The sequence below is a fragment of the Eumetopias jubatus genome, unplaced genomic scaffold (assembly GCF_037043125.1).
Source record: "Eumetopias jubatus isolate StellerSeaLion01/CBP00866 unplaced genomic scaffold, mEumJub1_p1.0 scaffold_15, whole genome shotgun sequence".
Taxonomy (NCBI): domain Eukaryota; kingdom Metazoa; phylum Chordata; class Mammalia; order Carnivora; family Otariidae; genus Eumetopias; species Eumetopias jubatus.
In genome coordinates this window covers 92,344,440-92,484,143 of record NW_028274821.1, presented here as the reverse complement: position 1 = coordinate 92,484,143, position 139,704 = coordinate 92,344,440, and the positions used below count along the sequence as shown (strand labels likewise).

At 63.8% G+C, this 139,704-nt stretch overlaps 1 protein-coding gene across 5 annotated transcripts; it reads right to left on the bottom strand.

Moving 5' to 3' along the window:
- Positions 1 to 24,196: 24,196 nt before the first annotated feature.
- RXRA (retinoid X receptor alpha) lies at positions 24,197 to 122,647 on the bottom strand. 5 transcript variants are annotated; one of them, XM_088018987.1, is made up of 10 exons: positions 122,545 to 122,647; positions 51,749 to 52,014; positions 46,263 to 46,413; positions 45,960 to 46,139; positions 37,740 to 37,909; positions 34,912 to 35,041; positions 33,040 to 33,172; positions 31,199 to 31,290; positions 29,405 to 29,510; positions 24,197 to 27,812 (listed from the first exon to the last, which is right to left on the bottom strand). In XM_088018987.1, the coding sequence occupies exons 1-10, from the start codon at positions 122,570 to 122,572 to the stop codon at positions 27,665 to 27,667; spliced, it is 1,404 nt and encodes a 467-aa protein (XP_087875113.1). In that variant the 5' UTR covers positions 122,573 to 122,647; the 3' UTR covers positions 24,197 to 27,664. The 5 variants fall into 5 exon arrangements, with proteins under 5 accessions (XP_087875113.1, XP_027949217.1, XP_027949218.1 ...); XM_028093416.2 differs by lacking the exon at positions 122,545 to 122,647 and adding an exon at positions 103,644 to 103,797; XM_028093417.2 differs by lacking the exon at positions 122,545 to 122,647 and adding an exon at positions 76,892 to 76,974.
- Positions 122,648 to 139,704: the final 17,057 nt, after the last annotated feature.

Below are 139,704 nucleotides of genomic sequence, written 5' to 3'. Positions count from 1 at the left end.
CCACTGTCGCAGGGCCCAGCCCCTCAGCTGCTCTTCGGCTGTCCGGGGGTCCCACAGACCGTGGAAGGAGGAGGAAGCCCGCAGCTGGGGGGCTGAGTGGGTCTGCTCGGACTGTGGGCACAAGCTGAGGCTGGGCGGCAGGTTCCCTGCAGCCCTTCACCCTGGCCTGCCCTGGGGGAGAGCGTGGAAGCCCTGAGCATCCTAGCCCCCACCCTAAACCCAGCCCCACACCCTCCACCCCCTGGGCCCCTGGGAGGGGGGCGAGGCTCATCCCCTCACAGAGCTCCTTCTGCTGACCTTGTAGGAAAGCAACAAAAGCTCCCTTAGAACCCCATCCTGAGGGCCTGCCTTGAATGTCCCTCAAACAGGGAACGCAAAGCCCTTTCCCCTTCCCCTTGAAAGGAGGGTCAAAAGCCGCACTGAAGCATTTTTTAATACATTTCACAAGTGTTATAAAGCCTAAATGCAGATCATTTTATCCACCTGGTTTCTGTATCTCCTAAATAAAACTCCACAAAGACCGAAAATTCCTTCCCATTCCAAAGTGTGCTCAAGAGCGCGTTTACAAGGGCGGATGAGTCAAACCCTGCCAGAGGGGGAGGGAAGAAGGGGGAGGGGGAAAGAAGTGGGGAGGGACAGGGAGCCAGACCGAGCGTCAGAACGGCCCACACTCGCTCTGATGAAATCAGAGCTTCCCTGCCCCAGACTCTTGGCTCCGGGGACCAGCAGAGCCCTGCCAGGACCGGGGCACTTTCTGTCTTCAGGCCCAGGCCCGAGGAGTCCGCGGGGCCAGCCCTGCCCACCTCCTGGGCTCCCCACAGGCCGAGTCCCTCCCGTGGAGGAGGAGGGGTGGCATCCAGGCCACAGCTCCCGGCAGCCTTGCTGCTGGCCTGTCCTGGGGTTGAGATGGAGCGCTGGTGGGATGCAAGGAAAGGGCGTCCCCGTGCGGGCCTGCCCCACGCCCTCCTTCGGGGCTCTGATCCCGCAGCCTGGATCCTAGCTCCCCTCCGCCCCAGGGCTGAGGCTGCCCAGCAGGGCCCGAGGCCACAAAGCTCGGTCCCCAGAGACAGCACCGCGGGGCTCCAGATGGGACGAAGCAGCGGCCCCAGCTCTCCCCGCTGCCAAGGCTGAGGCTTCACTAGAGCCCACTCCACACACAGGGAACCCGAGGCTCAGGCAGTGAGAAAGCCACTTGCTTGCAGGCCACGCAGCTGAGATGTGGCCAAGCTGGCAGCCAGAGCCGCAGACCTCATCTACACCCACCTCACCACCACCGGCAGCTCTCGGGAGCGCCTTGCTCCTCACACAGGTGGGCAAGCCGAGGCCCGGAGCGGAAGCAACTACCTAGCGGGTCCCGGGTGTGTCCCCAGCCTGTGCTGAGGAAGCTCTAGGAGTCTAAGGGTTTCCGTAGACCCCCACCCTCCGAACGTGTGGGCTCTGGAAGGGCCGGTAGCTGACCGTGGCTGCATCCCCAAAGCCAGGCTCCCAGGAAATCTGCACACACGCAGGGGCAGGTGCAGTCAGGGTGCAGCTTGGGGGTTGGGGAGAGGGGACAATGAGGGCTCCCGGCTCAGGCCCAGCCCCTGGAGTGGGGGGGCACTGGGGAACAGCTCCCTGGCCAGGGCCCGCCTCCTGTCCCACAGGGCCAGCCTCCCCGGGAAGAGGCCCAGAAAAGGAGGAGGAAAAAATTCATTTCCTGAACATGCACGGAGACAGGGAGGACAACAGGCAGTGTCCACGTGGCAGCCCCCAGGCACCCGTGTCGCCGGCAGCCGCGCCCCCAGCAGGCACACGGTGGGGGCGGGGGGGTTCCTGCTGGGACCGGCAACACCCCTCCTCAAAGCTGGGCCCTCTGCTCCTTTCCTTCATGCCCTTCACAAACTCTGCAGCCCTTTGCCCCACAGGACCCATGCCTGCTTCTCCTTGCTCCCAGGACAATGGGGAAAGGGTCCCAGGGGGCCGGCCATGGGGGACGCAAGGGTCTCTCCCACCAGCAGGAGCAGGCTCCCCCCTGCTCCCCCAGGCCCAGGCCAGGCTTTTTCTTGGGGCCAAATCCATGCCTCCGTGGGCTAGGCCTACCCCAGGCACCAGGGACACAGCTGGGAACAAAACATACCTCTCTGCTCTGGGTCCAGTGAAGACAGAAGGAAGTACACACCAGATGCCTCCCAGCCTGAGGAAGGAAGACACAGGGAGGAAACGCGAGAGCGGGAGAGAGTGGGGGCATCCTGAACATTCCCTCAGAGAAGGCCCCGCCTGGAAGTGGACACCAGAGCGGAGCATGGCGGGGAGATGCCGGAGAACCAGGGAGGCGCAAAGGTCCTGAGGCAGGAGTGTGCTCTCTGACTGCAGCAGCGGTGCTCCCAGGTGCATGTGCCATCCTCTCTCTAAATGCACACTGAGCTCCAGCTGTGTACCTGGTTCTGCAGGGGTGGGCCTCTTCCTCAGCTGCTCAGGCTCTCAGTGGAGGACAGATGCACCAGCCAACAGCCACCCTGGGGGACGTCACGGCAGGGTGAGGGACAGTGGGTCACCAAGCTCAGGCCTCACATCTGTGAAGTGGCTCGGAGGTTGACCGTGGGTGCTCTCTCCAGGGCAGTATAAATCCTCCCCCTGGAGTTCTGCTGGGAGGACATAGGAAGATGTCCCCTGTCCCCGTGACTTCAGTGAAGGCATCTGAGCTGACCCTGTGCCACCCAGCACCCAGTTTTGGCCTCCCTGGCTCCCGAGGAGTCTGCGAATGCCCCGTGCCAGGGCAGCTGTGGAGAGGGTTTGGTGGGAGAGAGTGGGGGTCCTGGGGGTGGGAGTCAGAGGGCCCAGCCTCCTCCCAAGAGCCGGGGGCACATGCCGCTGGGGTGCTCGGGGCCACTCTCCCCAGGAAGAAAGCAGGTCCTTAGTGGGCCACATGCCACTGGGGTGCTCGGGGCCACTCTCCCCAGGAAGAAACCAGGTCCTTAGTGGGCCACATGCCACTGGGGTGCTGGGGTGCTCGGGGCCACTCTCCCCAGGAAGAAAGCAGGTCCTTAGTGGGCCCTACTGCTCCCTCCTCCCATCTCCCTCCCCACCGACTGGGTGCCAGCCACCTGGCCTCCTCGGAAGCACCTGGAAGATGCAAAAGTCCTGGCTCAGCCCCCAAGCACGAGAGCAGGGCGGTAGCTGCAGTCGCCCAGTTCCCAGGGGCTCCGTCCAGGCTCAGCCCGGGTCAGTCTCCACATGGAGCCAGCGGGGTGGACGCTCGCAATGGGCTGTGAGGGCTTCCAGGAGCAGGTGTGCCCAGCTGGGCTGGGAGAGGAGGACATGCCAGGGGATGGAAAGGGGGGTGGCCTCCCTTGTTCCCACTGGGGTGCCCGGCTCTCCTCCGAGACACTCATGCTTCCCATCCGGCCCAGCTGCGGGGCCTGCGACCAGTGGCAGGGACGACCGAGTGCCGGTCCGGGTGAGGGGGCCCAGAACCCATGCTGGACGCCCTTTCCCAGACGGCGGAGCCATCGTGTGTCGGGGGGGAACCCGGTCCCCTGCCCTACAGGAATGACAAACAACTGAACCCCGGGCGTGCGTGAGTGCCTGGTCACCACAGGGCAACCCCAGGCTGCTGGCACCAACCAGCGTTCCGGCACTTTCCTCATGGGTCGCATCTGGGCTCTGGGTCATGTCCCTGCACGCAGGAGGGGCAGCCGAGTCCAGACCATCCTTTGGGGCTGGGGAGAGTCCAGACCATCCTTTGGGGCTGAGTCCAGACCATCCTTTGGGGCTGGAAGGTCAAGGGCTGCAGGCAACCCCCAGGGCTGGACTCCACTCCTGCCCCGGCCCCGGCTCAGCCCCTGCAGGGGGAGGCCTTGGGGTGGCCAGCGTCGGGTGACCCCTCCTGCCCACTCCAGACCTGGAGTGGACATGTGAGCCAAGGCCAGCAGGCCCGTCAGTACCGAAGCCAGGGACACAGGCCGGAGGTGAGCAGGGAGCCCGGGCATGAGGGAGGCCAGCCAAGTGGACGAAGCAGAGCAGAGTGGCAGGGAGATGCAGCCGTGGCCCAGGGGCTCCCCCCACCCCCCAGAGGCCCGGAGGACTCTCTTCCTGCCCAGGAAGCTCCAGGATGGCCCATCCGAGCCTCAGACGCTCTGTGCCCTCCACACAGGCACGAGCACGAGACAAGGCTGGGCCCCCCAGGTTGCCTCGGACCCCACCAGCCCACCAGCTGTGGTGTCCTCCTGCCTCCTCCCGAGGGGCACAGAGGGGCATAGAGGGTCCCCAGCTAGCCTCAGCTTCACCCTGCACCCCCCCCCCACCGGAGGACTCAAACTTCCAACTCGGGATGGGCGCCCTGCCAACAGGGGCTCTCCAGGGGCTGAGGCTGCCAGCCCAGAGCTCACGGGCCACGTAGGCCCCACGTGGGTCAGGCCAAGACCACAGGGAGAGGCCATCCGCTCATCAGCGTAAACTCTGGGTGGGCCTGGATCATGGAAGGCAGCCCCGACTTATTTCCCCTCACACGTCTGAGCTGCCCTCCCAGCCCTGCCAGAGGGACCCCCCCCAAACCCACCTGAGCTACGGACACGGCCAGGGCTCAGACGACCCACACACACCTACACCGGTCAAGCCTGGGGACCAAGGCTAGAAGTGGACATTGTCATGGTCGCTCTGAGCGGGGACAGGGCATTGGGGGTGCAAAGCGGGGGGTGTGGAGGCTCGGGGCATCTGCCCCTTCCAAAATGGAAGTCAGGTGATGAACAGGCTTTGAGCACAAACCTTCTGCTCTCCTGTTGAAACTTCTTTTACTATTTTGTCATGAACAGAGGCGTCGAGTAACCAGGAGTGAAAGCTACGGAAATGTTTGGGAGAGACTCTCACCAGTGACCTGCACAAATATGGAACCTTCTGGAGCGCGGGGTGGGGCTGGGGCCCCATGCCCCCGGACAGCCGCCAGACGGCCCAGGACAGGACCCCAGCGAGGCCACCCCGTCTCAGCCGCTAGCGTCCCCCCTCATTTCAGCGACTCCACAAACCTGCTGCCAGGCCGGGCGTTCTGCTGGCGGGATTTTTATTGTTGAGTTGTTTTAAAGGTTTATTGTTTTTCCCTTGCTGCACAAAATTGATGCCCTCGCTCATCAGACTGCCGTCTGTCTTCAGGCAGAAGAATGCAACAGGGGAGCCCTAGGGCTGTCTGGTTTGTCTCGGGGAGGGGGGAGCGCCAGCCCGGCTGCCATAAAGAGGCAGAAAATGCACCAGCCGCGAGCTCCGTGTGCTCACAATCCGTCAGCCCCCGGAGTGCAGAGCTGGCCGGGGTTCCAGGCGTGGCTGCCGCCCCGGCCCTGCCCGATTGCAGAGGTGCCAGCCTCGTTCTCTCCCTCCCCCCCTCGCTGGGCGCCGACCTGCCTCCAGCCCAGCAGCTGGTGCTACCCTAGCACCCCCGCAACGGGCCTGTGTCCCGGCTTTCCCCGGCTACGGCCGCTGGCCGTGCCCAGTAGCTGGGAAGTGAGCGCCCCTTCTCTGCCTCCGTCCTCCTGCCAGGTTCCCTCCAGGTCGTCCTGCCGCGGCGAGGCCCGGCGCAGCCCTCCCGGCCCCTGGCTGAGGGCAAGCTGCCGCTGTAGCAATGCCCATGTGGGGGTTCCTGGCCAGGGGCTGCACTGGGCCTCTGCATGCCTTCTCACGGGCCGGAGGAGGGGGTTCCATTAGGATCCCCATTTTACAGACGAAGCAACCGAGGCCCAGGGGAGCTCAGTCACGTGCCTGAAGCCACACAGTCAGGGTCGGAAAGCGTGTCCCTCTTGAGGGACACCACCACATTGCAACTCCCGTCCCGAGCCCAAAGATGGCCCCCCAGGCCCTCCAGGATCCAGCCAGCCCTGGCACTGACCAAACCCACCCCGCCTGTCGGAATCGGGCGTCCTGTGGAGGAGAGGAGCCGGGCGTGTGAGAAAACAGGCCACAGGACGGTGCCACGAGAGCCATCAGGAGAATGGCCACAGCCGGCACCTGTCTGAGCTGGAACAGGCCAGCACAGCACAACAGAACGTGTGCGAGTCGCGGTGTGCGGGGTGACTCACACGGCACTGCCGATCCGCCCCAGCCGGCTGCGGGGTGGGAGGCCGCCAAGCAGCGGCGGGGGCGGGGGGGGGCGTCGAGGGAGCCAGCGGGGGGCTGGAAGCGGCTCTCCCTGCCCCGATGTGACGCTCCGACCACACGGTGACATCGGACTGCGGCCTCGTGAGAACCAAGTCCTGGACCATGGGGGCTGTGACAGCCGAGCACTGGTCACATGGCCTCCGGCCACCAGGTTGCAGGTGGGTCCTCACGCAGGCCCCTCTTTCCTCCTAAGAGAAAGAAGGTGGAAGGTCCTCCCCCAGGGCCCCACCCCTCGGCGAGCTGCAAGGCACCTGCCACGAGGCTTTTTCTCCCATTCGGCCCCCAGTGGGCAACCAGCGGGTCCCCACCCTCCCTGAGTGGGGTCAGGGAGGCAACGGGCATCTCCTCTGGCAGAGCATGATGAGGACCCATGGAGAAGGGGGGCTGGCTCCCTGGAGGAGGCCACACCCGCGCGGGTCGTGCTCCCACCTGACTCGGGGAGGGCTCATTTCTTTAGGCCACGGGTTCTTAATGGGGGGCGATTCTGTCCCCCAGGGGACACTTGGCAACGGCAGGAGACAGTTGTGGTTGTCGCTACCAGGGTGGGGAACACCTGCTGGTGTCTGGCGGTAGAGGCCAGATGCTCGGGACGTCCCCCGGCGCGCCAGACAGCGAGGGGCGAGGGTACCTCCCAGGCCAGCAAGACACTGCCTGCACGTGAGGAAGTGGCTGGGGGCCCCGGGCAGCCCAAAGGCAGGTGTTTGTTTGGGGGAGGCGGTCGCCCTGACTCCTGGAGCCCAGTGCTGGGGTTCTCTAGCCCAGGCGACCGGGGCCTGCCACCCACGCAGAGGGGCTTCTCACTTTGGACTCAGGAAGCCAAGGCTGGGGGCCACGGCTAACTCCGGCACTACCTGAATCTCATGAAGTAAGTTCTCAAAAATGGAGCGTTTGTTGTTTTTGGAAGTCCCGCCTTTGGTGACCCGAGTGACCCCCCTGGACCCACTGTGCGCATCCCGCACCCTGTTCTGTGCCCCAGGGGCCCGGCTGCCTTCCGGCATCCATCCGGCGCGGGGCCACCCAGCCCTTCCGTGCCCCCTGCCAGGCCCCACCCGGCCCTTGGCTCCGGCGCTGGTGACGGCGCCCTGCACTGCTGGCCCAGGCCTGCACTAGCCCTTGAGATGCCCCTACACCAACCAACATGGTGACCTCATTAAACTTGCTTCCAATCACCCCAGCGTTGTGGAGGGTCCCTTTCCTGCAGGGACTCTATCATCTCCACGTCCCCAAGGCCCCTACTCAGAAGGTGACAAGCCGGCCACCGCGAGGAGGATGGATTTGCCGGCTGCAACTTCTGTAGGCCTTGGTTTCCCCAGGCTGCAGAGTGAGAGCTCATTCTGGGGGATTTTTTTTTTTTTTGGTTTGTTTTTAAAGATTTTATTTATTTATTTGAGAGAGAGCGAGTACACAAGCAGGGGGAGCAGCAGAGGGAGAGGGAGAAGCAGGCTCCCCGCGGAGCAGGGAGCCCGACGTGGGGCTCGATCCCAGGACCCCGGGATCATGACCTGAGCCGAAGGCAGGCGCTTAACGACTGAGCCACCCAGGTGCCCCTGTTCTGGGGGATTCTGAAGGACTCTCCGCACAAGCCCTTGTGGCCTTGGGGAAAGAGCAAGAGGGAGGTGGCCACAGCCAGAAGTCCTCACAGCCCAGAGGACCAGGGCAGGTGGACGGGCAAGAGCACCCCGGCCGCCGCCAGCCGCCCCTTCCTGGGCCTCTCACGGCCTGGCCCTGAGCACGTTCACAGGCAGCAGGACTCCTCACCAGAACCCTCTGAGGTGGGCGCTGGGCCCATGGCACAGACGGGAAAACCGAGGCTCAGGGTCTGTCATCGCCCAAGGTCAGAGAGCTGAGGATGGCACGGCTGGGTTCTTCCGGTCCAGGCCCAGAGCCCTTGTCCACCTGTCCTGCTGCTTTGTGACAAACAGGGCCACTGCCCCGGGGAGCTGCCCGGGGACTCCGCAGGGGGACAAAACAGACCCAGCCTGAGGCCCACCGTTAGCTGTCGATGTGCTCAGTGACCACTGTGTGCAGGAGCCCCCTGGATGCTAACATTCACGGGCAAGAGCTCAAGAAGAAACAGGATATTTGCGTTCCCAGGACACGGGTGAAGGGCTGAGGGCTGCGTGGTGACAGAGGGCCTTCTGGGGCGAAGCTGGCACCCGGACTGTCTGAGGGGCCCGGAGATCCACGACCGTTAAGTCCAGTAACCCAGTGAGGCCAGTGCTGCTATGATCCCATCTCACAGAAGGGGAAACCGAGGCTTGGAGCAACGGGCAACTTGCTCAAGTCTGTGCAGGCTGTGGGTGGCATCTGCGTGCAAAGCCCAGCACCTTCTACAGGCCCACACGCCCGGCACCCACTCGCCCCTTGGTCAGCACAGTCGGGGCTCATGGGGAACCCTGCAGGAGCCGAGATCTCCAGAGGGACTTCTGTCCACAGAACCTAGAACACATGAAGGTCAGACTGGCAGACATGGTTCAGGAGGGCTTCCTGGAGGAAGAAGCAGGTCAGGGATCATCACAGAGCTTCCCCTATTGGAGCCCCAGGGCCACGTTGCCAAGACCCCTTGGGATGACCCACTTTGGGTCTTCCCAAGGCTGCATCCACGTCCAGCCAGGAGGCCCCCCACCGCCCCCCCAAGCTGGAGACCTTCAGCCTGTCCCCCTGCCCTACCACCCGTGCTACAGAGAGGACAGAGAAGGTGGGGCTCCCAAGCTCAGCCACAAACCCCTGCTCTTAGGTGACACCGAGCCAGGGATCATCACTGCTGACCCACTGCCCCCTAGCTTGAGCCCCTCCAGCATGGAAAGCTCTGGGGCTCCTGGGGACACCTGCATTTCCCTTGGCAGGAGGAGGCCCTCAAGGGGCTTGAGGAGGGATCTCTGACTCACAGGTTTACGGCCAAGGCCCCCAGTGGAGAATTGGCCGGGGGCCTCACACAGACCAGGTAGGTGTCTCTCCACCAGGGCCGCGGCGGGCAGGTTTCCGGGTGGCCGCTCTTAAATTCAGCAGCATTGGCCAACACCTGCGGAGCCACCGTCTTCATGCCCCCAACCCTCCGTCTTGGGACGGTCCACCTCCTGACACCCCCTGTCCCAACCTGTTGCCCCTTGAAGTGCCAACCAAAGAGTCAGGTCTGTCCCCTCCCAGCCAGACCCTTGATATTCATTGACCCACCTCGCCCCAAAGCGAGATGCAAACAGAAAGCAAACCAAAGGCTCAAAGGGCGGGCGCCGGCTGGGGGCTGACCCAGGTCCAGAACCCGCCCGTCTGACCCCTGCCTGGCGCTCCCACCCCACCCCGGGCCCGTGGAAAGTCCGACAAAGGGAATCAGCCCGAGGACAGCCGTAGCCCACGGCCAAGGCTCCCACAAGCGGGGGAGGGGGACCAAGAGCTCCCTGCTTAGCAGAGAGCCAGCGGCTACTTTCCATGGAAAAAATGTCTTCAGACCCCCCCAGAGGCCAGGAGGCCCCAGCCCATGACTCAAGACTCTGCTGCAGGCACCGCTGAATCGTGACCCAGACAGACGGCGCCCCCCGCGCCCCACGCCCCGTGTCCCGAGCCAGGCTCTGCCCCCCGCCCAGCCGGGCCCCCTCCAAGCCGAGCCCCACAGCCCCACGCGGGCCCGGAGCCCTCTGCCCGCACCCCACCGGCGGCCGTCTGCCGCGCACCCCGTGTCCTCCGAGGACTGGGCCTCCCACCTGTCGAGTGGAAAGAGAGGTGGGGGCAGTTTGCAGTTGGGCCTGAAGAGCCTGTGGGGCTTGGCTCAGGGGGCGCCCTGCTGGGTGGGCTCCCAGGGCAGGGCCTTGCTTCCAGGTCTGACGAGGTTCAGCTGGTCCCCTTGAACCTGAGTCGCTTCAGGCAGAGACCCGCCTGTCCTTGCTATGTCACTGGGCTTCTCCGCGGGGTTTTATTTCAAGAAACGTTCCCGACGAGACACGGAGACAACACTAAGCTGGCCCCCCAGCCCGCCCCGGGCAGACTCCCCCGGGTGTGAGGTCCTCAGGGATCACAGGCCTGTCGGGAGGGGTGCGCAGGTGGAGCTGTGGTCACCTTGGCCAGAGGCCTGGGCCTCCATCGGCGGGGGGGGAGGTGCTGGGCGGAGGCATCTACAGAGAAGCCCTAAAATCTCAAGGACGGGAAGTTGGCACCCTCTCCGTGCAGCTCCCGTCGTGTTCCTGGACCCCTGGCTCTGGGCCCTGGCCCTCGGGAGACCCGTCGAGCAGTGCTGGGACAGGCACGTCCTGACCCAGGGGCTGGAACTGCCCCAGGGCAGGAGGTACAGAGGTTGGCTGCCAGCCTGCCTCCAGCTCCAAGGCAGAGGTGCCAGGACCTGGGCACCGCGTGAGGGTCAGCGTCCCTCGGCCCCCACCCCAGGACATGCTCAGAAAGCACCGGAGTGGGGCATACACTGAACCGGGGAGCCCTGAGCCCCGCAGTCCCAGGGCACCGTGCCAGGCCCAGGAGCCCTCAACGCCAAAGGCGTGGCGGAGAGAGCAGAGCCGGCTCGGCCACGCTGGGTTCTGGGGCCGGTGGGCTCGCGGTGGGCCTGACGGAACCTGAACTTCGGCGGGGAGCCCGGTGGAGTGCTCCTCCTCTGTCCTCCCTCCCGCAGAGGCGCGGCCCGGCCCAGCGGGGCCCGGCCGCGAGTTTGAGACCAGACACCCCCGTAAGCCCAGGGCGAGGGCCCCTGTTCTGCTTCTCTCACTTCTGGAAAAGACCCCGCGTTTCATCAACTGTCCTGATTCGAAAGCCAGGAGCCGGCCTGGGACCCATTCTGTGTGGTGTGTGTCACAAAACATCTCGAGCTTCATAGTTTCCCCCTGACGTCAGTGGCATGGTTTGAATCCGAGGTGGCTGTGAGGCCCTCCGAGCATAATTGCAGTTGTCTTTGCAAAGTGAAATCAGATGGTTTTTCCAAACCTCCCCCAACCCCTGCCTCCTCCTCCTCTCTCTCTCTCTCTCTCTCTCTCTTTTTTTCATTATGTTCCTTGGACCACGTCCAGATGTTTCCTGCAACAACAACCCTCCAAAAATTCACAAAAAGAGAGCAAGAGCGCGCGGCTTCCTGCCGGCCGGGTGGAAGTGCAGACGTGGCGGGGCGGGGGCGGCCGGCCACGTCTGCAGGCCAGGGAGGCGGCGGGCCCCAGTCCGGTCCGAGTCCTCCGCCGGCTCCACGCCCCGGGGCTGGACCCTGGGAGGACACGGGCCTGGGGCCACAGGGCCTTAAGGACGGCCCCTCTCCCCGGATGCCAGAGTCCCGGCCACATGGGGGGGGAGGGGGGGCAGGGGAGGCCGTGGCCCCGGAGAGAGCAGGGCAGAGCTTCAGGACCAGGCTTGGGGCTCAGACTGGCCTGCTGGGCCTCCCAGCCCCGCGGCTGAGGCGTGCAGCCACGGGGAAGCCACGTCTCCACGCAGAGCCTCATTAAAGGCGGCCTCTGTCCAGTGCTGGCGCCAGGGAGCATCTCATCGAGACCGACTCACCTGGAGGCAGGTGTGGAGCTGAACAGGGAGGGCAGGTTCCAGAGGGCTCAGGGGAGAAGGGGCATCTGTGCCCCAGAGGGAGCCCAGGTTTTCCCCAGGCAGAGATGGGGGAGAGTGGTCGAGGCAGGGGACCACTTTGAGCAACGGCCCGAAGGCCGGACAGACCCACCGTTGGGGCCTGAGACCCCTCTGGGAGGGCCGGCACAGGAGGGCCTCCGGAGGGGCTACGTGACGGGGCCGGGCCACCCCAGCTTTACTGGCACCCCCAAAGCCTCAGCGAGGCCAACGTGGAAGCCTCACGGAGCCCGAGGAGAAAGATCCAGATGCCGCCTTCAGAAGCCCCCACCAGCCCCCAGCACCCTAGCTTCCGAGACGACACAAGTCGTCGTGTCCGAAGTTCTGCCACGCAGTGTCCCCTCCACCCTGTCTGCTTCCCCGTGGCCAGGAGGGCAGATCCGGGACAGGGCAGGAGGGCAAGCACAGGCGAGGCTCCCCACATCTGGAGCCCTGTGGTTCTCCCCGGGGATTCGGGGATCGGGGGGGGGGGGCGGGCCCTGCAGGGCGAGAGCTGGGAATGTGGGCAGCTGGAGAGAGGTGTCAAAGGCCCGGGAAGCCTCAGCAAAATGTGCAGGCGTCTGTACTTGGGGTGCTCCTGGGACAGGACTGCCCTCTGTGGGCTGTGACAGAAACAGGCCGGCACCTTCCCCACTCAGCTGCCTGCAGGGCCAACCAGCAGAGATGCAGCTCCGGGGCCCCCCAGACCAACCTTGGGTTCAGGGACTCACCAGGACTCCCAGAGCTCAGCCAAGCAGCAGCACGGTGGCCTTCTGCAATGTGGACGGTGGTCAGCCATCCCGGAACCCTGTATGACAACACGTGGGGCCAACCAGGGAAGCCATCTGAGCTCGCCAGGCGCTGGTCACACACACGCAGCTGACCTGAGTCTTCTGTCCCTCCAGAGGTCAAGCTGATACCGTGTGACCCAAGGGCCCCCGTAGATGCCATCATCAGCAGAGACTCTCTGGTGTGGGCCAAGGCCCCAGGGAAACCAAGGCAGGATGTCCGAAGGGCTCAGAGGTTGCCTCCCAGGAGCTGGGCCCGGGCCAGACCTTTCTTTGGAAAACGTGGGCTGTGGGCACATGGGGTCTGCCGAGTCAACCCTTTCCCGCACGGTGATGCACTCACCATGTGCTGGGGCGGGGCAGGGGGTACCAGTCCGAAAGAGCCCAGGCACGGGACAGTGGACAAGAGAAGCGTCCGGCAGATGTCCAGCCCGCCCGACATAAGGCCGACCCCACGGGGGCCAGGACACCTGCCACTACCTCCACCTTACAGGTGATGCGTGGAGGCCAGACGGGGTCACGGAGCCCGAATCCACGCCCAATCTCACACCGCACACCCACTTGGGCTCCCGAGTGAGGTGGGCCCTCACTGTGAGCAGCTCTGAAACCCGGCAGGACGTGGCTGTGTGGGTGCGGCCTCCCCCCAGTCACCCCCAGGCTACTTCCCTCGGCTTCACGTGGAGTTTGGACTGGACAGGAGCACCCTTCATGGTGGCCACACTGCTTGGCCCTGCTCCAACCTGCCAGGCCCCCCGAGAAGAGTGCGTGGGACCCCTTCCGCTGTGGAAGGTGCAGCAAGTGTCTGCAGGGGCCGGGGGGCACTTTATCCCCTGGATGAAGCCCCAGTGTGCACACAGCAGAGGAGGGAGGTTTGGGGGAGGGAGAGGCTGCTTGCCACCTACCCTGCCACCCAGAACCACAAACTTCAATTCCAGAACAATCCCCTCCCCTTACAGCAGGGAATGTGGACCCCTCCAGAGAGTGGAAGGGACGCGCCTCTGGTCACAAAGAGCTGTCACAGCCCTCAGCCTCCCCTACACCGGTCACTTATCCAGAGATGTCCCTGATGCAGGCTGAATCTTTTGATTCTTCGTAGAAATATTTTGGAAGATCCGTATCTGATAGTTTTAGATAGGTGGGCCACATCTGAGCAACCCTGCCAAGCAGCCCAGCCGGGGCCCCAGCAGCAGGAAGAGCGATTTCAGTCAGGCCTCAGGAAGACTAAACAGTCAGTAACTAGAGAATCCTGCCTGGTTACAGATGAGCTTCGAGGCTCCCCACCTGTAACACATAAACAGAGGTTCCGGAAGGTTCTCAAGCACAGGCACAGTGGCCTTGTAAACCGCAGTGGGACCAGGCCATACTGTCCAGTGGGCTAACCAACAGAGCTCGAGATTTATGGGCCACCTGCCAGTAGCTGAGCTCCTAGACCACGGTGTTTGTGACCAGAAGATGGGAAAACATCCACACTGGTTCAGGGGCAGAAATCAGAGGATTTAAACCCTGGGTTCCTCCGGGAGCACCTGGTGGGGAGGTCATCGGAGGTCCTTGATTTCTTCACACTCTCCTCGATCTTCATGAGCCCTACCCGGGGTACCGAGGATGAAATTGGAAGATTTTGTGCCCAAAGAACTCCTATTTATCCTTCAGTGCCCGCTCAGGGGAGAAGCCTTCCAGCCCCTCCGACGGTTGCTCTCCTCTGCGTTCCCACAGCACTTTGAACGTGCCCGCCTCCTGACACAGATCGGCCCACACGTGCTGTCTGCATGCAGCCCCATGAGAATGTTCTGGACTTTCACTGTCCAATAGGCCAGCTACTAGCCCCATGTGACTTCAGAGAGCTGGGAACGTGGCTCGCACAAACGGAGAGGTGCTGCAAGTGTAAATAGATACCAAATCTCAAGGACTTTGTGCCAAAAACCAAATGAAAAATAGCTCATTAGTAACTTTTATATTGCTTCCATATTGAAGTCATAATAATTCACCATACTGGGTTAAATAAAAATATATTATTCAAATTCACGTGGCTCTTGATGTGACTACTGGAACGTTTTTAATCCCGTCTGTGGCCCACATTGCGTTTCTGCCAGAGAGACTCTGCCAACTGCTGAGCCAGCTCAGGTTTCTAGGCAGTGTTTGCTGAATGAATGAATGAATGAATGGGCGAACGAATGAATGAGTGTGTGGGTGCTCAGGCCAAGCGCCCCGGAGCCTGACTTACCCAGCACAATGGTCCTGTCGTCAGGCAGACAACCTGTAACGTTACCGAAGCACAGCCCCCTCCTCTGGGATCTACAGCCAACCCGCACATCGTGCACTCGGCCCCACGGGGCGCCGGCCCTGCGCTGGGGTCTCAGGGCACCCCGAGGAGGAGCCGGGGGGCCGCAATGAGGGAAGAGCCTCACAGGCTGCTTAGCATACCCCGACCAAGCCTAGAGGCTCCGAGCGGGCAGAAGCAGAGGGGCACGGGGGGAGGCTCGGTGCCGGCCTTTTCCCTGGAGCCTGTGAGGCCGAGGAGAAGGGATGCAGGAGGGGCGGAGGCGAGGCGGGTGGCAGTGGCAGGGACAGAGCGGGCCGAACCTCCGGGGCAGGAGGGTCATGGAAGGCTGGTAAGCGGCAGAGCTGTCTGGAAGGCAACTAAGAGGAGGCCGGTGGGACTGTGAGGTGTCAGGCTGATGCCCAGCAGCGTGGCCCTCACGCCACCCGGCCCCGGGCCTGACCTGCCCGCGGGGCAGCTGCTCTCACCTCTGAGCTGCTCTCGAATGCCCGACCCACCACTGCCTCCGAGCCCTCACTCCTGAGCTTCCCCTGCTGGGATGTCTTCTCCTGGATCCCTGCGGGGTTGGCTCCTCATGAGGCCTGCCCTGTGGATGGCCTTCGCACCTGTGGCACAGCTTGACCCTTCAGAGTGCTTGGCTGGGACGCACGGCCCGGCCCCCAGGGCAGCCTCGAGATGCCCAGCGCAGGCTCCTGGCATGCCCCACTTTTCCCGGAAAGGTGCACTCCTGGGGGCTTTCTGCAGGCTCTGGGGACAGGCTGGGGTGTCCCATCGGGGTCCAAGGTGGTCAAAGTTCATAGTCCCTTCACACCTGACAAGGCCTGGCCACAGAGGCGGCTCCCCCTGGACCTCTCCTAGGGCTGGCCCAGGCCCCAGATCCCCTGCGACCTGCATCCCTCTCCCCCCGCAGCAGGTGCACCCGCCCCACGCACTCCCCTCCCTCCAGCTGTGAGACACGCTGGGAGGGGCACGCAGGGGCTCTGCGGGGACGAGGCAGGTCACAGCGTTTCCTGCGCCTTCCTGCCCGGCTCTGAAAGCTCCCTCCCTGTTTTCCGCCCTGTGCTTCCAGGGTGGGGTGTGGGAAGGACAGGCATTTGAGGAAAGGAGGACCCCCTCAGATGAGATGGAACCGGAGATACTGGTTTGGGGCCCCTCGACGCTTCCACGCTCCCAGGCCGGCAGCTCCCCCCGGCCCCCGGCGTGGGGACACGGTGAGGACCTCCGGCGGGCCCGTGCGGCTGGCAGCGCGGGGCGCGTGGGCGCGGGGAGAGGGCGGGCCGGAGACGGTTGCCAAGGAGACGGCAGGCTCAGCCAATGAGCAGGGGGCCCCCCCCGCTGGGCGACGGGGAGCGCTCAGCGGGGCGACGCTGCCCTCTGGTGGCGGCCGCAGGTGCTGACAGCCTGGGCTGTCGCGTCCCCAGCCTGGTGGGGACACCTGGGGAGGTCTCCGCCCTCATCCCGAGCGCATCACACCTGTCCGGGCGGGCAGGGGCTTCTCCAGTTGTGGCGAGTTTCCCCACCACCCTGTACTCCAGGGAGGTTACATTTTGCCGGAGTCGGTCTCACCTGCCGCTCCACACGGCAAGGAAAGCCGTTTGCAGGGAATAAAAAAGAGCTCAAGAAACGTCTCTTTCCTTGACTCTGCCTCAGTCCGGTGTTGTAATCCGCAGAGCTCCGTGTGCAGTGACGGGCTTTATTGAACTCGCTCGTTCCTGAGCCTCTTTTGGTTTTATAAACCCTAAAGTTGCAAAATTGAGGGACTCTCAGCTTGGAAGCATTAGATAGCGCCACCCACTGTCCGCCCGGAGACTCGCAACCCAGCTTTACAAGCGGCTGCCACTCTTCCCACAGAGGAGCCTCCACCTGCGGGTAGGGCAGGGCGTCCAGGGCACCGGGGAATTTCCAGAGCCCCGGCCGCCGCGGGGTGGCCAGCTCCAGGCCTCTAAGCGGGAGGCCCACTCACGCTCTCAACCCCCCGGCCCCCAGGAGCACAGGGCTGCGACAGCTCTGTCCCACTGTCCAGCGCACCGGCCCCCGACTCCCAAAGCCCCCCAGACCCAGCCAAGCTGGCCTCTTGTCTCCTGCACCGGACGAGACCTCAGAACCCTCCTCAACACGGCGCCCCAGGCAGCCCTGCTGTCGGATGGGACGGCGAGAGGCTGGCCCCTCCTCCACCCACATTGCGTTTCCCCTAGCTCCTTCCTTTTTTTTTTTTTTTTTTTGGAAGTTGCTTTTTTTTCCTAAGTAAGGTATCACTTGTCATATCCAACATTCATTGGCTCCAACTTGTCCCCGCCGCAGCCCCCTGAGACCCCATGGCCCTCCCACAACCCCGTTGTCCTGGTCCTCAGCACCCTGGGCACTCGCCACTTTCCCCGCCCGGGGACCCTGCAGCCCAGGCGAGCCCCACTGCCACTCCCGCGTCGGGCTGGGACACTGCCCCGCTGCCGGGAAAGGCCGGACACGGGTCTGGGTGTCCCCCACGGGCGCGCATCACAGCACGGTGGTTCTAGACGGACACACTCGTCGAGGATTCCTGGACGCCCCCCCGTCCTTGGTCAGGCGCAGCTGCCCTCACCATCCACTCCTTGGACGCCGGGCAGAGCTAATGCCTGTGAGCACCAAGCTCAGCCTGGCTCAGCACCATGAGGAGGTGCAAGGACTGGCCCGTTGCACGGATGCAGAAACTAGGGTTCACCTGGAGAGCTGAGTGACGTAGTTGACCCGTGTGACTCTGGATCCCCAGGGCGGGGTGGAGAGGCCCTGGGCCTCCCAGTCCCCCAGCCACTACTTGAGGCCCAGCCACGAAGCTCTGCAGAGCCCACGTCTTCTGCTCCATACAGATGCCCTGCTCTCCCCTCCCACACCCACAGCCGCCAACCCTGGACAAAGAAGAAACCTCGCCTCTCTGGTGGGACGCTCCCTTCGGACCCCTGGCTCTGGGGCCTCTCCCCCCCCAGGTCTGGTGTTTTACGGGAGAGCTAGAGTCAGGCACAGAGGGGTGGCATGCGGTGTGGCCTGGGCACCAAGCCAAGGTCCCTGCCCCCTGAGGTCCCTGGTGCATCCACGAGCCTGGGCCTGGGAGCCAGGCCACGGCCGTCAGGTGGGCCCCGAGTGAGAGGGGCGGCTTCCCCCTGCAGCCTGGCCAACGGTCCCCAAAGCACCCAGGCTGCTCCTGGGTTGGCTGACCTCGGGGCTTTTCCGATTGCAGTATCAGAGCTGCTCGGGGACCCAAACTTGCCACACGTGGTGCTGTGATTGGGCTCATACCTGTTCCCGCAGAGGTTCACTCCTGGGGAAACTGGGGCTCGGACTCAAGCTGTGGTGTCACTGTGGTGACCTAGTTAGTGACCCTAACCTTAGGGGGTAGGAGACAGCAAAAGGGGGCAGGGGGAGAAAGGGGGAGGAAGAGCCCGTCAGCCTAGCGGCTGACTCCACACCCTTCCATCACCGGCCCCCCATGTCCCCCCACCTCCCTCCCTCGCTCCCTCCCTCCCTCCTCCTACCCCCTCCCCTCCCCTCCCCCCTCCCCTCTCCTGCCTCTCTCCCCCTCCCTCCCCTTTCTCCTCTCCCCCACTTCCATCCCTCCCTTCTCTCCTCCCTCTACCTCTCCCTCTCCCTCCCCCCTCTCTCCCCCACCCCCCTCTCTCTTTCTTCTCTAAATATGAGATATTATTAATAAAGGCTTGATGTGGGATCTTTTCAGAAAAGCCAAGTCCTTATTTACAACAGCTGAAATATCTCACAAGCAAACATGTGGGTTTCCGCAAGTAAGTACTCAGGCAACAGTTTGTGACATTTTGTATGTATACACGCTGCTTTAATTTCTAAATAAACTTTTTTATTTTAGAAAGGCATCACACTTACTGAAGGGCACAGAGGTGGCCCCGCGCTCCCACCCCCACGCCCAGCATTCCCGCGCCGGCCTCTGGTGCCCGCGGGCACAACTGTCCCGGCGAAGGAGCTGAACCGGGGTGTCATGCCCATGCTTCACGTGGGCTGTCTTTGTTGTCCCCCTAATGCCCTTTCCCTGGCCCAGGGGCCCATCCAAGACCCCACAGGACCTTGAGCCACCACATCTCCTTCGGTCCCCCTGGACGGACTTCCCTTCTGTCTGATGACCCTGACGGTTTTGAAGGGGACTGGCTTCCGGGGAATGTCCCTCAGCAGGCATCTGCCTGTGCGCCCGGTGCTTGGGCGGGTGGTGGGGCTGGGAGGGAGACCACAAGGTGGGGGGGGGCATCCTCATCACGTGGCTGTCACCCGCCGTGGTGGCCCTGGTCACTGGCCGAGGTCACGCTGGCAGGGTCCTCCACCGCGGACTCACTCTTGTTCTCCCCTTCGACACTGCCCCCTTGATCAGGACGACCCCCTACACAGCCCGCACTCCAGAGTGGGCTCAGCCCCCACCTCTCGGGGGCGCGGCGTCTACGCGAATACCGGGCGCCTGGACCGACTCCGCATCCCTTGCTCGAGTGCGTATCTGCGTCAGGCGGGCAGTGGCCCTCCAGCGCGACCTCATCCTGGCCAGCCTGGGCCCCGGGGAGCTGTCCTGTGTCCCGGCGTGTGCCCCGGGCCTGCGCTCTCGCCACTCTTGCTGATTCGCTCCCTTGCCCTCTCGGGCACCACCAGAGGCTCCGGCTCCCGGACACGGCCGCGGGCCTGAGGAGCCCGGGTCAGAGACCGGGGTCTGGGCGCACGCGGGGGGCTTCTGGTCTCGCTCTGCTGGCAGAGCAGGGCGGCTCCGTGGGCGCGCTCCCCCGTGCCATGTGCACAGGTCCCTCGCGTGGCCACACGTGGCCACCTGTGGGAAGCGGGCGGGGGTGCGCACGGAGGTCTCCGGCTCTGCCCCCGCCAGCCCGGCACCCCCACTCCTCTGACAGGGCCAAGCCCGCGGCCCGGGGAGCAGCTTTGTGGGCCAGGGTACCGCCTCTCCCATGCATGCTCCCTCCGCCTTGCCGTCCACAAACCCCGCTCCTCTCCCTCCACCCCTTCAGGGTGGTCCAGCGGAGCTACACACGGGCGACTGGCGCCTCCCAGGGCATCCACCCTGGCCTTCTCCGGACCCGCCCGGAGCTACTCAGTTTGCTCACAACCAGGCTCCGCGTCGCCCCCGTCTAGGGCTCCTGTCACTCAGCGACACGCATTTATGACGCGCCCGTGTCTCTCTGCCGCTCCACCGTTCACCCCCTTGTGCGGCTGAGCTCCACGGCTGCTCACCCGTCACCTCCTGGGGGCCTCGCCGGGGCTCCGCCTTCAGTGGCGAGGAGCAAGCCTGCCACCCGTGCTCATGCGCAGGTTTGGGGCGGACGTGCTGCCAAGGCAGTCGTGTGAACACCTAGCAGAGTGACCGCTGGACGGCCTGTGCCCGTCAGAGCCGTGTGTCGTCCCTCCCCACCCTGCCCCCTGCAGGGGTCTAGAGCCTTCGGCCGGGCTGCGCAGCTGATGTGCTGGGGAGGTGGGCAGGCGTCGGGCCCGCCCTTCTCCTGGGGGCTGCCTGCAGGCTGAGGCCTGGGTTCCACTGCATCCTGACCTGAGCTGTCACCTGCCCTCCCGGCCTCAATTTCTGACCTGAGCAGTGGCAGCAAGATGACTCTCTGACCGTCCACAGGGCACACTCTTGACCGTATCCACTCGGCCACGGACGGGAGACTGAGGCCAGGGAAAAAGTGGTGTGCCCAACAGATCCCCAGCTGGGGTGGGACCCAGGGCCTCCCATCTCCCCGGATGGCCCAGGCCAGGCCTGGCGGCTACTGGCACCAAACAAACAGGAGAAAGTGGGCCCCGCTCCCGTGGCTGCCCCAGAGACCAGAGCGGACCTCTCCAAGCTGCACCCCAGCCCTGCTGCATCAGGACACCCCTGAGGGGCAGTGCGGCCAAGGAAGGCGCCGTCAGACTGGTCCATTCCAAACCCCGCCCCACAGTCCTCTCCGGGCAGGGGCTGGACTGGCCTGGAAGCTCCCAACCAACTTCTGCCCATATAAACACTGGAGCCAACCCCGTCTGTCCGTCCGCCCGTCCGTCCGTGGACGCAGGCTTTCCCAGCCCCAGTGTGTGCAGAGCGCCAGCTTCATGGGCTTTGGTCATAAATTCCACAGCCCTGCCAGGTCAGGTCAGGGCCAGCAGGTGTCAGGATAGGGCCTGAGGTTCAGGGTCAGGGACAGTCGTGCCCGGGCCGTCCTGCGGAGGCCGGGGCCGTCGGGTGCTATCCAGTGATGAATGAATGAAGTCCCCACCCTCCAGATTTCCCCCCAGGCAGCTCCAGCCTGCCCTTGGGTTTGCACCTTCAAGGGTACAATGATGCCCCACCTTCTGGGCCCACAGCCCTGGCCTTCTCGGGACGGGGACCCCAGGGCTGGTCTCTAAGGGCTCCAGCCCCCACCCCTGTCCGGGTCTTCAGCCTGTGGTAGAGCCCCTTCGGAGCAAAATAAAACAGGAAGTGGTGACTTGGGAGTTTTCTGGATCCAGGCCCAGGCGGAGCACACAGGGGCTTTGCCGCCCGCCCCGCCTCAAGGCACCTCCACCAGACGGGCAGATGCCAGCCCCACCCCAGACCTCCAAAGCTCCCGGGGTGGGGAAGGCTCCCGGCTGGCTGCTGGTGATTCTAATGCACAGAGAATTGGGACAGGGAGGGACCCAGGGAGCAGGGTGGGCTGTGCCCAGCGCCTCCAGCAGAGGGCAGTGCTGCTCCACGCCTCGGCCGCCCGGGGCCCTTAGGGACCCTCCACACAGGGGAGCCAGGCCGAGCTGGTTCCCACTGAGGACTCCCCAGGGGCTCTGCGTGTGGTGGGGAGGCTGACCTGGGCCCTTTGGGTTCTGCAGCTGGAAGCGCGCGCTGGAATGGCCAGTACCCTGACACTCGGAGAACACAAGGTCACCAGCAGCCCCCGAGTTTAGGGGCTGATGGGACCCTTGAGGCACCAGGGGCTGGGGACTGAGCTCTTTACATGGCCCCCCCTTCCCTGACACCCCCCCCACTCCAGCCCCTTTCTGCCTGCGGTCCCCACGGCTTCCCTGACCCCCTCCATAGGTTCCTGTCACTCGGGGAGACACGGCCCACACCGCAGCCACGGCCGGGGACCCTGGAGCCGCACGAGGCGTCATGCTGCCCTCACGCCCAGCAGTGGCGCCAGCTCTCCTGTGTGTCCAAGGCAGGGTGCCAGGGCCTCCCCCCAGTAGCCCCCCCGCCCCCCTCCCGAGCATGCCCTTGCTCCCAGCACACTGCCCACTTGCTTGCCGATGGCGGGACCCGCCTGTCACTGGGCTCCCGGCAGCCAGGACGGGACCTGCTACATAGTTGGCGCTCAGCATGGTCCCGTCCCAAATGCCCCTGCTCCCACCCTCGCCTCTTGGGTTACAAACCCCAGCCCTGCTGGGGGGGCCTGTCACCACCTAATCCTGCTGGTGGACAAAGCTCTCGGGCCCCGCATCTCTGGTCCAGGGGGAACCACCCTGGGCGGGTGTCGCCATAGCAACTGGAGGCAGCAGGGAGGCCCAAGGCCAGATTACCATGCAGTGTTGGGTGCGCCCATGTGTCATCTGAGGTCCCATTTTTGGGGGGTCACCAGGGGCTTCACTCGTGGCAGAAAGTTGGGGTCGGAGCCCCGCCCAGCTGGACGCCCTTGCCTCTTGCACACGGGCCCCTCTGCCCCCCTCGCCGAGTTTAGCACACCGCCCCAGCGGTGCTCCCTGGAGCCTGCATCCTGGAGCACGTTTGGAGGACCCTGGTTTTGGGCAGGCGGGGCCCCCACGGAGGTCATCTCAGTCCCTGGCCTGTTCCGCCAGGGCTGCCCCTGATTGACTGAGACCGACAGACAAGGTCAAGAGGCTCAGCACGGCCTGGGGCCCCCCACATGGCTCGTTAGGAAAACGGGAATCGGCCCCCCCAGCCCCAAGGGCAGGGCCGCATCCTGAACACCCGCAAGGAACACTCCTTTCCTGGTCTCCCCGCAGGACCCGAGCAGCCCCTCCCGGCTTGGCAGCTATCCCGAGTCTGCTCTCTGAAGGGGACGCGGACACCGTGCGCCCTCCCAGCCCACCGGGGACCGCCTGGCACGTCCTGAAGGCCCTGCCCGGAGCTGGGGCTGGCGCCTGCGCGGGAAATCAGGCCACCGGGGAACTGGCGGCCCCACACAGCGTGCTCAGCAGCGGCTTTGGTCATGTGGAAGGCAGGACAAGGAGCCCCTCCACGGGGACGCCACCCTCCCAATTCCCCAGGGCCTCCAGACCTGATCCTCTTTGCAGACCCAGGAAGCAGCCCCTGCGGCTGGTAAGGCGTGCTTCCGACCGGAAAGCAGAGCAGGCCAGTCCCGGCCAGGTCCAGCGGCCAGTGGGGGGCTTGCTGGGGTACTTGCTGGGGCTCCCCATGTCCACCCCCTTCCAGGGAGTCCAGACTGAGTTCCCACGGGCAAGGACAAGGCCTTGACTCGGTGGGGGCACATGGCCCCCCCCACAAGCACAAGCAGCGGCAGGCTGGTCCAGCCACGGCCGGGGCCCCCGGAGCCACACGAGGCGTCAGGCCCGCCAAGGGGGAGCACGTGCAGGGGGAGGGGTGCCGACTCCCCCGGGGGAGGCCCCCTCTGTCCTGCCTCTCACTTCCTGAGGCCTCATGAGGTCCTTGCGCGCCAGTGTGCAGAGTGGGACCTGTGCATACGTGCTGTATGCAGGCAGTGCGTACACGGTGTGAGGACCATGTGCGCACGCGTGTCGCGTGTACATGGACGTTGTGGGCAAGCGTTACCTGTGAGCAGGCCTGTCATGTGCTGTGCACAAGTGCGTGTGCGTGTGGCCTGTGCGTGCACATGTGTGGACACGTGTCGTGCGTGGACACGTGTCGTGCGTGGACACGTGTCGTGGGAGCACATTCTGGGGAGGAGAGCACGAGGGGAGCCACTGGCCTATGACTGTGGGGTTCACCCACTCTGCTGGGAGTGGCCCTGGTTCCACAGGGCAGGACCCCAGCTCCAGGGCGCCCAGCGCCTCCCTGGGAAGGTGTCCGCCGGACCGAAAGCACAAGAGAATACGACACTATCGCCAAACTGCAGCCGGGCCCGGCCCAGCCCCCAGAGGGTGTGGCGACAAAGAGCGTCCATCACACGGGACGGAGCAGATGGGGTGTCATTACCGCGTTAGGAACAGAGCAACCGGATGACATCATTCACTCTGCGGCCCCGTGTGTGAGCCACTTGCCCATTCGGGCTCGGGCAGCCTGGGGCAGGGCGGGTGGTCGGTGCCCTAGGACGCGGAGGGGCCCACAGGGGCCGTGCGGGCTGTGGAACAGAGCAGGCCAGGGAAGGAGCACGGCTGCGCAGGGGTGGGGGGGGGCGGTGACCCGACCCGGGGGCCTCACTGCCCTGGACCGGCCCCCGCCACAGGTCGGGCAGCAGCCCGGGCGCCCCCCCGCGCCGGCCCAGGAAGCCCGCCAGCCCCAGACAGGAAAACCCCCGGCAGAACAAACGAGAACAGCATGGTGATCTATTTTTAAACGCTCATATTTTGTTTCTCCTCTCACGTTTTTCTGTGTTTTCCTTTCCACGTTCTAACACCGCTGTTGGTCCGTGGCCGGCACCCGTGGCGGCGGTGTTCAGAGAACACGCAGGGAAGTAAGTTCACAGTCAAACAAGAGTCTCGGGAAGGCCGGCTGGCAACGGGGGCAGAACAGAGCAAGGCTTCAAGAATCACTCAGAAGGGGAAGAAAACCCCTGACCGTCTGGGCCCCACCCCTGCCCGAGGGGAAATGTCCACGCAGCGGTTCGTACAAAGCCCGTGCGCTGCGTCCGCCTCCGAACGCTCCACTGAAAAAGCTCACCTCCATCTCTAGAAGCAGAAACAAAACAAATCCCACCCCCCCCATCATCCAAGTATACATGAGGGATAAAATTACATTTGTACAAAAATAGATTTTTACCTTTCCCGATGCTTTAGACATTTTATCTCTACTCTCTGTATGTACTTGTCACCCTCTGAAGTGTCCGCGGCGTGTCCCGGCTAAGGCATTGCTGAGGATGGGGACCGATAAGGCTGCTTGCTCCAAAGCATCTTAAAATAGATGCGCTCCTTGCCTTGGGATATTCACTCGAACCCGGATTTCACCAAAGGAGGGGTCCTTATGTACTTGCTTACAAGAAGCAAATTTATAGGAAAACGGGGGGAAAGTCTTGATTAAAAATAAAGACAGAAAGTTGGTAACTGCCCCGCGGGTGCTGGGTCGACGGCGTTCAGCCTCCCGCAGTGTCTCTGTACAGCACAGCCATGTCACGCTGCGCACCTGCGTGGACGGGGAGCGGGCCACGCGCCCCAATTCCGTGATGGGGACAACATCAGCTGATTACCCACTGGCTGTGCGTCCGGCCGGGCCCTGCTGGCGGCCCCCGCAGGTGAGGGGCCTCCGGTGTGGTGTCTGTGCTTGTCACCCGCCCGAATCCTCTAGAAGTCGGGGGCGCGGGGCCGTCTCCGCCCGGAGACCGCGTGCTTCCAGGTGCCGAGGGGAGGGCAGGCCGGCTTCCAAGCAGAGGCCCCTTGCAGACGCAGGCGTGGTCACCTTCACTGCCCTGCGGCCGGAGCCCAGTCCCCGATGTCACCGCGGGGAAGTGAGTCCATGGAGCCGGCGCCGGAGGCACCCCGGGCCAGGCCGAGGCGGGGACGGGCAGAGGTGGCTAATGAGCTGATGTTAGTGCTATCTTTAGAAAATTAAAGATTGTCCCACCAAAATAATAATAATAATAAAAATAATTACAAAAAATCACCTTAATTGAACCAGATTGATAACACTACTAACGGTCTGGTTAAATAAAACTCCTACCTCTCTACTGAGCCATGTGCATCTCCCCACTTAACCCCCTCCTCCAACAGCACTGAAAGCATGACAAGGACAGCAGGTGGGCCGAGAGAAGGACGGCCCCCTGCCCGCGGTGCTGAGGCTGCAGGCTGGAGGGGCTGGGGGCTTCCGGCTTTCTATGCTGTAGCCTGGGGGCCTCAGGGCTTTCCAGCAAGCAGCCAGGGATGTTCACAGGAAGGAGCCGACCCTCCAGCAGACTCAGTCCTGGGCTTCCTCCACTCGAGGCCCCCACATTCCCAAGGACCCCAGGGAAGTGGGAGAGGGCAGGGCATGGATGATGGGGTGCATCCGGCTGAAGGCACCAGGGTGTTGGGTGTGGGGCAGTCTACTGTTCCCACAACCGGGGGGACCCCGAGAGGAAGTTCCCAAGGGTGCCTCCGTCACTGCCTGTCACAACCGAGCCTCCAAAGGCTGCTGAGAGTCTGGGAGCTGGGTGGGCCCTACACGCCCCGCCCCTACCGCCCACATGGCAGGGGACACCTCCCCACACTACAAGCGGGCGGGCAGCAGAGGAAGGGAGGCTTTTCTGCAGCCTTTTGGAGCCTCTGCCTGGTGCCTCACCTTCAGCTTGGCTGGAGAATCTGGAAGGCAAAGCAGGGACCCTTCCTTCCCCACGGGACCTGGAGACCCCTCCCTGCCTTGCTCCAGCTGGGGAACCAGACTCTGGGGAAGGTATCCGCCCCCCTGGGCTGCTCCTGGGGGCCACAGGAGGGAAGCCAGGCTACAGAGCAACCCCTCAGGAGCTGCCTGCATCACCCCCCACCCTGCTCAGGCCCCCACCAGCGACGAACACTGCGTTCATGGAGTAGGAGGCATAAGACTGGAAAGTACTCAGACCAAAGGGAGGGCATTACAGTGCAAAAGAAGCGGGTTCAACCTGAGAGAGCCCCTGCACACCCAGAGCCCAGAGCACCCTGGCCCAGGAGGCCACGCCCCTGCCCAGCTCGGTGGAAACGCTACAGAAGCAGGCGCAGCCTGGCCTGGGGAGCCGTCAGCCAGGGCATGTGTTTGACGGAGCCCCACATCTGGCTGTCCCTGCGGGGCAACCAGCTGCAGGCCCAAGGACGCTGGCACGCCACAGTTCCCGATTCCAAGAGGCTCCCACACAGGACAGGCCGCCAGCAGAGAGGGCCTCCCTGCCAACAGTTCTAGGAAGCAACCCCCACCTGCCCCTTCCCGCCGGGCTTATGTGCCCCCAAGTCCCTCCCCTCCGCACACCTGCCGTGGGTCCCCAGCTCCAAGGGTGCACAGCGGCTGAACACCCCCCGGGGAACACACCCTCCTTCCTCCCATCCCTGCGGGCCTCCCAGGCCCGACCCCTGCTCATGACAGATCAGCAAGGCCCAGGACTTCGGGGAAGGCCAGGAAGCGGGCTAGCCCTGTAGAGACCAGGGGGGTGGGGGGGGAAGGGGGGACTGCCCCTCCGCAGACAGCAGAGAGAACCGAGGGCAGGCCGTACACAGGGTCTGCCTACCCCCGCTTGTGTGAGGCGGTGCGGGGGGAGAAGCGGAAGCCAGGGTGACGCGAAGAGAAAAGCAAGCTGGGGAGGTGGGTGACGCCGGTCCCTGCAGCCTTGAGGGGGGCCTGGAACCCTGCACAGAGGGCGGCTCCTGTCCTGCTTCGCTCGGGGGCGACACTGCAAGTCATCTTTGGAAAAGGGGCTGCTCGCCCTTCACTGTGAGGGGAGGGAAGCCTGCTCGCCCCTGAGCCCCCCTCGTCTTCCCGGGGGGCGGGGCAGGTCTTTTGCGCTCTGCTCCCGAGCCTGGGTGGGGCGCCTGACAGGAGGCGACAGGGGTCACTCCAAACACAGGAGGGGAGCACGGGATGTTCCCAACACCAGTGCGGCTCAGGGACGGGGCCTGCGACCCGGAGAGCCGCCCCCGCTGCCCAGGGGAGCCGTGCGGGCCTGGCCGGGCTCACAGCAGTCCCGGCCCCAGGAAAGCCACAACCCGGCTTTGCGGGTGAGGAACACTGAAAACAGCGAGGGGGCCACGCTCGGAGGCTTAGCAGGCTGCGCCCCCACGTCCGCGGAGGCCAGGCAGAGAAGGGGCGGGGACGGGGCTCAGCTGAGAAGAGCGGCCAGGCCGGGCGGCCGGGCCGGCGGGCCTAAGTCATTTGGTGGGGGGCTTCTAGCATCTCCATGAGGAAGGTGTCGATGGGCGTGTCCCCGATGAGCTTGAAGAAGAAGAGATGTTCCAGGCACTTGAGGCCGATGGAGCGCAGAGCCGGCAGGCGGAGCAGCAGCTTGGCGAACCTGTGGGAGGACCGGGTGAGGGCGAGCCTGGCCGTCCTCCCCGCCCTCCACCCAGCGCCTGGCGGCCTCCTGGGGACAGAGCCGGTCCCAAAGCCGCCGCAGCAGGGCCTGGCCTGCACGGAGCCTGAGGGGGAGCCGGGCCCCTCAGGCAGCGGACAGAGCAGGCCAGGGCCTGGGAGCAGGAGTGTGCGGGGTGGACGCGAAGACCCCGAAGGAAGACCCACGGAGTGGAGACCTGGGGTGAAGGACCAGAGGCAAGACAGTGGCTGGGCTGGGGCAGGCTCAGTAGGGCTTCATGGGAAAGTTAAAATACGTGGGCCTTCTTCAAGGGCAACAGGGAGCCACGGCAGGACTTTACGCAGGGAGTTTAAGAGAGAGCTACGAAAACGGATCTGAGTATCAGCAGTGCCTCTGGCTGCAGTGGGAAGACCAAGGCGGAGCGGCTCCTGGGCCAGGGGAACAGGGCTGTGTTCAAGCAGGCCTCCGCTCACGAAGCATCGGCATCCCATGTGCCCCAGGCCAGCGCCCACCCCTTCCCCAGAAAGAGCCCTGCTGGAGCTGAGCCAGAGGCCCAGTCGCCAGGCCCTGCCCGACCCGGGCGAGGAGACCGAACGTGGGAGGGGGCAGCGGGAGGTGCTGGGGCTCTGGGAGGAGGGACGCCAGGCTCAGCTCAGGCTCGGCTGCCAAGGACAGCGCCCTGTCCCCTCCAGGGACGTCCAAACGGTCCCCCACAACGGCGTGAACCCTCGTTAATTATTCACAACGTCTGTATTTCAGGAGAGAAAGCCCTGTGGTTGGCGGCCACACAACCCACGTTTTAAAGGCAAAAACGCAGCGTAGAGGCTGGACCGGGGCCAGAGAAAGCCGTTTTCTGCTGAGCTGGCGAGATGGGCTGTGGCAGGGAGCCAGGAAAAACAAGCAGGCCGGCCCTCCGTCCTCCCCAGCAAGTCTCACTTTAAACCAAACCAGATGAGGGCTGCGAGGGGGCCGGGCACAGTCACCGGTGCGTGCGGCTGCGCGTGCGCCAGGTGGGGGGCGGGGGGGTGGGGGGGGCGGGGCAGAGGGAGGCCTGGTGCCCAGGGGTGGGGGGGCACCTCCGAGAGAGGCCTTATTGGAGAGAGGTGCACAAATCAGGACAAGACTCGCGAGAGCACCAAGCCATAAACAGTTCCCCTTCCCCCCAACTGTGCGCCTGGCACTGCGGACCCGGGAATGAGACCCCAGCCCCTCTGGTGCCCGCACAGCCCTGCACACGTGTACAAAGCACCCACTGTGTGCCGGCATCCGTCCCTGCTGGGGGTAAGCACGCCAAGGCCCTGCCTCTAGGAATTCCCTTGAGGGCCAGAAGTGCTCCGGCTCCATCCTCCTGCTCTGCAAGGACGGGCACTTGCTGCCCACGGGCCGGTGCTCTGGGCGGGCGGCAGGAGCATGCACTCGCTCGGGGGCGCGGGGACACAGGCTCCCTCCACGGAGGAGGGCGCCGCCTTCTAATTCACACAAGGTGCCAGAAGGGCTGGGGGCAGTCTCGCCTGGGGCAGGGGGTCATGAGACCCTGAGGCCCCCCGAAGGCGGGGGGAGGGTGGGGGGCTCACCTTCCTGGCTGCTCGGGGTACTTGTGTTTGCAGTAGGCCTCCAGGGACGCGTAGACCTTCTCCCGCAGCGCCTCCACCTCCGCTGGGTTCGAGAGCCCCTTGGAGTCTGCAGGGGGAGGGGCCGCAGGTCAGAGGTCTCGGCCCAGAAGGCTGCGAGGGGCATCGGGGCACTCAAGCCCGCTCCCCCACATCCCCGCTCGGCTGGGGCCAGCAGCGGCGGGGCAGGCTCTGCCCCCAAGGAGGCCGCCCCGGGCTTGAGTCCTGGCTTGCCACTCACTGGCCACATGCGGCCCATCCTGGACTTCCCTGCACTCAGCTTCCCCATCGGGGGTCAAGCGCAACCAGCTGCCCTCACCCTCTCCTGGTTACCACAGCAACCAGGCTAAAGCCGGACCCTGGATGCCCTCAGGACTTGGTTCCTTTGAGAGGGAGAAAAGCTCAGAACCGTCACCCACAAGAGCCAGCCTCACACAGGGCAGTGGGGCAAGAGGCCTGAGCCCGGGGACCCTGGGGGGGGCGGGAGCCCAGTCTGGAAAGGGCTCTGCCCGTGGACAGAGACGCCTGGGACCTCAGCCACCAAAACCCCCGGGGCCCAGAGGTGGGATCTAAGGAGGACAAGACGGACTTTCCAGGGCTCAACCGGGTGAGCCGACACAGGCCTTCCTGACCCAGTCAGAGCCCACCGTGCCGGGCCCTCCACTCAGCTTCCGTCTCCTGGGGTTTCCCACGACCCGACAAGCCAAGAGAGACAAAGCCATGTCTCTCCACAGCAGCCACCACGTGGTGCCATGCTAGGGCTCAGAGGCCCTGGGTCTGGCCCCAGCCAAGTGTGGCCCATCCTGATGGCAGAGGGGATGGGGCTGGAGGCCACAACTGCCCGCCTGCAGCCAGCTGAAGCCGCTGAGCCCCAAGTGGCTCCGCGGTGGGACAGACCTGCCGTCAGGTTGCCCCTGAGCCACAGACTGGGGGGCTCATGCCAGCACGGCCCCCTGGCAGCCTGACACCCCAGCAGGCGCACCGGGGTCCAGCGTGAAAGCCAAAGATAGCCTAGGGCCCTGGGCACCTTGGGAACATGCCAGGCTTCTCCGCAGCTCAGCACACCAAGGCCCTGCGGGGGAGGCCCTCAGCGCCAGCCATGTCCTTCCAGCAGCCTTACACCCTGGGGGACAGGGAACCCGTGCCAGCAGCCAAGCCGCGCACAACTGGATGGAATGGGGACTCCACCCGGCAAGGCTAAGATGTGTGGCCCCGCCTCCCATGCTGGCAGGACCACAGGCTCAGAGCAAAAACCTGGGGACAAAATGCCCCCCGAAATGGGCTCTCCCCACGAGAAGACACTCATCTCTCCCACAGCCAGACCCCTCCATGCTGGAGCTGACAGAAGGCAGGAGATCAGGGGCCCACCACCCCTGGCGCCATCCCGGCTTCCCCACTGGCCGGTCAGCGCCCCCAGCTCTCCCCAGAAGCCCGCAGCAGCCCCGAGGGACACTGCCCCTCCGCGCCCCCACCCACCGTCCGGGCTCCCGGACTTGGCCACGAGAAGTTCATGAAGAGGCTGCCTCTTCTGGAGCCCAGGATTCCGGGCAAAGTGGGGCCACACTTCAGATGCAGTGCCCAAACAACGAAGGGTGAGCACAGCTCCCTGAGCCGCGCCGCGTGGGGCGTTCACGGGAGCCACGAGAAGGTGGCGTGGCCAGTGCACCCTCGCGAGGAGACGGGCGATTGGCCCCACAGCACCAGCGAGAGCTGAGGGCCCAAGGCCGGACAGCAGGCCGCGCGCCAGGGAGGCCGTACCAGGGTTGAAGAGGACAATGGCACGCAGGCAGCCCAGCTCCGTCTTGTCCATCTGCATGTCCCGCATCTTGGACACGAGCTCCGTCAACACCCTGCAGAGGAAGCGGGCCAACACCGCCGTCCCAGTCAGACTGTGCCCCCGCCTGGACCACCCCTCCCCCAAGAGAGACCCCAAGGACTGGCTCGGGATGCTGGCCGTGGACCCGGAGAGCGGATGGAAGGGCGAGGCCCCACGGGGCTGCGGACGGCTCCCAGGCCCGGCCTGGCCCCTCCCACCCAGAGAGGCGCTTGCTTTCCTGCCCTCAGGACGGTCTGCATGCGGGATCTACCAGGAAGGGGCCCCGCGACCACTGCACAGAGGGGAGCCAGGGACCCAGACACGTAGGGTAGGTCCACTGCCGTGGCTCCCCACAGCCTGAGGCCGCTCCCTGGGGTCCACGGGAAAGCTGTTCTCCCCAGGACGTGGCCCTCCTTTATCCTCCCTAGCTGCTGATGGGCATTCTGCTTCTTGTCACCAGGCATTCATGGCCAAAGCAAGGCAGAGGGCAGAACTCTGAGCCACCCTCGGCTGGCCCAGCCCCTACAGGCAGTGGTGTCCTCCCTCCGCGGCCTGAGCTCCCCAACCTCCTCCGCCTACCCACTGGCCCCCAAAACTCGACGGCCATGCCCAGGGAGTGCCAAGTGCTTGGTGAAGCTAGACCACAGGGGAACAAAGGATGGTGGCCTGGGGAGGGACTGGACAGTCATCCCGAGGAGCCGGGGAGTCCCCAGGGCTCTGCAGGCTGCAGAGGAACAGATCCCCGGAGCCTGGAGGACAGAATGGGAGGGGACGGGCGCTCCAGAGGGTGCCCCGAGGCCGGGGTCCCACGTTCCATTCACTCGGAGGGCAAGGGGGAGCTGGTTCTCTCTGATGTTGCTCGCTGAGGTCTAACCCCACACCTCCGTCACCAGCACCTCTCTAGCAGCTGGATGCAGAACCGGCAGCTCAGAGTGTGGCAGGGGCTGCATTTCTAAACCAAAACAGACCCCAGGAGGCTGTACTCTCTAAAACGCCTTCTGTGGACAATAAAGTGCTGTACTCCCTAACCACCTTTGGTGGCACCCCATACATTAGCTTGTTCAAGGCCTTAAAAAGTCCCGCGGTGAAGACACATCTATCCACTGTTCAGACCAACACTTGTCAGGAGACGTGGCCACAACCCCTGTTTGCGCTCAGCACGTCCCAGGAAGCTCGTGGGCCTACTTCTTGAGTCTACCAACGGCCCTGCGGGGCAGCATGCTTCCTGAGTTTATGTTCCCAGGGGTGACGGGCCGGGGGCTCTGCTCGCCTCTGACTGTGGAGCTCCCCCACTCAGGGGCTCCCTGCGAGTCGGCCACCACCTCCCCTCCCCTTGGCTGAGGCAGACGCCACCCAGGGCCCCGGAGCTGGAGCAAGGCTGACTGCGTGTCTGGAGAGCGACTAGAATGAAGACGCGGAGCTGCCCCCCACCCCAGCGCTGCCCCTCCGCGGGGTTCCCGGGGAGCGCAGGGGTGCGGGGAGGCGCAGGCGCGGCAGCACGCACACAGCTGGGGGCTCGCGGGCTCCCATGCTGCGGTCACGGCTCGAACGACACGGGGGCCGCTGCATGACGGTAACTGTGCTATGATCGCCTCCTGTTGGAAAGTGTAGTTTCCTTCCCGTACACGGTGTCAAAGAAAAGAGCCCGAGAAACCAAGCCACACGTTCCGCTGTGCAGGTCGAGTGCCCCCAGCGCAGGGACTGGCAGAGACGTGAACCTCCGCCCTTGCACTCGTACTTCCGCACGGAACAGAACGCATGTGGAGCGGGCCGCGGACCCCACCTGTCGAAGATGGCGCCCACCCCTGCGCTGTGGGCACTGTTCCGGTGGACGTGCAGCCCGGTGGCCAGGAGAATCCCGTCCTTCACGGCGATGGACCGGTGGGAGAAGGAGGCGATGAGCAGCTCGTTCCAGCCTGAGGGGAGGAGGGTGCACGGTCACACGGCTCTGTCCCTTCCCCTGATGGGGCTGCCGCTCGGCCCCACAGGCCGCGGGCTGTCGCAGCACATCCCACAGCGGGCTCTGTGGGTCCCACCCCCATGTGTGCGCCACAGAAACGAGGGTCCCGGGCACCGATGTTCGGGCAATGCCTCTTTCTTCCGCAGAGCAAGCTTGGGCAATAAAGGTCCTGAGAAGTCCCGCACAGAGCATCTTCTTGAGCTCTGTGTCCACCCAGCTGCTCCCAAACCCATGTGCCCAGGGAGGTCTCTTCCCACAAGAGCAAGATGCTCGTGCCACGGAGGATGCAGGGGGATTCTCTCCGGGACGGCCAGAGAGCAGCTGCCCACCTGGTCCCAAGCAGCGAACTCTCCAGTTACCACGTGCTGCATGGGGCACCACGAGACAGTAAATCCTTCAGCTGAGATAAGGTGTGTCAGAGCCTCAGGCAAACGACACTCTCTCCACGTAAACTCCCGGCTCCGACAAACCAGAGTAGGCGTCAAGGGTTAAGAAAAAGCACGGAAGCAAAACTTGAGATAGAAACGATTTCTGAGCCGGGTTCTCAGTGCCTCCTGTGGACGGAAGCCCCAAGCCAATTCCACCGAGACTGCCCTGTCCACAGCCACGCTGCCCACACCCAGAAGGCTCTGGGCTCCGTGGCACACAATGCCACACAGGCTATCCCACTTCGTAGCGACTGCAATCCTACAGAACAAGGGACAGCCCTGTCTTCCAGAAGGGGAAAGTGAAGCCCAGGGCAGGGTGGGGCTTTCCCCATCACACAGTGAGCCCGGACCCCCAGCCCCCGTCGCCTTCCCCTGGTGGCTCTGGGTGTTGGGTGTTATGCCCCAGCTGGAGTGAAAGCTCTTCCAGAAGGTGCTCCCGGCCCCCTCCCAGGCCCACAAGGCCGAGGACAAGAGTTCTGCTGGGGGCAGAGCCGGCCCCAAGTGCATCTGTTCCCCCCACGGCCCCTCCCCAGGACAGGATCACTCTGCAGTCACTCTGCCTCTCCCTGTCACCCCCCCCCCCACCCTGGGGCCTGCCCAGCCTCCCCCTACCTCTGGGCTGGCTGCCACCTCTCCTGCTGCCCCAAGTGCACCCAGGGCCTGGCAGGCACGGGGCCAGGCTGCCCTCTGATGTTCCCGCAGTGCCCAGCACATGCAGCTGGGCCGGCGGGACAGGTGGTGCTCCTTACCGAACCCCCCCACCCCGGAAGGCCCAGCACCAGCACAGCTGGTGCACCCGTCCCTCCAGCAGGAACCTGCACCGAGGACCCTAGTCTCCGTGGAAACTCGGTCTCCACTTGGCATGCCGGGCGCACGTCGGGAATCGGGCCTGACCCGAACCCCAGAGCCTGTGCTCCCACCCCGCTTGCCAGCACTGCAACCCCACACAGAGGGGAAACGGAGGCCTCGGTGCAGGGAGAGGGCAGAGCCCAAACCCTCCAGGGCAGCCCGTGTTGGGCACACCACCCCCGCCCTCTCCAGAGGTTCCCAGACAGCCCTCAGCCCCTCTGAAGGCCACTTAGAGACCCAGAACCAATGACCTCCTTATGGGTGGGGGCAGCAAGGCCAGAGTGGGGCAGGGCCCAGGCGGGAGCCCCACACTGCAGAAGAAAGGGGTGTCCCAGGGTCCTACCCATCCATGGGTCCCCGGGGACCCTGCCCTCTCCCTCCCGTACCTTCCCCGGCCCGGGCCAGCCCAGCCACTTACCTGCCCTCAGCAGGATGACCTGGTCGTCCAGGGGCAGCTCAGAGAAATGCGGGATCCGCTTGGCCCACTCGACCAGCGTGAAGAGCTGTTTGTCCGCTGCCTGGCAGATGTTGGTGACAGGGTCGTTGGGCTGGGTGGGGGGAGAGGCATGCAGTGAGCGCCTGGCTGGGAACGCGGCCCAGACCAGACCCCCCGACCCCACGTGCTGCACCTGCCCTGGGCTGAAGAAGGGCCCCAGGGGCCGTGTCCTAACCCCCTAAGCCTGCAGGTGGTGAGCCTGTAGCTGGTACAGAATTACGCTTCCCTTTGCGGGCATGATCGAGGGAGGGGTTTTGAGGTGGGAGGGCCCCCGATGACGGGTGGGCCCAGTGTCAGCACAGGGTCCCCACGGAGAGAGGCAGGGGTCAGAGACGGGGACCCGTGAGGACAGAAGCCGCTGGCCTGACGCCGGAGGAGGGCCTGGGCCGAGGACGCGGCACCTCCAGCACCGGGAAGGGCAAGGGAGCGTCCTCCCCAGAAGCAACCAGCCCTGGGGACACCGCGACTCTCGTCCTTTGTCGAGGACAACGGACTGCGGACCTCCGGGACCATAAGAGGCTAAAATTGCTGCTGTTGGAAGCCCTCAGTGTGGGGGCCGAGGGACCCCAGGGCACAGTCGAGGAAACCTAGGTGCAGGCGTGAGTGCCACGACGGCGGGCCACTTCTTCCTACCGGGTGTGGAGACTGCACACACATGGGGGCATCGGAGGCCTTTCCAGAAAGTTCTAGCCAGAAAGGGACTCTCCCCTCATTGTCACAGAAGAGAAAACCAGGCAGGCCTCAGTGGAGCCCCCCCCCGGCTCCTGGCCAGTGGACCCTCTGGGCCCGAGCGAGGGGAGGACAACAGCCACACACAGTGTCTGGGGGAATCCTCTGAAGAGCTCCCACGCACAGGAACCATCTGCCCTAAAGAGAGGTGCCGTCTGAACTCCCGGGGCCCGAGGGAAGGGCCCGCCGAGGGTGCACATGGGACGCCCGGTGACAAACTGGCACAGAGCCCACCGGGTCAGAAGGGGCTGGTGTGTGCTGATGGGGACATGCAGCTGCAAGGACAGGCATCAGCCACGGCTTCTGGGGCACACAGATCCCCAGCCCAGGGTGCCAGCACCCAGAACACCCCCACACTGGCCCTCACCCCAAGTCCCTCCTCTGTCCCCTACAGCAGATTCTATGCAATGGGGCCACGTGCCCCAGCCCAGCACCCCCATGGGCACTCCCCCTCACCCTGTGATTCACGCGGGCACAGAGGCTGGCCTGCACGGGGTCCCCAGCTCACGCGGCGACACACCCAGCAGCTAGCACACCGGAGGCCGGGGCCGGTTCTAGCGGGCACCACCCCAGCCAGGCTCTGCTCTTCAGAGGCTCGGGGCAGCCCCGTGAAGGGAGAGCCCAGGCCCAGGCGGGTGGAGAGGGGCCCGGAGAAGCCACGCAGGGGGGAGGCGGGGGGATGTGGGGGACACCTGGGAGGAGCCTCAGAGCTCTGCCACAGGCTGAAGCCCAGGGACCCAGCCCCCCTGGCCACTGGCTGTTGGCCCCCAGGAGCGCACGAGGGGCCCAGAGCTGTCCCCGAGCCACTCCCAGGCAGGCTGGCGCCCTCATGGCGGGACCCCCCCCCGGCAGAGACCCGAAGCTCCCCCAGGGCTCGAGAGGTGGCAGCTACTCTCCTGATGCTGAGCGCACCGCGCTAACAAGCTGTCCCCGAAGGGGGACCCAGGCCGACCCAGAGGAAGCCACAGCAAGGTCAGTCGCAGGAAGGCAGGCACGTGCTGCCCCCGGGATGACAGGTACTCCCGCTCAGCCAGCCCCTCTGTGCGGCCCAAACCAGGGGGTGCGCCGGCTTTTCCTAATAATGTCCTTACGTGACAAAACAAAAAGCTGGCAACCCTTTGTTCCTCGCCCGATGTTCTCTGGAGTTTCTGTTCAGTTGCGCAAGCCTCGGAGCTGGCCGCCCCTCCCCTCACTGGGACGGGGAGGGGTCGGGCCCCGTGTGCACCTTCTCCCTGACGGAGCCCAGAGCGGAGGTCTGAGCGGGGCCCTGGTGTGCAGGAAGTGCAGGGAAGCAGGGACGGCCCACCACCGGCCACAGCGGCCTCTCAGAGCACATGGACCCTCCCGGCCTGGGATGAGGGTTGTGTGTGAGCACCCACGGGGCGAGCAGGCAGGGTCCCGGCCGGAGCTGGGCCGTGAACAGCCACTCAGACACCACCCCCAGCCACGTGGCGGGGAGGGAGAGTTACCACACCACACACCCCACTACGCACTGCTGTGTGCTAGGAAACAGGAAGGAAGCTCTGTGCCACATCGCAGGGCCATGAAGGCAGGCCAGGGGGAAAGGGGCCCCCGGGAAAAGTGACACCTCAGGCCAGACAGAAGCCTGGGGAGAAATCAGAGGGAGCCACACGTGCAAAGGCCCTGGAGTTGCAGGGGCATGAGTGGGGTGTGTCCAGCACGGCAGGGGCCACTCTGGGCCAGGCGGAGGACAGAGGGAGAGAGGCCGGTGTGACCTCAGGGCCGGCCATGGGGCTCTGATGCCAACCCTGACCCCACATGAAGGCACAGGTGAAACCTCCCCATGGCCTGCACACCTGGGGCAGGTGCAGGACGCCCGGAACTCAGCTGAGGAATGGCCCCAGGCCACCGGGAGCGGGAGAGCAGCTGCTGGCTCTCAGCATGGCCCGTGACAGCTGGGGCCTCCCATCCAGCAACACCCACCAGGGGCCAACAGTCCCCAAGCAATACTGGCCCTTGCCGCCCCATGGGGAGGCCGTGTGGGCAGGGGTGGCGCTCACCGAGTTGGGGTTCAGCCCCATGTTCGCGTCCACGTACGTCTCGGTCTTGGGCTCGACAGCCAGCTCTGCCTCCAGAATCTTCTCCACTGGCATGTCCTCGTTGGCACTGCTCGTGGACTCCACCTCGTTCTCGTTCCTGTCCTTGCCCCGCTGCCGCTCCTCCTGTACGGCTGCAGGGGCGGGGGGGGCGGTCAGCCCGCAGCTCCCTCGGCAGCCCCCCCGCCGTCAGGGGCTGAGCAGCGCCATCCTTGCCGAGCCAGTGTGCCCGCCAGGGCCGCCGAGGGAGGCACTGCTCAGAGCTGGCCGAACCCCCACCCCGTCTCTGCCCCAGGTCTGGCCTCCAGCAGCCACGCACGCCCAGAACACAGAGCACACCTGCCCCTCGTTAACTCACACCTAACTAATGCCCACACCAGCACCCGCCTGGGGCCAGGTGTACATCGGCCGGAGCACACAAGGTCCAGCTCTCACGCAGCTGACCAACGGCTCAGCAGAGGTCCCAATATGCAGTAAGACCTTCAATGGACTATGGAGTCAGACAGAGCCAGGAAGCCTTCCCAGAAGTGGCAAGAAAAGACAAGGATGATAGTTCAGGCAGAGAAGGCCGCATACGCAAAGAGCCAGAGCAGAGCCGCTCCTCCCGGCTGGAGAGCCACTGCAAGGGGTGCAAGTCGGGGCAAGGGCCGAGTTCCTGGACAGGGCCTGGCGTGCCACAGGAGAGAGACAGGATGGCACACACGTCTCCCGCTGCAGAAAGACGAGGGGGACCTGGGGAGACCAGAAGCTGGAGGCCAATCCCGAGTGTGAGCCAGGATGGCCTGGGCTGGCCCAGTGGGGGTGGGGGCAGCACTGGGGCTGGAGGGCTGAGCACGGGGCTGGTCAGAAGCCGATGGAAGGAGGCAGAGAAGGAGGCATTCACTGCCGCACGGGGACCCATGTGGACAGAAGGGAGGAGGCCAGGGCACCCCTGCAGCTGCGTGTTTGCAGAGCTCAGACTGCAGAGCCCATGCAGCTCAAGCTGCCTCTCCCAAGAGGGGCCAGGCTGTGCACCCCATCCAGAGCCCCACAGGCACTGACATGGCTCCTGAGCCTGCTGCAGCCTCCTGGGCTGACCCCCACCTCTACCCCCTCTGCTCTGCTAGGAGCACCAAGGGCCCTGGACCGGGGAAAATGAGTCAGCAGCGGGGAGAAGTCACAGCCTGCGGCGTGCTGCGGGGCCAGGAAGGGCTGTCTACACGGCACTGGTACAGCCTGAGCCTGCCAGGTATGTCGGGGGCACCCAGATGCCATCACAGCGGCACCAGGGTGGGCCTCCGCCAAGCCCACCCAAGCCCACCCTCTGTGGTCCCGCCCTCCTGAGCCAGACATCCCCCTCCACCAGAGCCCTGGGGTGACCATGGCCTCCCCAGGGCCAGCTCCTCAGCTCCTACCCCAGACAAGGCCCTCGGCTTCTTGGGGCCCCTGGAGATCCGACCACGGAGTGGGAGCTTGGTGAGGTGATTTCAGAGTGTAGCCCTGCGACCTCTGCCCACATGGCCAACCAAACCGAGAGGAAGGGCCTGCAAATGGCCCTGCGCTGCAGAGCCCAGGACCCAGGCACTGACGGGGCTGGGCCCACACCAGGTCCAGAAGGCTCCTCGTAAGAGGTGGAAGATTATCCGCACAGCAAGCCTGGGTCCCTCATAACACGCCGAGTGGCACAGGCCACTCACTCCCTTACCAGAAACCCCAGGGCTTTGAGAGCTGGGCAGGTTCTGGCAGCAACTGGTCCTCAGGAGACAGCCCCAGGCAGCCCCCTACCCCAAAGACCCAGCAGGCCATTCTGCTGAGCCAAGCACCCCACAGACCTCATGGGCCCCGCAGAACCTTCACCTGGACAGACGCCCAGACCACCCGGACACTCACCACCCCACTCCCTGGTTGCACCCCGAGCTGCGCCTTGGAGAGGGCCCGGTACACAGCCCGCTGCCGGGGGACCCGAGGGCAGAGCATGAAGATCACACACACTGACGTTTGTGGGAAGCGGAACCTGCCCAGGGCACGCTCCCGCACAGGAGTCAGCTCAGGTCAGCTGACTCCAACAGCTGCGGGGCCTCTGGCCCACGGCCCAGCTTCTGGCCAGCCTGGGGGTGCGGGCTCAGCCAAGGGGCCTGGAGGTCCTCCCAAGGCTGCCGGCCAGATGCTGGTACCTCTCTCCCTCCACCAGGCCTTCCTTAGGCCATCTCCCACTCCCTGCTTTTGACCTATCCCAGACAGACATCCCCAAAGCCAGATCAGAGCCCCAGTCTCTCCAGAGCCTCAGCCTGGCACCGCGCTCTCACCCCCTCACACTCTCCTGGGACTCCGTGCTCAGTGCCCGCTTTCTTGGTCCAATGTCCTGGGGCAGTGCCTTCTGGAGTGTGGACGGTGTGACCCCTCCCAGGGCTTCCTGAGCACTGTGTGGCCCCTGGGCCTCAGATGGGGCTCAGCCTCCTCTCTAGGGAGCGACACACAGTTCCCAGTTCTCGCAGATGCCCACCGTCAGGAGACCCCCACCTCGAACCCCCAGGCCCATCCCCTGCTCTGGCTTGGAGGGCCCGAACTCAGGCTGCCTGACCAGTCCCTCTCCCTTGTGGCTCCCTGCTGAGTCCGGCAAATGCTGGGGGATGGGCAGGAGGGCGGAGGGCAGGAGGGTCTCAGCTGCCACCTCCTCCTAAGCCCACAGCTCCTGGGGAACAGCCCTCTCCCGGGGTCCGCAAGCCCTCACCCCCCCGACTCGTCCAGCCGGGGCTGGGAGGGCTCCCCGATGGTGCTGGCCCCAGGGGTCCCCCAGGCCTGCCTGGTCCCCACAACACAGCCCACAGCTCTCTCACGGTTCACAGGAACACCTCTCGACCACCCGGGGGACCCCGAGGCAGGCCCCAGTCCCCCGTGCACTGACGAGTGGCCGTTTAGAGCCAGCCCCGTACCACAGGCTACACTCTCCGAGACCCAAAGCTGACTGACTCAAGCGGGGGACCGGCCGTCCACGTAGCAAGTCTCAAGGACGGGCCAGCCAACACCTTCACACCACACCGGCTGGGCCAAGGAGCCCGGCAGGAGGCCTTCAGAGTTCTTACAAGCCTGGTTCTTCCAGAAACTCTGACAGCAGGGGGGTTCTTCAGAGGACACTCGACCTGGTGGGTAGGTGGCAGGGCTGTGGCCGACCCGCCAATCTCCGGCCCCTCTCCAGCCAGGCTTCCAGACCCCAACATGGGCGGGGCCCAGGCAGGGGCAGGGCACCTCTTCTGTCACCCCCAAGGCCACAGTGCACGGATGACAGGCCAGGAGAGCCACCCCAGCAATGTGGCCAGCAGCCAGGGTGGCGGACCCATGTCCCTGAGACCCTGAGGACGGGGCGATCCCCAGGGTCTGTGCTCTGGGCAGAATCCTAAGCTGTCAGAGCCAGGACATGGCTGAGAGGCGCCTCGCCTTACCAGCTGGGGAAACAGGCCCAGAGCAGCAGAGGAGCACAGCTGAGCTCACAGGACAGTGGGCAGCTCAGACAGCCGTGTGGCCCTGCTTCCTCAGGCCTGGAGGGAGGAACCACAGTGCTGGCCCCGGGCCGGACCCGCAAGGCACTCACGCCTCTGTGCCTCCCACCCCCACGCTCCTCACGCGCAGCCAGGGAGCTTTCCTCCCACGGCACAGACGGGATGGGCGGGGTGGCCCTGAGCTTGGGGCAGCCCCCAGAGCAGCAGCGGGTGGGGGTCCCCAGCACCTGCCTCCTCCATGGGGGCGGCATGAATTAATTAGCCAATGCTTCGCGAAGCACTTTGAAGCCGTGGAGGGCCGGCAGCTCTGAGTGGCATCATTATAAATATTATGGTTTTATTTATAGCCGGCGGAGGGAGCAGGAGAGAGGCCGGGGATTCATGTTTTGCCAGCTCAATCACCTTTCAGACGTAGTCATGTTTGCCTTACGTTCTGCTGGCGCCGGGAAGCCTCAGGCACAGGGCCTCATCCCCCCAGGCCTGAGCGCTGTGGGACCCCGGGAAGACAGGCGAGGCACAGGCTGGGAGGGGGGTTCTACATCCAATGAGACCGGGGTCCCCGACATCAGGGGAGATGCTGACGTGGGGGCTGGGGAGCAGCAGCCCCTCGGCCAGAGCGGGCCACCCCCAACCTGCTGCCGTGCCCACTGCCACCCCTCCAGGCTGCTGGGCTGGGCAGGAAGCCAGGAGGTGGGAAGGGGGCGTCTCCGGGAGGCAGCACACCAGCCTGCTGCCTCCTCTGCTTTGGGCACTGCCAGCCAGCTGGGTCCTTCCTCTGTGCCTCGTGCAGCCCCCGGGGAAGGCAGGGCTGACGGTCACCAAAAGGCCCTGGCCCAGCTCCCCTTCTTCAGACCCAGAGAAGGAATGCCCTGCTGACCAGGCTCTCTAGCTCAGAGGACAGATCCCTCCTGCCCTCAGGGCACTCAATCCAAGACAAGGAGTCGGTACGCAAGAGTGACCACACACCCACTCACACACACACGCTCTCCACTCTCCAACCCCACACCACCAGGCACAGGGTGGCCACTGCCCTGTTCGTCCCAACGAGCCTGCGGGGAGCCGGCTGCCGCCCCCACTGTCACATGTGGAAGCAGAGGCTCGGAGAGGCAGTCACTTGCTCGGTGTTGACAGGGCAGCGCCGGAAGCCAGCTAGGCTCTTTCTCCACAGTAGGAATGTGTGGGGCGATCGTGCACGCACACTCACGCGCACACGCGGTCAGGCGACAAGGCTCAGAAAGCAAAGCGAGGCAGGAAGGAAGCGGGAAGAGGCTTTCCTGGAGGAGAAAGAAGGAAGCAGAGAGGCGGGTGGCCGGGTGACCCTCAGCCTGGGTCAGCATCACCCCAGGTGAGGGTCAGGTCCCGCCATCAGACAAGAGCACCAGCAGCCTCCCCGCAAGCCCTGCCACCCTGTGCTCCAGCAGACAGGCCCGGGCTCAGCCTGGCAGACGGCTGGCATTTCCCACCTGGGCCTCGGCCCCCACCTCCCTGGGGAATGCTGCAGAGCGAGTCCCGGGTGGTGCTTGTGTGCGCAGGCCCCTGCATTGCCCAACAGAGATGCTATCTGCCCACAGCATCCCTCATTAGCCAGCACCGAGGAGGGGTCCCCATCAGCTCTGAGCCAGAGCGAGCCCCCCCCCCACCCCGAGCTCTCCCTGCGGTCAGCCGGCCCAGGTGCCGACCCCGAACCGCTCCCTCCCGTGCTGCACCAGGTGACGCCATCTGGGTGCGAGCCTGCTTCCTTGCCTGTACCAGGGGTGTGACCACAAGCCTCCCTGAGGGGCCACGCAGCCTAGGCCAGCCTGCGGAAGCCAACACCTCACATCCTACGTGCTCTAGGCCAAGACCAGCTTGGCACGCCCAGCCCCCAGCCCCCGGGCTGCCACGCTGTCCTGTTGCTGCCAGGGGCCCCACCTCGGCTCCAAGACAACAGGCAGGAAAAGGAGCAATTTCAGGACCAGTTCCGGGGGCCACGGAGGCCAGTTCCCAGCACCCTGCCACAGGCCTCCAGGCCTGGAAGACCGTGGAGCTCCCTGCAGGGCCGGCACCAGAGTCCCACCAGGGCCACTGGTCGCTCCGCCCAAGACTGAGGCTGTGCACTGCGCCCCGCGTGCATCGGGAAACGCGCCGCAGAGCCGCACGCCGGCAAGCAGGGGTGAGAGGCCCGTCTGTATGCTGTTGTTTGAGGCCCGAGAGACCTGCACGTTCGTGACCTATAAATCCCGGACGAGGCAAAGTGGGGGGGGCGGGTGCCTGACGGGATCAGGTATTTATCTAACAGCCCATAAATCAGGTCTCGAGGGCTGTGTGCTGCCTCGGGAATGCGCCCAAAGCACCAGAGTTATACGTCTGACGAGAGAGCGAGGCCAGAGAAACACACGGGCTGGCGTGACTCGACCAAGCTGACGAGGGCAGCCCGGGCCTCCGGCCCCCAAGTGCCCACCTCTGCAGTCCATCTGTCTGGGAATGTAGGGCAGCAATCCCACAGCACGGGCGAGGGAGCCAGAGGGAGTGTGGCGACGGGGCGGGGTGCCCAGTGAGGCCCCACACACAGCAGGTGCTTCTAACAGCCACTCCCGACAAGACCCTGTCACTGTGGGCTGGGCACCGGGGCAGGGGCCGGACCTGGCCTCCCAGCCCTGGGCCTCTGCAGCTCCACTGGGACAGGACAAGACAGTCACCCACCCTCTCCCAGGCCTGGCAGCGGAGGGGATCAGGCAGCTAGAGTCTGATGACGCCCAGGCTCCAAGTGGCCAGGCCGAGGGGGCCTGAGAAAGAGATCAGCATTTACTGGACCGTCCAGGGACCCATGGGGAGGGTCACTCTCTGAGGCTGGGAACAGCATCCGGCCTCGCAGTGTGCTCTATCTGCTGATGTTCTCGGGCTTTGTGCATACCGTGCCTTCCGGCCGGGCTCACAGTCTCCCTGACACCCTTCCATTCTTAAGGCATCAGGCTGGACATGTGCCTGCAGCTGGGTTCCCCAATCGACAGACTGCACCTGGGGGCCCTGCCTGGTAATGTGACAATCACTTTCAGTGGACGCATGCCCACAGCTCACTGCCGCATGCCCAACACCCAGCATGGCGCCTGGCACCAGGAGCGCTGAGCTTGGCAAGCGAGTGGTCTCAGGCACTAACCCAAGCTCGCTCTGTGCTAGGGTGTCCTCGAGGGAGCCTGAGCCTCCCCCAGCACGCTGGCACCCGGCCTTCTGCCCAGGCCCCACGCCTGGGCACACAGCCTGGGCACACACCAGTCCGCTGCCCACCACACACTCGCCTGCCTGAGTTCCCATCCCAGCAACAACACTGCACAGACCACCCCCAGCAAGCCCTCCCTGATTACAGAGACATCCGGAGGAACCAGGGCCGGGTGCACACCTCCTCCGGCTGGGCACGTGCTTACTCTGCCCCGTGATGGCCTAAAGGAATGAGGACAGACACCGGGAGCCAGAGGCCTGAGTCCCACCTGGCATGTGATCTCAGTCAAGCCCTGGACGCTCCGGGCTTCAGTTTCTCCACCTGTACAAGGGCGAGCAGGTGGACCAAGCACTACAGGAAACAAGCCCCCTGACCGAGGAAGGCCTGGGGGCACACACTCCGCATGGCCCGGGCCAGCCCCTGCAGCTCAGCGCCGGAGCCCCTGAGGCTCCCCTTGCCAGGAGTGGTGCCAACTGCAGAACGTCCCATGTCCTGCTTGCCCTTGTAGCCTCAAGCAAGAAATCCTGCAGGACTGTGCGGCCCAGCTGAAGTCTCAGTTTCTCCACAAGAATAACCACGGCTAAAACAGGAAACGAGATGAGAACCGCAAGGACCGCAGGTGACAGTCCTCGGTGGTGAGGCACCAGCCCGGGGACCCCGTCAGGAGCAGCGGTGGACAGATGGGGACAGACACACAGCCCCTGATCCCAGAGAGCACCTCCCCAGCCCCATGGGGCCCAGGCACGAAACCCAGCGAGATGAACCCCCCACCGCCCCGCTGCATTCAAGCAAAGAGGCAGATTGTAACCCAGCGAATCCACCCGGGATGCAGGAGTCACCAAGCCTACAGATGGGGAAACTGAGGCCCACAGACAGTGAGGGGCTGGGCGGAGATCACACTGCAAAGTTGGGGCCAAGGGCTCAGACCCAGATCTGGCTGAATCACTTGACAAGTTCAACGACCTCCGGGGAGTGTCCCTCCACGGTGCCCCGAACAAACATTGTCGATAAAACAGGCACCCAAATCCAAGCCCAAGAGTCCGGTTGCTCTGAGGACCTGGGTGCTGCTAGGCACCTCCGCCAGGTGGGCAGGAGAAGGCAAGGCCCAGGGCAACCCTGCGGGCACCCACATGGCCTTGGGAGCTCCCTGCTCCACTCCACGCCCTCTCCAGCGCTGTCCTGCCCTGGCCTCCTCGACCAGCCCCTCTCCAGACAGCCAGAACACGGCTCGGGTGGCACAGGCACACCGCGCCCCTGGGCGCCTCCTGCCCCGTCCCCCACCTCCAGCCCCGGCCCTCACTGTGCTTCCGCCCTCGCCCGGGGGCCATGCTCTGGGCAGCCTCGACCTTGAAGAGGGGACTGTGAGCAACGCGTGTCTGCCACAGGGCTGGGAGGACGGACGCAGGCCCCCCTGTGATCCCGGGGCCCGGCAGCAGCGGGCTCTGCAGGGAGCGGGCGCTGGGGCAGGCGGGACACGGGGGGGCCGGCGCCCCCGCCCCCGCCGGCACCCACCTTCCCGCTTCATGCCCATGGCCAGGCACTTCTGGTAGCGGCAGTACTGGCAGCGGTTGCGCTGGCGCTTGTCGATCAGGCAGTCTTTGTTGTCTCGGCAGGTGTAGGTCAGGTCCTTGCGCACCGTGCGCTTGAAGAAGCCCTTGCAGCCCTCGCAGCTGTACACCCCGTAGTGCTTGCCTGCGGGGAGGGGGCCCCGTGAGCGCGCCACCCCGCCCCTCCAGGAGGTCCGCCCGGCCAGCCTCTGCCTCCCCGCACCCCTGCTCCCTGCCGGCGGGGGTCCCAGGCCCGCCGGTGGCCTACCTGAGGAGCGGTCCCCGCAGATGGCACAGATGTGCTTGGTGAAGGACGCCATGTTCCCTGACGGGTGAGCCGGGACTTTGAGGACACCATTGAGGCCCAGCGGGGGCTTGATGTCCTCGCTGCTGCTGACGGGGTTCATGGGTGAGCTGAGCTGAGGAGGGAACACCGGGGGTGTCCAGGGGGCACGTGCCAGTGTCCCCTCCCGACACCGGCCCCATGGTAAGGAAGGTGCCGACGTAGCCCCACTGTACAGAGCGGGAAACTGAGGCCCAGGGAGGGACCCTGCCCGCCACAGGCCACACAGCTGTTGGAGGCTGCTCTGCCTCCCATGGCCGACAGCAGGCCTCAGGGGAGTCAGGGGAGGACCCCCGAGGCCCTGCTCACACCCCCTGCCCCTCGCTGGGCTAAGTAAGAACCGTCTCCAATTACTGAGCATGCCCCAGACAGGACCGCGTGAACTCGCGACCCTCTCCGTGAGGCAGGCACTTTGGGGATCCCCAACCCACAGACGGACACTGAGGCCTGGTCACAGCGAGGGAGAGTCGGGGTCCACATCCGCAGCCCCCCCCCACCGCCCCCGCCGGCGCCCCAGGGGGAGGGGCGGGGTTCTCCGGTCACGTGGCCCCAGGCGCGCAGGGCAGAGCCGGCACCCCCTCCGCACGCCGCCCCGCCCCCGCCCCGCCTGCAGCCGCCCGGCCGCTGCCCAGGAGGAAGCGTGGGAAACTCACCAGTCACCCTGGCAACAGCTGCGCGCCGCGGTGACACAGCAGTTTTGGTTCTGCTGCGTACAGCCCAGCGCTCCTGTCAGCGCCAGGGCCCAGAGGTGCTTCCCGCGGCAACCCGCAGGCTGACCCGTCTGCAGGGCGCCGGGACCCCGGCCGCGCGGCCCCCCGCACCCCCACTTCTGCAAACCCGAGAGAGGCGGAAACTGGGTGGTGCGGACGCCCTGGGGAAGGCCGGCAGGCGCCACGCTGCCCCCTGGTAGCCCCGGGCCCCTCCTGCCAGCAGGAACCTCGCCTCCTTCCTTCCCCAAGCCCCCCCCCCCCACGCCGCCCGTTTTCTCACGGGGCAGGAAGAACTTGGTGCTCAAAGCACACGAAGCAGAAACCACCCAAAGCCTTCTTCCACGCTGGCCTCTGTGCGGCTGCGGCCCGTTCTCGGTCCCTCCTCCACCCAGGTGGGCCGTGTGGCTGTGAGGACACTTAACCCCCGTGAGACTCGGGTGGGGTGCGCCCGCTGCACTCCGTCCCAAGGCACCAGGAGCACCCCCTGGGGAACACAGGGAACGGAGAAGGGGCACGGTCGGCTAAGTGCTCCAGCGCCGGCGCTTGGCTCTGTGTGCACACCCCTCCGAGCGCAGGAAAGCCCCTCCGTTTCCCAGGTACAGACGTGGAGGCTCAGGAGGTCAGGGGACTGGCAGAGCAGCATGTTAAGCTCGGGTCTCTGAGTAGCGGGTGGTGAGCCCCGAAGGGCTCCATGCATGCTGCAGAAGGGGAAACTGAGGCCCCAAGAGGCCGGCTTGTCCAGAGCCACTCGGTGACCCCATCCATCAGACACGGTTCACTGGGTGCCCAGCCAGGTGCTCAGAGACACAGCGCTGCAGAGCTTGTGGGCCAGGTGGGGACGGGCGAGGGCGGGGTGGGGGGGGACAGCAGGGCAGTGGCAGGGCCTCAGGATCACTCCTCGTCCATTCACTGTGTAACAGAATAATTACTCAGTCACTCTGCGCCAGAGGTCCCCAGGGCCGTGTGCAGGACTGAGGGCTGCTGTCAGGACAACGGGAAGGACGCGCTGCCCCAGGGCTCGGCCTCCAGGAGGAGGCGCCCCCAGCTGGTCCGAGGCAGAGGGGCCACGGAGCCGCCCTGTGCAGATGGGGAAGCCGAAGGACTGCTGGAAAAGGGCACCAGAGGGGTGCAGCTGGGGGCGGAGGCAGGTCCCCACAGGCCCAGCTGCAGGGAGCCACCCAGGACACGGGAGCAGGAAGCCTGTCCCCATACTGTGGGAGTCTGGCCACAACTCCACGTGGCTGGATCCACTTGGAAGCACCAGGGAGAGGAACCTGGGTATTTCCTCTTTTGTGCTTGCCCACATCATGCTGGGCGGCTAGCGGGCCACCTGCCCTCCCGCCTCCCCTATGTGTGCAGGCCCTTGGGACTGCTGCCTGCTCTAGGTAAACTGAGGCAGGGCCACAGCAGTGAGGAGGGCTGGCCAGGGCCCCACAGGGGAAGGAGCCACAGGCAGGATGGACGGTCAGTGCTGCCCTCCCGGGCCCAGGTTTCCCGTGAGCAGAGAAGTCACGCTGGAGAGCCCCAGGACACCCTGCATGTGTGGGGAGATGAAGGCTGGGCTGGGGACCCCGCTCACTGCAGGCCTGGGGCCACCCACCAGGGCAAGGCTGCTGGGGTCAGGGGTCGCTCTTTCCCCTCCCCAGCTCTGAGCTGATGGGCCTTGGGCTGGGTCCACAGCTCCCAGAACAGAGCATGGAGCGACTCCTGGGGCCTTGTTCTGCCTTGCACACACCCCTCCCCAGCGGGCTCTGCAGCCCCCCACCCATGGGGGACTGCTCTCTTCCTGTACCCCACCCCATTCCACTCTGGGGAGACCCCCAGCACCGGCAGCCCCTCACTGGAACCTGACGGCCACACGATGGGGCACAGGGTGGGGGCCCGGTCCCGTTTCCCCTTTCAGACCCTTGGCATTCATCTCAGTTCCCGCTGGAGCCTACAGCACTTACTAAAATAGCCACCTGCCTCATCGATGCCCCGCCAGGGCCTCCTGCCGCCTCACGAGGCTCCTCTCTTCCGCACCCACCACGCCCTTCCTCCTGAGCCCACAGCAGACCCCCTCCATCACCCACGGCCAGAACTGGGGTTGAAGACTCTGGCTGGCCACGCGCAAGAGCAGGTCCTCGGCCTCGCCAGCCTCACACTGCCATGGAGGCAGGGGCAAACCCCGTGACACGCACTAGCTTCACCTGGATGCCCCGTCCCCGAGGCCTCACGGCCGCAGGACCCCCAACAAAGAGTAGGCAGTGCCAGCCACCCCGCTGGCCTGAGCGCATCCCGCACCAGGGAAGCTCTGCTGGCCTGGATGCTGTGCTGCCCACGGCAGGCCAGGTGTTGGTGAGCAGGCTCTGGGACGAGCTGGGGACGCCCCTGGGCCCAGTGCAGACGGAGCCCCCAGACCAGGAAAAGACATGGGGCCGTTTGCGCACTTGGCCCAGCCCAGACCCCCAGGCAACCACTTCTGGGCAGGGTCAAGTGGGGTGGATTTGGGTGTTGACGGCGCTCCCTGGCTGTGTGGGGGGTTCGAGCAGGCAGCGCTCGGCAGAGCGGCAGGCCTTCCCCAACAACAGCAGAAGTCGGAGAACCTCGCTTGTTCCGGCAACCATGACTTCGCGGTTGTGGTTTTGGGGCAGGGGGTGGGGCATGCCCCCCTTTGAACTCCACCCACACTCCCGTGAATATGGGGAACCCCAGGTTTCCAAGACAAGCTGCTGAAGCCCAGAAGCTGCACTCACTCCAGGAAGGAGCTATGGGGGTGCGGGGGTGGTGGCAGCATTCAGGGTAGACTGAGGCCTACCCGGGAAGGGCAGCCAGAGGAGAGGCCGAGCATGGGGCAGGGGGGCAGAAGCGGGGGGCTCAAACTGTGGCAAAACTCACTGTGGCCCAAATGACTGATGGACACATGGACAGACGGGCGGCCGACCACAGGACAGTAATGACTATCTGTGACACACCGGGTTTGCTGCCCCCCTCCCAGGCCCAACTTTTGCCCTGACCTCCTCATCAGCTTCAAGGGGCCTAGAGCCCCTTTTCACACACAACCTGGGTTCAACCAGCACCCACTAAGTGCCAGGAACCAGGCTGTGTGCAGAGAATGACAGAAAACAGGACAGACGTGGTCCCGAAAACCCCTCTCACTCCCCAGTACCGCCCCACCCCTGCCCCCAGACAGGTGAACGGTACCAAGGGGCCGGCGCCCCAGAGGTTTAAAGAGTGTCACTGCCATGCCCAGGCTCCTGCTGTGCACGAGCCCTCAGGGTGTCTGGGACAGGTGGCAGGCCCAAGACCAGCAGGGAGCCTCGTGGGCCTGAGGGTCAGCAGGTGCCTGCCTCTGTCACGGTCCCCAGGGGGCAGGTGCAGGCTCAGTCTTCATGTGCCCTCTCGCTCCCTGCACGGCACTGTGCTGCCAGCAAGAACGGGGGTGGGGTGGCTACGCTAAAAATAACCCGGCCAGGCCCAGGAAGGCAGCCGAGCCTCCCCCATGCCAGCACCTCAGGCCCCCTGCCTGCTTGCTCTGGGGCCCAGATGCCATGACGGGCACGGGAGCTCTGCACTGATGCCCGAGCCCCCAGCCACCAAGGGCTGACAAGCTCACTCTGGAAAAGCCAGCAAGATCCTCCACCAAGGCCAGCTCTAGAGGCCCAGCCAGGAGGGCAGGGGGCTGGCTCCAGCTCAGTGGTATCCCAGTCCTCCTGCACCAGGAGCAAGGGGGGCTGCCCCACAGGTGGCGTGGCAGCAGGGGGCTTGGGAGCCCATGGGATGTGGCTGACACAATTGGATGTGTGGCTCTGGGCAGGGACGCCTGCACTTCAAGTCCCAGCCTCCCCAGCAGGCTATCCTGAGGCTCCGTGGAGATGGTGCCCCAAAGCCCTCCACCCGGGGGCCCACCTCCACCAGGGGAAGAATGGCTGAACCCAGACTTGGACTCGCACCAGTAACGGACCTCTGCTAATTTCAGGAAGGACAACCCCAGAGAGAGGAAGGGCCTGCTAGGATTCAGGCAGGTCTCCCGGCCACCCAGCAAGAAATCCACTGGGAACCGCACGGAGCTGGGGGAGGGGAGGCCCAGCTGGGCCCCGGGGCCCCTTCACAACGTAGGGGTCTCTGGAAGAGCTCAGGACAACTCTGCCGGGGTGTGGACAAGAGGCGCCCAGGAGAAGGTGGACTGGGCCTCCAGGATCCCCACCGCCAAGAACTGGACCAAGCCAGGCCCTGCCAGGCACCAGCTGCTTCCCGATTCAGAGACAACCCCGAAAGCCAGACTCTTCCAAACACAGGACTGTGGAAAAGACCACCCAGCCTGAGGAGGGTGCATCTGCACAGAGTCTGGACACATTCCCCCTGGGATCTGAAACCACCTGGCATGGGCTGAGCAGAGGCCAGGAGGGAAGGGCCGAGAAGGGGCAGGGGCTCCAGGGAGGTGGGTTTAAACCTGAGACACATAGAGCACCCCCCCCTTACACAGCCAGGCCACAGGAGCGGAGAGCCACCAGATAGGAGGGGCCCCAATGGGGTAGATGACCAGCTGCAGGGAACCTGGCTGATAACCTCTGAGAGTCAAGGGCTGGGGAGTCAACCAGAGTTGGGCTCAAACTCAGGCTTAAGCCGCCTCTCTGAGGCTCTGGTTCCCAGAGATAAAGGTTGGAAATGACGGCACCTGCCCCCCAGGGTCCACAGGAGGGGCCCCGCCTCTGCACTTACCTGGGGGCTGCTGGTGCCAAAGCCCAGGGTCGGCGTGGTGGGCACGGACATGGAGTGGGGGCCCATGGGGGAGCTGATGACCGAGAAGGGTGGGCCCATGCCATTGATGGGGGAGCTCAGGGTGCTGATGGGCGAGTGCAGCTGTCCAGGGGAGCCGAGCGAGGAGCCGATGCCAGGCCCCAGAGAGGGGTGCAGTGAGGGGGCGGCCATGGAGCCACGCCCCGTGGGGGAGCTGAGGGGCGAGGAGTTCACCTGGCTGGAGAAGTCTGCAAGACAAGAACCCAGAGCAGGGCGGTCAGGAACCCACGCTGCCCGGCCTGCTGCCCCGGGCACAGAGACCACAGCCAGGCCAGGCCCCGGAGCCCCCACGGCGACCCTAACGGCTCATGCCACAAAGTCCCACCAACATGAGGCCAGAGCGCAGGGAGCACCCCCCACAAGACAGCACCCCCGACACCCAGCGGCCCAGCAGCGGGGCTCAGGCTGGGCCGGAGGAGGAAGATGCAGGACCGGCAGGCCGACAGCAGGCTCTCCAATGCCCGTCCGGGCAGGGAGGCCAGACAGCCGCCTGTCCACCTGGAACGCCTGCTTACCACGAGCTGCCAGTCCCTCTGCCTGTGTGCTCAAGGGGCGGGGGTAAAGGTGTGGGAGTTACAGGAGAAACCACGCGGCCGATGTTTTCCGAGTGCCCACCATGTCCTCGGGGTAGACTCGGGCACGGAGCTGAGAGCTGCGTGGCCGGTACTCTTACTGCCCCATTGTACAGACAGGGAACCGAGGCCCTGTGTTCCTACAGCTGCCCGGGGCACAGCACATCTGCCACCAGGAGGCTGACCCTCTCTCTGAGTTCTGTGGCCTCAACCCAACAGACCACCCTGCCCAAGCCTGCTCAGGTGCCCCAGCGGCCACAGCCCTCCAACCTGTGAGACCCCAGAGAGATGACCGCTTCCGAGTGGGCCTTGTGGACAGGGCCGGGGTGCATGCCAGCCCACAGAGGCTGTGGGGAGAGGCCGGGACCTCCCACACACAAGCTTTCATCTCGGCGATTTCAAAAGCCCCAATGAGAACTAATGAGGCCTCCCCACCCCACCCTGAGGGCTCAGCAGGAAGAAGCCTCCCCAGGAGGAAGGCTCTCAGGTGGTGAATCCGCTGCCCACGGGCGGGTGGAACACACCAGCGGGAACCAGAGGAGCCCAGAGGCCGCAGAGCGCCACCCCCCACCAGGCAGAATGCCCTGGGCAAGCCCGGGCCCCTCCTTGGGCCTCAGCCTTCCCATCTGCAAACTGTTCTCTCCCACAGGGGACTGGCCTCTGACCGCAGACACCCCAGATCAGGGGGCCCACCCCGGCTGCACCTAGGGACCACTTGCCTCCCTGAACCTTGGAGCGGCTGTGTTCAGAAGGCCCCCCTGAGTCTCGGGGGACAGACACCATCACGCAGGGGACACCACTACCAAGCAGCCCAGTCAGGACTCCGCACACATGACTCTGGCCAAAACCCTGTCCCAAGGATTTAGGAACATGTCCCTGGAGATGCTGGGGGTGGCCAGCCCGGAGGGTGGGGGTGGTCCTGGCGGGAATACAGGAGGCTCTGCCACCCTGCCAGATGCCCTACCCTGGGAGTTTTTACCCGCTTTGCCCTTGCAGCCCCCGGCCCACTGGGCACTTCCTCCTTCTCCCCGCTCCGTGGGACCAGGGCCACAGGAAGCCGGCCTGGAAGCCCACACACAGTCCAGCCAGGGGTGGCTGAGCCTGCCTGCACCCTGACTCCACTGGCAAGCAGCCTCATCCGATTCATCTAAACTCTAGCCATTACCAAAATTGGGGATCAACCATTTCACTGAACTTGGAAATGAACCCAAGAGGAATTCCAGCAACACCGGAGGGCAGCAGCGCCTGTTGGCAAGGGTAGGTACTGCAGATCCGCCCTGTTAGTCATGAAGTGCCCTGAACACCGTGTGCCCAGAGGTCCGTAGCCCCTTAACTTCCCCAGGAAGCCTCGGGGGAGCAGCGGGGCTGACAAGAGAGGACAGGCAGGGAGAGCTGTCCAAGCACAGCAGACCCAGGCCCGGCTGCAGGTCCTTGGTCCATGGAGTGCCTATGGACCTGTTCACTCATCGGAGACAGACAGGGAGACTGAGGCATAGAGCGCCGGTGTGAGACTCGCCCAAAGGCATGAGCGCAGAAATCTCAGCTGCCCTGCACCAGGCAAGCAGGGACCCATCGTGGCCTGCCTCTCCAGCCCGCAGCCAGCCCTGCACGAGGGCCTGGCACCGGTTCCACCCCTGCCCAAGCCTGGGCTTTCTGATCTGCAGGAGCCAGCCACAGCCTGGACCAGGGCTGCCCCCTCCACATGGTCAGAGAAGCGCCTCTCCGACTTTGGGGTGGAAGCAAAGGGGCAGCAAGATGGACTGTGCGAGAAAGCTTCAGCAGACACGTCTGCAGGAGAGCACAGAGATGGGGTGGGGGGTTGGCGACAGTCAGGGGCATCCGGGGCTCCCAGGCCCTGGAGGGTGTCTCTGCACCCCCGCACACCTTTCTTCCCAGAAATGGGAAGGAGACCAGAAAGCCAAGGCCAAGCCAAGAAGGCGCTCCTAGACTCCAGCCCCGCCCCGGTAGTCCTGGGGTGCAGGCGGCCCTGAATCAGAGCAGGGCACTGCAGGCTTCTCAGGGGCTGCTCGCCTCAAGGGGAAGGTGCAGTTGGCAGCCACAGCTGCTGGGAGGGGCCCCGGCTGCCGCCACAGCTCACAGCTGCAGGGGCCGGTGCCCACTCTGCTCCACGGGGGCCCTGAGCCTCCCCTTGTTTGTGTGTTTGCTGCTCCCCCCAGGAAGGGGAGGGAGAGGCAGGAGAAAGCTTGGCCGGAAGGAAGGAAGGAGGGAGGGAGGAGGCCTGTTTGACTGCCAGCTGCCAGGCTGCACCCCAAAGTTCCCAGCCCCCCAAGGCACTGCCTGCACCCAGCCCAACTGTGAGAACCAGGAGGAGGGGGCGACAACGGGGAAGGAGCACCCACCCTCAGCCTCTGCAGCAGCCCCACCCCCACCCGGCTGAGGGGCGCATGCTCAAGTATCCAGCGACTGCTCCAAACTGGTGTGAGCCCCCTGGGGCTGCTGAGTCCAGAGGGGGTGGCCACACACACACCCCCCCCACAGTGCGTGCCTCCTTGGGACCCCTGCTATCCCCAGGCCCCCACTCTGGGTGCTTCCTGTTTACACAGAACATCTACAGCAGACACTTTCCCGGAGCCTGGGTGACAATGGCCTGGGTGTGTTTTCTGGAGTCTTATGGAGAGAGACACTCTGGCCAGGAAGGGAACATTAGAAAGAAAAGGCAAAAAAAATGCCCAAACATCCTCCGCCTGCGGAGGCCCTGCCCGCCCCCGCTCCACGTGCGTGCAGGCTTGCTGTTGCCAAGCCATTTATCTGCCCCCACCCACTGATAAGCAGAGGCAGTGATCAGGCCTTATTCTTTTTTAAAAGTCATACTTTGGACCTGCTGGGGCCTTGTCACGGGCTGGTCACCACACACTTATCTGATCCTTGCTCAGTGGGGCTGGCGGGGCGGGGCTGCAGGATGGCAGGCTCCCCGCCCAAGGGGCGCAGAGGGGCTTGTGAGGGAGGGGGCAAAGCCCGAACGGGGAACCTCACACGCTCAGCACTCCAGCACCCCACGTCCCTTACGCAGCGCATGCACACATGAACGCACACACACATGCATGAACACGTGCATGCACGCACACGCACACACCCTTTTGGGACTACGAGCCATCAGTGAGACCTGGGAAGGAGGCCGTGGCCCAGGAGCTCATAGGGACCTCCAAGAAGAGACAGGCCCCTGTCCAGAGGGGAGGCCCAGCAGCTCCAGCACAGGCAAAGAGACCTAGAAGAACTGCCAGATTCAGTCCAGGAAGGCTACATGGAAGAAGTGGTGGACAGATCTCTCTTTTGGCACAAAAAGCACTTCAGGCCACAAAACTGCCTCTAAAATGCCAATACCTGGAGGCCAGCATCAGCCACGGAGCAGAGATGGGATGCCCTGGGATCTCAGCCCCAGTACCTCCCTGAGCCCCAGAGCCTGAGGGTGAAGAGCTACATTTGGTGAAGTTTAAAAGTAAAGAACGCACTCCTAATGCAGGGGCTGCTTCTTGGGGTGGTGAGCTCCCTGTCGCCACTGCATACAAGCAGAAACTACATCCACCACTCAGGAATGGCTGAGCAGGTGGCCCCTGAGGTCCCTGTGAGAGAAGGAAGGACTCTCTCCACCGCTCTCCAAAATTCCTGAGCTACATGGGCTCCCTCTGGAATGGGGTTTTGGAGGGACCCCACAGCAGGAAGCTGGGAAACCCCCACCAACTCCTTTCCGGTCCCCACATGGCAGACAGGGGCAGGTGGCAGGAAATGCCAGCCCAACTGCGGTGGGGTGGGGGTGCACCCCCAGACTCCACCCCCTCCTGGGCAGCTCAGGGCTCCTCCAAGGCCCTACTTTGCAGGACCAACTGGGGCAGGGTCCCAGCAGGCCACAGGCTGGGGTCACACGTCCAGTGGGAAAGACGAGGACACTGGGCGAGCCAAGCAGGAAGCTCAGAGGTGGGGAGGGAAGGGAGGTCCAGCTGAAGGAGCGTGGGGAGGGGTCCCATGGGCTGGCGTAGGCTAGACGCTTCAAGGGGGGGGCAGGAAGGACTGCGTGGGGGCAGGAGAGGAGGTGTCCAGGAGGAAGAGGGGCACGAAGGGTAAGGAAGAACCCCATACGAACAAAACTAGGTTCTGAGCACAAGCTCCCCCCGCCCCTGCAATTCTGTGCCCCTGCCTGGGACACCCCCCCCCCGGAACCGAAACCCCATGTCAAGGAGCTGGCAGGCCTCAGGAGCTTCCTGGGACACCCACCTTCAGCCCCCACCTTCCGGAAGGACTGCTTCCCCTGTCGCCGCCGCTGGGGGAGGGAGAAGTGGCCGCCTGGCAGGGACTGTGGTGGGGACCACAGCGCGTCTGGGTTTGGGGGAAGCTGAGGGTGGCTGGAACAGAAGGAGGGGGAGACAGGAAGCTTCCACTGGCCCCACAGGGTGAGAGGCCTTCAGGAGCTGGGGCTGGGCAGGCACAGGGGGAGGTGCCAGCCCTGTAAGAGCAGACTCCTGCCTGCCCCCAGGGCCAATGGGCCCAGAACCGCCTGGCCTGTCTCCCCTTCTGTAAACTGAATGCACCCAAGGCAAGAGGCTACCGTGTTGGCCCCTGGGCCCTGCACCTGCTCTCCACCCTGCAAAGGGTGGGCTGAGACCCAGGGGCCTGCCACCTCCAACCCCAGGGAGCACAGCCCCCCCACGGCCTCCCTGCCCAGTGTCAGCTGATGGCTCAGGTGGCTGGGGCTGAAATTTCAGCTCCTCTGGGGTCACCCTGCCCTCTCCCAAACCAATGGTCCCATCCCCAAATCTCAGCCCCGGCTGAGGAGGACACAGTTCAGCTGGGCCTTCCCAGGGGGTCAAGAGAAGCCCTGGCCTGCTCCTGCCCCGCCCCAAGCACCGGGGGCCTCGAAGCAGGGTGGGTGGGGAGCGCACCAGGCAGGCAGCCTTAGGAACCCACCCTCTGCCAGGCTCAACAAGCCCACGGGCCCCCAGGGGCCAGAACTCGGGACCTGCACAGCTCTACACAGAGCCCACGGTGGCCCAGATCCACCCAGACCCCAGAGGAGAGAGAGGGAGAGAGAGGGAGAGAGGGGCCCAGTGAGCCAAGACATGCATTCCTTCACCTGCCCCCACCTGTGCACAGGAAGTGGCTCCAAGGGCTTTTGGTCCTGGGCGCCCAGCAGGGACTTCACCCCCCACAGGTCCCATGGAGACCACCGGCTAGCCTCCCCAAAATACTGCTTCCTGGCCCTGCCCCACCTGGCCCTCTGCAACAGACAGGGATACCCAGGGGCCCGGGAGCAAAGGGGTGAGGAGGGGGCAGGTAGGGTGGGCACTAAAGGCCAAGGGACAGGCAAGACACTCTGCTAGGCAAGGGACAGACACCATGACCCTCCCACAAGGCCCTGTGGGGGCCCTGAATGACCAGAGACTGTGGATCTAGCAGGCAGGGGCTCCACCCAAAACTCAGGAAGGGTCTGGGGCTTCCCTGGAAGCCTCAGGCGTCCATGCCTTGGAGCGACCCCAGGTGGGCTGGGCCAGCTCAGGCCCCTGGACTCTGGTCTGTCCACTATCTCTGTGAGCTCAGGGCCCTTGGGAACCAGCTGCGCAGGAGACGTCAAGGACTCAGAAATGCCAAACCCACCTCTGTGGTCACTAACCCCCACCCAGATCAGGGAAACCAGGCGCTCGGCTCCTGTTCCCCACCCCAGAAGCAGCCACGCCGCCGGGTTCTTGCTCCTGGAACTCATGGCTCAGCCCTCTGCCTGACCTTGTCCCACCCCCCGGAGCCATCCTGGCCCCCCGATACGTGATCAGGGACTGGCTCAGAGTGCGAGCATGGGAAACAAGGGGAAGTGAAGAGCTACAGGTTGAAGGCCGGGGGGGCCTGGGCCCTGACACAGGAGGGTACGCAGCATGAAGCATGACGGGTCAGGCGCCTGGACCCGCCCCACCGCCCGGGGAAATGGATACAAAGGCAGGGACGGGACTGGCAACCCAGATCTATGGGGCCGGTCAGGCCCCTCCCCTAGAGGCCCCTATGGCCTCCCAGGGTGTGAGAGCAGGAACAGTAACACAAGTAACCTCTGGGTCCCAGCCAGGAGACAGCAACCTAAAGCTCTCAGTCCTGACCTCCTTCAAACTCCCCAGGGCAGAGGAAACACCCCTTGCAATGCCCCTCATGGACACGGGCCCCATCAAGGCCCAAAGGATCTAACAGGGGAAACCACTCTCCATAACAAAGCTCAGGGTAGGACAACATTTGTGCTGTTATCCAGCAAGCACTCAATGACAAATATATCTATACCATCAGTAGCACCATCATCATGACCACCATCATCGCTACCACCATCATCACCACCACCACCATCACCACAATCATCACTGCCATCATCACCGCCATCATCGCCATCATCACCACCATCACCATTATCACCACCATCATCGCCACCACCATCATCACTACCATCATCACCGCCATCATCATCACCACCATCATCGCCATCATCACCACCATCACCATTATCACCACCATCATCGCCACCACCATCATCACTACCATCATCATCGCCATCATCACCGCCATCATCGCCATCATCATCAGCATCACCACCATCACCATCATCATCACCACCACCACCACCACCATCATCACCACCACCACCACCGTCACCCTCACTACCTGAGCAAACCCCTGCCCTGCCCCACTGCACACACGAAAGTCTAAAGCCCAAAGAGACTGAAGCTAAATGGGTTTTGCCACAAGTAGTGAAAGGGACCGTGTTTCGGGGTGCTGGTCATACTCAGCAGGACGGGGCCGGTGAGGTGCCGGGGAAGAACAGCAGGGGTGCAGCCATCCTCACCCAGCCAACTCGTACAGAAGGGGTACTGCAGGTAGGCCCCGTGGCAGCAGGGACAGCCGGAGTCCAGCCACTGTGGGGGAAGTGGGGAGCACAGACAGAAGGGGGTAGCCAGGAGAGGGTCCCTATGAGCAACCAGCCAGCTCCCGGGCCTGGAACGTGCTCAGAAAAGATCTGGGGAGTGAGAGCACTGATGCCCGGGGGCATGAGGGCCAGGGTCTTTGCTGGAGGCTGCCCTCTGTTCCCCTGGTCCCCGTGGCCACAGCCCCCACACCAGGCCCAGCTACAGAGTCAACCAAATGCATTGCACCCTGCCCCTCAACTCCTGCGGCAGGCGCTGTCATCACGCAGCGGGCTGGCAGCACTCTGACGGAGGCCTGTGGTGGGCACTCTCTGGGGTACCTGGGGGCTGAGCTGCGCGCTCAACCTGGGGGAGCACTATTCAAACCATCACAGCGCAGAGGAGGAATGCGAGGCGCAGGGCAGCACGCGCCCCCTAAGTCTTCACAGCTCAGGGACACACACGAGGAGAGGGGCACAGTGGGGGCACGTGGCACACCTTGGCCTGGCACCCAGATGGTGGGGCCGGACTCCCCCCAGAGCCCTGCATCTCTGGCCTACCCCATCCTCACCAGGCCACCCTGGGCGCCTGGGTCTGCGGGGAGAAGATCCCACAGGCTGCTCACGGCTTCGGGGTAATGGCTAACGTGGCCTCTAGCACAGACACCTCCCTCCTGGCTCCAACCTGCACACCACACGGACGCCCCCAAACACTGGCTCAGGAAATGCCAACTCCCCACCTACCCTTCCCTTCCCTCTTCCCTGTGACTGCAGGGTCTCCCAGAGCTCCGGGCAGGGCCAGTTTTTCTAGAAGTTACGTGACCACAGGCAGGGTGGGCACCCAGGGAGAACCAGCAGGCAGGCCTGGCCCCAGAGGCCTAGGGCTGTAGAGAGGCAATGGTCAGGACTGGTGGTGTTGGGTCAGTGGCTGTAGGGTGGGAGTCCCATCCCGAGTGCTCCACTGGGTTCCTGTTCTGGGTGCTATTTCTCCATCCATCCAACAGGCAGAAACCTCAAAGGATGCCAGCCCCAGAGTGCAAGCCACGGAGCCAGCCCCTAGGGCCCCTACATCTTGAGACGAGTCCTTTTAGGAGAGCTCCAGGGCATCTGATTTTACCAAGAGGTACGCATAGCCTTCATCCTTCCACCCCAGAGACGGTTTGTGGGGGTGGGGGGGAGGGTAACAGGGCTTCAGGCGGCCTCGCTGATGGGGCTCATCACCCATCCCAGGACCCCGAGGTGAGGACAGGCCGGCCAACACTGAGGACAGCGTCAGGACAGCGCCGTGACTGGCAGGACCCGGCTCGGGCCCCAACCAACATCGCTGTGTTCCCTGCCCGGAAAGAGACCAAGGGGTCCCGGAGAGTCCCCAGAGCTGGTTTCCAGCCCTATGGCCGGAAAGCCCTCAGCAGGCTGGCTGGGGTACCCCTGTGTCCCTGGGCACAACAGGCAGACCGCCCCGTGCTGCTGTCCGACAGCCGGGCCACACCTCCTGCTCGGGGGTCGAACGTGGGCTGACGGCCGGAGAGGCCAAGAAATCCCCAGACCTGCTGGGAGCCCGGGGGAGGGGGGAGGCACCGGCACAGAAAGGGGGTGACCAAAGGAACACAGAGGAGCTGGCAGCCGGCCATGACTGACCTGCAGGAATACTGTCACCACCCAGGCCACTGCACAATGGAGCTCCCCGCACCCTCGGGCCTGCCACACGCACCACGGGAGCTCTGAAGCCTCCCTGAAGATAGACGCCCCATATCGCACACACGGAGCCTAGGCAGGGCCTGCAGAGCACACCCACCCCACACCAAGAGGCACCCCAGGAGCTCTCGGGGCACCCCTCTGCCCATCCTGAAGGCAGGGAGAGGGCTCGGGGGGTGAGGCTCTTCCCAAGCCTGAGCGAGAGCCGACCAGGACCCTCCACCCTCACGAAGACCCCCTGTGGCCAGTGGCGTGGCCGGGCACCAAGCTGCAGGTGCCACAGGACCCGGTGGCCGGCAGCGATGCCCACCGTGGGGACGGAGAGCCGGGAGCAGGAAGCGCGCTCACGTCTCCAAGGCCAGGCAGGGGCTCCCGCGTGCCGTGGCCTCCCCTCCAGGCTGTCCCCTCAACTGTCCCCAGCCCCTGCGGGGAGCTGCCCAGACAGCGGAGGAAGGTGGGTGGGAAGGGGGAATTCCTGATGAGAGCCCGCCCGCAGCATGGCACGAGGCGGGAGGGGCCCCCGAGCCCCCTGGCTGCCAGAGCCAGTTTCTCTTCAACAGGAAAAGAGATGATCCTTGTTTCATTTTGAGCTGTGTTGCCCCGGCTGGCTCGGAGGCCCTGCTCTGTCGTGGAACACCTGTGCTCTCTACCCACTCCAGCTGTTTTCTAATTTTCATTTGCATCCCTGCTGGCTTCTGAGACACACTTGCCCAGATGCCCAGGACCCAGCCTGCCCGCGCCCCTCTCAGCTGCAGTGGAGGGTAGGGGCCTCCGGGCAGGCGGCCAGCAAGTCAGAGCTTTCTGGGATGGTTCGGGATTGGGGATGCTCCGGGTGAAACTCCTCCGGGCCCGGGGTGCACGGGTCTCACCTGGGGGCGACCCCCAAGGACCTCTCTGCTGACGGAGCACCCACCTTTTCCGGACGGGGGCATGAATGCTCAAAGCCCGCAGGACATGGTTGCCCGGGGCCACACAGCAGGCAGGGCTGGGCCAAGCCAGGAGTCCCTGGAGAACAGGGCGTCTACTCGGTTCCCGAGGGGTCCGTGGAGGGCTTCCCAAGACCCCCACCGCCACGTGCTGTGAGCCCTGGCCACACAGCATCCTCCCCTTGGCAGAGGCTCACCCACGCCGTACTGACTCAGCCGGCAGCCCCAGGCTGGTGCCAGTCGTGTGCGGGGGCCCAGCTGGCTGAGTGGTGCAGCCGGGAGACGGGGCCTCACCCGTGAGACAGACCGAGAACAGGACGTCTGCCTGCCGGAGCGGGGCTTCCCCATGTCAGCTGCTGGGGGTGGGGGCCTCCACGGGCACTCACCTGGACGGCACAGCCTCCCAGACCCCCCTCTCCACCCACCGGGCCCTACCAAACCCAGAGCAGCCTCTACACAGTTCACCCTCGGCTCGGCACCCCCGCCCCATCCCGGCGAAAACCCTGCCAGCTCTTCATGGCTCTGGGTGAGAAACCGCCCTGCGGGGCCCCCTCTGGGCCTGCACGGGCTGACATGTGAACCCTTCACTGCCACATCCCTGGCTGCACAGGCTCGGTCTGTGATGCCGATGGGCTGGGCTGGATCCCAAGCTGAGATCCAACTGCCCACCCAGCCACCCACTAGGGACCTGCCTTGTGCCAGGCTCTACCCTCAACTTCCTCCCCCTGGGCCACCAGGCAGCACAGGGAGAGGGGAGACAGAGGCCCAGAGGGGGCCGTGCCAGCACAGGGCCAGGCCCGGCTGAGCCTAGGACTTCTGCCCTGTCCTCACTAACATCAAACCATGTTGCCAGGACGCCGACTGCTGACATCCCTGGGGGGTAGGGATGTGGCCATGGAGGGAGACAGGCGGCCTCCATCCCCTGTAGCCCCCTGCCCCAAGAACCCAGGACAGGACTGCAGGGAGCACCCACGCTTGCACCCAGCCCACAGGGTCTCCAGGCAGAACGGGGGATGGATGGATGGATGGACGGACAGACGGCCCAAGAGAGCCTCTCTCTGGGCTCTGGATGATCACGGCCTCCATCAGCACCACACTGCCCCCCCTCCCCCGCGAAGGCCCCAGCAGCCCCCTTGGTACAGAGGAGAGCCGCAAGTAGCCACGCTCAGATCTGGGTGCCTCCGCGTGCCCTGACGGTGGCCATCCCTGCTGCTGATCACTCGGCAGGACTGGCCATGGCCCACTGTCACTGTCAGCCCCTGCCATGGCTCCCCACTATACACCCCCCAAACTCCAACACCCCTGGCCCATTGTGGAGGCCCGAGCGAGGCTCCCTGGCGCCCCAGCACTCCTGCCTCCTCCACGCTGGCCGAGTGGGGCCGGGGCCTCTGCCCTTGCCGTCCCTGCCCCCAGGCCCCTTCCTGGCCCTCTCTAGCTCACCAAGGTCCACCTCCCTGAGTCTCACGAGCAACCCCCAGAGCAACCCCCAGAGTCGATGTGGGGGAGGGGATCTGGGGAAAGTATGTTTCCACTGTTCGGTACTGTCCTTGCCCTAGCTTCTGAGAACTACAAATAACATGCAGTTTTGAATGCCCGGGGTGGGGGGGTAGGGGTGTGGAGGGCAACAGGCCTGAGGGCCAGCCACCACAGGACCAGGCAGGCGAACAACGTGTGTGCCCAGTGGCAGGGCCATGCTGAGAGGCCCAGGCGACCGGACCCCTGCTCTGAGGAGCTGGAGCTCAGTGAGGCCCAGCCTTGGGGGAGGGGGCAGCCAGCGGGTAAGGCCACGTGCAGAGGCCTGGGGGAGGCCAGCCCAACAGACAGCAGTGTCTGGCTCTCACTCCATCCAGAGAGTGGGGACAGCCCCTCAACATCTGAGATAGAAAAGCAGAGGCCCAGAAACGTGCCTTCCGAGACTTTAGACCCACCCCAAGTCCCAAAACCCACACACCGTCCACGGAGCTGTAGCCCTGCCAGGTGGGGAAAAAGGGCCTGAATCCCCCCACCAAAGAACACACAGCTTGCCAGATGCCTGGGGAGCCCTCACCACCTCGCCCCAAGGGCACCCAGCTGTGTAACCGGGAACCACCTCTCTCCACCGGAGGCCTCCAGCACAACACCCTCTCCTACCCAGATGCCAGAAGACCACAGGTCCAGGTGCAGAAAGACCCCAGAAGCAAGTACTAAGCCTGCTGTGCTCAGAACAGAGGCCACAGACTCCGGGGCTACGAGCTTCACGCACCTGACTCACAGAAGCCAGCCCTGCTCACAGCCTACTGACTCAACACCACACACAAGGCTAGCATGCCACCTGGGATGACTTCCCAGGGGACGAAGAACCAGAAAGAGCTAAACGTGGTTGCGGGGGACAAGTAGGGGACAGTGGCAGAAGTCTAAAATTCAGACAAAACGCCCAGCAGCCAGGTCCACGTTGCAGGCAGACCCTGCATTCATCTGCAAGTGGCCAGAGCAACGTGCCCACGCCATCCGCAGGGAAGACAGTCAGCATGCCCTGCAGGACACTCAGAAACCCTGGCCCAGTCACCAAATGCCCATGATGACTGCCTGCCACACGCAACCACATTACTCCACTCACACATCTCACAGACCCCCGCCACTTCCAGCAGAGAGCCACCCAGCAAGATGGAACGGGTTCCCCATCCTCTGTTCAGGAGCCCAGAAAGGGGCCTCACAGCTCCGGACATTTTCTGTATAAAAGTCATTTTATATGATTTTAAACATCTGTCATGACAAGAGATAACCTGACCTGGTAAGCTTTCTATCTGCGTCCATTTTACAGATAAGAAGCCAGAGCCAAGAACTGAAGGGGCTTGTCTGGGGTCAAGCCTGGAGGCAGACAAGAGACACAGACGCCGTTCTTACCCTCAAGGAACAGCTGCCAGAGGGACGTGAACCCCAACCCCCACTGATACCTCAAAGCAGGAAAGACCGAGCCCCTGGTTCCAAGACACATGCCAGAAGGTTCTTTGCTGTAGGAGGACAAGGCCTACCTCGAGAGGGCCTTCACAGTCACTCAGCCAGGATGGCCCAGCACAGAGAGCAAAGCTGGGCACAGAGATGCCCAGAGTGGGCTCTGGGTCACCAGCATGCCAGGGCTGGCCCCAGGACAGGGGTGCAGGGCGAGCACGCGCCGGGCTCATACTTCAGTTCCTGACACCACAGAGCAGAGGAAAGGCTTGCCAAGGGAATGTTAGGGGCAAGCGGCCCCCAGTCAGGATAGCAAGGTGCCCAGCTGTGCGTTCCAGGACCAGAACCCTATGGTTCCCTGCACTGTCCACATAGCACACAACAGGCCAGGCCATGGCTCCTGACACAGAGTCGCAAGCAGGAGCCTGAGACATTAAGGGTCAAACATCCACCAATTGCCAGAGAAGTTTAAAAGGCCCGCTAGAGCGAGGTAGTCCAAGCTCCACCCCAGCTGGCCAGGTCTGTTTGAGTCCTCCCCTGAGCGTCTGTGGCCCTGGGGAAGCCACTGCACACCTGGGCCTCAGTTTCCCCCAAACCTGGGCACAGAAGACCGCGTGCCCCCAGGGACATCTATGAAGGCAAGTCAGCCACCTACACTGGCCCTGGCACGGGCAAGCGCTGACCACATGGGCAGCCTTGCTCTACGATCAAAGTGCCAGGGGCCGGGACAGACGGGGGTGCGCCCCCCATCAGCACGAGGGGTTACTCCCGCCTGTCTCTGCTCAGCAGAGCAGGCACCAGCTGCCCCCCACCCCCTGCCCACAGCCCCGCTCCAGTTAGACTAGTCCCACGGTCCCCATCTCAGGTTTGCCCGTGTGAAAGGGGAGTGAGCCAGACCCCGAGAGGCCCTCCCCAGAGCTGGCCGCCCACCCCATCCCACCCCAGAGTCTGGTGCCCACACACCCAGGCCAGGCTGCCCCCAGACCCGCCAATCCCAGCCCTCACCTGCCAGCCACCTGTGGTCCCCTGCCCGCCAGGCCAGGCCCCCTCCCGAAAGAGAGGCCAGGAGGTGCAGCCTCATGGCGAGTGTGGGTGACAGGTCCCACCATGGGGGCGGCCCCATCAGCCCCCGGCCCGCTGGCTCGGGGTCCCACAGCCTCCGACGATGCAGCGCGGCGGCACACGAGCAGCAGGGGACCGGGCGGGGAAGGAGGTGCAGGAGGACCGGTGTCTCAGTGGGGCGGCCGCCAGCGTCGGCAGCAAGTGGTGCTCACGCTGGCCCAGCGGGCGAGTTCCCCTTTCCCAGGGCCCGCCCGGCCCACCACCCTCACCCAGACACCTGTGACCACAGGCAGCTCCCATTGGCTGAAACCAGCACTTCTTGGAAGAGGACAGGGACCCCGGCCTTGTTTCCTCAATCTGACACACAACGGTCCAGGCCTGCAGCTGGTGCAGCAGATGGGCACACTGCCCGGCCGGGGCCTGGGACAGAGGAACAGGGCAAGCAGACCTGAGTTCAGGCCACGCCCCTGCCAGCCAGCAGCCGGGCTGCAGGCAGCTCAGGTGACCTGGCCAGCCCCTTTCCCCCGCTACACGCTGCTGTGCAGACGGGGCACACCCCTCACACGCTGCCAGCCAGCACGCCCTCCGGCTAGGGCGCCTTCGTCAAGACACGCGGCGCTCGCGATGCTGTGTCCTCTCTCGTCCCTAGCAGCAGGCACAGCACGGAGCCCTGGAAGGCAAGGGTCCCTCAGGAGGAGGGGGCAGAAAGGTGCAGGCTCAAAGACCGAGAGTCCCAGAGAGGACAGACAGAGGGAGGCCGGGGTGAAGCCTGACTGCGGGAGGAGCCCCACAGCCAGGGAAGCAGGGCCTCAGCGTCTCAGGGGAGAGGGTCTTCAGGAAGCAGGAGGGAAGGAAGCTTCACGGCCCCAGCCGCTCTTCAGCCACACAACGGGTCATTCTTCTAGGACACAGAATGCCTTTTGTGGCCCATCAGCCACCGGCCCCAGGCGGGCGGTGGGAATGCGGGCACGGGGGCCAGAGCGCGCAGCGTTCAGCCCCACCAGTCCCTGCAGGACAAGGAGCCTGAGGCCCGACCAGGTCCCTCCACGCTGGGCTGCACGGCCCAGAACGCCGGGGCCGAGGCTACGCGGGCGGCTCTGAGCAGCACACACCCCTCTATCACAGGCGCTGGGGATGGGCCGCCGAGACGTGGCCAGGGCTGGAGGGCCACGAGGAGTCTCCTGTGGCAGCCCCACGCACAGGCCCACACCATCCGGAAGCCCTCCACGGGCGGCACTTGGTGGCACTGTCAGTTATCCTAGAGACAGGACAGGTGGGCAGCCTCACTTGAGCACATGGAAACCCCGGGCACCCGCCGTTCCTCCCTCAAGACTCTTACAGATGCACCGAAGTCCTCCAGCCCAGGCCCGGCCAGCCCCCTGCCCCCGGGCCACTCGCGCGCACCCCACACCTGTCCACCCTACCGCCCACGCCGCCCTCCACCTGAACCCCAGCCGCTGCGGGACTGCGGCAGTCCCTTCCCTCTGCCCACGGAGGTCCACGCTCACGGGAAGCCCGCTGAATTACTGACTCCTGGCCTCCCCCCGCAACCGGCTCTCCTGGTGCTCATGTCCCCACAGCCTGTCACATCCCCTGACTCAATCCTGTCATCGGGGACCCACGCCACATCTCAACCCCCTCTGCACCCAGCCAGAAGGGGCAGGCACCCCACGAACATCTGCCCAATCTGGGGTTGCAGGATCATGAGGAAAGGCCCAGGAGTCACACTGCGGAGTGGAGGGGCCAGGGACTCCCAGGTCCGGGGTGAGAGACGGCACTTCCTGCATCTTTATTTGGTTTGGGCTTTATGCCGTAGGCACACGTTGTTTTCATGATAATGACACAGATCGCCCCCAACAGCCTGATTTGAGCAAATCCTCTCCTCCTCCGTGAAGGCCACAATCCCTCATTCACTCCTTCACGCCTCCCAGCGCCTGCCCGTCTGGTTCGGGGCCGGGACCAGACCCGGATAAGCTCACCTGATGGACACGTGGGGCGAGGTCCTGCCTCCAACAGGCACCGCAGCCCAGCCCTTGGGAGGCTTTCCGCCCAAAAGGCAACACACCAGCTCAGCTGTGGCCTGTGGTCAACAGTGCCCCCCAGCTCCTCTTCAGCTGCCTCCCAGGGCAGGGCAGGGAGGTGTGGTCCCTGTGAGACGCCTGGCCCCCATCCCCCTGGGCCAGTTCACTTTTGCAGTGTCTCCTCACCAGAAAGCCAGGGAGGAAAAGGTGCTCAGTGCCACCCCCAGGTCACCCTCAGCGCCACAGGAGACAAGTGGGGTCTAGGACTACAGGACCACCCCCCAGAGCCAACGCAGATTTATTCCTGCCTCTGCCTCTGCAGGACAAGGAGCAAGCCCAGCCAACCAGGCACCAGGCCTGTCCCACCGACTGGTGGCCTCGGGTGGTGCAGCCTGGGCACCAGTCCCCACCACAGCCCACCTGTGTGCTGACCTCCCCCCACCCCGCACATACGCACACGAGCCACATCCATGTCAGTCTCGGGGTCTGAGAGTCCTACCAGCCCAGGGCTGGCCCTGGGCACGGGGGTCTCACCAACAGGCCCTGCCCTGAGCGGACCCATCCAAAGAAACTCAAACACTTAGCAAGTGCCAAGAAAGTGCCAGGCGCTAAGCAGAACGGGAAGCAGCAGTGTGTGTGCCACCTCTGGGTGGGCAGAAACGCGGCGGGGGCGGGGGGCATCACCCAGGGGGTGCTGCACCTGCTCGGCGGGCTGGCTCACACGAATCCCTTTGCAATCGGCCCTGAACGCCATCGTCGGTAGCACGGAAACCGGGAACCCCCACCACTCGGAGCTCCCCCGCCACACCCACCCGGAGCCGCGGGGATGCCCCCTCCCGGCCTCGGCTTCCCCATCTAGAACCAGAGGGGGCTGGCGGGACCAGAAAGGCCCCTCCCCTCCCCCCCCGGCACCCCTGAATCCCGCAGACCTACTGCTCCCTCCAAGTCAGTCCCCTGCCTCTGGTCCGCCCGGCCAGTCCAGCCACGTCCAAGATGGCGGCCCGGAGGCCTGGGGGGCGCGGGAGGCCTTCCGCCCCCTCAGCCCGCTGCCGCCGGCCTCCCTCTCCCGCCCACGGGCCGACCCGCCGCGGCACCCAGCTCCGGTCCCCTGCACCCCCCAACTGCACCCCGGCCTCCCCTCCCAGCCGAGGCGCCGGAGCCCCGTGAGGAGCAAACACACACACCACCCCGACCTCAGCTTCCTTCCTCTCCGCATGCGGCGGCAGCAGGGGGCAACGAGCAGGGCCAGGGGTGGGCAGGAGGCGCCGGCATGGAGGCCAGCCGGCCTCTGCCAGCCTCCCGGGTCCGGGGACAGCCCCCCAACGGCCTCCCCTGAGCAGCCCCCGCTGAGGACCCCCGTGAGCCCGGGGGGCTAACTGGGGGGGGGGGGGGAGGCTGTCCTCCGAGCCCTGACCAAGGCTGTTGAAGACCGATAACCGTGAGCTTGGGAAACCTCAAATTTACCCAGGGGTCTCCGTCCACACTCCCACCAAGGCCAGCCCACCGCACTCTCTCAGAGGGGCCCTGTGGTCACAGGGCGCTCACCTGCCCCCACCCCAGCCTCAGCGTCCAGCCCTGCCCAGCCCCCCAGCCCCCTCCAGTCGGGATGCCCATCCGCCCCTCATAGCCCCAGCTGCCGCCCTCAGAGCAGGCAGTCATTCACTGTAGGTCTTCCTGCCAGGAGCTCCTCCTCCAGGAAGCCCCCCTGCCCCTGCCAGACAGAGCCCCAGCCCCAAAAGCCCCTCTCAGAGCACTCAACCCCAGCCCTGTAGTTGCTAGTCTGAGCCCACCAGCCTGGACTATAGGCTCTGATGGCCAACAGGGTCATCCCTGGACCCCAGCCCCCAGCCCAAGCTAGGCCCTCTTGTCACTGCTCCCAGCCATGTGACCTCTTCAAAGCCTCTGGGCCTCAGACCTGCGCCAGCTGCCCCCGTCTCCCCCAGGCTCCACCAGCCCAGCCCCCGTGTGTCCTTTTTCCATAGTGGTACCCAGATGGCCCCCCGAAGGTCTGGGGCTTTGCCCTGGAAAGCTATGCCCAGGTCACAGCTGGCAAGAGGCTCCGCCGTGCTCACACCCGGGCTCTGACCCTGCCCGCACCAGCCTGAACCACTCCCCACAGCGGGGAGCACCAGCCCCCCGCACCCCCTCCTGGGGCTCTGCTGTCTCTGCAGCCAAGCAGGCATTCAGGAGGAGGTGTGGCTACTGTCTACCTCGGGACATCTGCAGCCCTAAGCCCCCTGATCCTGAGACTGGTGGCCCCCAAGCCCTGCGGAGGCCCTTCCTCTGGCCTCTGGTGAGACTCGGTGGCCAGTTCTATGCCCGCCAGGCACAGGGACAGGAGTGGGCCAGCGCAGGGCTGGCAGCTGTGGGGGCAGGAGCATAGGAGGCTGCATCTTCAGGCCCACCACACTGCCAGACCTGCCCCCTGGCCCTGCAGGGGCCAGACTCTGTGTCCACCTGCCTTCCTGCCTTGCCTCCTCCCTTCCCCATGGGTTTGCTATCAACTTGTAAGGCGGGCACTGAGGCAGCATCTGCTCCTTGGGGAGCACTGACGTGGGGAGGCACCAGCTTCTCACAGCCACCCAGCCTCCCCAGCCCGGTCCACGGGGCTGGGCCCCAATGAGAGAGCCTCCCAGCCCAGGCTGGTAGGAGGCTGGGCCTCTGAGATCCGGCCCATGTCCCAGCTTCTCCGGGAGGCCACAAGCAGGCCCCCACCCACCCCGCTCCCCCTACTCCCTGCTATGAGGCCAGTGGCATGTCCTGGCACGCCACCCCACAGCCAGGCCCCGGCCACCCCCGCTCCTAGGAGCAGCATGACTCATGGGGCTGGAATGCTGCTTGGCCCCCACCGCAGGCGGCCGCCCTAAACACATACACCTGTCCAGACTTGATGCTGGCGGACGTCAGGAGGGCCTGGGAACTGGGTGTCCCCAAGACTGTGGGGCCAGCCAAGCACCATGCCATGGAGGGGCTCCCAGGAGGGACCCAGGAAGGTCATGCTCAGGCAGATGGCTCAGGAAATGCAACCCCTACAGGGCTGGAGCCCCGATCCCAAAGGCCCCAAGGGCCCAGAGGAGCACCTCAGTGAAAGGGCCTCAGAACTCGGATGGGTCCGCTGCCTCCTTGGCTCACACGCCCCAGAGGCCAGCAGGCTGACCAACCAGGGAGGGTCCTGGACCCACCAAATCCAGGTGCAGGGCCGCTGACTCTCCCCATGAGGCAGAGCTTCATCCTGGGGCTGGGCAGGTCAACAGGCCCCAGTCCCTGCACGGGCCTTTGGCTAGGGCCAGGCCAAGGTCTCAGCTGTCCATCAGGGGTGTCTTGTCACCTCCCGGGAACAAGGGGTGTGCTGAAAAGGGGGAAAGAGACAGGAGAGTAAGGTCCTGCCAACTGTCAGGGGAGCGTGGGAAATGCCTCCAAGGGGGCAGCCCCATCTTGGCTCAAAGGGCCAGAGCTGGCCTCTAACACAGAACAGCCTCTGGCAGTGACGTCCGCCTCCTCAGACATCCCCACTGGGGGCCCTCCTGACCACAGGTCCCAGAGGCCATCCCCACAGATGGCCAGAGACCAAGGGAGTCCCCATCCCAGGACGCCTCTGGGAGCACAGAGTGCTGGGCACCCACGTCTCCCATGCATGGGTCACGAAGGTGCCCCGAGATGGCCAGGGCTTCGCCCTCAGGGAGCCCACAGGAAGTGGGCAGAGATGTTGAAGGAAAGGGGCCTCCCTTAGTGCAAGTGAACGGGGGCAGAGCCTGAAGGAGAAATAAAGGAAAAGGTCCGGGAAAGAGTATGGCAAAGGACAAGCAGGTAGGACAGGGAACAGCTTGATGTCTGGTTCCGCTGCGCAGAGGCGTGCAGCGTAGGGCCAAGGAAGTAGGAGGGCCCCGGAGTCTGGCCCCAGGTCCCAGGAGCTGCATCAGCAGAAGAGCTAGGAGGTAGGAGATGGCAGCACAGCCCCCACCCCAACCCAGGGAGGGAAGGCGAGGGGCTCATGGCCCCGCCAAGGACAGAAGCAGGCCTCTCTTCCGGGCACAGGATGGAGTAGGGCAATCTGACCCGAGGAAACAAAACAAAGTCACAGCCAAGGGCAACCTGGCTCCCACCCTGAGCTCCACCTGAGGGGCTCACACCGACTGCATTGGCCAGGGGCCAGGAGGGCCGCCTGTGTGCAGGACCTCCAGCGACTCCAGATGGACACACGGTCAGGTTGGGGCACCTCTGGGATCCAGAGCCCTCGGTGTACAGAGAACCAACCTCCCTCAGCAGACCCCAACTCTGCGCGGAGCAGCTGGGCAGGGCAAGCACGTGGGGGTCAGAGGCCCCCACTCCCTGGCTGTGACAGAGTTGTCCGCTGAACTTGGTGAACCCCAGCCCAGAGCTGGAGGGGTGGCGGACAGAGCATCTGCCGCCCTCCCAGAAGACGGCTCCATGGGGACAGGGAAGGCGCCCTGAGCCTGGCTCCGAGCAAACCAACCAACAAGTATCCTCATTTCCCTCAGGACCACAGATCCCCCAAGGGCAGGCTCCCTTTTCCTTCTCCATCTTGAGGAGATAGAACAGTGCCACCCGCCTGGGGGGGCGGGGGGCAAGAGTTACAGCCGGGGGTGGGGGCGACCCTGGGACCAGCGTCCTGGTGCAGGGCCCTGTGCACAACCATCGCATGGCATCACCCGTGGTGGCCGGGCACCCCCAGGGGCTCAGCCCTCCTCACCCACGCTCCCCCCCTGCCCCCTGCCCCGGCCTTGCCTGCTTCCAGCCGAGCGTGCCCCTAATGCCCAAAGGCAGTAGCACAACACACCAGCCCGGCCACCCTGGCACTGCCCCAGCCCCTGGGGTCTGCGCTCAGCGCCCCGTTGCCTCCCCAGATGTGAGGCCGTGACTGACACAACACACCATACGGGAGCAGAAAGAAGAGAGGAAGCCGAGCCCCAAACAGAAACTCTAAATCCTCAGAACAGGACACTGCCCGCTCCCCCAAATCCAAGAGTGGGAGACTGGGCCATGTGAGACCCTGCTTCGTCTCATGGTGATGAACTTGGGGGCAGGCTCCCCACCACCCCATGCTCCCGCGGACACCTGTGCTGGAGAAGGTGGTGGCACCTGGAGCCCAGGTGACCAAGCCAGCACCCCGTGGGCCTCACCAGGCACGGGCCTGCTTCATCACCAAAACACTCACGCACCACGCGGGCAAGGCTTCGGGAAGGATGGGCCACTCGAGTGACCCTTGAGATGAGGCCCAAGAAGAGCCAGAGAGACAGAGTGACAGACGTCAAAACAGAGGTGATGGGGTTGATGGAGCCACGTGGGGTCCCCGGGCAAAGGTCCACAGAGCTGCACACGAGCGGAAGACACCATTTATGGCCAGCACGATCTGCCTTGAAGCATGGGGCAATTCCACGCAGGGGCCTCCCGCCAAGGGGGCTGCACAACGGGGACCCCGCTCGGCTGCCCCCCCCACCCCGGACGGACAGCTCCCAAGCAAGCGGGCTCCTTGGTCAGGTGGTCAGGAACTTGGGCCACCACCCCTGCACTAGGAGATGGCACAGGGTGACTGGGGGGTACCCAGCTCAGCCCATGGTACTGGCCGAGAGCAGGGACTGCCAACACTGCCTAGGGGCCCCAGGAACAGAGGGAGGGCTCCCCCGGCCCCAGAGCTTGGAAGCAACGAGCCTGGAGGAGTTCTGCCCCCCACGAGGTCCCAGATGCTAAGCAAGCCCGGCCAGGCTCCCTGCTCCCGCTGCTGGCCCCGCACTAGGCTCACCTCCCAGCCAGGGGTCTCAGCGCTTCCAGGCGTTGCTGCTGACCGGTCAGGAAGGGCAGCAGAGTGTGACTGGCAGGAAGGGAGGGTGTGGGGCCAGGACACACAGACCAGGCGTGGCCTGGAGGTGAGCTCAGCCCAGCCCACCTGCCCGGCCAGCCACAGGGAAGTGCATGCATCCTGCACCCACCCACTGCAGCCTTCCGCGGGCTCCCAAAATCCAGTGCCCTTGGCCCTCACTGGGGCTTCCTGCCTCCTCGAACCCCGGTCTCCGGTGCAGGAAGCTGGGCAGGTCCCTCCCCAAAGCCCCTGCATCTACAGATAGCAGAAGGCCCCTGCCAGGTGCCCCAACGGCCACTGTAAATGCCAGCCGGGGAGGGGCACTGCCAGTGTCCGCTGATAGCCCTGACGCGTGGGACCCAGCACAGGGCATTCAGAACACGCATCTTATTAAGGTCTTTCAAAAAACTCTACAAGCATCACCGTCTTCTTACACACAGGGAAAGTGAGGCTCCGTCACACACAGTTCAACCTGCCCAAGGCCACACAGCTGGTCAGCGACAGGCCAGGTGGCGAGACCAAGGCTGCCTGGGCACAAGGTGCGGGGGGGGCGGGGTGGGGACGAGGCAGCCGCGGAAGGAGAGGCAGCAGAGCGGGGCAGCAGGGGCACTGACATCAGGGGCCCTGGCGGGAACCTGCGCCCCACAGGGGGTGGAGACCACTCAGGCAGGGGGGTGCTGCCGGACAGACACCAGCGTACACACCACATGCACGCACGCCCTGCGGGGGCCCAGCAGCCGCTACCACCCCCCCCCAGCCCCGGGCAATGTCCTCAGGGTAGCAGGAGGGCACTGACCAGCACAGGACCCCTGGGTCCTCTCCCAGAGTGCTCTGGTCCTGTCCTCCACTGGCCACGAGAAGGCCTGGCCAGTCCCAAAAGGCCAAGCCTCTTCCTTCCTCCCCAAGAGGGCAGTCCCTTCCTACAGGAGATCCCGATTTTTTATTTTATTTATTTATTCATGAGACACACAGAGAGAGAGAGAGAGAGAGAGAGAGGCAGAGACAGAGGGAGAAGCAGGCTCCCCACGGAGCAGGGAGCCGGATGCGGGGCTTGATCCCAGGACCCTGGGATCATGACCTGAGTCGAAGGCAGACGCTTAACGACTGAGCCACCCAGGCGCCCCAGGAGATCCCAATTTTGGCAGAAACCAAAAATCTGTATTCCATTTTTGTTTAAAATGTAAATAGTGATATACCTACCCGCACTCAAGAAAAAAGCTGCCCCAGAGCAAGATGACAGGAGGACCAACCTGGGCTGAGCGTGACGTGGTGGCTGGCTTTCACTTTCTTTGGCTTTGATGACAGAGCTACAGGGTGGTTGGTTTGGGGTGGTTTTTTTTGGGGGGGGTTACAGAATCTCAGCATCTGCCTGTCAACCCCTTGTAAAAACTCACCCACCTAAAAAGCCCCCTCCACACCAACGCAGATTTGATTTTCTCCAAAACTCCACCCACCCCCAGAGCCCCTCGAACCTTGTCCCCAGGTAAGCTGGAAGGAGTCCGGGGGGTGGGGGGTGGGCAGGAGCTTCCTGCCCAGTACCCCCACCCATCCACCCATCTACTCGGCTGTAGGTTGAGGGTTGAGAGGCCTGACCTCGACGAGAGGCCACTTGGCGAACTGGAACACCGGCCCACCCGAATGGTCCCTGGGCTGACCCGGACATGAACCAGGGTTTACTCTGGGCTGGGGCCTGTGGGAGCCTCCATCAGCTGCCCAGAACCAAAATCCCCAGCACTCCCCAGAGCTCCAGAGAGGGCCAAGGCCCCCCAGGGGACACGCCCCCCAGTCTCCCTCCAAGAAGCTCCCCCATCTCCCAGACCCGGACTATGCCAGCCAAGTGAGCACCCAGGGGCCACCGCAATTCTGGAGGCGGGAAGGTTTTCTGCGGTGCCCAGGCCAAACACATCCACAGCAGCCACCTCCCCCCCTCCTCTTGCCCTGTTCTCCAGGCTGGCCCCCTCTCCACCCCCTTCCTTGGGAACCAGGTCATTTCCAGGAACACACCAGCTCTCGGGCCTCTAGGCTTGGACAGGCTGTTCCCTGGGCCGAAACTTCCCCTATGTGTCTCCTGGCTCACTCCAACCCAATTTAAACAACACCTCCTCCGGGATGCCCTCCTGATCCAGCCAGAGGAAGGTCCTCTTCTACCACATACCCCCGAGAGGGGCCCAAGCCGGCTTCCCTGAGGCTGCGAAAGTCTGGGGGCTCCCGAGGGTAGGATCCCCAACTGGTTCATCAGGCATCCCTGGGGCCTGGCCTGGAGCCTAGCCTAGGACCTGGCATACAGAGGTCCCGCGTAAAGACCTACTAAATACACGGATAGGGTGCAGGCAGGAAAGGTAGCAATGAGCCGGTGCAGACTGCAGGATTCGCCGTGGTCCTTAAGAACCAGCCGAGCGAGCACCAAGTTTTAAAGAGATCCCAAGGCACCGACAAGCTGTGCAAGCCCAGCGGTTAAACCACCTCCCTGAGCAAAGAGATGCCATCACATATGAAGAGAGTGGCCAGGCAGAGGCAGGGGAAGTGGACGAGGGTCGATGAAGCTGGCCTTTCCTCATCTGTCCCCACAGGTGGTGAGTAACAGGTGGCCCGCGGCCAGCAGGCCCGGGCTGCATGCCTGGCTGTACGACTCCAGCTCCGACTCCAGGCCGGGCAGAGCTGCAGGCATCTGACTCAGCCCTGCTGGGTCTGAGCAATCCTGTCCTCAGAACAGCTTCAGCTCCCTTCATGTGTCACAGCGCTCACGGGACACTGCTCCTCCACAGCCCCCGTGCTAGGAACAGGCAGATCAACAAGGCTGGGCCCTGCCCAGGGACGTGCCGTCCACAGTCAGACAGACTTTTCCAGGAGCCCACAGAGCTGTCAGTCACTGATGCACAGCAGGAGGAAAGGCAGGCTGTGAGCAGACATCAGGGAGGGCTTCCTGTAAGAGGCACCACTCATCTTCCTCCAGCTACAACACAGTAGCTTCCTGTTGCATCCCCCCCACCACCACAAAACGATCCCCGCACTCTGTGAGGACGGGACCAACACCCCCGCCACCACCGCAGGGAGGGCGGCAGACAGATGCGGGGGACCCCTGGCAGCAGGAGGCATTGAGACCACGGACCAAGTCCAGCCCCACCCCCTCGTGGCCCAAGGCCACAGGAAACAACATCACCTCTCTGGGCTCTGATGTTCTCATCTGGAAGATGGGCTGATGAAGCCTCCAGACACAGTTGCGTGAGGACGTATGTGGGGCGGGCTGAGCACGGTGCCCGGCGCGCCGTGGACCTGCAGCAGCCGGAGCACCCGGGCGCACAGCAGGTGCTCAGTAACCAAGAGCCCCCCTGAGGGGTCTTCCGGCTATGTCACTCCCGGCCCGAGTGTAACCCACAGCATCCTCCCCACCCTGACCACGGAGACTCCCCCCCATCAGAGTGCGGGTCTCCCGACGCCCCCTTCTCCACGGCCCCTGGCTTGGCGGCTGCCTCGCTATGTGGCCCAGGCCCGGCCCCTCGTCCTCTCTGGGCACCTGCTTCCTCCTCCGTAAGAGACAGTCTCCAGGGCCCCTCCCCTGCTGACAAGCGACAGGCAGACGCCACAGCCAGGGCGAGGCCGGACCACAGGCCCCTAGAAGCCCAGCACCCCCTGCAGCAGGAGGCCTTGCTGTCCTGCGGGCCCTGTCCTGCTCACCTTCACCCACACAACCAGGTCCCGGAAGCGCTCTCAACCAGCTCCAGGCCCCGGCTGGCAGTCCCCTTGGGGATCCTGGGCCGCGTGTCCAAGGTGGGCCCGTTCAGGACAGCAGAGCTGGGATGCGCCCCCAAGAGAGCACTCTCCGCTGTACTGTGTCCCCCGCCCCCGAGGCTGACCCAGCAGAATCCCAGGGACGGCAGCCTTCACCGTCCAGCCACCCACGGGCTATGCGACCCCAGCAGGCCAGTTGGCTCTCTATCCTGTTTCCCCCTCTGAACACCAACCATCAGGACGCGAACCCCAGGAGTTACAGGAAGACTCCTCGCACCCCCCGCGGCCGGGTGCCTGGAGCACAGTGGAAGATCAGTGGCTGCAGCCTTGGTGGCTGTCTGTCCTCTTGCAGGGCGGTCCAAGCACCAGGCCCTGCTCGAGGCAAAGGGAGAGGAACGCCCCCCAGTGCTGCCTCAGGTTCCCCACTTCCCACAGTCTCCTCGCCAGGGGGGTCAGCCCAGAAAGGGGCCCACGCCCGGCCAGGGCATCCGTCAGAGGGCGCAGGGGCTGGGGCCCTTGGCTGCACCATCTGCCACCAGACTGATACACGCTCACCGCGCCGTGTCCCTGGCCTGCCTGCGCTCCTCCTTTCCCGAACTCCCTGCTCCTTCCTGCCCTGAGGGCAGCGAAGGCACAGACTCCAAGCCCTGGGTTCGAATCCTGCCCCCCCCCACGCCAAAGCCCAGTAATCTACGTAAAATGGGCAGGTCACAAGGACTACGTGGGCCCAGGGTCATGTCACCCTGTCCTAATGCCATGACCACCGCCATCAGCCTGGACGGCAGTCGGGGGAGAGCGGCCTCTCCTCATCTCCCCAGAGAGGAAGCGGGGAGCCGGGCACCCGGAGAGGGAGGCCTAGGCACCGCGGCTCCTAACACTGGGTCCTATGACGGGCTGGCAGGATGTTGGGAAACCCACGAGCACTTGGATTTCAACACTGCTAGCCACGTCAGCTACTGGTTTCGACACGCTGCAGCACCCGGGAAAGGGCCACGGCCCTGCCGTCGGCCCGCCCGCCCGCCACGCCACGCCACGCCACGCCACGCAGCGGGGGACACCGGCCTCGGAAACAGCACTCTTAGCTCCCCTGGGCATCCCCCAATTTGGGTGACATCCCGTTAGGCACACGCAGAGACCGGCATCGGATCATTTCAAAGGTGCAAAGGCCACCCCCAAAGCCTGTTACCCACACCCCAGGGCCAGGCGGCAGGCCCAGTGAGCCAGGGGGTACCAGGCCTAAAATCAGCCACCCAGCTCTGCTCCAGGCCTGCGCGCCACAGCCCTGAATCGGGGACAAGATTCTCTGTGGACCTCGCCCACAGCCTGGCGGCCTGGAGCACCCTGGAGGCGTGCGCTCACCTCACCGTTCACACGGCGGCCGCTCAAGCTAAGCGCACGCGTGCCCGACTGCACGGCCCGGAGAGCCCGGAGCCAGCCTGCAGCCAACATGCCTTTGTTCAACCTGAAGCAAAAACAAGAGCGGGGCTGAGGGCAGCTCGAGGGGGCCCCGTACTCCAGGAACATGGTCCCACTGCGCTCTCAGCGCAGTCCCACCCCACAGAAGGGGAAACGGAGGCCTCAGGAGGACAAGGGACTCAGCCAAGGCCTCACCCGGAGGAGCAGGGCAGCCGGGACCCCACTCTGGACGCTACGCCCCGCTGCCTCCATGGGACCAGCAGTGGGGAAGAGTTCTAGCTGGGGTGGGGGTCTGGTCGGGTGGCAGGTCAGCGTCAGAGGCAAATCCCTGGGAACAGGAACTGTCTGCCTACTTGTCCAGGGCCCTACCACCTGCCGACCCCAAAGCCCGCCCGGCAGCCCCGGCGCTAACCACCCACCCCACCCAGCTCCTGGAGCCAAGTTTCCCGGCATGGGCACCCCCCAGTCCCCTTGACGCAGCCTCACCCCAGGCCCTTGGGAGTCATCCCAAATGAGCTAGCAGAGGGGACAGTGCACCGGCCACTGCCTCCCTCCGTGACTATGGCACCCCCTCGGCCAGCCACCCAGCCGCCACCTCCCCTAGCACGTGTGGCCCAGGGTCATCAGGGCCCCTTCGGGCCCACCCCCCCATGGTCCAAGCTCCACTGCTGCGCTCAAGGCCCCCAGGCCCCAGCCACCCTGCAGCCTCACCTGGGGCTCTACCACACCACGGGCTCTCAGGGGCCACACTCCTGTCCAGGTACCCCCACACAGGAGCCCAGCACAATGCCCAGCCGACTGCTAGGGACAGCTCGGGGTGACGGAGGAGGAGGACTCGGCCATCACACTGCAACCGGTGCTCCAAAATCCCGAAAGGCTCCGCACAGCCAGGCCGCACCAACAGAGACGCTAAATTTCAAAGGAGGGGTGACCACATGCCCTTCCTCAGACACAGACCGGCCTGCCTTCTCACACCAGATGTGGGGACACGGCAGAGAGCCCACTGGGCGAGACAGAGGGTGAACCCGTATGCAAATAAGGAAGGGAATGAGGAGGGGTGGAGAGGCAGGGAGGCCCAGGGTGGTTCTGGGGGCCCAGAGAGGCCTCATGGAGAACCGGGCGCCAGAAGAGCCGGCCAGGGTGCAGGGGGCCTGGTGCTCCAGGCAGTGGGAGCAGCCGGCCACAGGGCAGCCTGCAGGGGACAGAGCGGGCTCCGTCAGGCGGCAGCGAAGCCAGGGTTCAAGCTCAGGTGTGAGGACATACAAACCCGTCACCCCACATGGCCCTCTGAGGCTCCTGAAGACGTCCCCTGCTGAGGACAGGCGGTCCTCCTTCCTGTCCCCTCGTCAGGAGACCAAGGGCCAGACCCAGGCTGTGTCGCAGGGAGTCCAGCCACGAGGTGCCCCCCACCACGTGCCCAGCACCCCACCACATCTTCAGCCCAGGGAGGCTCCAACACTTGAGAGGGAAAAGGACCCTGCCTGGCACATGTGGCACAGCTGACTCCCAGCTTACGCACCTGTCAGGGGTCTGGCACGATTTACATGCACATGCGTGTGCGTGCATGCATGCACTCCCGCGTGTATGTGTGTGGCTGAGTGCAGGTGACACAGGCAAGGCTTCAGGTGCTGGGAGGAGGGGCCTCCCGACTCAGCCTCCCCCCCGGCCCCCTCCCGCCTCTGAACCATGAGGCTACAGGAGACGGTGGGGCAGCTGGGGGACAGATGCCCGCCTGGCCCACGAGGGGAAGGGACATTCCTGAGGTCACCCAGCCACCCCAGGTGGAACCCTGAATGGGGCCAGGACTCCCAAACCCGGGCAGCACCTGGGGGGCAAGGAGGCCCAGGAGAGGGCTGGGGTTGTGAGGAGCTCTTAGGGACGATGGGGCCCAAAAGGCCCTCACACTCACACATGCACGCGCACGCGTGCACACCCACAGAACGGCACACCTGGTCTCTCACTCAGAGCCGGACAGCCAGCTCTCCAGAAACGTCCACTGCCCGGGCCTTTTCACTCCACAGGGAGCATCTCTCCCACATGGCTGGGGCTGTCTGGCCCTGGGAGGGAAGCCCCAGGCCCTCAGGGGCGTCCTCACTGGAGCCCGGGGACAGCCAGAGCGAGAGTGGCTGCTATCCTTTCGGGAAGGGGCCTCAGCTGCTCGTGGAGGCCTGGTCACACCCCGTCAGGCCCTGACCAGCCGCCTGCTGATCCTGTGGGGACACCGGGCACTGAGGGAGCCAGAGCTGGGGGCAGGCAGGGCCCCATACCTTCGCTGGGAAGAGGTCCATCCAGGGCCCCAGGCTCGCTCAGACAGGGCCCCAGAAGACATGGAGCTTTAATGTGACCACCCCCGTGCCGATTATCTTCTGCAGGCTGTTATTCCCCAGGCTCCTCAAGGTCCCCCAGGGCCCCTAGGCTCAGACTGGGGAAGCCCCCGGCTTCAGCCCTCAGACAGTGGGAGGGACCCCCAGGCCCGGGGAGGCCCCCAATTCATACCGCTGCAGCCAGGCTTCCGGGGTCTGGCGGGGCAGCCCGGGCCTGGGGCATAAGCACAGCGGCGGCCCCTCCAGGAGGGCAGAGATGGCTACATAATGAATGGAGCAGTGTTTGTTTAGTAACAATTACACCAAGCAGGCAGAGCGTCTTATCACCGAGTCTCTCCAGCAAGGCTGATCCCCTCAACCCATGTCAGGGAGCCCTGGGAACTTTTAGCTTAATTAGCAGCTCCTGCAGGGTCAGCAAAAATGGCCGGCCGAGCCAGGGCCCCGGAACCAGCGTGGCTGCCAGGGACAAGGCGGGGCAGGGTCTCTGGTGGCTCCTGGTGAGGGAGAGGGCAGCACAGCCAGCCCCTCGCTGCTCTCCACCTGCACAGGTGCCAAGGACGGCTCTGTGCCCCTCGGCGGGCACATCTGCCCCATGCACTCGCTGCACTGCTGGGCAAGTGAAGGCCTGAAGGCGGCATTCGCGGCAAACTCAATGCCCAGGACACCCCGCAAATGCCCCAGGGAGAGAAGCCCACCACACGCTCCCCACGTGACCTAACAGCTTGGCTAAGGGAGGAGAGCCTGCCTGGGTTCATGTCCCGTCTCCAGGCGGCTGGTTCCTGGACCGCTCTGTGCCACCTGCCCACTGAGGCCCAAGACCACTGCCCTGGCCACCCCTCCGAGGCGCACAGTTTCCTTGGCCCTGCAGGAGCCGGCATCTAGGAGGCGGGGGTCAGTCCTCGGTCCCAGGGCACTGCATGGCCTCAGGCAAGGGACCTGCCTCTCTGACCCTCAGGTCCCCACACACTGGGGACAGTCCCCCCGGGCCCTTCAGACCCTGACACCGAATTTCCAGGTGCTGTTTCTGGAAGCTGGAAGACCAGGCCAGCCAGAGATACTCTCCGGCCCCAGCCGGCTCCTCACGGGGAGGCCCACGCCCACTGGGGAAGGGACACTTCTCCCCGCCCTCCCACAGCCACACTGGCCCCAGGCTGGCCTCTCCTGGCCTCTCCTGTCCGAGGGGGCCGGGGTGGGGGGCAGCTGCGGCTGGGGCCCAGGAGAGTATGGCTTCCACGGCCCCGGGAGCCCGCCACAGCCGGCTATTCTGCCGCCGACACCCCGAGGTAATGGGTTCCAGATGTGGCCGGTGCAGGAGGGGGGCAGCCCCGCGCCCTGCTGAGGAAGCTGGAAGCAGTCTGAGATAATGTGGGATTCCTGAGCCTGTGCCAAGGCCCGTGGCCCCAGGAGGGGTGGCGAGCCGAGCAAAGGGAGAGGAGAGGCCGCTCCCCTCCCCACATGTCGGAGACCACCCAGGCAGCACCGATGCAGGAGACACCCCCCACCCCAGGACCACGGCCCCTCCACTGGGGGGGGCCCCAGCATCTCTGAGCCTCAATCTCCCCTCCAGGAGTAGCAAGACACCTCTCCCAAGGCTGCTGCTAAAGCTCTCGGGGGTTGGCCTGAGATGCTGAGGAGGTGTCAACCCCGACCCCTCCAGAAAGGAAGGGGTGCAAGCAGGCTCCAGACAAAAACCCTTAAGGCTCCAGCCAAGACAGACAATGCTCCTAGAAATCACTCGCCTGACCCCCGACCCCGACCCCAACCCTCCAAGTCACAGAGGGCCCAGCTTCATTGCTGGGCATCTGTATGCACCGCCACTGCTGGCCAAGCCCCCCACCCGACGTGGGACCCTTCTCCCAAATCGGGCCTGAGCTGGGCAGGACAGTGGGGGGGGGGGGGGAATGCTTTCTGCCCGACACATCTTCCCTTCCTTCTATGGAGCATGCCAAGTGCCCCTCCTTGAGTCCACCTGGCCCCGCGGGGCCACCCCTGGCCAGGGTTTGCAGCCACCAAGGACAGACATAAAACTGGTCCAACTGTCCCACTGAGGGACAGGGAGGGCCCAGTCCACGCACAGCACAAGCCACTGGGCCTGGCACCCCACCTCCTCCAGCTAGCAATGGCTAAGGCTGAGGGCCTGGCCACACACTGCACCAGAACCCACTGTCCACACTGAGGCCCGTGCATGCAAAGCCACGGATAAGCCCAGAACACTTAGGTCTCACGTGGGAACACATGGGCAGCTGCTTTTTTTAGGAGCAGGCGTACCTGCCAAATTCTGTCCACACAGGCAGGGTTGGGCCACGCTCCGGGTGCACCCAGGGCCCAGATGCCTCCTTGGCTCACCCACCTGGGTACCAACGCTCCCCAAAGGAAACAAAAGACGGGCAGAGGGGCTTTGGCCAGGGGCTGGCGGGCTGCTGGGGTGTGGCCCTGAGTCTCCATCTCTTCATTTTTAAAGGGGGCTCTTGAGAGGACCCCGCGAGACAGCACACATGGATGCTTTCCTGAGGCCTGGGTGTGCAACCAACACCCTGACCCCGGCTACATTCGCCATCCAAACCTGCACAGCCTTCACCGTAGGAAATGTCCCCAGACACTGCAGGACTGGCCCCCTCACACACAGGGTGACAGGGACAGGGCAGAGCCCTCTCCAGCCTGTCTCCTCCTCTGTAAGAGGCAGGGCACGCAGAGGAGAAGGGATGGACATCTGCATCTATGATGTTCAAAAGGCCAGGACCACCAGCCAGGGCCAAGAGGCCAGCCCCACCTTGGGCACTCGGAGCCCACACGCCCAGCTCCTCTCCCCTGACCGGCCAATACCAGGGGCCCAACTGGGTCCCAGACAGCTCCAAGGTCACCACAGGCAGAACTGGGCAAAGCACGGTCTCAAAGATGGTCTTCCCCAAACTCCCAGAGCACCCTACGGCCACCACTTCCCTGCCCCCGCCCAGCAGATGCCCAGCTCAGGTCACCTCTAGCATGAAGCCATCCAGAGGGTCCAGAAGAGGCCAAGGCCAGGCGGGGCTCAGCTTCTGAGCTGTAAACTGCCCCATCTGCCCCATTAGGCTGTTGGGACCCATGACACAGGGACCCAAAAGGCGCTGCCATCATTACAAAGTCACCAACCCCAGGCCTTTCCTGGAGCCTCTCAGCAGATCAGCTGGGGCTCCTGGTGCCCACACATCGGACCCTCATCCTACCTTCTGCCCTGCCCACTCCAGGGCTTCTGCACCCTGTCCTCGAACACCTGGACTTCACCAACAAGACGCTGTGGACCTCGGAAGCTCAGCCCAATGAGATGTCTTAATTCAGGTTGAGATTTAGAGGGAAAACAAGATCAGTCCCGTCACCACCATGGAGAGTCTAAAACAGCAGTCTCTCAGGATGAGCTGGGGCTTTTCCAGCTGGAAAGGTAAGGAAGGCTATTCCCCACGCTTCTAAAACAAGTGCAGATGACAAAGCAGGGGACCCAAGGTCCACTCACAAGTCACAGGGCCGCACCTGCCCAAAAGCCACCCCCCGCCCCCAGCCATCAGCCAGACAGGGGCGCTGCCCTGGATGTGGGGGTGCTCTGGGCATCAGAGAGGGGCAGCGCCAACCATGCTGGCACGGCACTACTATACCGGCCGAGTGCAGACGTGCACGGAGTACCGGGCACGGCCCGGACGCAGTGCTCCCGGTGGCGTCCTCACCAACACTTCCCCTCTGGCCATGTGCACTACCGGGGGCCCTCCCAGAAATACTGCCGGCAAGTCCTAGAAGCCAGACCACAGCAAAGAGCCACAGAGACACAGGAGCCCCTGCAGGGGTGAGGGGTGAGAAGCAGGCCCACCAGGGATGGACGCTCAGATGGGAAATCAGTGAGGTGTGAAATTAGTTGATCCTCTAAATGGACGCCTTCCTCCCGTTCCCTCCTGGCAGGGAAGGGGTGGGTGCGCAGCCCATCGGCTCTGCAGGGGAGGGGTCTCCAAAGCAGCCCTGCCCTGGCTGGATGTGTGGGGACAGAGAGCGATGAGGTCCCACTGCCCACAGACCCGCAGCCATCGCTCGGGGTCCATCCATCAGCAGACACGGTGACTCCCAGGAGGGTCTGTGTCCCTGGGCAGACCACTGCAGAAATGAGCACCCAGCACCCCCAGGAGGGGAAGGGGTGGGAGGGAGGGGCGCCAGCTTCACCAGCGGAGCTCCAGCAGGAAGAGAGTGGGCTGGGAGGGAGGCAGGGAGAGGTCTCAGGCGTGCAGTGAAGTGAGGCGAGCCCCGCCAGCCTGGCTCGGCCACAGCCGACAAGGGACACGCAAGAAGCGGTGGTGGGCACGGCTCCAACGCAGACCGAGCCTCACCCGGGCGGGGCCCCCGGTCTCTCCTGCTCAGAAGAACTGGCTGCAGGTGCGTCCGTGCCCAGCCCAGCACCTGGCTCAGGGTAGACACTCGGGAAGCTGCGGAGGCAGCTCTGCCACCTCGGAATACGGCGTGCATTCACTCGGCGTGCCCCGTGGAGGCTGCTGGGTACACGGTGGCCCCAACGCCAGCTCCGCTCCTACCCTCTCCAGGCTCACAGTCAGGCGGGGACAAGCCACCCAAGTCATGGAGCTTGGGGCACAAGGGGAAATGCTGGGGCTGCAGGAGCATCCAGTGGGGACCCCAACTTGGGCAAGGGGTCCAGGAGAGGGCCCCTGGAGGGGGCATGTGGGAGGAGCAAGAGACCCTGTGGGGCGGTCTGGGCTGGGGGACACCTGCACCTGTGCTGAGGCTCCAGGCGGGGCAGGGGCTGAGGGACACAGGGTTAGCCCAGGAGTGATGGGGACCCACTGAAGGCATGGGGGGGCAGTGCCACCACAGCACGGACAAGCACAGCTTACCGTTCGGAGCCCTGTCCCCTCCCAACCCAACTGACAGGGGAAGTGGGACAAAGACCAGGAGAGGCGGTGCAAGCCAGGGGGCGAGCTCAGGGCCGGGAGGGGGCGAGCTCAGGGCCGGGAGGGGGCGAGCTCGGGGCCGGGAGGGGGCGAGCTCAGGGCTGGGAGGGGGCCACAGCTGGCGCTCCTCCCACCAGTGGGGGGCCAGGCCAAGTTCAATGGCCACACCATGGGGACTGTCCCCACAGGAGCTGAGCCGCCAGTCCAGCAAGGCAGGGGGAACATCCCAGCTCCTAAGGGTGCTTGCTGCAGGGGACAGACACTGTCGTCCCCAGTCTGCAGACTGACAGGGGAATCTCTGACCCAGGTCAGACCCGGAGGACACCCACGGCACTCGGGCTCTGAGCTCTTGTTTCGGAACCTTCCACCACCACCTAGTCACTCAGGCAGATGGAGGGCAGTCCTGAGAGACACAGGCCTGTTCCTAAACGAGGAACCTCCAGAGTCCCTCTGATTTTAATCAGAGCCATTAGGCACTTGCCTGGCAGGTAGGAAACACACATGACAGTTCGACAAAGCTCTTTACCAACAACTGACGGCACCCCCACCAAGGGCGCGGAGTCCCTGAGGAAGACTTTAGTCCCCAGGAGCCCCAACACCTCCGTGTCCCCAGCCCTAGGTGTCACCTGCACCCACCCACCCCCCATCGGATGGACTGGGGCTGGACGGGGCAGGGGAGAGGGTGCGACACACAGGACAGTGGGCAGGGCCTCAAACAGGCCTCCACACACCGTAGGCCCTCAGCTCGAGCTGGTCATGGGACACAGGGCCGTGTCCAGGAGGGGATGGGAACAGCATAGAAGCAGCCACCTGCCTGGAGGGAGGCCTCAGTTTGCCCATCTGTGAAATGAGAACATTCAACAGGATCTCCAAGCTCCCCTCTAGCACTGGGACCAGGTGCCTGACCCAGAGAAAGTTCCAGAATCATTAGCTGATAAACAAATCAGCAAAATGGTTACTACATTAATTTGATGAGTCAGATGGCAGGGCACGTGGGAAAGTCAAGTATGACACCAAAAGGCCCACTCTATCCCATCAGATAAGATCCAAGCAGAGCCGGGGAGAGGAGGTGCTTACCAAAGGGAGCTGTGGGCCCAAGCCCGGCACAGTGTGGGGCTCCTCTGGCAGGAGGCATCCCAGAAATCTTGCCAGGCTTCCTGGATTCCAAGACCACCCAGAGGGGTCTCCTGGACCCCAGACCAGGAAGAGAGGGCTCAGCTGGGGCTCTGACAGCCACCGGGGAAGGAAGCCCCTCCCCACAGCCTTCTCTGCCACGGAGAGCAGTCGGGGGGGCCCTGCCTTCCTGAGAGCCCAGCGCCCCTGATGTGTGCCCTACTTCAGCCCCATGTCTACCCTCCGGCGCAGGCGGAGGTCCCAGGCCACCTGCTGGGGGCAGCCCCCACTCACAGGGCCCCAGGGCCTGGATGGGGCCAAACCCCCAGGAGATTTGGGTGAGCACTCCTCCCTCAGCGGCCCCAGATCCCAGGCCTGGCCCCACACTAGGCAGGCCCAGGGGCTGAAGCACCTCCTTCCCTGCCCAAGACCTGTGGCTAAAGAACCTTCAGCAGCCCTGGGCACCGCCATGAGCCACAGCGGCAGCAGCATCTAGAGAGGCACCCAGGAGTCCTTTGGAAAAGGAAGCGGGCTCGGAGGGGCCACCCTGGAAGCCGGGGCTGGTGCAGGGCCACGGGGCACGGTCCCGTGATCAGCAGGGGCGGGAGCAGGGAAGGCACAGCTGCTTCCTGCCAGCTCTGCCCCCAGCCCTGGAGACCAGCAAATGTGCAGCATGTCACGGCTCAGGCAGCAGCCAGGCACCATCCCAGGACCCTGCAGCCCGGCCAGGGCGGCCCGCAGCTCCCAGCCCAGCCCAAGGACCCTGAGACAAGATACAAAGAAAGCAGGGCCTTAGGGAAAAGCCTCCTCGGAGAGAGGCCGAGAGGAAACCAGCCCCAGGGAGGACATCACTGCTCCACTGTCCTGTCTGGCTCCCCTGTCCCCTTGCCGGCCCTGGGACCCCCGCGGCTCCAGAACCTTCCCCTGCCCTTCGGTGGGGTGACAAGGAGCCTCAGCTGCCCTGCCCAAGAGGGAAACAGACATGGGGCAGCCTGGGGCCGGGGCGAGGGCGCAAAAGCTGTCACGGGACCTTCCAAGCCCCAGTGGGAGTGGGGGTACAGCCTGCCATCCACTCCCACTGGGCTCAACCCTAGCTTGTTCTGGACCCCAGGGCCACTGGGACCCTGCCCTCTCCTGGGACTTGGGCCACAAATGACTCCTAGGCTTTTGACTGTGTTATTAGCAGAGCGAGGGGTCTTTGTCAATCTTCAGGCAAAATCAATCCAGGCCCGCTGATGGGGAAAGGGGCGTTAGCCACCTCCCCAGGGTCCTACCCTCCCCAGCCCAGCACCTCTGGCAGACAAAGCCACGCTCAGTGTCCCTTGAGAGGGGGATGAGGGACTGCGGGGCCTGGGAGGAGGGCGGGCGCCCGGGCAGGAGCACTGGAGAGAGAGTAGACGCAGGAGGAAGGAGAGTGAAGGCGGGAGAGGTAAGTGTCTGGTGGGGGGACGGCGGAGGGGGGCGGGGGGCGGGGGCAGGGGCGGGAGACGACCACAGCGACTAATTAGATCATTACTGCTGGAGAATTACGTCAGGGCATGCTCCAAAACATAAGAGGCCCCGGGGCCGCCCTGTTAAAGCCACTGAACCCTGCACGCCCTCACCGGGCTCTGCACACCCTTGGGTGTCCACTGCTGGGCCTCAGTCTCCCCCAGGGGCAGAGTGAGATCAGTGGCTTCCAAATCTGGCCCTAAGGCACCCTCAGATGGAGTAGGGACCCCCAGAGCCCAACGCAAAAGGCGCACGCACCCCCTCGCTCTCACCCCAGACGGCCAAGGACAGCTCTCCAAGGCCATTTCTGCGCCCCAGCCCTCGCCCGGCCTCCGCGCAGCACCCCACTCGCTGGCTGCAGACCTGGTCTCCTCCTGGGCCTCACCCCAAGCTTCTCCTATACCCAGGAGTGCTCAACAAATGCTCCCTGAACTGAATGGGCCCCTCTCCCGTGGTGGGGGCAGGGGGAGGCTAAGCCCACGAGGGCACCACCGGCACCTCCTCCTTCCTTCCGTCCTGGGACCCCCCCCCACCCCTTCCCTGAGCTCACCATGGCCAATCACAGGGCTCCCGGCCCTCCACCCGCCTGCACAGCATGCTTTCACACACAGGCCACACTCAGACCTGCCAACACTCCCAAGGCGGCCGCTGCCATCTCCCGGAGACCCCAGCCCCGGCCCAGGCCCGCCCCAGGAAGGGCCTGTCTCTGGCAGGGCTGAGCGCCCTGCCCGGTCCTGCTAACAACCTGGGCCAGGAGGGGGGCGGGGGACAGCCTGACTGACTGCTCTGCTGGAACCACACCCAAACAGAAGCCTGGAAAGGCGGATTCCTGGATTCCTGGCGAATTCTCTGGAACTGGACCTTTCGGTTCCTGCACAACGCTCCCACGATTCTCCAGACCTCGGACAGGGCCTCTGAGACCTGCCTGGCCCCAGCTCTTGACCTCCCCACACAAACCCAGAATTCCTCTCTCACTTTTGGGCCTTTGTATATGCTGTTTCCTTGTCTGGACCTGCAGACTGTTGCTTCTTCCAGGAAGCCTTCCCAAAAGCTCCACCCCAGCCCAGGTTAATGAGGGCCTTTTCCCAGGACTGCCACTGCCCGTGTCCTGCCCCTTGCCCCAACTCTACCCTGCACCCTCACCTACCTCCTGCCCGAATGTGGCCACTGACAGTCTGACTGGCCTCCTGCCCAGCTCATGGCTCATCAGGGCAGGATCCTCATGAGGCAAGGACACCCAGGCTGGGCTGGGCAGGGCCTGCTGTTTCAGCTCTGACCAGGGAAAGAGCTCACACCTGGCCAGGGGCCGGGGGCCGGAGGCCAGTGCCCTGGGACAGCCCTCACAGCAGTGATGCAGGGCCTCCCATGGGGACCGTTATAAAGGAGATGACAACCAGGGTCTGTCCATGAAAACATAAGGGAGCATCACACCTCATTCCAACCACGGCCCAGAATGTCAAAAAGATCCCGGAGCCACCCACAATCGGTTCCCCTGCCACTTCCCCGTGTTCCCCGGGGCACCGTGGACAGTTGAGGCTTCCCAGCTTTCCACTGGGTGGCCCAGGTCACAGTTGATATTTTCTGCCTCCTCCTTGGCGGACACTTCTCCCTGCTGATCTCGGGTTTGCTACAAACTGTCTCCAAGGTCTTGTCCTACGATAAGATAGATCAAAGGTCACCAGGGCAAAACTGATAAACTTATGAAGAAACCATGATTTACATACAAGTTTCTAAGAACATAGGCTCTGAGCTGATGGAAGCCCTTTCTGCCTCCTCCTGGCCCATGTCTGTGTTCCAGAAGGTTCTGGCTCACAGAAATCTGACTTCTGGTGAGGTAGGGCATTTTCTACCTAAAATCTGCTCTTGATGATGTCCACCACAGGCAGTCCCCTGGACACCAGGGCCAGCTTGGGGGGGGGGGACACGGTCACCGGGGCCTCGGAAGCTGCCACCCTGCCCACGGACACAGCCATCCCCAGGCCTGCACTCACTGCGAACGATCCTAGCAGACGGGCAGAGCTCTTTCACCCTCCACCCCCAGCCCTCCAGGGACGCACCTGACATCACAGCTACAGGAGCGGGGCCAAGGCGGGACCCAGCTCGGTGCAAAGCCCCCTTTCCCGGGACCCGCAGGAGCCCTGCTGAGCAGGCAGGAGGCGGCTGCCCGCTCCTAGGCAGTGACCTCCGGCCAGGTTCTCCCCTCCACCTGGGGCAGGAACCAACCCGTCCAACTGGCCCAGACACTCCGCGCCTGGCGACTATCTGTTCCATCGCATTTCTCCACAGCACCGCGCAAGCGATTGCAACAGGCTGTGGATTAGATAAGGAGATGCAGGGTGTGGGCTGGGGGCTGGGGGTTGATTCTTGCTTTGTTTTGTTTCTGTGCTCGTTGTGCCTCCGTGGCTCCCCAGCCCGGTGCAGGGCCCGAGGCTTCCTGGGGGCACCCTGCAGGGGCCTGGGCGCTGGCGCTCAGGGTCGCCTGCCTGCTGGGTGCTGGGCTGGGAGGAGGCAGGCCAGAGGGGCCCCAGGGAGACGCCCTCTGTCACAGGGTGGGGGCTGAGCCGTCCCTGGGGCAGGGTGAGGCTGGGGTGGGGTGGCCAGTACTCCCCGACAAAGCCACTCTTTCCCAACTGCCCGACAAACCTGCTACCAGCCAGGCTGTGACCTTCCGCTCCAGCAGGGCCGTGATGAGAGAGTCCACCCTTCCCAGACCCCGGCTCAAGGGTGTCCCAGTCTGAGAGCCACTAACCAGGACTGTCACCAGTACATGCCTGGCACCCAGGGCTCTGAGGCCCTTCACTGGGGGAGAGGGACACGCGCCCTGGGGTGAGGCACTAACTGTCCCCCAGCCTTCCCTGGGTAGAGGGTGGTCCGGCCCAGCCGCCCCCGCGTGCGGTGCTCTGTGGCAGGTACACAGTCGGAGCACACAGAGGGATCCCTCAGCCCCCATAGCCCTGGCCATCCATCAGGAATCTTTCTCATGAGCCCGGCCTGACTGCCACATCCTACATGCGTTCCAGGTGTGAGCTAGACAATTCTTTTCCACATCACAAAAACCCAAGGTAGGACTTTTTCTCCCCATTTCACTATGGAGGAAAGCCAGGCTCAGAGGGGCTGAGTAACTTGCCTGGGGTCCCCTGCTCCCCGGTGGGGGTGACCCACAACAGCCTGACACACAGTCCATAGGGTTGGGGGCCGGGAAGTCGGGTGGGGGCGTGGCCGCTTCCCAAGAAGGCCCCCATCTGCCCCAGCCCCCCAGGGTGGGAAGGAAGAAAAACCAAGCCCAGCAGGGTTCATGCTCTCCCAGCCAGCTCCCCGCGGGGGGCACAGCCCTGCCACTCTGGGGGGGATATCGAGGCCCAGCAGCCATCCCAGAGGGCAGGTGGCTGCCCCTAAACCCGGCCATGGTCAAGCCTCCCCGACCCAGGGCTTGTCTGACACCAGAGAGCAGGCCAACCTCAAAACCTCCACTCCCCTGGGACCTGGGTGCCACAGGCCTTTCCAGAACACGCAGACTCCAGGGTAGGCAGAGCCCAGGACCCTGGGGGAAAATCACCAGCAGCACTGCAGGCAGTGTGATGGCTGGGTCCCTACCTGCCTCTGCGGTGTTGCCAGGACCCGGCGGCCTTCCAGGCTGGAGAACACAGAGGGCAGAAGCTAGGTACCTCCCGCACCCTCAGCGGCCCTCACTGGGCCCTGGCCACAGACACGTGCTGTCTTCTCTCTCCTTTTGGGCTCTACCGCCCCCCTCGATCTTGGCCTGTGCCTCTCCTTCCCCACCCCACCTGAGACGTGAAGCCCCAGTGAGAGGCTCAACAAGCAGGCCTGGCTGAGCCCAGAGCGCCGCTCACCAGTCCGGCCCTCCTGGGGGCAAACCAGGAGGCTGAGGCCAGGAGCGGGTGGGGACGGGAGTGTTGCCTGACACCTCTGGGACCCACACTGAGGGCTGGGCTGGTTCGGCTAATAGTGCTGGCCGGCCGGGACCCGCTGGACAAAGGCTCCTGCCCCCTCCACGGTGGACTAGGAGCTCAGACCACCCGGCCCACGCAGCACGGCGCACACCGACCCGGGAAGCCCACAGATCCCGGGGCCTGGGCCCGCACCTCTCCCAGGTAAGGATGGACCCCAGGGGAGAAAAGAGTCAGACACAAGCAGCCGAGGACCTGCTCCCCTTGCCCTGGGGTGGTGGCCAAGCACTGTGCAGACAAAGGGGAGCCAGACACAGAGAAGGGCTCACGGATGCCCAGGCACAGCCCCATCTGGACCCCAAAGGCCAACTTGGGCAGACGAGAGAGGAATGCCCATTCTTCCTGGAATTGTGTGTCCTGGGCCTTTCTACAATGGAGACCCCACTCATGCAGCCTCCTGCGAGCAGAGGAGCCAGTCTGGGGGGTTCCTTCTGGCCCAAACACCCCAGAATTCTGGGGCAGGCTCCCAAACTCCCCAATGAGACTCCCTGTGGCCCCTGAGGCTGTCCAAGGCCTGGAAGGCCCGTAGGAGCCGGCAGGGAAAGTCAGAGTGCACAGGTCTACCGAAGGAAGCCACTGCTGGAGAACTCAGATGATTGTCGCCTGAGGCATATGAAGGGCCTGGGGCACGGGAGGGAGGGCTGACCCAGATCGGAGACTTAGAGCGACAACAGAGCTCCTGAAGATTTAAACCTCACGCAATGCCCAACCACATGTACACATGCATGGAGCCATGGGGAGGGCCCCCACGGATGAGGCCCCCATGCGCTGAGCCCGTGGGCCTCCACCTGATCACACGAGGATCCCCAGGGAGCCGAGAAAAGGTCCCAGCACCCAGGCACTGCCCTCAGGGCTGCTGATCTAGTTGGTCTAGGGTGTAGCCCAGGGGCCAGGAGCTTCACAAACTCCCGTGTTGGCCCGTGAAGGGCAGCCGGGTCAGTGCAAGGCTACAGTTAACGGGGTCGATGCGTTCACCCCAGCGCTCCACAGACCCCACAGACCTTCTGCACCCGGCTGCTCCCAGAGAGAGGATGCAGAGTAACCCCGGCAGCCTGCGGTGCAAAATTCTGCACAAGTTTCGACCCAAACAGACACAGTGCCGTTACTTGGCTCTCACTGGAGGAGCCCAAGTGCAGGAGCAGTGGGAGGCGGCAGACCCAGGCCAGCCCCGCACAGCACGTGCGTCTTCCGGTCCCGTCCTCCCTGGCTGACGTCCCCCACGCACCATAGCACACCACGCTCAGGGCCCAGACTCCTCGCCGCTGAGCCCCATTCGGTCCACCAGTCGGAGCAGGACTGCCAGCTGCACGCGCCTCTGCCTTCCCCGGCAGGGGTGGAGGCAGGTCTTTACGGAGACGAGAGCGGTCACGGTGTGAGTCCTGGCCCCCTTTCTCCGGGGCCTGGGGAGCACTGTTCTCTGAGGCAGCACCTCTCATTCACCCTGTCTCCATCTGAACCAGGACCTCTGGCACTTTCCCCCAACTGCAGACGAAGTTTCTGCGCTCACCCTCAGCACGGCCTGTGGATATGTGTGGAGCTGTCCCAGGGTCTTGCCAACATCACCCGGACCAACAGAGATCAGGAATCACAGATCACAGGTGGCTTGACTTCCCAAAAAGGTACACCCAGCCCTGTAAATGAATCACGGTCCAAAGGCACCCCCTTCCCTTCCCAAGGCCTGGCATCACCACACAGAGGGCACCTCGAGCCTCCTGCCCGGAGATGGACAAGGAGGGGGCAGACTACCTGCTGACTTGGGGGACCCCAGGCACCACCTTCAGGAGGACAGGAAGGCTCGGTGCGCCGTGGGGACACAAAGACTCCAAGAAGCTGACAGCGAATCATTGGGCAAAGTCAGGACTCTTGAAAACCAGTGAAGATCTGCCTAAAGCCAGGAATGCCTGTGGCTAGGCCTCGAGGAGGGAGACCAGCCCAATGTGCACAGGTGTGAGCACATCTGCATGCAGACAGATGTGCACACACACAGGCACATGTGCAAGCACACAGCCCGGGCCACCGGGGCTCCCGGGCCCCCGCAGCCAGGGGCCACCAGAAACTCCACTTCGGGGGATGTTTGAGAAAACGCCTCCAGAAGCCCTCTACTTTAAGAAAACAAGCTCACCTCCTCCCCAGCCGAGCCAGTTCAGTGGGTCCCTGGCCCCCAGCTATGGGCCTGCCCCTCCCAGGCCGCACAACACAGCCAGAAGCACTGTACTTGGCAACCCATACGGCAGGACCACGCCAGGTGTGCACTGCCCAGGGACGCCCACCACAGGGAGCGCCCACCCCAGAGAGGCCTCACCTCAGCATCCCAAAAGGGAGTGGGGCACCCCTGCCCTCACGGCTGACTGTGCCCAACAGCGAGCGGGACCCTCTCTGCACCCCTGCAGGACAAGGCTTGGGGACAGTAAGAACTGAGCGTGGGGCTGCCCCCACCCATGCTGGCACTGCACGCTGGCCCCCCCAGCCAACCCCGCGGCACCTGCACCTGGGGGAAGGGACGCCCCGAGTCCAGCCAGCCTGCCGAGGAGCTGCTGCGGCACCTGTCAGCGGCTAGGATTAGCTCCGATCCGCCAAAGGAAAACAAGAGAGGCCCAGCAGGAGAGTGGCTGGAGGCTGGGTGGTCCAGACACTCAGCCTTGGGCAGTCTGCTGCCTGGCAAGTGGCCACTTATACCCGCTGCCTGGCAGGAGCGAGGCGGGGAGGGGCAGGGCAGCAGTGCCAAGCCCTGCACTGCGTGCCTGGGGGCCTGGAGCGGGGCCCCTGCACCCTCCCTGGTGCCTGAGATGCACCCAGGGGCCCCGATGCGGCCTCCCAGACCCTGGAGAGCCCTGGCAAGCAGCCACCAGGCCTGGCTGGATGAGCCAGTGCACCCGCCAGGGATTCCAACACGCCCACCTGGAGTGGCACTGTCCATCCGAGCCCAGGCTCCCGCAGGCCTGGGGGCCCGGTGTCAGCTGGCCCGCCCGTCTTGTCTCGCCAGCCACCCACCCAGCCATCCACCTGGGCAGCCCTGGGAAAAGGCCCTCTCTTCCTCAGTCCCAAGGCCCAGAACACTGTCCCCTTGCTGCACCCAAGGCCTGCCTACCCTTCACACGCCACTCCTGGGACCCTCGCTAGCCCCAAGCTGCCTGTGTGACCTCAGGGCTCCAGCTGTCCAGCCACCAGGCAATGCAAGCACGGCAGGTCTCCTGGTGAGCGGAGAGCCAGACCTCAGCCACCCCGGCCCTGCCCAGCCCCGCACGTGCACACACGCACACGCGCACACACGCAGAGAGACCAGACTCCTCCCCACAACCCTACACATACGCACAGACCAGAATGCCCACTGCACCCCCCAGGCCCAGCCACAGCCTCTGCGTGGCCCCCGCCGATGTCTCCAGGCCCCCTGCACACGGCTCTGACAAGCCCTGCTGTGCCCCGATCACCTCTCATTCTGACGGTCAAAGTTCATTCACGGCACCGATGGGTGATTATGTCTCGGCCTTAATTAAAGAAGGCCACAGATCGGCATTTTAAACCGCAATGCCACTTCTAATTGACATGGCTCCGTCATCAAGAAAAATACTCAAACAGCGCCCCTCCTCCACCCTCCCCGAGCAGCGGACAGTTCAGCTTCAATTTTTAATCCGTTGATGAAATATTCACAGGCCGGGGAGGGCATCACGTTTCCCGAGGTGTAGGATCCCTGCCCTCTCCAGGGGCTCCCCAAGCCAGGAGGACACCGAGTTTGGGCTGACAAAGTCAGGGCAGGCTGGAGGAGCAGAGCCCACAGGGCGGGGGCCGGACACCTGCCTGCCCCACGGCCAGCATCCTGCATGTCCTGGGGGCCACGGGCTCCTCCCTTCCCCGTGTCCCCACCCCGGGTGCATCGCCAAACCCTGCTGCTGGTCGGGGGCCTCCGGTGGGTGAGTCCCAGCAGAAGGACGCTGTGGCCCAAGGTCACTAGCCATGACCCCCTGGTCCAACGCAGGTCCAACCCTCCAGAAGGACCAGCCCTGTCCCCAGCACTCCGTTTCCTATGCAAAATGCCTGGGCGCCCGGCCCCTAATGCCAGGACTGCCTCACACAGGCAGTGACACGTCAAGGCCACAAAGTCTTCTCTCGGAGGCTGAGTGGGCTGCCCCTGTGTCCCAGGAGGGGACACTGAGGCAGGAGAGGAGAAGCTCTGCCCACGCTCGCCGAGGAGCAGGAGCATGGCCAGGTGAGAAAGGCATGTGACACCTGGCCTCTGACACGGGCACCCTCGTCCTGTCACGGAGCCCCCGTGCACGGCCAGCAGTGCTCACACCAGCGGAGGTCCAGACGAGGACGCAGAGCCGGGGAGGGGAGGTGCTGCAACTTCCAGCGGGGGCCCAGGCCCCCCAGCTCCCTGGGAAGCGTCCCCGCGTGCAGCAGGCTGAGGATGCCCGGCCACCTCCCTCCCACCTCCGCCCAACAGAAAAGAAAACCATCCCGAAGGAGCAGCCGCCAAGGGTGGCCAGGAGACCCCCGCCCCAAGGAGGAGGAGAGGACAGGTGGAGCAAGGCCCCAGCCTCGGCCCCGGTCGGGCACCAAGAGCAGGACTCCGCACCCGGCAAGTGCCTCCCGTTTCCCGCGCAGGTATGCAGCACGCGGGGGCCAGAGGCCGTGGTCCTTCCGGTGCCGTCGCCGGGTGCCCACTGCAGGGCAGCAACCAACCACAGGCCTCTAAGAGTGAGCACCAGCCCCTCTGCAGGCAGCCCCCAGGGGGTCCCCAGCCACCCACATGCTGTCTGCACAGTTCTGCACCCTCCTTTACACATGAGGGAACGGAGGGCCACAGGGCCGCCCGGAGCCCCAGCCGGTAAGTGGGAGCCAGGGCATGGGCCCAGGGACCCTGAGGCCGAAGCTGGGCTCAGGGCTCGGCTCCGCAGCGCCAGTCGCCAGGGACTCCCTGAGGCCCGTCCCCTCCCTCACCAGCCTCGCCCCCTCCCCGCGGAGCGCTGGGCGGCTTCCATGCATCCTGCTGTGAGCCTGACACTGACCAGCTGCCCAGTCGCCCCGGACAGGTTGTTCAATCAAAGCGTGTGGTGGGCAGGACACCTCCGGTATCTTTGGGCCGAGAAGCCCGCCCTGCCATCTGCTGGGCCTGCTCTTCCCGACCCCGGGCCTGCACCTGCTCCAGACAGAGGGCTGAGTTAGGGTCCAGGGCATGGCAAAGGGGTGCGGCAGGGCCAGGGACCTCCAAGGCAGTTCCGGCCAGGAGGAGATGGAAGCGTTGAAGGCAGGACGTGATGGCAGGTGCTGTCCACGCAGCTCCGTCCTGGGCAGCCTGCCCACCTGCCTGCCCCCCTGCACAGCCCCCCTTGGAGCGGCCTCCCCCAGCGGGCAACACCCAGGGGCTCGGCCCCGGGGATCCGTGGGCATGCAGCTGTAACTCCCAGACCAATCCCTCCGGTCCCACCGCCAGGGGCAGGGACTGTGCCCCCAGGGGCACAGCTCACTCAGTCCCACAGAACCTTAGAGACATCAAACCTCACCAGAACACTGGCACCCGAGGGGCAGGTCCCAGCCCACCAGCTGAGGTCCACCCACACACAGCCCGCCCAAGCAGCCTGCTTTCCTTCACTCATGCCCAGAGCCCCCCAGAGGCCCTGTCCCCACCCTAGTGCTCCATCTAGGGATGCCCTCCCTCCCCACACACCAAACCTGGCCGCACCCTGCACCCTGACCAAGGTGCCCCCGCCCAGAGCTGGCCTAGGCAGGACCACCAACAGTGCACAGGTGACCCAGCACAAAGCCCAGGGCAGCTGGGGGAGAAAAAGGCTCCCACATCACCAGCGTAGGGGGTGGTGGCTCCAGGCCCAGCTAGGGCAGGGAACTGGGGTCTGCAACTCTGGCCAGACCCTCCCCCGCCCCCGGAAAAGTCTCCACAAGGGCGTTCGTGAGGTGGGGGCAGTGCTCAGAGACACCCCACCCCACCCCCGCCGCCCACCATGAGCCCAGAGGCAGTGCAGGTCCCTGCCGGGGCGGCGGAGCATGGCTAGGCACCACCCACCCTCCGTGCATGGGCCCCCCTTCACTGGGTGACGTGCCTGCCCCATCCCCGGAGCCTCTCAGTGGTGAGACACCATCGCTCGTGCTCGGCAAAGCTGGTGTCAGGGGAGAGTTCCACTCTCACTGGGGACCGTGAACCCCCCAGGGCCCAGCTGCCCCCCTCCATGTCCAGGACCCAGGAGGTGTCCTAGTGAGCTTCCACGGCCTGGCAGCGGAGAGACGCGCACGACTGAGCCCCAGGACCCAGGACCGGGTGCAGGTCTCACACACGGGAGTGTGCTGTGTCACCTCCCCAGGAAAGGAGGTGACCATCTGAGGAAGAGTCCCCAACGGCCTGTGAACTCTGCTGAGCCCGGATCCACAATGTGCGGCTCCCGGGGCCGTGACCCACAGCAACCTGCTGCAGGATGTCCCTCCGACTGTCCTGAGCTCCGAGAGCAGCCCTGCCAGCCTCACCCTCCCTGAGCTACGGCCGCATCCCCATTCCCCAAGGGCCACTGTGCTCACCACACCAGCAAAAGTCACTGCGACCCCCCGCCGCCACCTGTCCTCACCATCGAGCCCCAGTCAGCTGACGAAATGCTGCCCCGGGTCAGGGCCTTTGCACACGCCGCCCCTCAGCCCGGAACGCTCTTCCTCCACAGCTCTGCCTGCTACCTCTTCCCATCCTGCAAGCTCACCTCAAACGTCACCCCCACGTAGCCGGGACTTGACCGTGGTCAGCACAGGCCCCAGGCCATCCCAGCCTAGCCCTCGAGCTCCTCTGGAGATGGGAGTGCAGGAGGGTCAGAGGGGAGCCTCCTCCGGGCATTCCTCCTCAGCAGACGCCCTGACGCTCCCGCAGCAGCAGCCCCCGGCACGGCGGCTCCCCGTCCATCCGCGCAGGGGGCGCGGTGTCTGCCCCGGGCTCTCGGCTTCCTGGGCCAACAGAGGCACCAGGCTCAGGGCCGTGGAGACAAAAGCAGGCTGACCACCAGGAGCCCGCAATTACTCTAGGTCAACACCATGGTGAGGTGGGCCGCCCTCCACCCCAAGATTTACATTTTTATTAAATCACAATGGAAAATTAGAAACATTATTACTTCCCTCAACCTGTAACCCTTTATCTGCCAGGCTCTGCACTCAGCCGCCTGTGCCATCAGTCCCAGGGTGATTTCTAGGCTCCCACCTCACCCCTGCCTACCCCCCCTCCACAGTGACCACCCAGGGCCCTCCCCCAAGGCCCGGGGTCCTCCCCCAAGGCCCAGGTCTAGCCTAATACCTCTCAAACCTTCCCTAGTGGCCTCAAGTCAGACAGAACATCTGCCCTCAGACCTCAGTTTTCCCCTTCTGTAGGATGAGAAGAGTCAGGAGGTGGCAGAGTCTTGGCCAGGCCCCCCACTGTCACCCCTCTACCCAGACACTGCCCCAAGCACCCGGGGGCCCCCCAAGAGCTCTCACCATGCAGAGCCCAGCAATGCTGCAAAGGACCGTCCCCCAGGGGCAGAGCCTTCCCTTCACCCCTCCCTAAGAGTACCCTACTGTCTCGGCAAGGTTATCAACGGGAGGGGGCAGAGGACAGGCAGCTGCGGACCCAGAAATGGGGGCTCGCCACGTTCTTCCTGCACCCACTGTACTGAAAACGTGGGGATGCCAGCCGTCCCTGGGACCCCCACAGTCCCAGAGCTCACCCCGCAGTCAGGGGAACAGACGGGAGCCCCATCGGCAAACCCTCAGAGGGAAACAAGCAGGCTGAGGTGGCTGAGGCTGACCGTGGGGGAGAGGCCACAGCAGTTAGGGGGTCCATGGGGGTGATGCCCAAGTGAGATCAGAAGGAAGAAAACGGGGGCCATGAGGAAGGGCATTCAGGAGGCACGGCACGTGCAAAGGCTGTGAGCAGGGAGACGGCTGGGAACATTCTAGCAACAGGAAGCAGATCAGCACAGCTGGTCCGCCTCCCCAGCAGGGACCCGTGCCAGGGCCAGAGTTGGGACTTCACCCCAAGGACCCCAAGGACCATGCCAGCATGGGAGAGATCTAAAAAGGACGGCGCGATCAGGGTCAAGCGTTTCGGAACAAGCGAGCACTTCGAGCAGGCCCCGTGTGGTCCCTGACAGCAGATCACACTGGGCTGTCGCCCACGCCCCCACGTGCCCCACCCCCAAAGCTGCTGCCAGCCCCCAACATGGTCCCTACAGGGAAGGTGAGGAAAAGACACCATCAGACGCAGAAGACACTGGGCCTCAGGCGTGGGAAAAAGCCTCCAAGGGGGGAGGGCATCTAGGAGGGCTTCCTGTAGGAGGGGGCATCTGGGCACGACACGCAAAGCAGGTGCAGTAGCACTGGCACTGTCCTGCCGCGTGGCACCCACTCGCGCTTATCTGTGCCAGGCGCTGACCCAGATTTAGTCATGAATGAAGCGGGTGAGTCGAGACTCTAATTACTTTTCACTTTCCCTGGTCATGCATTATGCATTGACGGTGAGTGGGGGGCAAGAGGAAAACCGCGCAGCACAATTAATTTCAGCATCAATTGTTCTCTCCCTCCTTGCGCTCCCCCCCCACCCCCACCCCTGGGGAAGAATCTTTTTTAGCTCGTGTTTCACAAACACCTTTAGGGATCAAGGAGGTAGCGGGCGCGCTGCAGGAGTGGGGGCACCCAGGCTGCCATCAGATGCTGAACTAAGACCCGGCAGGAGGGGCCGGGCCAGGAACGCGAAGTCCGAGTAACAACAACGTGTACCCCGCAGTGGTGGGGGGTGCGGGATGGCGGTCCCTGCTGGCCCGAGGCCACCCGGACCCTGACGGAAGCTTCTCAACCCCAGGCTCCTGACCGCAGCTGGCTGCCTGCACGCTGGCCCTGGGGCGGCCACGGAGGGCCACACGCCCACCACGTGTGCCCACCGCTGGCGGCCGAGGGGACGTGAAACCCCACCTCCGCGTTCGGCCCAAACTTTCATCCTCCTCCCGAGCACCTCCTCCCCCAGGAGCAGCGGCAGCCTCAGGCAGTGCAGACATCGCCCCGAGACACCCCAGTGGGGGCTGGTTTCACCACCTGACCATGCGGAAACCGAGGCCCTTGCCCCAAACCACCCCCTACCAGATGCTCGCTGCGGCCTCTGGGGCGCACCCCCTTCCATCTCCTCCACAGACACTGCACTGGGGCAGCCAGAGCCTCGGGGGGCTGGAGGTGCCCTGCCCAAGGAGCAGAGGCCCTGTGAGTGCCAGCCCCAGCTCCCCGCCAGGCAGCCCCCCACCCCAGAGGAGGGCTTCAGTGTTCCCTTCCAGGACCACATCCACCTGTCAGGCCCGCAGTGACACCGAGGGGGACCCTGAGCCCCATCCTGCCGCCACCACCAGGGCGCTGGGACACCAGGCACTACCACCTAGGGGTGGTGGGGACCCAAGCCAGGACAGCCCTGGAGGAGGCTGTATACGTGGAGAGTGATCAGAGCAGGGAGCTGGCAGGCGAAGAGGCAGTGCGGGTGGGAACCAGAGGCAGAAGCCGGCCTGGCTCCTGAGGACCGAGGGGTGTCCTGTGTGGCGGCAGGAGGGGCAGTGCGGGCAGAAGGAAAGCCAAGCCAGGAGGCAGTGAGGACTTCATTCTGCAGCACTGGGGAACCACAGAAGGTGGTGCACTGGGGGAGTGCAGACTGGGGTAGCGGGTGGGGAGACACCTCCAGGCTGAGCCCAGAGCCCCGGATCCAGCCCCACCCGCAATGTCCTGCTGGGAACCCAGAGGCAGGAAGCAAGGGCTCTACTTCCCACCTTGGAGAGAAATCTGGGCCCTGTGGCGGATGCCCAGGGTTGGGGTTTTTGTGGAGAAACCTCCGGTTTCCCCCACCCTGCGGCTGCTGAGTCAGGAGCACAGGGGTGGGACCCGAATCACAGACCCTTCCAGCAGCATGGGCAGGGAGCCAAGTCTGCTGGCCCCAAGCCCTGCCAAGCGCCTACTGCATACCAGCCAGATCCCAGCTGAGTGAGCCAGCTCCTGGCCCCTCGCCACGGCAGCAGCCCCTCCCAGGGCCAGAAGCCACACCATCCTCACTCCTGAGCGCTGGAAGGGACCCACTTGGAGCTGGGGAAACTAGGGCCCAGGGCACACTAAGGTGGACCTGTGCCTGTTTGGCCCAATCCCCGCCTGGGGTACGGAGCAGATGGGGGGTGTCAGGGACCCTCTGAGGACGGGGACACCCAGCTCAGGGCTGGGGACCAGCTTCAAGGGGACGGAGCCCCAGTGGACTCTGACTACAGGGACAAAAGGGCAGAGGCCAGGCAGGCACACCAGGCAGAGGGCACCTGCACAAAGGCTCAGAGGTGGGAATGCACAGGGCACGGCCCCGCCGGGAACCCCTGGAGGCTCTGCTCTGCCCGCGGGGACCCCCACGGGAGACTGGTAGGCCTGGGGTGAGAGCTGCCTGGGCATGCCCAGCCCACCCCACCCTGGTGGGGCCGAGAGGCCCGGCAAAGGGCCGGAGGGCACTGCAGGCAGAAGGGCAGAGGGCAAGAGGGCGGGGGGACGTCACATCTGCTGACCAAGCCCCCGCCCCCACCGCCTTCGGGGAGAAATGCTCTTTCCCACAGTTACGAAAGATCCTCTTTGCTTGAAGAAGAAGGGGAACCCAGAATCGTTCTAGTCCAGGGCTCAGTGTTCACTCACTTAAGTGGGGGGCTGGTCCCCTGAGAGCCAGGGGTCCCTCCCTGACAGAGCCCACCCACCCGGACACCCATCCATACCCAGGACCCAGGGAGAGGCCCGTGGGGACTGGACAGGAAAACGCAACCCCCCAGTCCATGCCAAGGCCACACCTGGCAACAGGTCTCAGTTCCTGACCCTGGAGATTCCTGGTTCCCAGGATGGTTCTGGAGCCAGCTGCCCTGAAACCACCCCTCCCAGGGGAGCAGAACTTTCACATCCTCCGCACACCGCCCAGCCCAACACTGAATGCTCCTCACCTCCAGGCGTGACTGGGCACTGATGGGCAATCCTCATGTCCCAGCACCAGAGCAAGAAACTCCTCTCTCCACCGGGCAGATGAGGACACTGAGGTTCAGAGGGGCCCCCAGCCACCACTCCTCCCTGCTCCCAGGCAAGAACTGAAAGTCTGGCCCTACTTAGGTTCACCTCCACGCCTACCCCCAAGCAAGTGTCATCACCCCACTTCCCAGACAACGAAGTCCAGGCTCCAAGAGGGAGGTACTGGCCCAGGCCACCCAGCTATGAAGGCCTGAGTACAAGTCCAGCCGCCCCAGCACCCCAGAGCCACCCAGCCCACATATGGCTTCCTAGACTACGAAGAGGAGCCCCTCTGCCCTGTGATAACAAGGCAGCTCCACCAGCCAGATGCCCCCCCTCCACATACGCCGCCTCCCAAGGGCGGGGCGGGGAGAGATCCTGTAAGCCCTGGGCCTCTCCAAGGAGGAGGTGGCCCCCCAACCACCTCAGCTGCGGGATTCGGTTTCCTGGCCTGTAATCAAGGGATTACCAACAGTCCCAGTGCCCACACGTGCATACATGAACCACCCACATCACTCACACTGCGGGATTTGGGCAAAGGACTACAGTGGCCTACTGGACTCCCTGAGCCAGCCAGGGCAGGAAGGGTCAGGGGGGAGGCCGGGCGGGTTCATCCCCCAGTGCTGTCCACTACCTCCTAGGGCCTGAAGCCCCATTCTCACCAGGCAGGCCTGAGCGCGGCTGGGGCTGCCCATGTCAGCCCAGGAGACCACACCTGGTGTCCTGCAGGAAACGGGGGCCCGCAGCCTGTACCTGGAGCCCACCCAGCACCTCCAGGATGACAGAGGGTCCCAGGTACCAGTGGGGCTCGGCAGGATGGGTTCAGGATCAATGGGTGCTTGGCCTCTGCCATTACCGCCAATGACGGACAAACGGACACAAAGCGGGCCCCGCCAGTGCGGAGGAGGGCGGCCCAGGCCCAGACCAGACGCCCTCACCAAGTCTGCGTCCTTCCTCGGTCCTTGGGAGCCCTCCTGACCCGCTGAGCCCGGAGCCCTCATCCAGACCCACCTGTCCACGCTCCGGCCATCAGCCATCCAGCATGCAGCAGGCACCGTAAGTCCTGGCAGGGTGGGCCTGTCTGTATCCCATGTCCCCATCCAGGTAAGCAGCTCCCCGACGCCCAAGCCACCTGAGCCTTCCATCCTGATGCTGCAGCCCCCCACCCTGTGCACGGCCCACGGAGGGTCCTGGATAAACCCTGCCCCCACCCCATTCTGCCCAGCCCCTCCCCACTGAAGGCCTGGAATGGGCAGCACAGGGCAAAGTCCCATGCTGCCACCTGTGGGAACTTGGCAGCAGTATTCCGACTTTCTGTGCCTCAGTTTCCCCATCTATGAAAGACAGGGAGAGGGCGTGGCATTGGCCACCCCACACCCCAAGCTGTGTGACCTTGAAGATCTGCCTGGCCTCCCTGAGCCCAAGCCTCGTCTGTACACGGAGTGCCGTGGGTTTGGCACAGGCCGCACCGGGCACCTGGCGAACTGCAGCAAGCTCGTCCCGCACCCCAACCGCACTCAAGCCCGGGAGCACCAGGAGTCTGGTGCTTTCTCCAGCCTGCTATCACAGTTCGGGACTCCAATCCACCAAATGCTGGCATGCTGCCTAGCTATGTTCACACAGGCAGACAAAGTCCCCAAGACCCCTCACCCTGGGCTGGGCCATGAGCCCTTAGGGAGTCGCCCTCTAACCTGGGGTCTCCACGTGCCCCACAGCCAGCAGCACCCATCACGGGAAGACCCCAGCTGGCCAGCCGCTCCAACAACCCCTGCCCTGGAGGTGGGCTTTGCTGACCCCACAGCACAGCCCATCTCTCAGGGGGTTGGCCCAGGGCCCTTGGTGCACATGGTCTGAACAAGACCAAGTCCAGCCCTGCCCTCGACACACCCTGTCCAGCAGGTCCAAGGCAGGAACACTGCACATTTATCTACCCGCATGGCCACAGCCCACCCCACCTGGCACATACACCTATACCAGTCACCCTTTCTTCTCTGTCATGCCACTCCAAGCCTCAGCCTCCAGCTGAGAACCAGGGAGGGGTGTGAGGAAACTGAGTCATGCACCAAGACACACCCACTACCAACACCCCCTGCCCCACCGTGGCTCGTCCCAGAGGATGAAAAGGGGCCACTGCAGAACTATATGGTGAGGGAGTGAGCTCCCTATCACCAAGTGAGTGCAAGCCAAGCTGCCGAATCCCCTCTAGAATCACATACACTCATCTTCTCTGAGGCCCCAGGCCTGGGCCAGGAAGCCGGGTGGAGACTGGAGGGCGGGGGCCTATCTGACCCAGAGTTGCTAAAAAGAGCCAACGGGGAAGTAAAAATAGGAAATAAAAATAAAATTGCTCCAGCCAGCCCTGGTTGTTTGTGTAGGAAACAAGGCATCTACCGCCCCACAAGGCGGGCTCAGCACCGGGCCCCTCCCAGATGAGGAATGTCTCCCCCAGCCTCCAGCTGCCAAGACCTCAACTACACACCCAAGCCTCAAAGAGGAATCCTGAGGATCTGGTTCAAATCCGAGCTCTGCCACCAACCAGCCAGGTGACCCTGGGCAAAGAGCTGAGCGCCCCCCCCTCATCAATGGAGTACAAACCCAGCTCCTGGGTACAGAGGGAGGGAGGGAGGGGTGCCACCCCATGGTTCACGCAAGGCTCCTGGTACCCCCACACGCCTCTCTGCCAGGTTCCCCCAGACATGTTCCCCTCTGCCAGTGCCCCATCCGCATGCTCGCTCTGCCACCCAAGGTGGGCAATCAGAAAATAAAAGCACCAGACTAGAGTGAGAGACAGGATCTGGCTCCCGGCTTGCCCCAGCTCACTGTGCAGCAATCAGACCTGAACTTCCTTATGGAACAATCAAAGGAAGCCTTCCTTCCTATCCTTTCCTGTTGGGCCTATCCAGGATTGGCACTAGGCTCATTCATACTAAAGTGTGCATGACTGACCCTGGCTTCAGGTCTGGCTCGTTCTCCAGGATGTAGAACTGCGCATAAGAGAGTGAGCTGATCCTGGAGCTGAGACACCCAGCCAGAGGGCAAGGAAGGCCCACATGGGCCCAAGCATGTGTGCCATCCCCTCCTACCCTCTGCAGCATGAGAACCCTCCGCTACTGGCCAGCGTTCAGTAAGACACCTGCTGGGTCAGCATTCAGCCTGGGCCTGGAGCATTGGGCGTGTCGTGGGCGGGCCCCAGCAACCCCCTGTGCTAGTTCAGAGTGCCCCTGTCACCCCAGGAGCCCTCACAGGCCACCCCTCAATCTGACACAGCCCCCTCCCGGGGGAATGGCCAGGCAAGTCTGGGGGTGACATAACCGGTCTGACCCAGCACCAGTTGGCCCCAAACCACCCTCCCCATGACAGCCCGCTGTCTCCCTAGAACACACATCGGCTCCCAGCCGCGTCTCCATCTTCTGGCCTCAGGAGAAAACCCCAGCTCCTCATGAACTCACCTACCCACTAGCCCCTGCTGCTTTCTGAGCACCGCCTGGCTCAGGCCTGCCAAAGCCCCCCTCGCGCACACCCGTCTGCACGGCCCCCCCAGTCTGCACGGCCCCCCCGCGCGCACACCCGTCTGCACGGCCCCCCCGCGCGCACACCCGTCTGCACGGCCCCCCCAGTCTGCACGGCCCCCCCGCGCGCACACCCATCTGCACGGCCCCCCCCGCGCGCACACCCGTCTGCACGGCCCCCCCGCGCACACACACCCGACTGCACGGCCCCCCCAGTCTGCACGGCCCCCCTGCGCACACACCCGTCTGCACGGCCCCCCCAGTCTGCACGGCCCCCCTGCGTGCACACCCGACTGCACAGCCCCCCCCAGTCTGCACGGCCCCCCCGCGCACACACCCATCTGCACGGCCCCCCCAGTCTGCACAGCCCCCCCGCGCACACACCCGTCTGCACGGCCCCCCCAGTCTGCACGGCCCCCCTGCGCACACACCCGTCTGCACGGCCCCCCCGCGTGCACACCCGACTGCACGGCCCCCCCCAGTCTGCACGGCCCCCCTGCGCACACACCCGTCTGCACGGCCCCCCCAGTCTGCACGGCCACCCCGCATGCACACCCGACTGCACGGCCCCCCCAGTCTGCACGGCCCCCCGCGCGCACACCCGACTGCACGGCCCCCCCAGTCTGCACGGCCCCCCCGCGCACACACCCGTCTGCATGGCCCCCCCAGTCTGCACGGCCCCCCCGCGTGCACACCCGTCTGCACGGCCCCCCCGCGCGCACACACCCGTCTGCACGGCCCCCCCGCGCGCACACACCCGACTGCACGGCCCCCCCAGTCTGCACGGCCCCCCCGCGCACACACCCGACTGCACGGCCCCCCCAGTCTGCACAGCCCCCCCGCGCACACACCCGTCTGCGCGGCCCCCCCAGTCTGCACGGCCCCCCCGTGCGCACACCCGTCTGCACGGCCCCCCCGCGCACACACCCATCTGCGCGGCCCCCCCAGTCTGCACGGCCCCCCCGCGCGCACACACCCGTCTGCACGCCACCCCACCCCCCCAGTCTGCACCATGCGCTCGGCCCTCACTGAGAAAGCCAGCCCATGAGGGGGCAGGACCATCTGCAACCTGGACACGACTATGCTGGCCAGCAAGAGTGGGGGACCGAGGGCACACAGAACACACACTTGTGCACACACACACCCAGGTCCACACACTCCCACAGGCTCACACACAGACCCACACACATACTCATACAGTGCGCTCTGGTCCCAGACAGGAGTGAGGCCGCCAGGTCCCTCTGCCCGTGTGCGTCTGGCTCCGAGTCCCTGAGGAGACTCCGGGGTGGGGGGGGGCAGGAGTCGGGGAGAGCACAGAGCAGTGGACCATAGGCCCAGCATCCTCCAGCACCCTCTAGCCAACAGACCCTCAGAACCTGCCAGAAAGCATGTGGTGGGGGTGCCCCCGGCTGGGAGCTGAGGACGAGAGTAGACCCTAGGCCCCTTGACCTCCAGGTCCTGGGGCCAGGCTTGACATCAGAGACCCCGCAGCCCACCTGCCACAGGCACAGAGGCCGCCACCCCGGACCACAGTGTGCAGTCCCAGGTTCCAGCCGGTGGGGGCCACCACACACCAAGCATGAGTCCAGGCAGCCAGGGGGATGACAGTGGTGACCACAGTCCCCTGGTTCTGTGAAACTGGGGGGCGGGAGAAGGGGACACCAAGAAGTGGAAGGTCGGCGGGGGGGGCCCGGGGCAGGCCATCTCCTCGCCAGGGGTCCCTGAGACACCCCCACGAGGCCTGATCACTACCCCAAGGCCACGATCTGCCTGCCCCCACCCTTCCCCACCGGGCTGGACAGAGCACGGGGCCTGGCCTCAGAGCCGGACTGGAGTGGTGGCCGAGGGGGTGAGGGGCACTGGCTGCCCCTCTGACAACAAGCTCCGTAGCTTCTCAGCCACATCCAGGCCCCTCCCCTCTCCCATCGCTGCCCAGTTGAGGAGACACAGTGCCCACAGGCAGATAAGGCTCAGGACTGGGCTGCAGGCCGGGAGGCTGGGCTTGCTGCCGCGGGCAGACGCACGCGGGGAGCATGCCTCTCCCAAGACCTGCAGCCAGCAAAGGCACCGGGAGACGTGACCTTGCCCAGTGACCCTGGGCCTGGCCAGAGGAACTAGGCATCCCTAGTCCCTGGGTAGGGGGGCCAATTAACCTGGAAGCAGAGCTGCCCACAGGTCCGCGGCTGGGAGGACTCGGATCATGCCCTGACGCCAAGCGGCCCTCTGAATGCCGCAGCATGCTCTCTTTCTGAATTGCATCCCACCGCAGCCAGAAAGAAGTCGGCAGGCATCGAGTGCCGATGGGGGGCGGGGGGGGGGGGGGCGTTCCGGGCCTAGGGCCATGCCTGCACACTTGCCCACCCTTCTAGGCCGAGGAGGGAGGCCCGGAGAGGCCCTACACATCCCAGGCCATTCCCCATGTCCCGTGATCCACAGGCACCCCAGAGCTATTATGAGCCCTGTTTGCAGGTGTGGACACTGAGCTGGGACCCAGACCAGCCCATTCGGCCAAGGCATGTGCTCGGCACCACCCGGCTGCCTGGGCACAGGTGGCAGGAGCCCAGCACAGGCCTCCCGTGTCTCAGGTGCCTGGGGTCGGCCCCCCCGGCATGCACCAGACAGGTGCCCAGTGAGGAGTGTACCAGGCGCAGGGGGTCGGGGGAGCCGGTCTCCAGCCTGACGATCCAGGACAGGCCACACCCCGGCTGTGTCCCCCAACCGCAGCAGGGGGCCGGGGGTGGAAGGAACCTCTTCCAACAGCTGCCAAACACATCTTCCCACAGACCATCCAAGAGCTGGGGGCCGAGGGCACAGGGGGGAGCAGCCACGGGAGCCAGGCCAGAGCCGAGGGACGTCCCAGCGCTCCCCCGCGCCCCACGGCAGGGACGGGGTCCCCCTCCTCCTCAGTGAGGCAGGGGCGCCATCCGCTGCAGCTCTGCGGCCACAGCCGCAGCAGGCCGACAGGCACCGATCCCCCCACCAGGGAGCCCCAGGCTGGCAGTTCCCCACCACAAAGAGCAGCGCCAAGAAACGAAAGGGGGGGGGTCCTGCCTCCAAAGCCTGGCCCCAACAGCACCCCATCTGCACAGCCTGGAAGGATCCCACTGACGGGGCGGGGGCCCTGACCTGCTTCCACCTCTGCTCTCTGTGGGGCCGGAGGGGTGACCTCCTCCCGCTGCCAGGCTTTCCCGCCTCCCCCACCACCCGCTACCGCACATCCCAGCCCTGACCTCTCCCCTGCACTCCAGCCCCGCACCACCGCCAGACCTCTCCGGGGGGGTGTCAGAATGCATCCCACACCAAAGTCCCGATCACCCCCAGACCTGCCCCTCTACAGCGCTCTGCATTGGGTAAAAGGCACATCATTCTTCCAGGCACTGAGGCCACAAGCCACGTCCACCTGGCTACCACCCCCCCACCCTGCCCTCCGGCCCCGCTTCTGACACAGCAGCAACAACAGCTCCAAGCTCCTGGAGGCAGAAGACACAGGGCCTCCTCCAGGCCCCCTAACTCTAGCTCTCCCCTCAGTGGCTCGGCTCTAGCCACACAGGCAGATTCGAGGAGCTCTGCTCTGGGGTGGCCCCTGACAAAACAAAGCTTACAACACAGGTCTGAACATACAGACACTGACTCCTCCCAGACAAACTCCTATGCATCCCTCAGGACCCAATTCAGAGGGCCCAACCCACCAAAACACCAGGGCAAGCTGATAACACTCCTATGCCCTGCCTGCCTTCAGTACGCCTTCTTACCACCACACGCACACTGTCTCCTTCCCCAGAGAGAGAGCAGGGATGACATCAGACCAGCCAACCTCAGCTCCACACTCACCACGTGTGACCTGCCCTGAAATGCCATCGGTGCCACTTTGTACGTAAGAAACCCGAGGCCCAGAAAGGTTTTAAAAATCTGGCCCAAGGTAACCCACTGTCAATGGACAGCACTGAGTCCATGTCTGTTCTCTGACCCCACAACCCTCTCGCCCCCTTGGGGGGTGGGCCTCACTCGACTCTGCCACCCCAGCAGAGCCAGGTGCCAGTCAGACAGTCGGATGGGTGAACAACACACAGGCAGGCAAGATGTTTGCTCTGGACCTCTTGGCCAGGCCTTGATCCCTGCCACCCCCTGCCGACCCAGTTTCAACAAGATGTGCTTAGCGGCAGAGGAAGGAACCAGGCCCTGACACGGGTGGTCCTTTGGGGCTGAGCGTCCTTCCCCATATGCATCTGGGCATCTGAGTCCAAGGGCAAGCCAGGATCTCTCCAGCAGCAGGGCACAGCTGCAGCTAAGACAAGCAGAGTGGGGGTGGGCAGGGGGCTCGCCCCGTGGGCAGGAATGCACGGCGCCGCAGGCTCCCTCGAGGGCACCGGGGGGCCCTCCAAGGCAGGATCCTGGCCCATCGTCCCGGACTCTCCCTGCTCCACTCCCAGGAATAAGCACCGGGCTGCACACCAAAGGACTCCCCTCCCTCGGAGGTCGGGAGGGTGATTCTGCACAGGGGTAATAATTTTTTAAAAGCCAACTTGGCAAGGGGTAGTCTCCCCCCCACGGCCCCTCTTTAAGTGCAGAGGGCCGGGGAGGCATCTGCAGGGCGCACTAATTCAATCAACAAACATTTCGCAAGGCCGGGGCAGCACTTGACACCGTGGCTTCAGCCGCAAACAAGACCTAGGAGCCACCGCACGGCGGAGGAGGGGTGGCCTGCGGCCTCAGGGACCCGAGGGGGACAGAGCCACGCCCTGGCAGCCACGCCTGCCAAGGGTCCTGGCTGGGAGCAGCCTCACGGCCGCACTTCCCACCTCCAACTCCTCCAACCTCCTTCCTTCCACTTCACCGACGCGGAAACCGAGATAAAGAGGGAGGAAGTAACGTGCTCCAAGGCACAGAGTTCCCATGGCAGAGCCGCAACGGGACAGTCAGGGGGCCCCAAGCGGGCCACCGCTCCCCCGCGCCCGTAGTCTGGAGGGGAAGGCTGCCTGGGGTCCCAGCCTCGGGGCCAGGTGGGCCCAGCCAGCCAGGAGGGCTGGAGCTCTGACCTTATACCCCCGGAGACAGAAAAAGGAAGAGGGAGGCCCCAGCTGCCCTCCATGTGGGCCCAGGAAGGCCAAAGCCAGCACTGCCTTGCCCCAGGGCTCACGGCCTAGCACCCAATGCCTACGGTCCCCACCTCCCAGCCCTCCTCCCGACCTTGGTCCTGGGCAGAAAGTCCAGCAGCAGAGGTGGGGTGGGGACGGTTCCACCACCTCCTGTGGACTCTGGCCTCATCAGTTTCCTCAGTGCAGGGAGGGGACAGCCCAGGGCTCACACAGGAGGCCCCTGGGCAAATGACACCTAGCTGCCACCAGGAAAGGGGCAGGGGCCACAGCAGGGGGCACCGCAGGGATGGATGGAGGATATGGGGACAGAGAGGCAGGGTAAAGAAAGGTCCCCTGGCTGCTCCCCCCAGAGAGGGACCCAGCAATGGCCACTCACCCCAGGAACCCAAGTTCTAAGCAAGTCTAACAGGTGGTGGGCCAGTATGGGTCATACTCCAGACCAGCACATGTCAGGGCCTGGGAAGTAGAAGGGACATCAGGCCAGCAGATCACCAGCACAGAGGGGCTGCCAACAGCCAGAATAGGGTCTGCCAGGTCAGAGCCAGGCCCACTGCTACCCTTAACTCCTCACAGGGTTAATTATTCCCAGACCAGCTGACTACACACATCACCACCACCACCACCCGCCAAGGCTCACATGCTTCCTCACCAGCACAGACCTATTAACTGAGCCAGCAAGGGGCAAGCCACAGTAGCCTGGCCATGCAGTTAGATTCTTCTACAATCCTCCAGGGAGGACCCCTACCGATTTCCACATGGGCATTCCCCTCCATATCCTTGGCTGGGGCCAGAAATCCCTGGGGAGGGTCCACCCATTCCCTCTACCTTGATTCCCTTTCCATAGCCCACCCAACAAACTCCTATTCATGCCTCAAAACCCAACTGCAACAACACCTCTCCTGTGAAGCCTCCCCAGGCAGTTTACAGGGGAGGAAACTGAAGGCCAGACAGGTGAGTCTGACAACCCAGAGCCGGCCCTCACTCCTCACTCAGGGCAGCCACTCAGCAGCAAGCTGTGAACACTGGAAGGCAAGGAAGAACAACAAGTGGTGTTTGATGAGGCAGGAGAGGCTCCAGGGCCACGTGGCACAGAGCAGAGGCCTGGCCTCCACACTAGGGGCAATGGAAAACCATGGAGAGCTCCAGGCAGGGGAGGTCAGAGCCCAAGGAGAGAGGAAGCTGGCTTGACCTTGGGTGGTCAAGGCCCCCACTGCTGCCTACAATGCCCGGCCCCCATTCATAAGGTTCACGATTTCCCCATTACAAGGGACTTGCCCCAAAATGTTTTACCCTAACACTCCCAGTTCAGACCCAGAGCTAGGCCCAGCCAGAGTTGACCCCATGCCCCGGCCCAGCCAGCTCAGAGCCCGTGGCTTCCTAGCACATAGGCACCTCACCCCCAGCCCAGGGTCTGTCCCCTTCAACCCAGAGAGGGCACAGAGTCATTTCCTGAGAAGCTGGTCCCCAGCTGTTACACCCCAATCAGACAGCCACCAGCTTACGGGAACCGGGCCAAGGTACCAGGAGGGAAGGGCAGAGACCTCTGGCAGCCAGAGAACCTCAGGGAAACCAAGCCCAGGAAAGCAGGTGCCTGCCCAGGCACGCAGCGAGCTGGTCAGAGAGCACACCTAGGCCGCCCACCTCCCCCTCCCCGGGCTGCACGTCCACATGGAAGCGGCTCTTCTGCCCCACACCCAAGCGGGGCAAGACAAGGGGGCCCCAGAGACGCCCCCCACCCAGAGCTCAACTGTCCAAGCCTCTCCCAAGAGCAGCAACAACAGCCTCTGCTGAGAGCAGCCCAAAGCCGCTCTGCACAAAGCCAAGCCCCAGGGGGGTGCATGGTATACACCAACTGTCTCCAGGAAGGACCCCCACCTTGGCTTGGACCCCACCTTGGCTTGGAACCCAGAGCTCGCCTTCTGGGCCTTCACCAGTCAGAGCACCTTGTGCATGTCCTTCAACCTCCCCGAGCCGGAAGCCTTCATCCCAAAACTGTGGCCAAAACAGCCCCGCTCGTGGGCCTGTGCACACAGCGAGCTCAACCTGGGGACAGCTCAGTACATGGCTACCACTGTGGCCAACACAGTCACCTTGAGGTCACTGACCAGTGCCACCCAATGCCCGCCCCGCCTCTGAGGGGTAAACAACGAGCCAAGTGGGTCCTCTGGACACAAGGCCTGGGTTCACTGCAGAGCGGGGACTGGGCCACCCCTCCAGCCCCTTGCCGGGGCACTGGGTGCATCCTCCACAGGGTGGGTACCCAGCTGCCACGGACAGCCAGTCGTGGGGTCTTCTCCGTCCCAGTCCTGAATCAGCCAAGCATGGCGGGGACCCCTATGCTGGGCGCTGCATGACCGCATGCCCTTGAAATGCGCCCCACCCCCAGGAAACCCCGGAACCAAGGGAAGGCAGGTGGGCGGCCAGCACATGAGGAGCGCACACGGGCCAGCACCTGCTCCACCAGGATGGCTCACAGCCCCCCCCCGACATGTGCCAAATCCGCACGGGTCCCCACAGGGCAGCACAATTACCCTGTGGGAGGCACGAGGACACAGCAAGGCGGAGGGCCAGCGGATCTGGCAGCGCGGCTTGAGCCCCGGCAGCCTGGCACCGAGTCCGAGCTGCGCCCACCGCCCCGAACCGTGCACTAGACACAAACCAGCTCTGGCTGCGGAAAACAAGCAGGCCCCCAGAAGGACGCAGCTAAGGACACGGCTTTAGAGCCAATGCCACAGACAGTGGAGAGGGGAGAGAGGGGGTCGCAGGCCCCCCGGGCGCCTCCTCCAGAGAGCTCTGGACCAGGCGGTCATCCGTCGGGAGCCCGTGAGCGCGGCGACTCCGGCCACCTGGGCTGTCACTGCCTGACCTCTGCCCGGGGCCGGTGGACACTTAAGCTAAATTGGTCAATTATGGGATACTTAGATCCCTCCCCGGGGCTTCCCAGCCTCCCTCGGTTCTGGGCCGCAGCACCAGGAAGCCTGTTGAATCAGTAACCTCATTACAGCCGGGAGGCCACACCCGGGGCCGGCTTTGAACTCCACAGGGTTTATCCACTGCGCCGGAGGATTTACACACGGCCTGGCTCAGGCCCAACTCACACTCTCCTTCCCTCCCCTCCTCTCCACGCTGGAGGCTCCCTCTCCTGAGACCCATCGCCACCGGCCCTGGGCCCCAAGCACAGCAGGGAAACTGAAACACAGAGGGAAACTACTGCTCAGATGGGTCCACGGAGGTGCAGGGAGTCCAGGCTCTGGGTCACCCCAGAAGCAGGGTCTCAGACCAAGAGTTCCCCTTTTTGTCCCCAGCCTCAGCTAGCAGAGCTTGGAGTCACCTATCTCAGGAACTTGGAGCGTAGGGCCAGTTGAGAACGTCTCGGCGGGGAGGACCCCAAGTTAATGCTTCACACCGAAGCCCTGGGGTTCCAGCCCCAAGGCCAGTCCCAACATGGCCCTCGGGTCCCTGCCGACCCCAGGACGCCCAGCCTCCCTGCCCTCTACGGACAGCCTGTCCCCCCAACTTGATCGGGTACCCTGGGTCTAGGACTCATCTTCCTAGACCTGGGCTTGAGCCCCTTCGATACTGTTTCGTCATCTTTCCCAGAGCCCCACTAGCACCCCAGGCCCTGGAATATCTCAGCTAACGTGGGGACAGGCGCACAAGCTGGACAGCATCTCTCCCCAGGGACAGGCCAAGGGCTCGGGGGCCAGGAAGGGAGAAGGGAACAGGAGGAGAGCCGGGGTGCGGCGGGAAACAATTCCTCTCCCAGCCCCATGATCAGGGACGGTAGAGACCAGTGGTCTGGCCCCGGGGCCTGGCCTGACCCCCCCCACCCCAAGCCCCCCAGAGGCCGCTGCACGGAGTGGCCCAGCCAGGGCAAGGTCAGCAGCCCACACAGAGCGACACCTACCAAGTCGGGTTCCAGGCCCACCTGGGACGCCCCCTCCCTCCAGCGCCTGCCTGCCTCCAGCCCACCCACTGCACAGAGCTGGAGGCCTAATCCCCACTACGACACCATCCCACCCACAGCCCCCCAGGGCCCTGGGCCCCCACACCCCTGACCTGCACTCCAGGCTCTCACCTGGACACATGGTACCCCGCCTCATATCCTGTCTCCTTTCACACGCACCACCGCTCCCAGCTACAGCCACGCGGGCCTGGGGGCCGGGTCTCTGGGCCCCTGGGCCTCTGTCTCTGCGGTCCCTGCCACTGGAGGACCCCTCCCCCACCACCTGTGGCAACCCTGCCTCTCCTTCAGAGCCTACGACAGAACCAGCTCCAACAGGAAGGTTCGCCAGCCCTCCCCTCCTCAGACCTACCTCCGTGGGATGGCAGGCCCAGGCCAACACCCAGCAGCTATACCCTAGGTGCCACGTGCACGGAGTCCAGCCAGCAGGCCTGGGTCCTCCTAAGGAAGAGCTCACCAAGGCTTTGTTAGGATAGGCTAGGAAGGCTAGGCGTGTGCACCTGCTCCTGCACTCATGTGAGTGTGTGCATATGTGCACGTGTGTACATGTGGGTTTGTGTGTGTGCACGTGCGCCCCTGTGTGTGTGTGTGTGTGTGTGTGTGTGTGTGTGTGTGTGTGTGTGTGTGTGTGTGTGTGTGTGTGTGTGTGGAATGATGATCACAGAGACAAGGCCCCGCCCTGCCCTGGGGACCTGGTGTGGCCATTCTAGCCCAGCCACCTGCCACCTAGTTACCGCAGGAATTTGCTGCCAGACAGCTCAGCCCTGCTGCGGGGGAGGAGGTGCGCACCAGGCCACAGGGGTCCCCAGGCTGTGCCTCTGACTACTGACCCAACCCATGGCTTCCCAGCCCATCGGCAGTCCCCCGCCCCCACCAAAGACAACCCTGGATGAGGAACAGGGCTCTCCACTCCCCAGAGGGCCTTCAGTGGGTAAAAGCGGACAGAAGGGACATAATGAAGCTTCAAGCTTCCACCGAGTCCTACAGAACAGAACACTCATTCACCCACGGGCCCAAGATCCATAACAGAGCTCCTAAGGAGCCAGGACAGGGCACAGATCCAGGCCCCGGTACGCAAGTGGACTCTGACAATGCTACCTGAGAGTCAAGAGGCCTGGGGGAAACAGCACTCCCATCCTGGGGGACAGTTCTGAGACCCAGAGGCTCAGCAAAGGCCGTGAGAGGCCTCACAGAAGGGCTCACTGAGCCTGCCTCCGTGAAGCCTCCATGAGGTCTTGTGAAAATCAAGTCCGAAGTCCGCAGCAGGTGCCCAAAGACTGGAGCCATCAGCATCCTCCAAAGGGACAGAGCAGAGCCTGGAACAAGTTGGGAAACGCTTAGACAAACGGGGTGGGCCAGGGCCACAAGGGTCCGTCTGGATTCCGAAGACGAGGAAATCAGGCCCCAGGAGGCCACCTTGCTCACCCAGGGGGCACAGAGACACGGAGACACAGGGATGCATAACCAGCACCTCCGGGGAGGGCCCCAGGCAGGGCCCGATGGCAGGGGCCAGAGCTCGGTGTGCCCAGCTCTGAGAGGGAGAGAGGGAGCAGGCAAGCACCCACTCTTCCCCTGCATCGGCCGCACCAAGTTCATTCAGCAGCTTTCTGCCCCATTTCGCGCTCACTCAGCTGCCGAGCACCACAACTGCTTTGTAACTCCAGAGCGCAATGCCCCTGTCTGTGAGGCGCGGGGGCACAACTGCGAGCCTCCAACACCTCGCACCAGGCTGCGGGGAAGGGGGCGCAAGCGAGTCCCCTGCCCCATCCGCCTGCCCTGGGCCTCAAGGAGAGGCCTTGCAGTGCGGGCCAGGCAGGGGTGGGGGCACCCAGCCAAGGGGCCACATCAGTGCTCACTCAACTCACAGAGGCTGGGGGCGCCCTCCCTTCCACGTCTGCGGCTCACACTTGAGAGCCTGGGCCACCCTCTCCGCTTCGGGGTCCGGGTCAGTCCCGCACTTCAGACCTGGGCCGCACCCTGACCCGGGCAAGAGGAACAGGGAGCTCTCGGCCACAGACCTCACCTTCGAAGAGGGGCCATCAGAACAAAACGGGCTGCCTTCCCCAGCACCCGGTCAGGAGCCAACACCCGCGTCCATTCTACAGAGGCACAGCTGAGGCTCTGAGACAGGCAGGCAGGCCACACACACAGGCAGCAAGGAGAGAACTGGGCGCCCGGCGTGGGACCACCAGCCCAGCAACAGAACACAGCCCTCCGCGCAGGTGCTGCTCCTCGTGCTCACCCCCCTACCCCCCCACCCCAGGGGTGGCTGGGTCGTTCCAGAGGGAGCAGGTGGCGGGGGAGGGGGGAGCAAGTGACAAAGGGGCGTGACTGGGAGGGGAGGGAGGGGAGGGAGGAGGCTGGAACGGAGTCTCCTAGAACATAAATGTTGCAGGCAGGGCAGTGCAGGGGAGGGCCGGACGGGAGTGACTAGCCCTCTCCCCCACACTTCCACAGCATCCCTCAAATCAATCCGCTTAATGAGCATCAGGACAAAGGTCTCGAAGGTGATCCCCAAATGGGCACCAGCGGCACCAGCCACTCAGGCTCTGAGTCCATACACCCAGAGTCCCGAGGGCCTGGACCCCTGCCCCACCCCTAGAGCCGCCAATGGCCAGTTCCCATGGGAATGGACACCCCAAAGCCCTGGCCACCAAGGCCCACTACAAAACACAAAAAAGCCAAACTTTGACAAACTTGAAGCCAGTGGTGAAGGGACGGAGGGGCAGGTCTTGGCTTACAAAGCCTCAGCCCGATGACAGAGCCCGGCCTAGGCCAGCTCTGCAGCCCCGGCTCCGTGTCCAGTGGAGAGCAGCTGAGCTGGCCCAGGAGCCTCTTCTCCCAGAGGATGGGCCTCACTCGCCACTCGAGCCCACAGCCCTGAAACACACCAGTGGTGGAAAGAGCCCACGCCACCCGAGAAAATGGAACTGTGCAGGTGGCTCCCATGGGCGCGAGGCATTTAAGGCTTTCTCCACGCCACGCTCTGTGAGCCAAAGTCTGTGCCACCTAGAATCACCTCGGAGCCACTCTCCTGACCTCAGGGCCCCAGGCATGCACACACAGCCCCGCCCGTGCAGGGGACCCACCCCTGATCACCCATCCTAGGCCTGCACAATGCCACAGCCACCCCCTCCTCCTTTCCCAGGAGAGGACACAGAGGGGGTGAAGTGGGGGCCAGAGAAAGAGGGCAGAGGGCCTCCTGGAGGAGGCGCAGTTCCCGCAGGCCCTGAAGGACAGACAAGCACCCCGGGAACTCTCCAGCAGCCGCCCCTGGGTTAGCAGGGCTGCCGGCCCAACTCTGCCTAACCCTAACTCCCAGCCGCCGGCCCTCCCGGCACGGCCCTACCTGGGCCAACACATTCCACCCATGTCTGGGCAGAGGGTCCGGCTGCACACTGGGCCCAGGCAGGGCAGCTCGAGCCAGGTAAGCCTACAGGCTGCAAGGCCTCGGCCACAGTCAGGCCGCAGTAAGGGCTGTTTTTCTCGCCCTGACACTTCTCCTGTCAACAAACAGAGCCCCCTCCGGAGTTTACCAAAACAAACGCCCCAACAGTCGGCAGTGCCCAGGCCTAGACAGAACTGCCTCAGCAGGCCGGACTCCAAGCCCAGACTCCAAGCCCGGCCTCCCCAGAGTCATGTGACCCTGTTATTTCGGGAGGCCCCGGAATGCGCTCTATTTTGGGTCCCTCGGGGCTCTGATGTTACCAGAAGCCCCTCACCAGGGATCCAAGCTCACTCAGGTCCCTGAGAGCCCCCCAGAGGATGGCCAGTGGGCCTATCACTCTGCTACTGGCCGCCCCTTCCCCCCAGGGAAGTGAGCCACTGCCAGCCCAGCGGGGTCTGGCCGGGCCTGAGACCTTTGGGCCTCCCTTGCAGGCCCGGCCTTCTAGCCCCACCACCCAGGGGGGTTCCAATGCAGGCCTCCCCCACGGGTGTGGAGAGCACCGGGGACCAGGGGCAGGAAGCAGGGGCTGCCTCGGGCCACTTACTCAGCCCCCAGATCAGTATCTTGGGCTCGTCCCTGCCCCTCACCAGGGAGTTCAGCGGGCAGCAGCCGGGAGACTCTCAGGTGGGTGAGGGCAAGTGCCCAGACCCACCAAGCCCTAAGGCAGTGGGTGCTGGGGGAGGAGACCCTCTCTCTGCCCGAGGCCCCACGAGTGCAATAGGCGGGCGGTACGGCCTTCCCAGCAGCGCCAGGGCTGGTCTGGGCTGCCAGCCGGGCCCTGGACAAGTGAGCGGGCCTTCCAACACTCACCCCCATGAGGGATTAGGCTGTGTTTACAAAAGAGCTTGGGCAAGTAGCTGCTTAATCGGACCTTCAACTCCACTGCACTTCAGAGCTCGTCACAAGCTCCGAAAAAAATAAAACGGCATCAGAGCCCAGGACTCTCCACTCAAGCCACCAGCCTGGAGGAGGAAAAGCCTCTGAGTCTCTGAGGGACCCATCCGGGATCCTGGGGCACTGGCTCGGAGGCAGGACCTCTCCCTTCCATGGGGCCTCCAGCACCGCCAACCCGCAGCCCAGGCCCTTCCTGTGCCAACTCCCAGGACCCTCCCAGGACCTCAGAGACAGAGACCTCCCCTGCCCCCAGTACCCAGCCAGGGCCCTGCCATGTTGGGGGTGGGGAGCAAAGAGAGCGGAGCAATCTTGATCCAGAAGGCATCCTCTGGGAGAGCCTAGCTCTGTGTGCCTGTGTGCACATGAGTGTGCAAAGCCTCAGTGGGGGAAAGGGGGAAACAACTTAGCTTTCTTTTCTCTTCCACACACACTGGCACCCACGGACTGGGGGCTCAAATCCAAAATCCACCTCTCTTCATCCTTTTGTGGCCTCGGCTTCTCCTAGCCAGTTTTCTCATCTGCAAAATGGGCGTGAGTGCCCACCCGTGGAGGCTTTGGGGAGGACCAGACTCCTGCAAGGAGGGCACTCAGCTTGGCACCTTTGGAGGTCTTCATCTTACAAAATCAGAGAGGGGGTCTTCCTAGATCACACAAACCTAAGGAACCTTGTTCCCAGTCTCCCTGCAGCACCCTGGTTTGTGAGTGGGCTGCGGCGTGTCTGGGGGTGCTCAGATCCTCACCCTGACCCCTGGCGGGGCGGGGCGGGGGGGGGGGTGGGGGCGGAAAGCAGCTCCATGCTGGCTCACCTCCACCTCCCAATCTCGGCAAACGTCCCTGCAGCTGTGCTGGGTTCTGACCGCCAACCTGGCCGCCAAACTGCACCCCAGGCTGCAGGGGGGTGGGCAGGCAGGAGGGGAGACTGACCTAGGGGTTTCATTCATAATCAGCTGTTTTAATTTCCATTCAGCACAGATCCTTCACCCAGCCTGACAGCCTGGCTGCCGGCCCCACCACCAAATTAATATCCTTCCCGGCGCTCCTTCATAAAGTCTCCCCACCCCGCCCCCCTCCCCTGCTTCTCACTGGCTCCCAAACCCTACGGAGGGCAGCGGCTGGGGGCGCCTGGCCAAGCCCCTTCCTCCTCCTACGTGGGTCGGGGCCTGGAGTCCGGAGGCAGTCTGGGGCAGGGAAGCTCCTGGGCGGGATGGCACTAGGAGGACGGGAAAACTGAGCCTCCGCGCCTCTGGGGTGTCCTTCCCCCAAGTGCAGGGCCAGCCCCCCCACATACACACCGAGAACGCCCCGCACAACACACCGGTGCGCCGGAGTGAGGGGCCCCGTTTCTGGGATGGGGCCTTCCCGGGTCTGATGTTCCCAGTGTTACGGCCCCTGGGTGACCCTGCCCACCCGCGCCCGGGCTGCTCTGGGGGAGGAGGGGTCCCGCGCGTTCCAGCGCCGGCGGCCTGCTGGCCTCGGCAGCCCGGGCGGCGGCGCACAGGCCGTCTTGGTGCCAGGGCGGCCGCAGGCTGGGAGCGCACAAGTTGCTCCGCCCGCCCCAGCCCGGCCCCTGCGCAGCCCGGCGGGAGCTCTGCTCCCGGGGCCGCAGGCGGACCGGCGTAGCCGAGGGGGGCTGGGGTGGGAAGCCGGGGCGGGACCCCCGTCCGCAGCCGACCGCTGCCCCCACCCCCGCCCCGCCGCCTCCGCCGCCGGCCCGCCGACCGCTCCCGCCCCGCGACCGAGGGGCGGCCCGGCGCCCGCGCCCCCCGCCCCGGCCGGCCCGGGAAAAGTTGCCCGGCCGCCCGCCCCGGGCCGGCGCCCCAACTCGGCGAGGGCCGCGCGGGGGGCACGGGGCCGAGCGGGCCGGGCCGGGCGCCCCGCGCGCCGGGAACGCGCCCCGCCGCCCCACCGGCCCGGCCCGCGAGCACTCACCGAGCGGCAGGAAATGTTTGGTGTCCATGTCGGCGGCGACCGCGGCCGGCGGCGGGACGGCGGGGCGAGCGCGGCGGCCCCCGGCGCGGCCGGCCGGGCCCGGGCGGCGGGAGCCGGCGGCGGCGGGGCGGCGGCGGCGCGCGGAGGCCGCGGCGCGGCGAGTTGTTGCAAAAGTCGCCCAACAATGTAAACTACTTGCGCTGCGCGCCGCCGCCGCGCGCCCGCGCCCGCGCCCCCGCCGCGCGCGCCCGCGCCCGCTGCGCTCCGACCGCGGCGGCGCCGGCGGGGGGGCGGCGGGGGGCCCGCGACGGGCGCGGACTCGGCGCAGCGCCGCCGCCGCCGCCCCGCTCGGCCCGGCCGCCCCGCCCGGCGCGCGCCCCCCGCGGACCCCGCGCCCCCCCGCCCCCGCGAGAGAGCGCGCGCGCGCCGGACCGCGAGCGCGGAGCAGGCGCCGCGCAAACTTGCGAGTTGGCCTCGGCCGGGCTTCCCGGGAGCCGCGCGGGGGCGGCGGGGGAGGGGCGGGCGCGGGGTTCCCTCCCCGCTCTCCCCAGCCCTCCGCGCGGAGGGGGAGGCGGGCGGGCGGCGGAGTCCTACGAGGCCGGGCCATTGTCTGAGCGGCCACACAAAGCGGCCGGCCGCGCCGCGCGCCTCCCCCGCCCGCCGCCACGTGGGGAAACTGAGGCCCGCGGTGGCCTGGGCCCGCGCGGGGGCACGGGCTAAGCCTCCGCCAGCGAGCCCCCTAGTTTCTGGACACGTCCCCGGGCCGCCCCCCACTTTCACGCCCAGGGGAAGCTACGGTCCCCGAGCACCCTCTGCCCTGCCCCACGGCCAGCCCGGAGGGGCGAGGTGGGGGGGTGGGGCTCGAGCTCCCAGCACGCTGGCCCGACTTCGGGGACCTCTTCTTTAGCAGCACCGGGCTGGGAAGGAGCTGCCGTGAGTTGGGTGCTGACTTTGGGGGCCGGTGGCTACTTCTCTGCCCTGACTTTTAAATTCCTGATTTGTTTGTTTAAAAACAAAGGGAAGCAGCTGGCCCCGGGACCGCTTGGCTGCAGGAGTTGGGATTCACGAGTTACCTGCGTGGGGTGAGCCTCGCTGAGCAGATGTAGCCCAGGGGCGCCCCCTCCCCACCAGCCCCCACGACCCTGGTGCTCTGCTGCACCCATCCTTTGCGCAGAGACCCAGGCGCCAGGTGGTGGAGGGGCTTAGCAACGTCACACTGGCTGCACATGGTGGTCCTGGGGCCAGGGGGGCGCTGATGTAGAGGGAGGTGAAGACTGAATGTGGATGGTCTTAATGCCCAGAGACGAAGGCCCTTGACAAGTCCTACTGCCTGGCTGCCACCCGTGTGACCCTGGGTAAGCCTTGCCCCCCATGTGGGCTTCACTTTCTCCTCTGAGAAATGGGGAGTAGCAGGACCCACCTCCCACTTGATAGCCAGGAGCTAGATCTCAGGAGGGCCACTGTGACCTGTCCTGGGGGAGGCTGTCCTTCCACTTGGGGCAGGACCATGGGGGTGGGGGGTGGGGTGGCAGGAACAAGCCCTGGTTGGAGAGCTACCCCTCATGCCACCCCCAGCCAGCGCGACCACAAGCCATGGCTCCGGCTTGTACTGTCCCCCTGGCTTCTGCTTGATCCACCCTCCCCTCCCCTGCCGCAGACTGCCTCCCTTTTGCTGGCTCTTGGGCCCCCTGCCGACCATCCCCCCCCACCCCATGCAGCTCCCCTCCTTCCCTCCAGCCCAGCCTGTTTAACTGTGGCCCTCATCCACTGTCATCACCCCCTTCCTCATTCCCCCTGGGGCACAGCTTCGAAAACTGATTTCCTCCTGCCAGGGCTGGGGCAGGGAAGCACCCAGGGAAAGCTCTGACAAGGAGCAGACACGGGCAGTGACATGTATGTATGGGGAGCGTGCCGAGTGCCAGCCCCAGCTCTCGGACCTGCCTCCATCTCCCCCGGCGTGCCCGGGGCTGTGGTAGCCATCAGTGCCCCTCCTGGACCCTCACCTACTGGCCGCATCATCACACCTTGCCCCTCCAGCTGCAGAAGAGGCCAGATGCCCTCTTCATACAAGAACCTGATTGGGCACAACTGACCGGGAAGAGGAGCCCCCCCCAGGACCACAGTGCCCACTCCTTTGCTTGACAGAGTCACCCAACAACCCAGGGGCCGTGGGCTCTACAAGCCACCTGACTGGGGAGGACACACAGGCTGAGAGGTGACATACAGGAGCATATCACACAGCAGTGAGGGGGGAGCTAGGATTTGAACCCAGGGCCTGTCATTGGATCTTCTTGGCCACCAAGGGTGCCAGAGTACAAGCCCGCACAAGCCCCACGGGCCCCGGTGGCCATCGCTGAAGCTGCCTTCCTACCATGTCCTGTAAGGACAGCCTATCCACAATCCAAGGCCCTGGGTCTCAGGACAGAGGATGAGGGTGTGAGTGGGTGGGGAGCGGCAGGAGAGAGAGAGGTGAGTGATCTTGTGGATCTTTCAGTCACTCAACAAACATCTGTGGAGCCCTTACGGAGGGGGGCGGCGAGTGTGGTCCCAGGTGGACAGGCATGGGCCAGATCCCAGCTCTGCCCCTCCCCAGCCATGTAGCCAGGCCAGGTCGCTCCCCTCCCTCCGGGCCTCAGTTTCCTCATTTGCAAAGTGGGGATGACACGCCCTCCTCCCTGAGTCCCTGTGCGTGTGGAATGAGATAACACGAGGAAAGTCTGGCACCGAGTGGGAGGAGCTCGGTGAGCCCAGCTACTACTTCTACAGCTGCGACTATTATTACGAGATGATGACTTAGGCCCTCCGGGAGTCCCCCCCCCCCCCACCAGAGATAGGACATGCCTACAGGGGCCTCTCGTGGGAGGCGCAGGACTTTGGGCACACGGGAAGTGGTACAGACACCGGGCCACGGGCAGCCGGGGGGCCCAGGCACTTCCGAGCACCGCTGGTCCTCCAGTTGGGTTGAAGGAGGGAGGTTCTCATTGGGTGGAGGCAGGGGTGAGGGCAGTGCAGGCAGCAGGACGGGTGTGAGAACCGAACCGGCCGGGAGGTGGGAGGTACTCAGCTCCTGAAAGGAACAACAGGCAGCCCTCTTGGAGGGCAGGTCGGAACTCGCTGGGCGCTTGTGGGAAAGCCGGTCCTGGAGGCCTGGAGGCCTGGAGGCCTGGAGGCCTGGAAGGCTAGGCTCACGCATCTGAAGTCACCTCTGACAGTGGGCAGCCTGGCACCGGGGGTGCCCAGCCCCTCCCCAGCCCCACCCCTGCCAGGGAAAACTCTAGAATCGTCGGGGCCTGGAGACAGGGAGCCATACGCAGGCCAATTTCCACAAGGGCTCCCCACCCCCAGGGAAGGCACAGAGGCAAGAAGGCAAGGGGGTGAAGGGCCTTCTGTTCCTAAGAGAGATCCAAGGAGGGGTCACCCAGCCCCCAGCCTCTCTCCAGGGCTTCTGCCGTCACGGGGACAGCGGAGCGAATGTGGGGTCCGAGACCACAGACCCGCTTAAGATCCAGCTTCAGGGCCCACAGATGCTGGACTGACCACAGGTGCCCACAGCCTTGCCTTCGGGTCAGGGGTGCGGGGTGCAGGGCGCCCTGGAGCCACCGCCCGTGGCCAGCAGGGGCCTCAGCAAACCCGGCTCCTTGATGGAAAATGCCCGTACTACTTGTTATTTCTATTTTTCACTCTCCCCTGAAGCCGGGGCTCTTTGTGGAAATGCTCCCACAAGACACCGCCCGGGACGGTGGCTGCCCCGTTTGGAGTGGCCAGGTCCCAGCTAACCATGGAAAAAACCGCCCCCAGCCCTCCTTCCATGTGCTTCTGCAGCCAAAAATGTTTTTATAGTAATATTCATCTATTTACAACCCGAGATCTAAGAGGGTTTTGTTTTTTGTTTGGGGCGCTTTTTTTTTTCCTTTTAAACCATCCCTGAAGGATGCTTTTTTAGGTACTTTGGCCTATTTCATGTGCCTGTCTCGGCACAGTCTTGTAAACACTCTGGAATCACTCGGTGAATAATATTTTTAAAGGCCCATGTCTGCCGGGCAGGGGCCCCTGAGGCTGGTGTCTGGGTGGATGGCTCCCAGCAGTTCCTGGGACACCAAGGGGCACCTCGGCTGCTTCTGGTTCCTCCCCCTAAAGAGGGTCCATGTGATCCTGAGTAGGTGACCCGCAGGACCTCACAGGGGCTCGGGGCCCTTGGCCCCCAGCAAGCAGAGCACGGGCTTGGGCACTCACACCTATCCTCATGGGTGGGTGGCCTGCCTCTGTCCCCAAACCCCCAGCCCAGAGGGCCCTCTCTCATCGACTCTATGGCTCCTCTGGTGGTGACACTTTCAGTCTGTGGTGACGGATGACCCAAGCTGGGAGGTGAGGATGAAGCCCAGAAAGGCGATGGCTGGCCCAAAATCCCACTGAGGCCTGATGGAGATACCCCCGGTCACATTCTGTCTCTCCATCAGCCTGGAGAACACAGGAAAGCTGCTTGTCCACACCCGGCCTCCGGCGGGTTCTGCTTAGTGGACGGAAGGAGCAAGGATGGAAGGACAGGGGAGAGTGGAGGGGACAGCAGGGGGGACGGAGGGGAGGGGAGAGGAGGGGGCGTGGCAGAGGAGAGGAGAGAGGGGAGGGACAGGGAGGGGAGAGAGGAAGGGAGGGGAGGGGGGAAGGGAGGGTGCCTTCTGAGGCTGGCTCTGGCCCTCTGTGAAATGCCTGCGGCCCGCACCTGTCAGTAGCTCGGGGCCCCAAGGGTCAGCTGGCCCTGAGCACCCAGACGCGCAGGCAACAGAAAAGTCGGGTACTGCGTGAATCAGGTGCTCTGACGGCGGCCGCTTACTTCCATCACGGTGGGAGCCCAGTTCCAGACCTCCAGGAAGCTCAGGGCAGTTGGGCAAAGCCATTCAAGTGAGCCTAAGACCTAAGGGGATAGGGGCCGACTGGTGGAGAAGGACCAGGATTTCGGAGCACAGGTGGGTCCCCTTTAGGGCCCTCCAGAGATGCTCCCGGAAGGAGCCCCAGCTGCCTGGGGGCGGGGGGGGGGGCAGCCAGGAGGCTGGAGAGGGCCTGTGCGTCCAAGAGTTCCGAGTCAGGAGAGGACACGGATGCTTCCTAGTTGCCTCTTGGGGCCAGGTCTGCACACACTGCCAGGCACTGTCCCCTCCGACCACCCGGCCCAGCAGACAGAGACTCCCATTTCCCCATTTCGCAGATGGAGAAACTGAGGCTGAGAGGAGCAGTGACTGGCTCTGGGGCCCCAGACTCACAGGGGAAGCCTCAGGACAGCCACCGGCCTTGGACCCCGCCTTGAGCAAACTCCTCCAGGCCCTGCTCCTCACAGTGTGGGGTCCGCTGGGCAGGGGGAGGGCCAGGCAAGACCAGACTCCAGAGCGAAGGGCCAGGCAGCAAAACGGGAAGACTGGCTGCTGGGGTGGGGACCGGGAGGGGAGGCCACCGCCTAGCTCTCAGCCACCAGCCCTCACGTGGCCCTCTCTGATCTGTGGTCTCCGATAAAGTGGAAGAGGAGAGCCACAAGCCACGGACCCTTCGTGGTACACGAGGAGAACCTGTGCACAGCGAAATCGATCATGGGAGCCGAGGAGGGGCCTGTGCCCAGAAGCCCAGCCCCGCGTCAGCCCCGACCTCGCCAGCTCCTCCCCTCTGTGCCCTCTCCAGACGCTGCCCATCCAGCAAGAAGGCAGTGTGTTTTATCAGGGGTATTTATTATCGACGATTGCTCCATGAATCTCCCTCTATACACATACATATACATAAGAGGTGGATAAATATTCAGGGAAGAGCCACCGTGCCCAATCTCACTGATGGAGTTAACTTGCCCCCATAAAGATAACGGGAAATGATTCATAATATTTATTTGACAGACATGATATGAACCGTAATAGCCTGTTGGGATTAAAAATATCCGTACGTCTCTGTCATCCACCAATGTGGTTTAAATATTATATATGTGGCCACTGCGGCAACAGGGAGCCGGAAGGCTTATTGATAGCGGCCATAAAAAGGAGTCGTTTTGCACTGAAGAATGGGAAAAGTAACCAAGGAGTTTGCCCTAATGCTCCTTGGTGCTCACGTCGAAACTGCCGAGAGTCGAGGCTCCCCGCCCGCAGGCTGCCAGCTCGTGGGGGCAAAGACCGGCCCTCAGCTTGTGGAGTCCATCAGTGGGTGGGGGTTGGGGGCCGGCCTGGCTGCAGGCTGAGGCTCAGGGTCCCCACGGAGGAGGCCGCCCCAGGCCCCGGCCCCACCCTCTCTGGCTGGAGACCCTGACCGATCAGCCTGTCCCCAGCCTCCGCCCGGCAGAGAGCAGCACCCTCCGCCCACCGCCCCCCAAGCCGGTCACTCCCTGCTTCAGAACTCTCTGTGCCACTGCCGGAGGGATAAAGTCCAAACTCCTCAGAAAACCCAGCCAGGCCCTCCGCTCCTCCCAGCGGCCAGCGCCCGGCCCTTCCCACAGGCCACACCTCCCAGGCCAGCAGGGCAGGACTGCTCTTCTGGACCATGGCCCACAGCTGGCCAGCCCATAGTACACTTGAAGGCCCAACTCCAGGGGCCCCTCTGGGCAGTTTGCCAACCACCCTCCCCCAGCATACCCCCCCCCAAGTCTGGCCGGGGCTTCTCTGTGCCCCAGGGCAACCTGTACCCTATGTGCCTCCATGTGGTCTATTTCTTTGATATTCCCAAGGCCAGGGACCCAGAATCACCCACTGTCTACTCCCCCCATGGGAGCTGGAAATGGTCACGGAGGGAGGGAGGAAAGGAGGCCCCCCCCCTCCAAACCTGGGGGTGGGCTCTCAGGATCCCCATTTCCGTCTCCAGGCTCGGTCCTTCTAGACTTAGAGAAGCATCCTTTCCTCCCTGGACCTCAGCTTATCTACCCCTGCGACACGCCTTCAGCATGGCGGGGGTGCGGGGAGGGGGGTGTCAAGGCCCCTTGGATACCCAGGGGCATTTACTCACAGGAAGCTTTTAAGGGTTTGCTTTGGGAAGTGCCCAAAACAGTTGGCACTGGGACAATCTCAGGGAGGGTTACCCCCCCCACCGTCCCACCCTACCTCACCCCTCCTGACCTGGGCCCACCCACCAGCCCCCAGCCCTGTCAGGGAGGCCCGTCCCCAGGCCAATGAATTACCGGCTCATGGTGACAATTGGCCTTTGTCCCACTAATGAGGGTCCCAGCTCCCCAAAGGAGCAACTTCGGAGCTGAGACACTGGCGAGAGGGGCGGGGCTGTCCTGGAAATGAGGTCGCCCAGGAGGAGGGGTCCAGACCCAACGGCTTGCACGCAGTGCCTGGGGTCTGCGCCCTGGCCTCAGCACTCCGCCACCCTGGGAGAGGAGGCTGGACTGAGGACGGGACAGTTGAGCACCAGGCCCGAGCATCGCTGATGAGCCAAAGGACACATAGCACATGTTTCCCCCGCTGCCGGCACAGACCCTCACATTACCCCTTTCGGGGAGACCCGGCTCCTCTAAGGCCCCCCTGCCCCTGATGTTCCCAGCCCCCTGCTTTGTAGGCGGTGCTGATCACTTGTGGGGCTCCCACCTCCACCAGTAAGTACCGGGACTGGACAGGAGCTCCTGCTGTCCATGTGGTGAGTCCCCGGGACCTCTCTCAAGCTGCAGACCCCTGTACTTGGGGCTCCTTCCACTTCACCCACAGACCCTGCCAGAGCCCCGCACCCAGTGGCCACTCGTGGAATGGGCTGGCTGCCCTCCCCTGGTGCCACCCTGGCCCCCTTTCCTCACCCTCTTCCCCGGGATGTGAGCATCAGGGTCCCCACCTGCCATGGGGCAGTGGAACCTCAGAAGGGGGAAATGGAGACCCAGGGCGTCACTGGTCCCATGCACAGCCTGGACAGCTGCCCAGGACCAGTGGGCTTCAGATGCACTGAACGACATTTGACTATTTTTTTCCCTTAAAAAGATTTTCTTTACTGTCATAAAATATTTTCACGGAAAAGTGAGCTAGCAAACACACACACTTCAACGTGCCTCTGGACAAGACTGTCTCCTCGCGCTCACCCCCGACTCCCACTCGTGGAGATTGGAGAAATGAACACAGCAGCTAGAACAGAGAGAAACCCGCAGAAAGGATGGCGTCTAACATTTTGCTTGGTTACATTTCCTCAACGACCTTGGGGTGGGAGGGCAGGTGGAAGTCAGGGGAGGGGCCACGCCCCCAGTGGGACCAGCAGGGGCCCCCGAGCCTGCCCGCTACCCCCTACTGCTGAGGGGCCACCCGGTCACAGACACCCGAGTCAGGAGGGAACCCCAACGGAGGGGGCTGATTGGACTGATCCTGTGGGGTTCAAGTGTGGATCAAAGGCGATAATGTCTGGAAAGCCGCCAGCCCAGGCCTGCCCCGAGCTAGTGCTGAATAAACGGCCCGGCTAATAGGATTATCGGGCCTGGCTGGGGTACAGCTCCCCACACACCTTCCGTCAGGGCACCTCTCAGCCAAGAGCCCATCAGTTGCCTGGAAAGACAGCGTGCCCAAGGCCAGGCTCCAGCATTGCCCAGTGGAAGCCACGTAGCAGAAGTTTCCAGACTGTGCCATTTAGATGCTGGTCCCTGGTCTTCTAGGTCCATTCTAGTGGAGTCTGCCCACGGATGGGGCTCGGGCCCATGGTAGCTGAGCTGGTTCAGGGCTTTTCCCCACCAGCTGTGCCTTGCTGGGTGGGCCCCTGGGTCTCAGCTCTAGAGAAGTGGGACTCCTGGAAAGGCGGGGGGGGTGGAGAGAAGGGCCTCCCCGCGGGCCGTGGGGGCCATTCCGAGCTGGCTGGAGGACACAACGGACAGCAGCAGAGAGGCGAGCTCTTGCTGACTGCACACCGCTTCGCCCGTGGGCAGACAGCATGGCTGAAAGCTCCTGGGGGAGCTGGCTGTCCCTGCACAACACGGCCCACGCCCAGGACCACCGGTCGCAGGTTGCTGGATGGCACGCCACAGCCCAGCTGCTGGTCCTCTCGGCTCACTGATCAGAGAAACATTAGCCGACAGGAAAGCTATCACCCTGATAGTCTGACTGGTGTCACTTCCTGGGGTTCGGACTCAGTGAGGTGTCGCATCGTTCCGCTCCCCCAACTTCACTGGTGGGGGGTTCCACAACTCTCTCCTGGGGATGCCCCGGTCATCAGCACCTGGGCGGGACCTGGAGCAGAGCAGGAACCTTGCCCAAGTCTGAGCCCCGTGTCCCCCTGGCCATGCTGGGTCCTAAGGATGCAGTCTCAGAGGAAAGCCCCGGGGGCCAAGGGGAGGTGGCATGCTGCCTCACAGCCTTGGGGTTGACCTGCTAATTACACATGTGTGCTAAAAGGAACATATTGCCAAGTGAAAAAACAGCAGTTTAAAGTTACCTACGGAAGGACTCCAGTTAGAAACGCAAACACAGAAGTCTGGAAAGAACGCCCCACCCTCCACCACTACTTGCTCACAGTCCTGGGTTCTAGCAATGGAGCTGGGGAGCATTCAGATGCTCCTTTGTACTTTTCCCCCGTTCTGTAATGAGCCTTTATTTCTATACGATCAGAAAAAAGTAGGGTAAACAAAGGCCTGGCTGAAATGCGTCTGAAACCCCAGCGCGGGGCCTGTGTCCCCTCTCAGAGCCCCCAGCCCGCCCCCACGCCCGCGGCCCCATGTGACGGCTTCACGGCCTCATCCGTGTCGACTTTGTACAGATAAGAACGCGTTCACCCTCCCCTTGATTGGCTGCGAGGATATTTATCTGATCTGCCCACCTGTCACTGGGCCAGGCGGGATTAATAATACACTTAATTTCACAAGCACGGAAGGTTGTGTCTAAACGGCCCAAATATTTGGACCACAGAACGACAAGTGAGAGCATCTCAGTGGTTTTCAAAGTTGACATAGAAGCCACTTGGCTTTTGTTCCCAGCTGTCTGTTGCCAGCACAGTGAATGGTTGGGCTCGGCCAAAAGGTTCTGAGCTGCAGGACGGTGCCCTGGACCCCAGCACCCCGCAAATGCCACCCTCCCTCAGCAGGGCCTCCTGCGATGTGGGGGGGGGGGCAATAGGGAGGGAGAACACAGTCCAGGCCCCTCTCCCCTCCAGCTCCAGGTGACACACGGGTGTGACACACGTCCCATGGGCCAGATCCCATGGTGCCAGCGCATGGCCACCCAGGGAGGGGGCAGGACACAAGACCAAGGAGAAAGAGATGAGGGTCAGAGACACCCAGAAGGCATTCTCGGGCTCTCCGGCCGGGTGTCCAGGCACAGTGCTCCAAGGGCCTGGAGGTAGGCCAGGTCTGGCCAGGGGACATGGGAGGGCAAAGCCTCCGGGTGGGGAGGTCAGACCGCCCTTGGGTGGGTGGGGTGGGGACAACTGCCAGGGGTGGTGGCACCAGGTGCTCCGTAGGGAGCAATGAGATGGCTCAGGTTTGGAAGGGCTTTGCACACCCCGGCAAGGTGCTGTGGAAAGGGCCCAGGGAGGCCGGTGAGTCTGAGTCCAGGGGGACCGGTCCTCAGCCCAGGGGGACCGGCCCTCAGGCTGCCGCCACTCTCGCAGAGATATACGCCACCGTTGGCGCCATTTTGCAAGGAGGAGCCAGGGGCCTTTGCCTTACACCATAGCTCTGCTAGGGCACTGTCGGGAGCCTGGTGCCCAGAGGCAGAGATGGGCTGAGCGGGCCGGTGCAGGAGGCTGGGGACTGCTGCACGCCCCCACCCCCAACTCCACACCAGGGCGACTCAGGTTCTGGGCCCCCACTGCCCGGAGCCCCAAGAAGAGCCTGTGGCCTCACCTTGCACAGACCACCTTCCAGAGAACTAGTGAGCAAGAGGCCCCCAGACCACTGAAAGTGGAACTTGAGGCCCAGAAGAAAGGAGGGGCTTGCCCAAGGCCAGAAGCTTCCAGCAGACACCAGGGTTGAATGAGGCTTGAATGAGGCTGCAGCCCCCACCCCCCGCCTTAGACTGCCCTTTCTGCACGCTTGCAGAGGATTAGTGCCTCTTGGGGTCCAAGCCGCTTGCCTTCCCTGAATGCCTGAGCTCTTCATCACACTGCTGCCCCAGGAGCGCCTTTGTCTGGGAGCCACTCCACACGAAGGAGCTAAGCAAAGGACTAACAGGATTTCTCGGCTGTGTCACTCCTGCCATTACCCCCCTCGGCCCCCTGAAGAGGAATTAGTGCTGGCTCTCCTCCCTCCCGCCAGACCACCAGCCCCGAGCAGCTCCCGGACATCTGCACTTACGGCCAAGCTCACAGTTAAGCCGGCTTTCAGGTCTCTCTGACCAGGGGGCAGGCAAAGGTGCCTGGATGAACCGAAGCTCTCCTGTGGGTCAGGCAGCCCTCCGTCCTGTTGTTGGGGGGCCCCCGGCGTGTGGTGCAGAGAGAGCTGGGCCTTCCAAGCAGCCCGTAGTTGAATCCTGTTCTGCCCAGCTCACAGGCCGCTGGGGCTCAGGCCAGCACCTTGGCTGCCCTGACCCTGTTTTGTTTCCTCCCCTTGAAACCTCTGGGAGGCAGTTGTAAGCTCAGAGCTGCAGTGCTTGGCATCAGGCATACTGTAGGTGCACAAGGGTGCAAACTCTGAGCTTCATGTCTCATTAAAGCATCCCCTGCGATGGACACTGGGTGTTCTGGGTCCCGTGATGAAAGGTGCCGGAAAGTACTGTAGCTGCCCGCCCAGGGGTGTTCTAGGGTCTTTGCCCAGGGCTGCCAAGAAGCCCTGGGCTGGCATCCATGTTGGTGTCCCCACAAGGCTGCGGTCCGCCTCCACTGGCCCAGGGCGACACCCTGCAGGTCCCTTTTGGCTTTTCCCCTCCAACATGGAACCCAAAGGGCAACACCTCTGTTGCCTTAGTTACCCACGTTCTCCAGGGCACTCCAGGGCAGGCTGGAGGGAGCTGTGGCTCAGCCTGAGGGGCCTGGCAGGCCTGGCTGTGCATCCTGGCTCTGAGCCTTGGTCTCCTTGCCTGGGAAGGGGGGTAGCGGTACCCCTCCAGGGCAGTCATCGCGCCAAAGATCATGACATGGTGCACACACTGAACAAACACTTCATACATCTTGCTCTAAAAAAAATAAAACTTGATGTTGGAAGAGGACATGGGAACTCCCGGGGACCCCCCAAATCATCTGTGTGGGAGGCAGGAGGCCGGCTCTTCTCCCGTGAAGCGTGCGCCCACACTTCTCAGCCAGCTCAGCGGCTGGCTCACAGCCTTTGTTGGGGACTTTTCTGGAGGAGGCGCCCCCTCTGATGCAGAGGGCCCGCACTTGCCCCCCACCAGCATCCCCAGCCGGAAGGAGAGGACACGCACCATTTCTATGTCCTGCTCAGGTCGGCGGTGCGGATGGTCACCAAGAGCATGTCCGGTCCATGGGGGATGTCACAGCTTTCGGCAGCAGAGAGGTCTGTGTTGGATTTCCTGCTGCCCTGTAGGTGAGCCCTGTGCCTGGGAGCCTGAACGAGAACCCCCGCACGTCTGAGCCTCCACTCCTCATCTGCGAAATGGGGCAATAGGGCCTCTGCAAAGCTGACTCTGAAGAGAAGATGAGAATATTTTCCTGATTATCAGGCCGCAGTAAAGACCCACAGCCTAGGTGAGGAGGCAAGACAGACTTCTAAGGTCAAAGAAGGACAGAGTGATGGCAACCGGGAAGGCCAAGACATTGTCTCGACCCACGAGGAGACAGGTCCAGAGAGAGGAATGGATTCAGGCACGAGGCAGTGTGACCAGTGGCCTGAAGCAATGACATGAACGGAGTCACACGGCCGGTGGTGACAGTGGCCACAGCAGAGGTGGCAGGACAGCTTCTGAGGAGGAGGGTGGCGAGGTCTGAGATGGGTGGGGTGGGCGGAGAAAGGCACACATGAGAGACACCTAGCAGGTGCCCCCCGTCCTCTCCATGGTGGCCCAAGGAACTCACGGCATCACGGCCGACTTCTTTCTCAGTGCCTGGACCTAGGATCACGGGTGAGACTCCTGGGTCCAGACTGCCCTCCCCAAATACAGGCAATACATTTGCAATCCAAAAATGACCCCACGCATCCAAATTCATGAATGCAGCTAAAGCAGTACTGGGAGGCAAACTTATAGCTTTAAATGTTTATATTGGAAAAAAGGAAAGGTCTAAAATCAGCGACCAAAGGTTTCACCTTAAGATGATAAAAAAAAAGCAAACTAAATCCAAAGTAAGTAAAAGCAAGGAAATAAAGAGCAGAAGTCAATGACATAGAAACAGACCACAGAGAAAATGAACAAAGCCAAAAACTGGGTCTTTGAGAATATCAAGGAAATTGACAGACCCCTGGCTAGGAGGATCAGGAAAAAAAGAAAAAGCACAGAAATTGCCAGTATCAGGAATAAAGAGAAGTTATCAGCACAGACCCTACAAATACTAATGAGAGAACACTGTAGACAGCGTTATGCCAAAAAATAGGACGATGGGGACAAAATCGACACATTTCTTGGAAGAGAGACCTTATGAAATTGACACAAGAAGGAACAGAAAATCTGATCAGCCTGTAGCTATAAAAGAAATTGAATTATTATAAAATATCTTCTCAAAACACCAGGCCAGATGATTTCATAGACAAATTCCATCAGTCATTCAAGTCTTTTATCAAAGATTTTATCAAAAATGTTTCTTCAAAGATTTTATATAAATCCTTATCAAATTTTTAACAAATTAAATCCAACAATATAGAAAAGGGATAACTAATGATCAACTGAAATGTATCTCAGGGACACAATGTTGGTTTAACATTTGAGAGGCAACCAACAGAATTCACCCTATTAACAGATGAAAAAAGAAAATTCACATAAAAATATGATTATTTCAAAAGATTTGGAAAAGCATTTAACAAAATTCATCACCCATTCATGATAGAAACTCTCAGAAAACTAGGCAGGAAATTATAGAAGCAAAGTTTCTCAAATTGCAAAAGAGAATCTGTAAAAAATAAGCAACATACAGGGCCGTTGTCTGGCTCAGTTCGCAGAGCACTCGGCTCTTGATCTCAGGGCTGTGAGTTCAAGCCCCACCTTGGGCGTAGAACTTACTTAAAAAAAAAAAAACACACAGAAAAAATAAGCAATGTATAGCCAACATCACCCTTAACAGTGAAAACAGACTTGTTTCCTCCTGAGGTCAGGAACAAGCAGGAGGTTGTATGTGTTTAAAAGATGCCCCTTATCCCCAAGTGGCAAGCCACGGGCTCTGGCCACCTAGCACTTGGCTGCATTTTCTCCCCAAGCCCCAAAATAAAATACCGTTACTGATACATGCTGGGCCTGTCTGATCAGAGAACTCTGAACTTCACCTAAGGGGTAGGATTTGGTTATTCCCCCACTGTGGCCCAAACCTGGGGGCTTCCACAGAAGAAAAGCTCAGAAAGGCTTCCCTCACCCTTAAAGTGTAAGCCCTTGGGACTTGTTGTAAGGTGGCCCTGGGAACGCGCAGGGAACGTGGGCTGGGGGTCAGGCAGACCCAGCTCAAATCCTGGCCCAGGACTGTGACTTTGGTCCAGCCCCTGAAATTCTCATCTATAAACCGGGTGGGAAAGGAAGTCGCCTCCCCCACGCCGGTTCTGAGCCTCTGTGAGCACAGGGCTGACCACAGTCTGTGCTCGTGGGCGTTGGCACCTCCTCGCCTCTGGCCTGGCACATAGTCCCGCTCCTCCTCACTACCCAACTCCCCTTTTCCTCCCAGGCAGCAAACCCAGGACCCCCCCAGGGGCTCCCTCTTTCACAGGAGAAAGTGCCATGCCGTGGTCAGCATGGGGACCACCAGGGGCTGTTGGGGTGGCACCCTTCAGCATGTCCTGTCCTCCGGGGCTGCCCTGCCCTTGAGTGGGTGTGCTTGGGGTCACTGGTGGTGCCCTCCGGGGCCTGGGGGCCGTTCCTGTTTCACACGGCGCTGAGCTTTTTCCAGGCCCATACATGGCCTTCCTTCTGTGACATTTTACAGCGCTGTGACCACCAGCTTCAAAACACACCCACCTTCCCCCATGCTGAGATGTCAGAGGGCTGCATTGCTCTTTATCTAAAGTGGACCCCCTATCAGGGCACGGCCCGGGCAGGGGACCTAGGTCTGTGACACCTGTAGACACATGCTCCTCTGGGATGTGACTGACACCAGAACCATCCAGATCCTTTGCTCCAGCTGGCTATTGCTGCACTCCCCCCGAATGTAGTGTCTCACGATCTTTCACAATGCCTGGGTCAGGTAGCCCATCAGGGGCCCCACTCTTCTGCTCCACGTGGCATTGGCTGGGTTCACTTGGTGGCGATCAGCTGGCAGCCAGGCTAGTCTGGAGAGTCTAAGATGGCTTTACTCCCACATGTGGGTCTTTGGCAGCATAACTAAAAGCCTGGGCTCAGCTGGGACTGTCACTCAGATTGCCTACAGGTGGCTTCTCCAAGATGGTGTCTCAGGGCAGCTGGACATCTTATGTCACACCTTAGGGTGCTCAGAATGTCCTAAGAGGCCTGTGGGTCAAGAAGGCGGCAAGGCTTCATCTGACCTAGACTTGGAAGTAACGTGACATCATTCCCCCTAGGTCCTATTGGTCAAGCAAGCTGTGGAGCCAGCCCAAATTCAAGGGGAAGGGAATCAGACTCCACCTTTCAGTGTGGGAGGGATCACTTTGCAGGGGCTGTTTGGCAAGGCTGTTTCTTTGGTTGGCCAAACAGAGAGCCTATGAGAAAGATGTTTTATCATCTCCAACAACATCATCATCATCATCTTTACCATCATGAGCACCATCATCATGATTACCAACATCACTGTCATTATCACCACCATCAACACCATCACTACTATTACCATCATCATCACCATCACCATTATTATCACCATCATCACCATCATCATTACCATCACCATCATCATCACCATCACCATTGTCACCATCACCATCACCATCATCATCACCATCACCATTGTCACAATTACCATCATCACCACCACCATCACCATCACCATCATCACCACCACCATCACCATCATCATAATTATCACCATCATCATCACCACCATCATCACCATCATCACCATCACCATCATCATCATCACCACCATCATCACCATCATCACCATCATCATCATTACCACCACCATCATCATCATCATCACAGTTATCACCATCATCACCCTCACCATCATCACCACCATCACCATCATCAACCATCACCATCATCATCACATCACCATTATCGCCATCATCATCACCACCATCACCGTCAGCAGCTTCACTCTGTGCTGTGCATCTCTGAGACCGAGGCTGTTAGAATCCCTATGGAACAGATGAAGAAACCAAGGCACAGATAAGTTTGCCCATGCTGACCCTGATGGAAACATCAGGCCCTGGATGAGAGTGGGTTTACCCCACATCCTGCCCATGTGCCCTCCTTTAAGCACCTGCTCCCCTAGTCTCCCCAGAACTCTCACTGCAGACCTGCCAGGGAGGCTCTATCACCCCCCCAACTAGAGTCAGGGAAATCAGGGCACAGAGAGGGACAGTCAGGTTATGGCTGGAGGCTAGTGTTTTGTTTCCAACATTCCTTCTTGTCGCTGCAGCCTTCCGAGATTGGGAGACTGGCCGGGCGGGGTGGGGGGGGGGGGCGGGGGCTGGCAGTTCTGTCTACACTAATCGAGTTAATTGGATAATTGCCACTTCATGGTGCTTGGTGTTGACACAAACTTGAACTTGGTTTTTTACAGAAGCTTTCCTCTGAGCCTCCCGGGAGGCTGCCCTGGATGGCAGATCAGGCCTCCTGCTCTCCCAGGACAGGAGCAGTGGGGGCCCCTTTTCTGGCAGGAGCGCACAGGGGAGGAGAAGGGCTGAATGACTGTCCCAGGTCACCAGGCGACCGACCGTGGACAGGAGGAGCCTCGCATCTGCCCACTGCCTCCAGCTCTGACAACTAAATCACCCCAAAGAGACGTGTGTGATTTCATTTCTATTCCATCTGCAGGAGGGGGAAAAAAATCAATGTTTGCTAAATGAAAAGGAAAAAGATCGGCAGGAGGAAAATGTATTTTCAACTTTTAATAGGGCATTATCGACAATGACAAGTCAAAAGTAAAGCAGCCGGCCTGTCTGGCCGTGAGGCTGGGCTGATGGGGTGCCAGGAACGGTGGGGGACAGTTACCCTGCTGCCAAGCCCGGGGTGGCCCGCAGCCTCTGGATGA

Excerpts from the sequence above, each read along its gene's own strand:
- RXRA (XM_028093415.2), bottom strand. The coding sequence starts at position 65,953 with ATGGGGCCGCCCCCATGGTGGGACCTGTCACCCACACTCGCCATGAGG. Across the intron at positions 37,910-45,959 it reads CATGGGCATGAAGCGGGAAG|CCGTACAGGAGGAGCGGCAG; the intron begins GTGGGTGCCGGC and ends CCGCCCCTGCAG. Across the intron at positions 27,813-29,404 it reads TACCCCGAGCAGCCAGGAAG|GTTCGCCAAGCTGCTGCTCC; the intron begins GTGAGCCCCCCA and ends GTCCTCCCACAG.